The sequence below is a fragment of the Stegostoma tigrinum genome, chromosome 47, assembly GCF_030684315.1.
Source record: "Stegostoma tigrinum isolate sSteTig4 chromosome 47, sSteTig4.hap1, whole genome shotgun sequence".
NCBI classification, from domain to species: domain Eukaryota; kingdom Metazoa; phylum Chordata; class Chondrichthyes; order Orectolobiformes; family Stegostomatidae; genus Stegostoma; species Stegostoma tigrinum.
The window spans coordinates 2,055,091-2,176,986 of record NC_081400.1 but is presented as its reverse complement, the minus strand read 5'-3'; the positions used below and the strand labels follow the sequence as shown (position 1 = coordinate 2,176,986).

General features: G+C 45.3%; 1 protein-coding gene and 1 long non-coding RNA gene across 3 annotated transcripts; one reads left to right on the top strand and one right to left on the bottom strand.

Annotated features, from left to right (window-relative positions):
- Positions 1 to 10,093: 10,093 nt before the first annotated feature.
- On the bottom strand, positions 10,094 to 97,616 carry LOC125449675 (small conductance calcium-activated potassium channel protein 3-like). Of its 2 annotated transcripts, XM_059643072.1 has the most exons (8): positions 96,242 to 97,616; positions 77,563 to 77,658; positions 57,890 to 58,308; positions 50,822 to 50,963; positions 33,290 to 33,400; positions 27,497 to 27,624; positions 25,953 to 26,022; positions 10,094 to 17,511 (listed from the first exon to the last, which is right to left on the bottom strand). In XM_059643072.1, exons 1-8 carry the CDS (start codon positions 96,980 to 96,982, stop codon positions 17,230 to 17,232), a joined length of 1,989 nt encoding a protein of 662 aa, XP_059499055.1. In that variant the 5' UTR covers positions 96,983 to 97,616; the 3' UTR covers positions 10,094 to 17,229. The 2 variants fall into 2 exon arrangements, with proteins under 2 accessions (XP_059499055.1, XP_059499056.1); XM_059643073.1 differs by lacking the exon at positions 77,563 to 77,658.
- On the top strand, positions 31,922 to 96,454 carry LOC132207459 (uncharacterized). The gene is made up of 3 exons (XR_009443474.1): positions 31,922 to 32,058; positions 32,700 to 32,879; positions 96,350 to 96,454. It is a non-coding gene; the product is annotated as an uncharacterized LOC132207459 (long non-coding RNA).
- Positions 97,617 to 121,896: the final 24,280 nt, after the last annotated feature.

Genomic DNA, 121,896 nt, shown 5'->3' with positions numbered 1-121,896 from the left:
ATGCTGTCCCTACTTAATTATGCACTATTCTGGGTCTTCATAAATAGCTGTCCCCACCCCCATCATATCTTGCTAATTTAGTAATTACTAAATTTACTTACTAATTTTAGTAATTTATAATGTATACCTACACTTAAGTCTGTTCATCTGCTCTAGTACCCTTTATTTTGTACCGTCTTTCATGTTTATTTTAAAATCACCCCCTTCTGTATTAAGGATCATTTACCACCCATTCATCTGGGGTGTTAACATCCTATCGAAGATCTTCTTTCAAGCTTTGTTGCCCCCCCCTGCATAAACACTAATTAGAAAAATAACAATCCTAATGCTGACTCCATGACAAGACTTCTGCAGCTAAAGACATTAACTATTACCTGATTACTGTAACTGATACAAGAGTGGTGAGGGATAGTAAAGAGTTATTTATGGAATCACACAAGATCAATAAATTAAATATTTCTAATTTATGTAACTTTATAAACTGCATTGTTTCAAAAACCCAAAGTGTACAGTGATTAAGATACAGTTTAACAGATTGATGGAAAATATAGATAGGGTAAACAAAATTCCAGACCACAAGGAAGTTTCAATCCTTGTTTGTTTTACAACGATGAGATGCTGTTGTCTAAAGCGATGGTTGTCCATTGATCATGTGACCTTGGGTCTTTTGTATAAAAGACAAAGAATTTGGAAGTCTTGACTTTTACCCTAAAAAGGATGAGGCAAGGGGCAAGAGAGTGTGATGTTATTTTTCAGGCTCGAGTTGCTGTTGGCTCCTACAGATCTTTTGCTAGGGGGAATTTCCTTAAATATTTTGTGCTGTTCAGTCTATAAAAATTTTCCTTCTTACTACTTTCAAAAAAGGAACAATTTGTATTGCACAGCTCAACAAAATGCCACCCTTTTGCAACTTGAAAACACAGCCACAGCAGTTCAGCTTCCATTTCAGTTTGTACACACAAGACAGCAGAAGTGGGCTATTCAGCCTGATGGGTCTGGTCTACCATTCAGTGAATTAGCTAAACAGATAGTGGATTCATTGGTACAGGGCCTGAGTGAGGCTGCACCTAGAATGTTTATTTGCTTTTGGTCTCCTTTTGAGAAAGGATGCTCATGCTCAAGGGAGTTCAAAGGCGAATGTACTATAGTGGTGCTAACAGATGACAAAGAGAGAAGGTAAGTGATGAGAATGAGATTCTGAAGAGGGATAGATACATTAGACAAAGTGAGCAAAAAAGTGCTAGAAGAAAGGAATAGCATGTGAAAATATCAGATTATGCACTGACAGGAAAGGAGGAGTGAATACTTGTTAAATGGAGAAACATTTCTGAAAGCTTCAGAAAGATGTTTGGGGGTGGGGGGGGGTTCCATGTGCATGAATCCCAAAACCTAGCATCCAAGTTCAGTGGGTGATAGGGAAGGCAAGTGGAATGTTGGCCTTTATTGCAAAACGGAATGGAGTGATAAACTAGAGTGGGGGTTTTGCTAAACCTACAAAGGCACAAGTCAAGACCATAGCTCAAATACTGAACAGTTTTGGATCCTTTATCCAAGGAAAGATATGCTAGCATTGGAGACAATCCAGAGAAGATTCACTAGGATGATACCAGGTACAGAAGGACTTTAAATGAAGACAGGTTAAGTAGTTTGGACTTGTACTATTTGGAACACAGAAGAATGACAGGTGACTTTATTGAAGCATTAAAAGATTTAGGAGATTTAACACAGTAAATGCAGAAAGGTCGTTTCCCTTTTAGGGAAGTCTAGGAACAGAGTGAAGGGTTGCACATGTAAAAACAGATAATGAGGAGTGAGCATGCCAACTGGATACAAAATGGCTTAATGGCAAGAGACAGTGGCTGTGGAGGGTTGTTTTTCCAGACTGGAGGTCTGAACAGCCATGCGTCACAGGGATCAATGCTGGGTCTGCTTATGAGACTATAGAAGGTATGGTTATATAGTGAAGAATGTTACTTAAGATTATTATTTAAGATTACAGCAATCTTGTTTGACTGAATGGGCTGAGGAGCAGCAGATGGAGTTTAACTTTGACAAATGCAAGCTATTGTATTTCAGTAAAACAAACAAGAATGGGACTTACAGTTAATGGATAGTCTGAACTGCAGATGCTGGAGTCATAACTTTTTCCTGAAGTGTCTGATCCAAAATGGCAGCTTTCCTGCTTGGCCTGATGTGTTCTTCTAGCTCAATGCTTGTCTTTTAACAATTAACGGTCAGTCTGCAGGAGTATTATAGAATAGAGACCCCTAGGGGTTGAGGTACATAATTCTTTGATATTTGCATTATACATAGGCAGGTGGTTAGGGCAGTGTTTGGCATCCTTATCTTTATTGTTCAGACTGTTAAGTATGGGAATGGGACATAGTGTTGAGCCTGTACAGGATGTTGGTGAGGCCTCTTTTGGAGCACTATGTCCAGTACAGGTTGCCCTGTTATCAAGGTGGAGAGGGTTCAGAAAATATTTAATCAGGATGTCACTGCAATGGAAGGTTTGCATTATAGGGAGATTGGAACATTTTTTCCACTGGAGCAATTTGGAGGGGGTGACCTTAGATGTTCAAGATTGGGAGGGGTCTAGACAAGGTGAATGGCTGATAGCTTTTCCCTAGGGTTGGGGGGAACATTTTTAATGAGATGATGTTTTAAAAATAGGACATGGGGAGTTTTATTTTTAAAATCAGCGGTTCACATGGAATGAACCTAGAGGAAAATGGTCAATATGGGTAAAGTTACTTTATAAACATTGAAATTACATGAATAGGAAAGGTTGAGCACCATGGGCCAAGCACAAGCAGGTGGAACTGGTTTAATTTAGAATTATGGTCAGCACAGAATGGTTGGCTCAAAGGGTCTGTTTCCATGCTGTCTGTCTTGAGGGTAATGAATCGGGAATTCAGAATTCTTCATTGCAGAGAGCTATCAAGGCTGGGTTGATAAATACATTTAAGTCTCTCAGCCTTGAAAAAAAAAATCAGTAAGAGATTCACATAGGAATCAGGGTAGGGGTGCATGCCCAGGAAAGTGGAGTATTGTTGGTCAGTCATTACTTCAGTCTAGGCCCAATACAATCAGCTTTCCTGCTGTGTTCATCCAGCTCTAAGCCTTATTTCATTCAAGACTGCTCAGTTACTCAGCCTGAATGACTATTCTTATAATGATAGGCCCTTTCATGAAAGGGCCTAGGTGTATTTCATCCTAAAGTCTTAAAAAGGGTCCCTCATGAAAGGATGAATTCATTGGGGGTAGTTTTCCAAACTACCCCTCAATTCAGGGAAAGGCTTCAAGGAAAAGATATAATCTGTTCAATTCAAGGAGGCAGAATACAGGGAACTCTAGACCATTTGATTTAAGATTTGTCATAGAATGTGATAACTGCATTCTTAAAAATTGGAAGGTGTCAGAATGGTCTTTTCAAAGCCCAAGCAGGTTGAACCAATTTATTCAAAGAAGCAACACAGTAGATAAAAGGGGTGATTTGCATTCTAGACAGCTTTTGAACAAACATCAAAAGTTATCACAGCAAAGACTTATGTACTATGGGGGTAAAGTATTAGAATGGATAGAATTGGCAAGAAGAAAGTGTACATGAATAGATCATTATCTGATTGGCAGAATGTAATGAGTGGAGTCAATAACTTGGAGGGGATGAAGACTGTCTATGAATTCAGATACTGTGATAAGTAGGATAATATAGGCAAAAATCTGGAAGGGGAATATAAATGTAGAGATATGAAGTTGTTCACCTTAGCAGTGAGAATTAAAATTAGACAAATAACTAGAATTCCAACATGCAGACAGATTTAGGTCTGGAGCATGAGTCACCAAATCATGTAGGTACAGCACAATCAAGGCAGTTATTGGGATACTAATCTGTTAGGAGAATGGAACATGAAAAGAAGTTATAGCTGCAAAACCATATAATGTATACAGCTTTGATCTTTTAAAGAGAGGAGATTCATCCACAGCATTTCAGAGCTTTGCTAGATTTAGTGAGCAAGTGGCCATATATTAGTTCCAGCCAAATTAAGGGGTCACCTTTTGAGGGTGACAACTTTAGAATACAACCTCAGGAGGCAGTGGAATTGATTATTAGATCAGCACAGAACAGTGTTGATAGACAGGGAAATAAGGGTTTTCACAGCACAGCGGCTAGCACTGCAGCCTCACAGCACCAGGGACCCAGGTTTGATTCCAGCTTCAGGCAACTGTCTGTTTTGAGTTTGCCCATTCTCCCCAGGTCTGCATGGGTTCTCTCTCCAGGTGCTCCAGTTTCCTCCCACAGTCCAAAGATATGCAGGCTAGGTGGATTAGCTATGCTAAATTAGCCATGATATTCAGGGGAGAGCTACAGGGGGATGGGTCTGGGTGGGATGCTCCAAGGGGCAGTGTGGGTTTGTTGGGCCAAAAAGGACCTGTTTCCACACTGTAGGGAAACAAATCTAAAAACAGATGGAAGCTTGGAATTCAAAAGCAAGTCAGCTATGATCTTACTGAATGGATGAAGAGGTTGTCAAGCTTCTAAAATGACAGACTTGCTTTTGTTTACTACATTTATAGAACCATTAAAACCTCTACAGATAGAGTTGAAGCTCTGGTTTTGTTTTTAAAAACCCACAATCCACAGACAAAGTTAAAAGAAAGAACAATATTCTAACACTTCTACAGTTACACAGAAGGACTTAAGATCCAAATGAAAAGCAGATATCCTCACCATCAACACATTCATTCCTTCCAGAACCAACTCCCTCCTGAATCTCCAGTCCAAAGCAAACTTTTTACTGTTTGTTTTTCCCCCCCTCCCAACAAGAGCACCACTATCACAACAGATCAATAACTACCTGCAAAGAAACCAACTTCTACTAACAGGTATGCTGCCATTCTATATTTATGTAACAAGGTCATGACTTTGTCAGCTAAGATGATGGCTTAAAAGCCCAATCAGCTGCCTCCCACTTTATAAACTTCCAGTCAAAGTTCTCAGGCCATTATTGCACTGCAATTTAACAATGTGTGTATTGCAACCAGCCAATTGGATGGCAATCCCCATGCTATCAAAAAAAGAAATACATGCTACAAAAGTGAGAATGATCCAACGCAGAAGTAGGCCATTAACCCACTGTTTGTGCCCGAGTAATCCAAGTAATTCCACTCCTCTGCTCTTTCCCTGTAGTTTTCCTTTCAAATATTTATCCAGTTTTCTTTTAAATGTTAGTCTTGAATTTTATTCCGACACTCTTCCAAGCTGTTCACTTCAGATCAACAATTCACTGAATAAAATAGTATGTTTCATCTCTCCTCTGGTTCTTTTTCCCACCATTTCTAACATTTCTGCCAGTGTAAACCATCTTTTCCCTTTTACATGAACAGGCACTTAATGATTTTGAACACCTTCAACAAGTCCTTTTCACCATCTTCTGCCCAGAGGAGGGCAATCCCAGATATTCAATTGTCTTCCAAGAGGGAGATATCACCAATGCCTCTGGTATATTGTAAATATCTGAAATTTCAGTATTGCTAATAGAGACATGGTTATGCTATTATGCTTCAGCACAAAGTTCCAGAGCAGCAAATGAGTGATTTAAAAGAAAGACATGCATCTGTGTGGGTAGCACCTTCCTCAATGTCAGAACATCGCAAAGCACTGTACAGCTCATTCAGCACTTTAGAAATGTAAGTCATTCTTCTCAGAAAGTAATGTCCTCCAACACACCTTAAATTATGAGACGTAAGACCTGAACCCAGATCTCTGGCCCAGAGACAGGGACATTATCACTGTACTACAGGTGCCTTCCACATCAGTTACATACTCAGTGCAATCTCCTTGTTGACATGTCTATTTAGATAGAAAATAAAGATGAGATAAAGTCGTGCCATTAGTGGCAATGTCACTAGACTAGCAATCCAGAACTGCAGGCTAGTGTTCTGGGGACAGAGGTTCACATTCCAACACAGCAGATGACAAAATTTGAATTTAATAAAAATCTAGGATTAAAAAATGGTCTAATGGTTTATACAATAAACCCATCTGCTTCACTAACACCCATTATAGAAAGGAATATACTATCCTTACCTGGTCTGTCCTTTATGTGACTCCAAATCCCCAGGAAATTAGAGCTGGCCAATAAATTCTGCTTCCTACAGTGTTGCCCACATCCCATGCATAATAAAATGAAACCAGCTTGCACTGATCATCGCTGGTTCAGGAAGACATTCCTCTCAGGTGTATCACTAATAATTCTCAAGTTTGCTCTCTCGAGATCAAAAAATAAATCCAATATATTTCTGAAAGTATCTATCAAATAGTATTGCCCTTCGTGCTAGCGTTGATAGGAAGAAATCTGAGGCTACCATGTGCTGTTTGATCACATGAACATTCACCAGGTTCTAAACTAGGGCAAAAGTATTTTCCATTCTGCCTCTTTCATTTGTTCTCAGGGGATGAGCAAAGGTCCATTCATTGCTTATCCCTAGTTGCCTATGGAGGAAGTGATGAGGGAGCTTCACTGCAGTCCACATAGTGGTGCTGATCCAAAGCAGTTAGGTAGGGCAGGAAGTTCTAGGATTGCCGTTGAAGCAACCACCCACATATGTTCATGTTAAGGTGGTCTGAGACTTAATGATAGTGTTACTACGACATTTCTGCTCACCCTTTGAAAATGGTTGAGGTCACATTTAAAGCAGGCTTGTGAGGGCTTTTTAAGTAAGCTTGCTTTTACTGCATTGCATCATATAAATTGCATCCTACACACTGCAGCCACAATGCACTGGTGATAGAGGAGGACAGTATATAAAAGGGCAATCAATGAAACTGCCTGGATCTTCTTGGTGAACATCTTAGAAAAGCCACCATTCCTTTTAGTTTATTTCATTCAGTAGGGTGTGGCTTGGTCAACCACGTCAGAGGGCAGTAAGAGAGGGTAAGATGAAGTTGAGTGGCAGGAGGCTTCTGTGGGTATAGACCAGTTGGACCAACTGGCCTGTTCCTGGTCCTACATTTTTTCTAACTCTATGCAGTACGCAACCATATTGGTGCAAGAACTGGAGTCACGCGTAAACCCAGAATAGTTTCGATTCCTTGTCATCTACTTGGATTCTTAATAATAATCTTAACATTTTCATGGTCAGTCTTATTGATTTGATGTTTTTATTCCTATATTTAAGAAGAGAAGCTAAACTTAAATTTCAAGCTGTAATGGTAGAATTTAAACTCACATGATCAGTGTTAGTTTTTTTGGGTGAAGCCATCATAGGGTGTAAGGCAAAGGTAGATAAAGGGAGTTATGATACAGCTATTTTTGGGGAGGGAGGATCAGACTTCCACTTGTATGGAGGAAGAATTTCAGATTTCATTGACCGACAGCTTCATTCTAATATTACATCCCCTGTTATTGATCCGAACACGACAGAAAATTGTTTCTTCAGCTCTACAGGATAAAATAGTTTTAACTTGATTAAAAAAAACCTTGCTGTTAACCGTCAAGAAGGATTTATCGCCTTTGGAGGTGATGCAACATTGATACCTCAGGGGTGAAGGGGCTCAGTTAAAACATGAAGCTCCAGAAACTTCGGTATTCCTTTCAATTTAGAAATTGAATGCATGTTCAAAATGGTAGTGGGGGCCCTTCTTCATTTTGCATTACCACATTCAACCACTAGAGGACCGATCCGATGGTTGTATGACGTGCCTACAAATTACAGCCCTCTTTCTACCTCGTCGTACTGAATAGTCCCCATCTATGTCCGACTCATAATAGACTCACAAAAAGTCACTTTGTGGGAGGTTATTAAACAAATCTTGACACTGAGGCACATCAGGGGCTATTAGGCCAGATGTCCAAAGTTTGGTCGCAGAAGTAGTTGTTTAAGGAGTGACATAAGGGAGGAGAGATAAAAAAAATTTGGTTTGGGAATTCCAAATCTAGGGCCAAGGCAGCAGAAGGCACAACCACCTTTGTTGGGTTAATTAAAGTCGAAGGCGGTTAAGAAGCCAGAATTGGAGATTTAGACCTGGAAGAAGTTTCAGAGACAGAGAGGGCTGACACCATACAGGTGTTTGAAAATAAGGATGAGAAATTCATATTTGTGATGTTCTTGAACCTGGAGCAAATGCAAGTGATACAGGAGTGGTAAATGAAAAAGACTTGGAGCAAATTGGGATACAATTTGTTGGATGAGTTTAGTTTTATGTAAATAGAAATGGATAATGAAAGATTTCAATCACAGGCAATCTGGCAATGATGAATCAGCTTTTAATAGTGCATCAGAGATTGAGAAGATGCGTAAAATAAAATTTCGTGTGCCCAAATTTGTGATTTCCCAAGCAACCTACTTTGTAAGTCTCAGGTTCAAACCCACCTCCACAAGCTGGATTTCACAAGTGTGCTTGATGTTCCAGTGCTGATTAGTGAGAGCTCCAATGATGTCCATGAGAAAGCTAAGCTGTGACAGCAAGACCAGGCTTTAGTATACTGTCTCCAACATACGCTATGCCAGGATCTCAACTGTAGGTAAATCCCCATTAGTCCGAAGAAAGCTAAAAGCAGTAAACAAAAAAAATGAAAGAACTGCAGATACTGGAAATCAGAAACAAAAATAGAAATTGTTAGGAAAACTCAGGAGCTCTGGCAGTATCTGTAGAGAGAAAACAGAGTTAACATTTCGGGTTCACTGATCTTTCTTCAGAATTGATTTTTGCTTGGAAAAAGTTGGCGAAGATGGAGTAAGGGGGGAGGGGGAAGGAGTAAACAAAAAATGGAGATGGAGCCCAGAAGAGAGAGAGAGAGAAAGACATTTGGGCAGACAAAGGAATGGAGTAAAGTTCAGCCTGGGAGAATCAATGACTGCTAATGGGGACCATCAGTTGCCGACAATGGGTTGTAGCCCACATGTTGACAAAGTCTGGTGTGTGGGGTTCGGGGAAAGACATGGGAGAAGGCTGTAAAGTTATTGAAGTTGACATTGAGTCCCAAAGACTGCAGAATCCCCTATTGGAAAATGGGATGCTGTTCTTCTAGCTTGCACTCAGCTTCAGAAGACACTGGTGAGATGAAATGGCAGGCAACAGGAAGTTCACGTTCCTTTTCACAGACAGAACATAGGTGTTCTGCAAAGCAGGCACCCAGTCTAAATTTTGTCTTCCAAATGTAGAGGTCACATTGTGAGCACTGAATACAGTAGACTATATTAAGTGAAGTGCAGGTACCTGGAAGATAATGTTTGGGGCCTTGGATAGTGAGGAAAGAAGAAGTAGGAAAGGTAGGTCTTACAGGCAATCTTTAGTTACATGGAAAGGTGCTGTAGGGGTGTGGGGAGGTGTTGGGAGTGGAGCAGGAGACGACTAGGGTGACCCAGGGGATTGGCCCAAGTGGAAGGCTGACAAGGGAGTGGAGGGGATATTTGTGTCTAGTGGTAGCATCTCACTGGAAGTGGCAGAAATGATGGTTAATCATCCTTTGGATGTTGATGTTGTGGGGTTGAATACAAATGCACCCTATTGCCACATGCAAGGGAAGAGAAAGAGTGACGACAAAGTACGGGAGATGGGTCAGATATCAGTCAACCATAGTGTTGGGGAATCCTGGACTCAGGAGGAAGGTGGATATTTCAGGGACTCCCTTGTAGAAGCTGCATCATCAGAACAAATGCAAGGGAAAATGGACTAGAGTCTTTGCTGGAAGCAGGGTGTGAGGATGTGTAATCAGTGGGTTTGTAATGGATTGTAGGCTAAAAGCAGATCTGTACAAATTCTGAAGAGTTTTCCATTAGCTCCGAATTTAAGGATTAGAAACCTTTGTCCTGGATTTGCTCAGCAGGTTTTTAAAGGAATTTGATGGCTTAGTTTTTTTTTAGAAGGAATAAAAGCTGACTCCAAGCAACCTGCCTTTGTAATTTAACACTTGCAGCACCGGATTCATTTTGCATCCTTCCCATCTATTCCTGAGTTATTAAGTACAATATTGAACAGTACTCTGATGGTATTCTTTTTAGATTCCAGTCCCCTTGAGTTATAACAGTTTCATGTTCTTGGTGGGAATAAATAGGCAGACACTCCATTTAGGTTCTAAAGCCTTTAATGAATATCCTTCGATATGATGACCCCTTAGCTTGAAGTCCAAGGCACTTTGTACAGTGAACAGTTTTAAACCATTGATTAGACCTTGTCTGATATTGGCTACAACAACACTGCACACATGACCAAAACAAAGCCAAGAACCAGATGGGGATGGAAAGTGAATGACTAAACAATGTATTAGATGACTGCAATCATTGTCAACAAATCTCAACTTACACCTATGTGCACATTTCTAGTCTGGTGGTGGGAAAAGAGGTTGGAGAAACTAGAAAACAAATTATTTCCAGCTCAGCAACATCTCTGCACCCACATTCTTGTCAACTTATATAATCTACTACTGCAGACTGATAGCCGTTTTTAGTGTGCAACACTCGGCCCCATTATCCCAAACTGGTAGCCATTACACTTTACATGAATTGATCTCAATTTTACTGGTTGATAGCCATTTATAGAATAGATCATTTGATTCAATTGACCCAAATTTGCAGCCCAGTGTGGTACTGAAATATATAGAGCAGGAACGATCCAGTTTCAATTATTAATCTGTAATAAGTTAGTTGAACCTGAGTAGGACAACAACAGGGCACAACCATTGTTCTTGATATCTCTGGGAGTATAGCAGGAGAAAAGCAGAGTTCCCCCAACTGAGTACTACCTCTTTTTCATTGTCCCTTTTTGTACAAATCATGTAAGTAGGATGAAGATTGAACTCAGCCATGACCCTTCTCATGGTGAATGTGGAACCCATGAAATGTTTCCAAAGCAAGAATTATCTTCTTCAATGTAGAATATGAGTGTGAAAATATTGACCTCCATGCTGCAAACAAAGTATTGTAAACAGCCTACAAAGGGTACTAAAAGAGTATCCCCTTTTTTGACTTGAACATTCTGATAAAATTCAATCTACGTACATGGAGGATAAACACCAGCATAAACTATTTCAGTGTTATAAAATTCAACATGACATAAAGGGACACTTTGGCTCCCAGACACTATTAGGAACTAGATTGTAAACCAGGAGTTCGTTGATTACAAATGAGATCGATGAAACTGATTGTTTAATTCCACGGCAACCCACATTATCCTGTCCTAAACAGACAATCGGTTGACTACACAGGTTTTGAAGGGGCTCATTAGTTAACTGGAACCAGAGCTTTTATTATGTCAAAACATAACCCAGTCACCAGGTTTGGAAACATAATCTCCAATTTTCAACTTCCTTCCCACTGTGCTGAATTTCAGTGGGGTATGCACTTAAGATTGGTTCCCAACCTCTACTCCCTCACCTAATTGGCTGTTCTCCACATAAGCATTGTCATGAGTGGAGGCAGAATGTTCGACCGAAATGAGCATCACAAACCCAAGTCTAGTCATTCGATATCCACACGTACCCATGGTCCTTTGGCATAATGTAGTGATCAAAGGCGGCAAGCCTTGTTGTTTAAATTCCTCCTCAGTCTGGGGGTCCTGAGGCCAACTGTGACACTTCTGTCATTGCTCCAATGAAATTAAGCTAATTCATTACAGATCAAGCTAGAAACTGGGATCCATTCTGACTCAGTATTGCACTGGGGAGGCTGTCTGGATTCAGATATCAGGAGAGTTCTGTGCCTTGGTTTTGTCTTAATATAAATGAGTGGCATATATATGATATATATTGTTGCCGGTCAAATAGCAGGAAGCAAGTTATACAGACACCCTTAATAATCTGTAGCAAGTAGTTCAAATTAAATCATCTCTGGATAATAGAAGAATGCAATTTATTGTGAAAGCAAAATATTGCAGATGCTGGAAATGAGAAATAAAAAGAAATGCTGGAAATACTCAGATGGTCTGGCAGCCTCTGTGGAGAAGGAAAAATAGTTAAAATTTTGGTTTAAAATTTCTTCTTCAGAGTGATATTTTTATTCTGTTTTTTAATCAATCTGACTTAGAAGAGATGATCCCAAACTTTAACCAAAGTACGTTTTAAAATACTTGTAAATTTACCATACAGATAAAAAAGTTAAAAAAAACTATGAGTCTGACCAAGGTAAGGGTATTTGGATATTGCAAACATCTTTCCAGACAGTTTACAGAAGGATAATTCTAGCTTTAAGCCGTGCAAATCTAAACAAGTCATTGTTATATAGTCCGCTATAGATTGTTACCTGATTTCCTCTGTGCTGTAGTCATAGTTTGTCACTGCCTTTAACATTACTCTGCTTCCCAGGTCTGTATCCTTCTTCCTTTGCATGTCATTGGCCTCCTTCATTCATTTGGGATGAAACTGAGCACAGGCAGGGATGTGAAACAGGATGGGTTGCATACCCAATCCAATATACCCCACATCCAGCTATTGATTCTGCTTCAGTCAATAGTACTGGACTGAATATCAGGAGGAATATTTACAGGACACCTCCAAATAGGTCTCATTGTTCCTCCCAAACACCAGATCTCCTTTCCCATTCTTCCATCCTTCATGTAGATGAAATCCAGTCTCACCACATTGTCTCCTATTTCTCATCCTTTCCCCAGCATCTCAAATCATATCCTTGCCCATGACCATCCTTCCTGCTTTATCTTTCAACTAACATTTCTACCCATTTTCATCACTTTTCTTCAGATTTCATTTCCCTCTTTCACTCTCCATTTCCCTCTTTGAGCCTATTGTCTCTCTGAGACTTGTACCTGACTACCTTCCTTCACACGTCTCTCTCTTAGCTGGGACAGGATAAATAGTTACTCTCTTATCTCTGTAGTCTCTGCCATAAATAAGCCTGATTTTAACTCTGAAGTTTTAAATTTATAGCAACAGCTGTTGCCAGTATTTATCAAACTAATGATGTTGGTGCTAGTATATTCTCTCCTGTCCTGTTAAAGTCCCAAATTGACGCCCACCATAAGTCTTCCCGTGCCCTGCATCTGTCCTGAGTTGAGATCCAGGCTCGAATCCACCACCTCCAAATCTAATTAATTCCCCCACAGGACATCAAATGGGTCAGCTTCCTCCCCTGCCCTCAGTTCTTTCTCTGAAAACCAAACTTGGTGTCCAGAAGGCTACTTCACTGCTATAGTTTCCCTACTAAATGTTGCATCTTGAGCCTTGCTGGGTTGCCTACACAATGTCCTCTGTCCCAACTCCCAGCCGGAGGTCAGAGGCATGATCTATGAAAGGTATGATCAAGAAAGGAGCAGGAGGAAATATATCCGGTAACTGGGTCAAGTCCGCAAATACTAGACAATTCAGACTGCCACTAATATTTCCATTTGTCAAAAACCAGTCTCACGTGCCCTTGGTAAGGTGGACAATGTACTCGATACCAGCTTTCTCCTATCAATCCAGCATCTTCCACAAATAAGAGATTGATACAGAATAAGAGGCCATTAGTTCCATTGTGCTTGTGATAGAGCTTTGAAAGTTTAAATAGTTCCTCATCATTTTCACCTTTGCCTAAAGAGCATCCCATCAAAAGTTCAACTGGAAGAAAAGGTGTAAAGAGGGATGGGAGGAAGTGTGGGGGCAGGAACTAGTGATCATGGGAGATATGTTTTATATTTTACATGGCCTCAGAAATGGTGTGGGTTGGAGGAAGGAGCAGCTGATCTTTCCATTCATCCTTACCGTCCAGTGGATGAGCCACCTCAGGAGGTAAGCTAAGTGCAAAAATGAAGTTAAAGAACAGATTCCATTGTAATGCCTTCTGGAGTAAACATATAAACAAGGAACAAGAGTAGGCCACTCGGTTCTTTAGACCTGCTTCATGATTCAAAAGATCATGGCTAATCTGATTTTAACCTCAACTCCACATTCCAGCATACCCCCGATAATTTTACATCCCCATGTTAATCAAGAATCTATCTACCTCGGTTTTAAAATTGTTTAAAGATTCTGTATCTACTGCCTTTTGAGGAAGGGAATTCTTAAGACACTGACAACCCTCTAAGAGAAAAAAAATCTTCACCTCTGTTTTAAATGAATGATCCATACCTTTAAATGATGACCTCTAGTTCTAGATTTCCCACAAGAGGAAATATCCTTTATATATCCACCCAGTAAAGTCACCTCAGGATTGTCTGTGTTTCAATCAAGTCACCTCTGACTCTTCTAAATTCCAGAGGATACAGGCTGAGACTGTCTAGCCTCTCCTCATAAAGCAATCTGTTCATTCCAGGTATTAATCTAGTAATCCTTCACTGAATTGGTTCCAACACATTAACATCTTTCCAAAACTGACCAGTACTACACAAGTACTACATATACCAACTCACCAATGCCCTATATAACTGAAGCAGAACTTCCATACTCTTGCTTTTAACTCCCCTCCAATAAAACATAACATTTTGATGGATTTTGTTTTACTTCTTGTATCTGCATAAATGTCCTTCTTAGATTTGGATGTGAAAGTAGGAAGTATGGTTAGTAAATTTGCAGATTACACCAAAATTGGTGGTGTAGTGGACAGTGAAGAAGGTTATATCAATACAATGAACTTTGATTAGATGGGTCAGTGGCCTGAGGAGTGGCAGATGGAGTCTAATTTAGATAAATATGATATGTTGCATTCTGTTAAGACAAATTAGAGCAGGATTTATACAACTAATGATCGGACCCTGGGCAATATTGCCAAACAAGGGGACCTAGAGTGCAGGTGCATAGTTCCTTGAAAGTGGAGTCACAGGTAGACAGGGTGGTGAGGAAGGTTTTTGGCGTACTTGCCTTCATTCATCTGTGAATTGAGTACAGGAATTGGGACATCGTATTGTCATCGTACTGTTTAGAACATTGATTAGAACAATTTTAGAATACTGCATTCAATTCTGGTCTCCCTGCTGTAGGAAAGATGCTGTTAAACTTGCAAGAGTTCAGAAAATATTTACAGTGATGTTGCCAGGATTGGAGGGTTTCAGCTAGAGAAAGAGGCTGAATAGGCTGGGACTATTTTCCCCTGGAGCATTTGAGGCTGAGGTGTGACCTTAGAGAGGTTTATAAAATCATGAGGTACATGATTGGTACAAGGTTGAATAGCCGTTCTTGGGGTCGGGAAGTCCAAAACTAGAGGCCATAGGTTTAATTTGAGAGGAGAAAGATTAAAAAGGGACCTAAGGGGTAACTTTTTCATACAGAGGGTAGTGCGTGTATGGAACAAGCTGCCAGAGGAAGTGGTGGAGGCTGGTGCAATTACAACATTTAAAAGGCATCTGGATGGGTACATGAATAGAAAGGGTTTAGAGAGATATGGGCCAAATGATGGCAAGTGGGACTAGATCAGTTTAGGATATCTGGTAGGCATGAATGAGTTGGACCAAAGGGCCTGTTTCAATGCTGTGTAACTCATGATTAGGATACCTCAGATTCCCAGCATCTCAGAGCTCTGTACACTCACCTTTTAGATACTATACTTCTGTTTATTCTCTCTGTTATAATGGATAATTTCATATGTTCCCACATTATACTCCATTTACCATATCTTTGCCAAATCACTGAACACATCTGTACCCCTTTTTTAGACTCTTTATGTCCTCTTCACAACTTAAGTCCCTCTGTCTTTTGCCATCTGGAGTCACACATGAAGGATGGGGTATGGCTCAGAGTTTAAGAGGTAATTAATGCCTTTGGATCCTGTATTCTACACCCCACCCCTCGTCTTCACCCACTCCTAGAGAGAGGAGAGGAAATGCAACTAGAGGGCACTTCAAAACAAAAGGATGCACCACACCGTTGGCCACTCTGGTTGAAGCTAATTTTTCATACAATGAGAGTCTGTTGCCAACCTAGATAGTTTAACAGTTGTATAATACTGAAGCAAATCCATCATCGTTATACTGATATAAAATGCATACAGATACTGATAAATAGTCCCTTTTGGGGTTTCAACATTCTTCTCCAAGTTAGTAAGGTCAACGTTTCATTGTGTCTTTTTGAGAAAAGAATGAGGAATCGCAAAGGCAAGGTGCGACCACATTTTTTTTACGCTCAGGATTGACCTGTTTCTGTGCTGTAAATTCTATGTAATTTCTAAGTAGTAGTCTTTCTTCTTTAAAAAAAATTGAAAGGGTCATGTCTCCCTTTACCCGATACACGCATACAGTGCAGGGACACCACTCATTATTCAACACGTCCATTCCGCCCTACAGATCGGCAGACAAGAATTTTGCATAAAATCAAACTTTCTGTTATCATTGCATTGCTGGGGAAACAGAAGGATCATTTTGGCTGGTTTTCAAACAAAAAGCCAAATTGACCTTGACTTGAAAGGCCCTAAGAAATGTCAAGTACTTTCTTCCTCTCCCTGTTGCTCCTGCTGTGGTTGTAATTTCCTCATCAGGAATCACTCCTGTTTTGTTTGGTTGTATCTGGACGAGCCAACCAGTTACATCCATTTTGTTGCTTTATTTTTTTGGTTGACTTTTGGCTCTGGGACACCAGGCAGAGCTGTTCACCTAGCAAAGGAGGTCAGCTGTGGGATTTGTAATATCTACTTTCACCGGTGTCCTGGAGCACTGGTCAGCCTGGATCATGGGCTCAAATCCTGTAGTGGGGCAGGAAGCCACAGGTCTTATGTGTGACCAGCCAGACAAGCTGGTGCCAAGCTTAAAGCAGGCAGGGAAATGCTGATGGCTACACCCAGCAGTGAAGGGGCTCGTGTTGTGCTTATTTTGTTTTTTGTTTATATATGTATTTCTTCCCTTTATAAAAGCAATCACGGTTTTGGCAATAGGCAATGACAGGAAGTGTCCTAGTGATGGCTGCAGGTTTTGCTATTATTTGAAGAAGCCCCGCATCTCAGCTCCTGTGAGAGGGTAATCCTTACTTCTTCTCCTGGCCAGCAAACCCCTCAACCAACACACTTGTCTTCTTGTTTCAGAACTGAACCTGTTCCTTTCTTTTTGCCTCACCTGGCAGCAACTTGGAAGGAGCTGGAGGGTGGGGTCGGTGTAGCAGAGTAGCAGCGGAGAGGGAGTGTCAACACCCCATGGGGAAGAAACGGGGTAAAAGGCAATTCTGCGTTAAGATGAGAGCTCTGGTCCTACAATGCCTGCAATCCCATCTTTCTGTTCATAGAACTGAAGTGGAGGGTGGTGTGGAAGGTGAAGGGGTTGGGAGGAAGATGTTAGGGGAAAAATAAATCACTCCTGGTCCAAGGTTCAGGGCCCTAACAGCTGCTGGAACTGGTACAAGGGGTCGGGAAGGAGGGGGAGCTGAGTCCCAGTTGGCTGTCAGAGTGCTGGGAGTCACCATGTGTGCTGCCAGCCTCGGCAATAGCGCTGAGGAGTTGCTGCTGCTGTTTCTGCAGGGTGTCGGCGATCAATCTTGGCAGGGCATGGAAGCTGCTGGTCAGTCCCTCCAGCTTGTTCTCCAGGCTCATTATCTGCTTCTCCAGGTCTTCGCCTCGATCGTTCAGCTCTGTGATCAGGTCATACATGATTGTCTGCATCTGGGATGCACAAATACAATAAAAGCAGTGAAATTTAGTTTCAGAGCTGCTATTGAAATGACCATGCTTCCTACCCTCCCTAATGCTGCTTCACCAAAATCTCAAACTCCTAACTCCTTAACATCACTCATCTCTGCTTCTGCTTTATTCAGTCTGCAATGGAAAACCTCGTTGATAACTTTGCACCTACTGACCCAGACAAGTTCATTGCTTCTATGGTCAGTCATCTACCTTCTATAAACTGCAGCTCATCCAAAATTCTGCTCCCATGCTTACTCTTATACTCTACACCACAAATGATTGGAACCTCCTTCGAGCAGAAGAGTTGAATGGAACTGTTTTTGTAAGGTGTGTTCAGGAGGGTTTCCTAACGCAGTACGTTGACAGGCCGACGAGGGGAGAGGCCATTCTAGACTTGGTGCTCGGAAATGAGCCGGGGCAGGTATCAGATCTTGTGGTGGGAGAGCATTTTGGTGATAGTGACCATAACTGCCTCACATTCTACATAGCTATGGAGAAGGAGAGGATTAGGCAGAATGGGAGGATATTTAATTGGGGAAGAGGAAACTATGATGCGATTAGACATGAGTTAGGAAGCATGGACTGGGAGCAGTTGTTCCATGGTAAGGGAACTATAGACATGTGGAGACGGTTTAAGGAACAGTTGTTGGGAGTGATGAGTAAATATGTCCCTCTGAGACAGGCAAGAAGGGGTAAGATTAAGGAACCTTGGATGACGAGAGCGGTGGAGCTTCTAGTGAAAAGGAAGAAGGTAGCTTACATAAGGTGGAGGAAGCTAGGGTCAAGTTCAGCTAGAGAGGATTACATGCAGGCAAGGAAGGAGCTCAAAAATGGTCTGAGGAGAGCCAGGAGGGGGCACGAGAAAGGCTTGGCAGAAGGAATCCGGGAAAACACAAAGGCATTTTACACTTACGTGAGGAATAAGAGAATGGTCAAAGAAAGAGTAGGGCCGATCAGGGATAGCATAGGGAACTTGTGTGTGGAGCCTGAGGAGGTAGGGGAAGCCCTAAATGAGTTTTTTGCTTCTGTCTTTACGAAAGAAACCAACTTTGTAGTGAATGAAACCTTTGAAGAGCAGGTGTGCATGCTGGAATGGATAGAGATAGACGAAGCTGATGTGCTGAAAATTTTGTCAAACATTAAGATTGACAAGTCGCCAGGCCCGGATCAGATTTGTCCTCGGCTGCTTTGGGAAGCGAGAAATGCAATTGCTTCGCCACTTGCGAAGATCTTTGCATCCTCGCTCTCCACTGGAGTCGTACCTGAGGACTGGAGAGAGGCAAATGTAATTCCTCTCTTCAAGAAAGGAAATAGGGAAATCCCCGGCAATTATAGACCGGTAAGTCTCACGTCTGTCGTCTGCAAGGTGTTAGAAAGGATTCTGAGGGATAAGATTTATGACCATCTGGAAGAGCATGGCTTGATCAAATACAGTCAACACGGCTTTGTGAGGGGTAGGTCATGCCTTACAAACCTTATCGAGTTTTTTGAGGATGTGACTAGAAAGGTTGATGAGGGTCGAGCTGTGGATGTGGTGTATATGGACTTCAGTAAGGCATTTGATAAGGTTCCCCATGGTAGGCTCATTCAGAAGGTCAGGAGGAATGGGATACAGGGGAACTTAGCTGCTTGGATACAAAATTGGCTGGCCAACAGAAGACAGCGAGTGGTAGTAGAAGGAAATTATTCTGCCTGGAAGTCAGTGGTGAGTGGAGTTCCACAGGGCTCTGTCCTTGGGCCTCTACTGTTTGTAATTTTTATTAATGACTTGGACGAGGGAATTGAAGGATGGGTCAGCAAGTTTGCAGACGACACAAAGGTCGGAGGTGTCGTTGACAGTGTAGAGGGCTGTTGTAGGCTGCAGCGGGACATTGACAGGATGCAGAGATGGGCCGAGAGGTGGCAGATGGAGTTCAACCTGGATAAATACGAGGTGATGCATTTTGGAAGGTCGAATTTGAAAGCTGATTACAGGATTAAGGATAGGATTCTTGGCAGCGTGGAGGAACAGAGGGATCTTGGTGTGCAGATACATAGATCCCTTAAAATGGCCTCCCAAGTGGACAGGGTTGTTAAGAAAGCATATGGTGTTTTGGCTTTCATTAACAGGGGGATTGGGTTTAAGAGTCGTGAGATCTTGTTGCAGCTCTATAAAACTTTGGTTAGACCGCACTTGGAATACTGCGTCCAGTTCTGGGCGCCCTATTATAGGAAAGATGTGGATGCTTTGGAGAGGGTTCAGAGGAGGTTTACCAGGATGCTGCCTGGACTGGAGGGCTTATCTTATGAAGAGAGGTTGACTGAGCTCGGTCTCTTTTCATTGGAGAAAAGGAGGAGGAGAGGGGACCTAATTGAGGTATACAAGATAATGAGAGGCATAGATAGAGTTGATAGCCAGAGACTATTTCCCAGGGCAGAAATGGCTAGCACGAGGGGTCATAGTTTTAAGCTGGTTGGTGGAAAGTATCGAGGGGATGTCAGAGGCAGGTTCTTTACGCAGAGAGTTGTGAGAGCATGGAATGCGTTGCCAGCAGCAGTTGTGGAAGCAAGGTCATTGGGGTCATTTAAGAGACTGCTGGACATGTATATGGTCACAGAAATTTGAGGGTGCATACATGAGGATCAATGGTCGGCACAACATTGTGGGCTGAAGGGCCTGTTCTGTGCTGTACTGTTCTATGTTCTATGTTCTAATATCCTATCTCGCATAATATCCCATTCACCCATCACCTCACAGATCTAAAAAAACCAGCAATTGCTGGAGAAAATCAGCAGGTCTGGCAGCATCTGTCGAGAGAAAGCAGAGTTAACATTTTGGGTTCAGTGACCCTTTTTCAGAACTGATGGTAGCTCAGGATGGTTGGTATACTTGCTGAAGATAGAATGGGGTGGGGGGAGGGCAGTTGAGGGAGGAATAAATGATAGGTGGGGATGGAGCTAGAGAGAAAAACACTTGGACAGATAAATGAATGAGTAAAAGTCAGCCTGGGAGAATCAATGGCTGTGAGTGGGGACCATGTGATGACAAGGCCTGGTGTATGAGGGTTGAGGTAAAAAAAAAGCAGAAGATTCTCAGGTCCTAAAATTCTTGAACTCTGTACTGAATCTGGAAGGCTACAGGATACCAAGCAGAAAGTGAGATGCTGTCTGCCAGCTTGCACTGAACTTAGCTGGAGCACTGCAGGAAGCCTGATACAGATGTTGGCCAGGGAACCCAGTGGTATGTTGAAATGGCAGGTAACCAGGAAGTTCAGGGTCATTTTTGCGAAAACAATTGGTTGCCCAGTCTGCATGTTGTCTCCCCAGTGTAGAGGAGACCACTTGGTGAGTAACAATTACAATGGACTACATTGAGTGAAGTGCAGGTAAATCACTGCTTCCTCTGGAAGGTGTGTCTGGGGTCTGGGATAGTGGGGAGGTCAGAAGTAGGGCAGGCAGTGCACCTTCTGTGACTGCATGTGGGTGTGGGGCAACTATAGGGAGTGGAGGTGTCCCAGACGTAACGGTCCCTTTGGTAGGCTGACGAGGGAGGAGAGAGGAATATGTGTCTCCTCATGGTATCCAGCTGGAGGTGGCCAAAACAGCAGCTAATCATCCTTTGGATGTAGATGCTGTGGGGTGGTAAGTGAGAACCAGGGGGCCCTGTCACTGTCGTGGAGAGAAAAGGAGTGAGGGCCAAAGTGTGGGATTTGGATGGGACATGACTGAGGGACCCGTCAACCATCGTGATGAGGAATCCTTAGTTAAGGAAGAAGGTGGACATTTTGCAAATTCCCCCTTGTAGAAGCTGGCATCATCAGAACAGATGCAACAGAGGTGGAGCAACTGGGAAAATGGAACAGAGTCTTTACAGGAAGCAAGGTATGAGGATATATACCATAACTATGGGAGTCAGTGGGTTTAGTGGATATTAACACCTTTCTGAGGAAGTGTTGTTTGACCCAAAACATTAACTCTGATTTCTGTCCAAAGATGCTGCCAAACCTGCTGAGTGTTTCCTGCAATTTCTGTTTTTGTTTCTGATTTACAGCATGCATCTCCAGTCCTTTTGTTTTTTGTTTGGTAGTGGATATTGATGGCCAGCTTATCCCCAGAAATAGAAACAGAGATGTTGAGGAAGGGAAAGGAGGGATCACAGATGGACCAAGTGAAGGTGGGAGCAGAGTAGAAATTGGAAGTGAAAGAGACAGGCATGGGCCCATGTGGGTAGCCCTGGCTACACCTCTGACCTGAAGATAATGAGAGGAGTTAAAGGAGCAGTCGTTCAAAATGAAAACGAGCTTGGTCAGGCAGAGGAAGGTGTAGAGGAGTGCGACAGCTCAGATGTTTTTTCCAGGAAGAAGCAGTGAACCTTAAGACCATTCCGGTGAGGATTGACTTGTAAAGGGATTACATGTCCACGTTGAAGAACAGGTAGCTGGAGTCCATGAGCTGGAAGTTTTGAAACTAGCTTAAAGTATCAGAAGAATCATGGATATAAGTGGGAAGGGACTAGACAAGCAGAGAAAAAAATTGAGTTGAGATAGGAAGTATATCTCTGTGGGGCTGGAGCAGCAAAAACAATAGATCTGTCCTGTTTGTAGATTTTGGGAAGGAGGTAGACACATCTATGTGGGGTTGGGGGGGTCTATGAACTTGGAGGCAATGGGGAGTGAGATCACCTGATGAAATGAGATTAGTGACCATTGTGGACACACCTCGCAGGTCCACACTGGCTTCTGGTCTGGCATAGCTTTAGATTTAAAATTTTCAACCCCCTGGTCAAACCTCTTTATGGTCACACTCCCTCCTTTCTCTGATACCTCCACCAGCCCCATAATCCTCCTTTGATTTCTTCAATTTTGTACTCTTGTGTATTCACTTTCCCTTTGCTTGTTATTTGTGACCATTTAACTGGCCACTAAACTCTGGAATTTCCTCACCAAATCTCTCTAGCCCCTCCTTTGAGGTGCACCTTAAACAGGCTTCTTTGTTTCAGCTTTTGCTTACTTGCCCTAATATCCCCTTATGCAGCTCAGTGTCAAATTTGTCAAATAACATCCTTGTGAAATGCCATGGGATGCTTTTCCTACGTTAATGGTGGTTGCTGTTTTTAGTGCATTCCAGAACAGAATATATAATATAAAAGAAAAAGTTTTCTTCTCTTATGTTCTGCATAAAGCTATTGCCAAAAGGTTTTAGTGTTGTCAGCATATGCTGTTTTCCTTTAAGATTTGTAGCCTCTGCAATTTTACCTGTTTTTTGCCACTGAAATGAGTTAAACAACATGAAGAATCCCCTCTCCCTGAGTAAACTCTGCTGTCCTTGAGCTAGGAATTCTTGACACAGACTCAGGATTACCAAAGTAAGAAGATTCTCCACTTGTTGACACTAGAATTTCTCTATCCAGGCCACAGCAAAAATTCAGAACTTTAAACAAGAGGTCTTGGCTCAAGTGCCCATTGTAATTCACTCTGAAAACCTCATGGTGGCATCATATACTCATGAAATACAAGGCCCTGGCACCTCTTAAACCTGAGCACTGAATCTGAACCCTTCACATTAATGTGAGAGGTGGCTAGCAACAGAGAGAACTGGCAACATGCCAGTCAGTGCACCTATACATCCTGCTCTGCTACTGACTCCCTGCTGTATATTTCACACTGTAACTGCCCCCACATTTGTGGTGCTCTCCCATAGATTCCACCTCCCTACCCCGTGACCACAAGGTCATAAGATATAGGAACAAAATTAGGCCATTTAACCCATCGAGTCTGCTCCACCATTCAATCATGCTCATGTGTTTGTCAACACCATTCTCCTGCCTTTTCAGTGTAACCTTTGATTCCCCTACCAATAAAGAACTTATATATTTCTGTACTAAAGACACTCAATGACTTGGCCTCCACAGCCCTTTGTAGCACTGAATTTCACTGATTCACCACCCTCTGGTGAAGAAATTCCTCCTCGTTTCAGTTCTAAAGGGTCATCCCTTCACTCTGAGGCTGTGCCGTTGGGTCCTAGTCTCTCCTACTACTGGAAACATCTTTTCCACACCCACTCTACATGAGGCCTCTTGGCATTCTATAAGTTGCAATCAGATAACCCCTCATCCTACTAACTCCATCGTGTACAAACCTAAAGTCCTCAAATGCTCCTCATATGACAAGCTCTTCATACTCAGAATTATTCTTGAAAACCTCCTTTGGACTGCCCGCAATGCCAACATATCCTTCCTTAGATATGGGGCCCAAAACTGCTCACAATATTCCAAGTGCAGTCTGACTATATAGCCCGAGAAGGTCATCCCTAATCTTGTATTCTAGCCCTCTTGAAATGAATGCAAACATTGCATTTGTCTTCCTAACTGCCAACTGAACCTGCAAGTTAACCTTAGAGAATCCTGAACTCGTACTCCAAGTTCCTTTATGCTTCAGATTTCTGAAGTCTTTCCCCATTTACAAGAAGTCTATGCCTCCATCTTCCTACCAAAGTCCATAACTTCATAACAAGGTATTCCATTTGCCATGTCTTTGCCCACTCTCGTACCCTGTCCAAGTCCTGCTGCAGCCTCCCTGCTATGTCAACACAATCCCTGTGGACTCCTCTAATCACTGCTGTCATCCTGAAAAAGACTCCTTTATTCTCAGTCTCTGCCTTCTAACATCAGCCATCTGCATGTGTTGTAGTCAACCATCAGTCTCATGTGTCTCAGTGTGCCACTGCCCCTGTTTTGCATGTCTCACCCTACCACTGCCTTCTCAACCCCCCATGCCCACCCCACATGTCACACTCTACCACTGCCTCTCCCCCCATGCATGTCTCACTCTACCACTGCCTCCCCCCTCCCCCATGTGCATATCACTCTGCCACTGGGTCTCACTCTACACTGGCCCTGTGTTTCTCTCACTCTGTAGTTGGTTCCGTGTGTGTGTGCGCGCACGCGCATGTATATGAGATTCTCTCATCAGCTCTCTGTGTCTGTTTCCCACCTCCCCAAACAGTGCATCTCAGATGACAAATTGCCCTTCATGTGTGTCTCACGTTACCATCACTCCCCCCACACCATGTGTCTCAATACAATTGGCCCCCATGTGTGTCTTTACCATTGATCCCAAGTGTGTCTCAGGCTCCATTGGACCCTCATATATATTTCACCCTATTATTAACCCCCATCCTCTGTGTGTCTCACTCCATCACCCACACACCCACCTCTCCCCCGGCCTCCCCCGCCATGTGTCATTGAGTTTAATTGCTTGGGGCTTAAATCCACATACATTGTGACACTGAACCAAGAATGCTGACCACTGATCTATAGCCCTGGTTAGTAAAACTCCCTGAAATGCTCCACCTCAAAAGGATGAGAACACAAAAGACACCAGCTGTACCTAACATGAATTAAACCGTGAAAGGAAGATCAGATTTACTGGTGGCACTGGCTTTAACCCCTATCACATTTAAGCTATTTTACATTGAGGGATATTAATACACACCCTCTGGAGCAGATGGGATTTGAACCCAAGCTGCCTGGCTCAGAGATAGGGATGCGACCACTGCGCCACAAAAGCTCTCCTGTTAGCATTTCATTCAAAACAACATATAATACGTTTTGAATAGAGCTGTGTAGTTTGGAGATGGTCCCTGAATTCACCACTTCTGGTGTTAAAGGATTTCTAATTGAATTCAATAAAGATCTGCAATTGGATTAAAAAGCTGCTTGTTACCATAGCCACAATCGGGGTGGGGGGGCAGAGGTGAAAGAAAATGACAGGCAGGTAAATGAAATGAAATGGAACAGCTGGTAGGATTAAACAAGCACAAGCAGAGACATTCTTGCCACATGGATATAATCCTCTAATAATTTAAAGCATAATTTAACTCCAGTATAATGCCACTATGTGGGTTCAGAATAATCCTCTCATTACGCCTGTATCTGAATTTCCTGACTGTGTTAAGTTGCTGCTGATTTTTGCCTCAACTGTGCTTCTAGACCTGCAGTCCCTGCTATTCATCTCTCCTAAAGGTAGGGTATCCAACCCCACCACAAGCCTGGTTACTGCCCAAGACCCCTCTTCACTTGTCTGGGCAGACAGCTATTAACCATCAGCAATGAATCCTGAACGGGCGCACAGACAAGCCCACCTTCAGCTGATGTACAATTTGGTGGAGGGATGGACGTAGGTGGTTGGTATTCACTGGATTTACCCTAGGCAGAACTCATGGGCACTGTAGCCAACTGCACCGCCACTTGTGGTCAGCTGTCTCAGCGCAAAACAGGAATGGAATCCAGTATCTTACTTCTTTGATAGGCTCAGTACTTTAGTTACCAATTGAGGCACAGAGGCAGCAAAGCAAAATTATAATAGAGTGATTAAGAAAAGGACTGAAGGATGGTGAGCCATCCTGCCACCCCAGAAGTTTTGTCTTTCAGTATGTATTACCTTTGAGAGGTCAACTAGAGTATTTGCCTGGTCATTGAGTTTCCTCTGCTCCATCTTCACATTACGAAGCCTGTGGAATAACCAGAAAAATACAGATTCTCACGACATCTGAACACAAAATATGACAACTCTCACTAACCTCTGGTGTCTCTACCAAACAATTCTTTTTGGGAAGGACAAGAAGATTTCACCCATGGATATCAGAACACCCAAAGAGTGATAAAAGAAGAAACAGTGAATGGATGGAGGCCATTCAGGCCCTTCATTCTGCTCTACAGGATGATTTTGTACCCTTTCTCTGTGGCCTTTCACACCCCTACCCAACAAAGATCTACTGACCTCAGTCATGTCAGTCAATTGACCCCCAACATCTACAGCCTGCTGGGGAGAGAATTCCCTATTTCCAGCATCCTTTGTAAGAAATATCATTTGGAACATTATCCTTGAACCTCCCAACACTGAATTCTTTGTTCTCCCACAAAAGGATGCAGCTTCCCAGTATCTACATGATCAAACCCCTTAATTATTTTAAACACTTCAATAAAATCACCCCTTAATTTCTATACTAAATGAAATACAAGCCATAACTGTTCCTGTAATCTTTTCTGGTGAATCTGCCATGCATTTGCCCCATGGCCAGTGCCCTGTTGAAAGTTCAACAGTCTTGCGCAGGATTGCTGCTGTACTGTCGGCCCAGCTTGCAGACCCTCCCCTACAGCATCGTGACTGAGATAGGTAACTTTCTGGGTGTCAATATGCCACCTACCACTCAACAGTGCCGTGTGGCAACCTACATTTCAACCAATTATAACAAGCTTTTTATCACAGCGCCTGAACAGCGATACACTAACGTTTATTTCTGCCTCTCCAAAGACACAGACTCCTGCTGAGTCAAGACAGTGAATGTTTAACATAGGTAGCATCACAGCTAAGTCAGATCCTGTCCTCATCCAACACATACACACACTCACTAGCAACAGTAACTGGTTAGCAACCAGAAAAAGGAACTGTAACCACCCGAACCACTCAATTGGATTTCAGTCTGTACTTCACTCCCAGTTAACAGTTGTTCTATATATAAACCCCTTCAGATTCCAGTCTGTAACCCAATTCCTGGGTGTCTGTTATTCTATATACAAACTGCCTGAACCCCTCAATTAGATTCCAGTCTGTAACTTATTGCTGGGTATCTGTTATTCTATATATAAACCACCCCAAACCCCTTGATTAGATTCCAGCCTGTAACTCACTCCTGGGGTATCTATTATTCTATATATAAGCCACCCCGAACCTCTTGATTAGATGCGAGTCTCTAACTTACTCCTGGGTATCTGTTATTCGATATGTAAACCCCCATCCCAAAGCCCTCGATTGATTCCAGTCTATAACTCAATCCCGGGTGTCTGTTATTCTATATATAAGCCACCCTGAAGTCCTCAAATAGATTCCAGCCTGTAACTCACTCCCGGGTATTGCCTATGGTCCTGTTTACTGGCCTTCTCAATGCCGGATCTCGATGTCACAGCCCCTTCCTATGAACTCACTGATGGATAGCCTGCAGGAACTTCCTCTGGTGCTTCCTCACTTTGGCATGGTCGATCTTTTTGAGCAGTTTTGTGTGTTTGTAAATCAGCCAGGTCTCCCGCAAAACATTGGCTGCTGCATTTTTTATCTGGTGGGGTAGAAGAACAATAAGTTAGAGAATGGTCAAGCAAGAAACTGAAAGTCATAGTGTCCAGACCCCTTCAAATAGAATGGTCCATATATTATTTAGTCACCACTGGGACCCTTGTCAAAGAATACAGGTTATTGGGTCCTTGTCAAAGAGAGAGGGTCACCACAAGTCAGTTGTATCAGAGAATGACTCACAACTGGAACATTCTCCAAACAGGAAACTTACCGTGCAAATTCTTTGCTGGAGAGATTGTCTCCAAATGGGCCCTTTCATCAAAGAAGTCTAGCCAATGGGAACTCTTCAAAGGGAGGGAGTGTTATTATCAGGAACCCCTTTATAAGAGACTGTCTTACCATCAGAAACCTCTTTATCAGAGGGATTCTTTCCCTCTGAGATCCCTTACAGAGGTGTCTCACTGTTAGACTCACTCATCAGAGTGACTCAGCATCAGAGACCATTTTATTAGAGGGAGTAATATCCTCAAAGATCCCTTCATTGGAGAAAATCTCAGGATTTGGACCCATTTAAAGGAGAAAGACGCACCAACAGGACCACTTTATCAGAACGAGTCTCACTACTTGACACCCCTTTTTTAGAGGGAATAAGACCATCAAGACCATTTTAGTCAAGGGACCCTCACCAACAGGGTTTCTTTATCAGAGGGACCCTCACCTGGGGAAGGAAGGTGGGATAGTGACAGGTGAGTGCAGGGAGGTAGTGGGGTTGGTCAGTGAGGTAGGAGAAGCGGACAGATGGGAGAGAAGATGGACAGAATATGTTTGGTCAAGGAGGCAGAGATGAGAGGGAGGGTTGGTCATGGGATGAGGCTGGGTGGAAAGATTTTGAAACTGGTAAAGTCCACATTAAGACCGGGTTGTAAACTCCTGAGGTGGAATGTGAGTTGCTGCTCCCCCAGTTGCCGGGAGGCATTGTTATAACGCTGGTGGAGGCCCAGGTTTGACATGTCATCCAGGCAGTGGGAAGGGGAGTTGAAATGGTTCGCGACTGGAAGATGTTGTTATCTGACCTGAACAGAGCACACGTGCTCTACAAAGTATTCCCTGAGCTTCCGCTTAATCTCACCAATGTACAGGAGGCCGTAACGGGAGCAGTGGATGCAATAGACCACATTGACGGATGTACAGGTGAACCTCTGTCTGATGTAAAAGGTTTGTTTGGTACTTTGTATGCCGGTGAGGGGCAGGTGTAGCACTTCCTGCGATTGCAGAGAAAGGTGCTGGATGTAGTGGGGCTAAGGGGGAGTGTGGAGCGGACAAGGAAGTTGCAGAGGGAGCAGTCCCTACAGAACGCAGATAGGGTTGAGGAGGGAAATATACCTTTGGTTGTGGGGTCAGATTGTAGGTGGCAGAAGTGGCTGAGAATATTGTATTAAATCCAGAGATTAGTGAGGTGATATGTGAGAGCAAGGGGGATTTTTTCTTTGTTTGTGTTTTGGGGAGGGATATGAGGGCAGAGGTGAGGGAAACGCAAAAGATGCAGTCAAGAGCATTTTCAACCACCAAAGGGGAGAAGTTGCTATCCTTGAAATAGGAGGACATCTGCGATATTCAGGAGTGGAACACCTCATCTTGGGAGCAGATGCGGCGGATGCGGTGGAATTGGAAATAGGGGATCGCATTCTTGCAGGAAGGTGGATGAGAGGAGATGTAGCCTAGGTAGCTGTGGGAGTCAGTGGGCCTGAAATAGCTATCAGTTTCAAGGTGGTCATCAGAGTTGGAGACAGAGAGATCCTGAAAGGAGACAGAGGTATCAGAGATGTTTCAGGTGAACTTGACGTTGGGGTGAAAAGTGTTAGTAAAGTTGATGAACCGCTCAAGCACCTTGTGGGAGCATGAGGCAATGCCAATAGTCATTGATGTAGTGGAAGAAGAGGTGGGGATAGTGCCAGTGTAGCTGCAGAAGAGGGATTGTTCCTATGAAGAGGCAGGCATAGCTTGAGCCCATGTGAGTTCCCATGGCCACCCCCTTAGGCTGTAGGAAGTGAGAGGAATTGAAGGAGAAGTTGTTAAGGGGAAGGATGACTTCAGTTAAGCTGATGAGAGTATAGGTGCAGGGGGACTGGTTGGGCCTGTGGGAGAGAAAGAAGTGGAGGGCTTTTAGGCCATCCGTGTGTGGAATGCATTCAGGGATTGGATGTCCATAGAGAAGATGAGATGCTGGGGGCCGCAGGGAATTGGAAGTCTTGAAGGAGGTGGAGGGCATGGGTGTGTCCTGGATGTAGTTGGGGAGTTCCAGGACCGGGGGGAGAAAACAGAGTCAGGGTAAGTGGAGATAAGTTCAATGGGCAGGAGCAGGCAGAGACAATGAGTCAGCCGGGGCAATCGGGTTTGTGGATTTTGGGAAGGAGAGAGAAACGAGCAGTGCGGGTTGGGGAATGATGAGGTTGGAGGCTGTGGGTGGGAGGTCACCTGAGGTGATAAGGTTAAGGATGGTCTGGGAGATGGTGTTTTGGTGGTCAGGGGTGGGGTCATGATCGAGGGGGCAGTAGGAGGAGGTGTCAGATTGTTGGCGCCTGGCCTCAGCAATGGAAAGGTCAGTGTGCCATATCACAACTGCACCTCCCTTATCCGCGGGTTTGATGGTGAGGTTAGGGTTGGAGTGGAGGACTGCATATTCTGTGGAGGAGAGTTTGGAGTGAGTGAGAGGATGGAGAGGTTGAGGCAATCAATATCACGATGGCAGTTGGAAATGAAGAGGTCGAGGGAGGGTATGAGGCCTTTGGGTGGTGAGCAGGAGGATAGGGTGTGTTGGAGGTGAGAAAAGGGGTCTGTAGAGGGGAGGTTGGATTCCCGCTGAAAGAAATAAGTGGGGAGGCGAAGCAGTGGAAAAACTGTTCAACATCCAAGTATGAGCGGTATTCATCAATGTGTGGGCAGAGGAGGATGAAGTTGAGTCCTTTACTGAGGACTGACCATTCATTGTCAGTGAGGGGGAGGTCTGGGGTGGATGGTGGATACCCGGCAGGGTTTGGGTCTGGGTTGGGTGTAGAGCTAGTAGCTGGGTTGGAGCGGGCTGTGGGGGTGGAGTTAGCAATGTTGTCAGTGACATCGGCAGTGAGTGGAGCCACATTGGTGGTCCAAATGGGTTTCCTTACCTGAGGAACCCTCACTAACGGGATTTCTTTATCAGAGGGACCCTCACCAATGGGGTTTCCTTATCAGAGGGACCCTCACCAACAAGGTTTCTTTATCTGAAGGACCCTCACCAACTGGGTTTCTTTATCTGAAGGACCCTCACCAACGGAGTTTCTTTATCAGACGGGCCCTCACCAATGGGGTTTATCAGAGGGACCCTCACCAACAGAGTTTCTTTATCAGACGGGCCCTCACCAGTGGGGTTTCTTTATCAGAGGGATCCTCACTAACAGGGTTTCTTTATCAGAGGGACCCTCAGTAATGGGACTTCTTTATCAGAGGGACCCTCACCAATGGGGTTTCCTTATCAGAGGGACCCTCACCAACAAGGTTTCTTTATCTGAAGGACCCTCACCAACTGGGTTTCTTTATCTGAAGGACCCTCACCAACGGAGTTTCTTTATCAGACGGGCCCTCACCAGTGGGGTTTCTTTATCAGAGGGACCCTCACTAACAGGGTTTCTTTATCAGAGGGACCCTCACCAATGGGACGTCTCTATCAGAGGGACCCACGCCACCATCCAATAGCCATTACTGGAACTTTTCGATCCATTGTACTCTCTTCAGAGGAAGTCTGAACATCAGAGACCCATTTATCAAATGGAGTCTTGTGGTCAAGATCCCCATTACCACAAGAAGTCACTCTATTAGTAGCACTCTTACAAAAAGAGTGCCAGCTTTGGAACCAAATCAAAGAGAATTCTCATCCATGCAGCCTTTTCAAAGGGTTAGAAAATAATGTGTTTAATTCCTACTCCGTGAGGCCATAATCAAGGTTTTCAGCACAATGCTAGGAGAGTGCCACATTGGTGAGTCAGGGCTGTGTAAGTGAGCACTGTCAAAGGGCCAGTGCTGAGGAAGCGGCTACTGTTGAAGGGTCAGTGCTGAGGAAGTGCTGCATTGTTAGGAGTTGAGTCTATATTTATCCAGTATTATTAATACAAATTATTTTATCATCACATTTCTGTTTGTGGGAGCTTACAGCACACAAATTGATTCCTGTATTTCTTTCATGCCTACAGTGGCAACCCATCAAAAGTGGCGTTTTAGGGGCATAGGGGTGAGGTTGTGAATAGTATTATATAAATGCAATTTTGTCTCAATGTTCTTTGCTTCTTTTGAATAGGGTGGCTGGCAAAGTGAAAACAGACACCTAGATGTGGGCCTTAGGCCTGATGTGGCTGAGGAATAGCATGTGTGTGTCACATGAGAGAATTCCTGAGCTCACTGTGACTATTTGACTTCGATGACAAACCTCAGGAACCCTAAGGAACAGGTGAATGAGCCATTGAGGTCCTGTTACCCCTGTTTTACATCCCACCCCATGTCCTCCCTGTCTCCCCGCAACAATAATAATGATCAGCTGATTTAGAAAGGTATGGAAAACTACAGCACTGCTGCAAACATGTCAGTGTGACCTTGTGTCAGACGCCCCCACGTTCTGGCAGCTCGCAGACATTCTGTTTTGACAGCAGTTAGGCAGTCTCAAGGGCAGGAGAAGGATTATTCCCCTCATCACAAACACAACCCGATATCTGACCAATCCTCCCTGATGTTTCACGTGTCCAACTTGGAGACGGACTATCACGCAGATACAACGAAGGTTGTGTTGGGTGAGAACGTAGACTGTCAGACTGCTCCTGATCACTAAACTGATCCTAAAACACATTGTGTACAGGAAGAGGCAGCATGGGACTTAGCTTGTGATCCCCGCTGTGGTCGACTGCCTGCCAATGCTGCTGGCCAGAATCCTGCCAGAACAACACACTTGAGGTGATGTCCAAAGGGACATTTGGACTAGCACATGTCAGGAAATAGTGATTAAAAGCCATATCTTAAATATATAAAAGGGAGGACCTTAAAATCAATATTAAGTTGCTGTGTCATTATATCTGTGCTTTTTAATAATTCTTTCAGGGCATCGATAGCTAGGCCAGCATTTACTGTCATCCCTAATTGCCCTGGAGATACTGCTGGTGAACCGCCTTCTTCAAACACCACAATCTGTGGGATATAGGCCCACAAAGGAGGGAGGTAGTTCCAGGACTTTGATCCAGCGACATTGAAGGAACGGTGATCTATTTCCAAGTCAGGAAGGTGAGTGGCTCAGTGGAAACTTGCAAGGGGTGGTGTTTCTGTAGTATCTGCAGTCTTTGTCCTTTGAGATGGTAGTGGTCACAGGTTTGGGAGGTGCTAAGGAGCCTCCAGTGAACATTAGCACTGCATGTTTTAAGTGGTACACACTGCTGCTACTGTTGGTGATGGAAGGCATGGATGCTTGTGCATGTACAGCCAATTAACTGGGCTGTTTTGCTCTGCACAGTACCAAGCTTCTTGAGTATTGTTGGAGCTGCACCCATCCAGGCACTTTCCTGACTTGTGCCTTGTCGCTGGCAGACAGGCGTTTGGGAGTCAGGAGGTGAGTTACTCACCACAGCAATTCAAAGCAGTACCTGTGTATATTGACGAATGACAACCAGCCACAGAGGTTAATGAAGGCTGCTTACCCGCTTAGTGAGCTGTGTATCCATCATGAAGTTATGGACGTGTTTCTCAGCTTTGGTTAGTTCTAGTTTCCTAGCAACGACAGCTACCACCAGTGCTGTACATCCTGCACCCTTGGGGAGGGGGGAGTGGGGAGGGATGAGAGAGTGAGACGCAGGCAAAGACAAAGAGAGGAGGAAAAAGAGAGAAAATATAAAAGAGAAAGGAAGACAGAGAAGGCAAAACAAACAGTGATGAATGGATAGTGATATACAGACCCAGATCAAAAGTAAGAGACAGAAGAGACAGATACAACAGACAAAAAGCGTGTGCAAGAGACAGAGAAAGAGAGCAGACAGAAAAGTAGAGAGAGAAAAAATAAAGACAAAAAGAGAGAGGGGTCACAGCAGGCAGAAGGAGACAGACAGCAGACAAAAAAAAAAGCAGACAGAAATAGAGGGAGGAAAAGGAGAGACAGTAGATCCAAAGGTAGAGAGATAGCAGCAGAAAGACAGAGAGAGAGAGAGAGAGACACACACACACACAGCAGACAAGAAATGTGAGAGACCAGATAGAAAGAAGGATGGCAGACAAAGAGAGGACGAGAGAGACCAGTTGGACAGACAGAGATGCAGGGAGAAACAGAAGGAGGATGACAGAGCAAAAGAGAGAACAAAAAGCATTGAAAGTATAATCATATATACAGGTAGACAATTGAGGGGTGGCACGGGCAGAGAGGGTGTCACATAGACAGAAATGGAGAAAGTCAGAAACAGTTTGACAGTTAGTGGGAGAGAAAGAAAAACATACCCAGAGATGAAGAAATAGAGAACCACACACACAGACGGGCAGAAGGTATCAAATGGATGGAGAGGGAGTAGGAAAAAAGAGTTCAAGGGAAAAAAAGTGAAAGATATTGAAAAGTAACAGCCATAGATAGAAGTAAGGTGAGAGGGGGTCAAGTGGTGCCCAAAGTGGGTTACAAATAGTGATTCAAAGGCAAAAGAAAAGAGTGACAGATAGAGAGAAATAACGGAAAAAGGACAGAGCATGAGGCATGAAAAAGAGAGGGGACACAGAAAAAGGGAGGAAGAAAGAAACAAAAATTATTTTTGGACAAGAAGTTTCTTATCAAAACTAAACAAGCTGTTTTCCTGGAGAGTAAACACTGATGTAAAACAGGACAAGCATCAGGGATAAGACAAAGTCTCCACTGCCCCTCTAATAGGTTCCACATCAGAGTCCAAATTCACATTTACACACACATGCACCTGTCCGGGGTATCTCTGTGACAGTGACTTGACAATCTGTGAAGGAGAGGAAGAAAGCAGCGAAAGACTGAAGGAGAAAGGTGACCGAGACAGAAACACAGACAGAGGATGGAGAGAGAAACAAAGTAATAGACATAGGAAGAGGGAGAGAAACAAAAAATGCATGTGAGTAGAAGAAGTTAAAATTCATGGGAGAGGAGAGGGAATGAGAGATTTGTTGGAAAAAGGGAGGAACAGAAAGGGAGTGAAAGGGGAGGAAGAAAGTCAGGCTGATGAATGAGGAAAAGAGACAGACAATTTGAAAGAGCAAGAGGGAATAAACAGAGATTGTGATTGAAGAGAGAGACAGGGAAAGAGAGATGCAGGAAAATCAGAATATAGAAGGAAGGAAAGAGAGGAAAGGGCATGGAGGAAAGAGACAGACGGAAACTGGAGAACAAGAGTAGAGCAGGGAAAGAAAGCAAGAAAGAAATGAACAGCAAATGTCTCTGAATGTGTTGCCTGCTGTCTCACCCAGTGATGGGTAACTGATGGGAAGAACCAAAGAAGGGAAGCAACAAAAATAAATTGAAAATATATAGACAGGTTAAGTTCTCCAAGCGGGATTATAAACTGCTTAGTGTGTCCAAACAATCCGTCACTGTAGTCTCACTGCCAGTCCCTGAGGGGGCCACTGTCAGCCAAGCAGTGAGTACGACAGTATTAATCCTTGATAGTTCACTGACAGATTGTATGTGATTTTTAATAACAGGTTCTAAATCATTCAGATAATTCCCTTGTTGACATCCGTCTGCATTAACTAAGATCTTGACACTACTCACAGATTGAACTGAGGCATCACTAGGATCACATGACTGGAAGAATCATTCTATGAATGTGCTGCTTTCTCATGTAGTGTAACAGAGTGAAGTGCTGGAATTGTGAGTGGAAACTACCACAGTGAGAGTAAATGTCTGTGTGGAACTGGACCTTGGTGATAATCAGTGAGTGTGGAACAATACCTCGATGATGGTCAGTGAGTGCGGACCCAGTGAAAATCAGTGTGTGTAGGACCCATACTCCAGTCAGAGTCAGTGTGAGTGTAAGACCTTTACCCCAGTGAGAATCAATATGTGGAGAACCCGTACCCAGTAAGAGTCAGTACGTGTGTGGGATCCCATACCGCAGTGAGAGTCAGTGCATGTTTGTGGGACCCCATACACCAGTGAGAGTCAGTGTGTGTGGCACTCCGTACTCCAGTGTGTGTCATTATTTTAGCAGGGAGTAAAACTGTGAAAGGTAATCCCTCACCAGAAATTGAAGCCACAATCAGCGATGGTCAGTGTTTGTGAAATTCCTTCCAGGATTACAGAGACTTTGAGCCAGATGTCTCTCACACAAAGACCCTCTGAGTTCTGTGAGAATTATAAATGATCCCTTGCTCTGCATCAAACTCATTTTTTAATACATAAAATATTAAACAAAGGATTTATCTGTCCTGCTTGACAATGACGTCAAATGCTTTAATAATTCCTTAAACTTTTTCTCTTCCTTTCCTGAGCACTGTGACTGAGCCAGAGATAAAGGTTCACAGCCAGCATGGAGGGCCATACATTTAGCTGTCTGTGTCCCTCAGATATGGAAATCTCTCCCTACTCCTCTCACTCTCTCCCTCCCCCTTTAAGTTGCTCTTTAAAGCTGACCTCTTAAAGCAAGCTTACAGCTCCCTGTTTTAATATCTCCTTATGTGGCTTGTTGTCAAATTTTGTTTGATAACATCTCCATGAAGCACCTTAGGATATTCACTGCTAAATGCATTACAGAGATACAAGTTGTTATTTTTTGACTCTTCCAGAACCGCGATTGTTATGGGGTGGGTGTTTGTGAAAATTGGACAGGCCCAACAATCGGCAAACTTAGCACTGACATGAAAAGCTTTAGTAATTTTGACCCTGTCCTGTTTGACAACTCTGTCTGGCCCTGGCTTATTGCCTAACACAAACCCAGTTTGTTCACCTGTGCGGATCAGTAGATGGCCAGAGGGAAGCTGCAACTGCACCAGCGTCATTCAGATTTCTTGTGGAAAGTCAGTGAAACCCCCACTAGTATTTCAGCCCCGGCGATCCACTGAAAATCTGGATTTCAGGGCGAGTAAAAGTGCAAAAGAGATCCAATTCAAGTTTTGTTGTGACTTAGGAACAGAAGGAAGTCACTCAACCCTTCAAGCCAACCTAGCCGCTCAACCAGATCATGGACCTTAACTCCCTTTCCTGGCCTTTCAAACATAAACTTTACTCAACAAAGATCTGTCAATCGCAAACCCGAGAATTCCAACTGACCGTCAGCTTGTGCAGCCTTTTGGGGATAAGTTCCAGATTTTCTCTCTCCTTTTGGTTAAAATGTGCTTCCTCACTCCAGCCCTGAATGGTCTAATTCTAAATTTCAAAGGTTCCAATCCCTTATTTATGAGTGCTGGCTCCACAACAAATCATTTCTCCCTGTCTAGCATGTCCAAACCTCTCAACATACGAAACAACTTGATTAGATTGCTGCCCAAGGGGATGAGAGCCACTGGATATTATTTTCTTAATGCATTTAGGACTCACAAGCAACTTCAAAGCATTGCTTCCCAGATTATAACAGTGACTGCACTTCAGGAAGTATTTCACTGGTTGTGAAATGCTTTACAGCATCCTGAGGTGTGCTATATAAATGCAGAGACTTTTATTGTAAGTGTGTTGCTTCATGTCAAGAAGATTAGGCTGCCTTTTCTGAACTAGGGAGGTGGCTGTGGTCATTTTCCTCAGTGCCTCCGCCAGGCTCAGGGAAGGGAGTTCAACTTAAGGTTGGGACACAGTGGGGAGTCAATGTATGCCCCATGCTGGAGGACATTAACACGTCCCTGCACATGGACACCATTTGGGAGAGCATATGTAGCTCCAGGGCAAATATCCTGTTGGCACCGATAGTCTCATACCACAAACAAAAATTGTCACATGACAGGAGAGTCTGTGCCTTCAGGCAAGAAAGGGAGTAGAGGGATTTCAAGAGAATACTTGATGTCATGATGATCAGAAAGCAATACTCCCCAGAGCATTTCCCATTTCCAGCTGTCTTAGTCGAGCTTCAGGCACACAGCAAGATGGATTTCTAATAAAATATAATGAACAGTTGCACAGCATAGCCTGTCTTCCACTTTATATAAGTTTGACAAACTATTACCCTGAAACAATCTGAAAATTGAGGGGGAACAAATCAGCTTGTTCTCTTGTGACTTCATATAATCGTTTTCAAAAGTAAATTTAAACAATAGCATAGGACTCTAGAATTTTCTCCAACTCATCATCAGAGAAATAAGAGATATTGTTGAGTAGTGCAACACTACTCATGTCAAGCAGGGTGAACCTCTCTCTATACAATCCCAACAAACATCCCACGACAAGTATAGCACAGTGTTAGATTCAGAGTAAAGCTCTTTCTACACTGTTCCATCCCCCATCAAACACACCCAGGACAGAGGAAGCACAGGGTTGGATACAGAGTAAAGCTCCTTCCATACTGTCTCCATCAAAAACTCCCAGTATGGGGTGAGATGCACTCTAAGGATCCTTTTAATAAAAAAAACAAAATATTACAGATGCTGGAAATCTGAAATGAAAATAGAAAATCTCTAAAATCTCAGCAGGTTTGGCACCATCTATGGTGAGAGAAAGAGTGTTAACATTTCAAGTCTGATATGATTCTTCTTCAGAACTGATGAAGCAAGGAACCACACAGAATGCATGGTGCTAGGAGTAAACGAGGCTACAGAGGAGAAACCAACAAGAGTAAAGCAGTGGGTGGAAGAATCACTGTCTATTTTATATTAATGAACATTTGTGGCAGGAATATTAATTTACTCATCAGACCTTCTTTCGTATCTCCACATGAAAACAAGAAAATCTAATTGGATTTGAGGCAATGGAAGGTCCCGGAGCTGGCAGTAACTTCAAAATGAAGGCCTTTCAATATCTGTCTACCTTGTAAATGTCCAGCAATACTTTTTAAAATCTTACAGCTTTCCTGGCACACAAAGTGCTCAAAGTGGGAGAGGGACTGAGTTACATGTGGTGCAGTGATGGTGGGGTTGTCCCATTCGCCTGACCGGTCTACCGATTGCACCACCTTCACCCCCCCCACCTTGAGATCATTCGTGATGCCTTGTGCCCTAGCTTGCCCCAGGACCCATTGACCCATACATCAACACACTTCACCACTCCAGTTTTTCTTGTCGCAGTGTAGACATTCGAGGTTCTTGTGCAGGGTTGGCTTCTGGAAGCTTGAACTATGCATTGGCATGTATGGAGCTTGCCAGCAGGAAACTGACTCCCATCCAGCTGTACATGCTGACCTGCACAGATTCACATTCAACAATGCCTCAATTTTACCAACATTATCTTGTATTGGAATCCCTTCATGGCCTTGCCATCGCCTCTCCCTCAACTCTTGCATCTTTACAATCCTCAAACATATTTATACTCTTCTAAATCTGGCCTCTTGTCTTCTCCCAGTTTTCATATTTTCACCACTCAACCTTAACCATTGGAATTCCTTCCCTCAACCTCTCCATCTATCTTATTTTTCTTCTTCTTTAAGGTTTGTCTTAGAACATACTCTTTGATTTGGTTCATCTATCCTAAAATCTTATTTGGCACAATTTCTTATTTCCTCTGACCTTGCTGCCTATTTTAAAACATTAAAGGCTCTATATGAATTAAAATTGCTATTATTAAGTGGAGCAGAGTAACATTCAGCCTGAGTGTCCCGTGGCCTAGTTGGATGCCCAGTGATATTATCGCTGAGCTGTTAATCCAGAGACCCAGATAACATTCTGGGGACTTGTGTTCGAATCCCACCATGGCAGATGGTTGGAATTAAGAATCTAATGATGACCATGAATCCATTGCCGATTGTAGTAGAAACCCAACTGGTTCACTAATGACCTTTAAGGAAGGAAATCTACCATCCTTACCTGGTCTGGCCTACATGTGACTCCAGACCCACAGCAATGTGGTTGACTCTGAACTGCCCACTGGGCAATTAGGGATGGGCAATAAATGCTGCCTAACCACCAACATCATAATCCTGTGAACGAATAAAACAAAACCCCTGAGTTGCAGAGCGAGAAACCAGTTTGGGTTCCTTTCCCTGGTCAGTGTCAGTATCACCCCTGCATTACAGAAAGAGGAAACCAGCTCCAGCTCTTGCTCCTGGTCACTGCCCTCTGACCCCTTTATTAGAGAGAGGGGGGTAAATCAGCCAGGGATCCTGTTCCTGGTCACTGCCCACGGACCCCTATATTAGAGAGAGGGGGGGGAATCAGCCAGGGATCCTGTTCCTGGTCACTGCCCACTGACCCCTATATTAGAGAGATGGGGGGGGTGGAATCAGCCAGGGATCCTGTTCCTGGTCACTGCCAACTCACCCCTATATTCGAGAGAGGGGGGTGGGGAAATCAGCCAGGGATCCTGTTCCTGGTCACTGCCCACTGACCCCTATATTAGAGGGGGAGGGGAATCAGCCAGGGATCCTGTTCCTGATCATTGTCCACTAAACCTGCTGGAAGGATAACTAGGAGAATGGTGTTGTCAAAACCTGAATGACTGGGAGGAACTCGTACAGATGGACATTCCCCACCCCACAGAAACCATCCTTAGGAGAGTAAAATTCAAAACAAGACAGTTTTTAGAAACAAGTCTTTTTGAGATTGCACGGACGAGATTGAGCACATTTAGTTCAAGATGTACTCTCTGGAAAAACAAATCTCTTAATGGAAATGTATTAATCCAACCTCACACCAAACAGCCTTGGAGTACCCACTAGAAAACAAATCGAACCTGACTTCCCAGTGACTACCATAGATTTCTAATAACAATGCATCATGTTGAACTCCCAGATGAGCCCTTGTGCAGTCCTTCCCTGAATTTAATTTAGTTGAGAGGCAGATGCATCAACAGCGACTTCTCAAAGACCTGCATAGCCCTCAATCACAGCAAATGGAGGGCAAACTGCTTATTGCAACTAGACAGTTTCCCTACTCCCCATATTCCTTGCTTGAGTTTCTGACTGGAAATGTCTTTGGAGTTAAAGACTTAAAAATATTCTCTTCCCATCGTCAGAACACCTCAGAGTTCTTCACAGCCAACATTTGCTTACATTAGCATAGTACCTTTGACACAATACAATGTTCCAGGGCAGCCAGATAACTTTCTATAACCATTGTCTGTGGCCTTGGACAAACACTGATTTGTGCATAGCATTATATGTTACAGACAATGTCTCAAACAGCATTATCACCATCCCCAGATAAGTCCTGTCTCATCTGCAGGTCAGACCCAACAGAGGTGGCAGCACTGTCGTACACACTTAGGGAGTTACTGTGTCAGTGCTGCATATTGACTTTGGACCTCAGGAAGCCTGAAGTCATCAGGTTGATCATGGGCAAGGAAATCTCTTGCTGATTGTCATGTACCAGCTCCTCTCCAGCCTTCCAGCTGGTAAATCAATACTCCTCTATGTCGAACACCACTTGGAGGAAGCACTGAGGTTGGCAGAATATACTGTGGGTGAGGCAGCTTCAATGTCCATCGCCAAGAGCAGTTTGGCAGCACCACAACTCATCAAGCTTGTTGAGTGATAGGAGACAAAGCTGTGAAATGAAGCTTACAGCAGGTGCTGAGGGAACCAGCAAGAAAGGGATGAAGAAATCACTTAACCTCATCCTTACCAATCTGCCTGCTGTAGATGTATCTGTGAACCATTGTGGAGGCAAAGTCTTGTCTTCACATTGAGAATATCATAAGATATAGGAACGGAATTAGGCCATTCAGCCCACTAAGTCTGCCTGCCATTCAATCAAGGTTGATACGTTTCTCAATCCTATTCTCCTGCTTTCTCCTCCGTAATCCTTGATCCCCTTACCAATCAAAAATCTATCTATCTCTGTCTTAAAGACACTCAAAGACCTGGCCTCCTTCTATAGCCTTCTGCAGCAATGAGTTCCACAGATTCACCACCCTCTGGCTGAAGAAATTCCTCTTCATCGCAGTTGTAAAGGTCCATCCCTTTTTCTCTGAAACTGTTGCCTCCAGTCCCAGTCTGTCCTACTAGTGGAGAATTCTTCTCCACGTCCACTCTATCCAGGTCTATCTATTCGGTAAATTTCAATGAGATTCCATCTCATCCTTCCAAACTCCATCATTCAGATTCCTAAACCACTTCTCGTGTGACAAGCCCTTCATCCCCAGGATCATTCTTGTAAGCCTCCTCTGGACTCCTCTAAGGCTGGCATATCCTTCCATAGATATGAGGCCCAAAACTGCTCACAGAATTCCAAATGTGGTCTAACTAGAGCCTTATACAGCGTCAGTAGCATGCTTCAGCTGCCCTCATATTCTAGCCCTCTCAAAATGAATGCTAACATTGCATTTGCCTTCCTAATTGCCAAATGAACCTGCAAGTTAACCTTGAGAGAATTCTGAATGAGAATTCCTAAGCCCCTTTGTGCTTCAGATTTCTGAAGCCTTTCCCTGTTTAGAAAATAGTCTACACCTCTATTCTTCCTACTAGTGTGCATAATGTCATTCATTTCCACATTGTATTGAATCTGCCACTTCTTTACCCACTCTCCAACCTGTCCAAGTCATTCTGCAGCCTTCCAGCTTCCTCAACACTATCTGTCCCTCTACTTATATTTGTGCCATCTGCAAACTTAACAACAAAGACCTCAGTTCCTTCATCTAGATTGTTCATGTATGATCATTTGGAGATTTATCCACCTTCAAATCTTTCAGCTTCCCGAGCACTTTCTCCTTCTTATGGCCACTACTCTCATCTCTGCTCCTGACTTTCTTGAAATCCTAGTGTGTGCTACCACATGAAGATTGATGCAAAGTTTCTCTACTATTTCTTTTCTCCCCATTACTACTTCTCCAGCCTCATTTTACAATGGTCCAATGTCCACTCTTGCCTCTCTGATACGTTTTAGTTATCTAAAAAAATACTTGCAATCTTCTTTTATATGCTAGCTTGAGAAATTTATCTTGATACAGATTATTATTTGCTGTAGCTCTTTGACTCTTGATAGTAAACAGTGCTTCACATGTTCAGGTGATTACTGCAACATCTGAGCATCGAGTCCTTCATCTTCTTCCTTGCTGTTGCTTTTTGAATTGTGCTGTGCTAGTTTTTAAAGGCTTCCCAATCCTCTAACATCCCACTAATCTTTACCAGGTTGTATGCTTTTTCTTTTGTTCTAATGCTATCCCTGACTTGCCTTGTCAGCATGGTTGCTTCATTCTCCCCTTAGTATGTTTCTTCTTCCTTGGGATGAATTTCTGCTGTGCCTCCTGAATTATTCCCAGAAACTCCTGCCATTGTCTTCCCTGCTGGGGTCCCCTTCCAATCAACTCTGGCCAGCTGCCCCATTCAATCTGTGTTTTGTGGCATTATCATCATGTCAAATGGGACAGACTTTGAACAGATCTAACCATGAGCAGCAGCAGCGATATACTCCAGCACAATCTACATCCTCACGGCTCACCATATTCCACTGCTCACTCAGTCCTTACCATCTCACAGTGCCCGTTCTCTCAGCACTCACCCTCTGACAGTGCCCACTCCCTGAGCACTGGCCTTCCAACAGTGCCCGCTCCCTCACTACTGAACTGACTGTGTAGGAAGGACTAAGTGTTCAGAAGTTTGCAGTAATCGCCTAAATGTGTGAAGCACTGTCTCCCATTAAGTGTCAAAGAGCTGTATTGAACAACAATTTGCATCAATTTATTTCTCAAAATTGTTGTGGACAATTACCATCAAACTATGGAATTAACCTTGGTTCAATGGAGAGTGCAGGAGGGCATACCAGGAGCCATATCAGGCAAACCGAAAAATGAGATGTCAACCAGTCAATGTTACAAAGCAGGACTACTTGTGTGAAAAATGGGAGAAGTGGCAAGTGATTTGCAGGTTTAAATGATTCTCCAACCAAGGCATTAATCTAAATTCTGCAGTCCTGCCACATCCATCAGGCACTGACCCTCTGATCCTGCACTCAGTCAACACTCACCCTCTGACAGTGCCCACTCACTCAGCACTGACCATCTTGCAGTACCCACTCCCTCAGCACTGACCCTATGACAGGGTGGCCCTCCCTCAGCACTGAACCTCCAACAGTGCAGCCCTCTCTCAGCACTGACCCTCCGGCAGTGTCCACACCTTTAACACTGACCATCCGACAGTGCAGACCTCTCTCAGCACTGACCCTCTGGCAGTGCCGTCTCCCTCAACACTCACCCTCCGACAGTGCAGCGTTCCCTCAGCACCAACCCTCCGACACTGTGGCACTCCCTAAGCACTGACCCTCTCTAACAGTGCAGCCCTCCCTCAGCACTCACCCTCCGACACAGCCTGCTCCCTTAGCATTGACCCTCTGACAGTGCAACACTCCCTCATCCCTGACCCTCTGACACTGCAACGTTCCCTCAGCACCAATCCTTTGAAAGTGTCCGCTCCCTCAACACTGACCCTCCAACACTGTGGCACTCCCTAAGCACTGACTCTCCAACAGTGCTCACTCCCTCAACATTGACCCTCCGACAGTGCCCACTCCCTCAGGACTGACCTGTTTAACAATGCTTGCCCTCGCAGCACTGACTCTCTGACAGTGCGCCACTCTCTCAGCACTGATCCTCCAACAGGGCCTGCTCACTCAGTACTGACCATCTCACAGTGCCCATTCTCTCAGCACTCACCCTCTGACATTGCCCACTCCCTGAGCACTGACCTTCCAACAGTGCCTGCTCCCTCACAACTGAACTGAGCAGGGTAGGAAGGGCTAAGTGTTCAGAAGTTTGCAGTAATCACCTAACTGTGTAAAGTACTGTCTCCCATTAAGTGTCAAAGAGCTGTATCAAATAACAATTTGCATCAATTTATTTCTCAAAATTGTTGTGGACAATTACCATCAAACTATGGAATTAACCTTGGTTCAATGGAGAGTGCAGGAGGGCATACCAGGAGCCGTATCAGGCAAACCGAAAAATGAGATGTCAATCAGTCAATGCTACAAAGCAGGACCAAGAGCTGCATTGAATAACAATCTGCATCAATTTGTTTCTCAAAATTGTTGTGACTTACAAAGTGCAGACTGAATGGGCAGCATAGACAGATTCATTAAATATTTTTCAAGTGAATAGGTTAAATTTGTGGTGTGGGATGTGATGAGGGAAATGGGTGTTTCAAAGGGCTAGCAAAAACACGTTGGGCCAAGTGGCCTTCTCCTCTGGTGTATCATTCCTTGAGAAATCCGAGCAGTGGAATCTTTCGCCACATTAATTGAACAAATGTGTCTGATTTCGGTGGTTACCCAACAGTAGGGAGCAGCTGTTCACTGCTGACATGCCTTTCAGACAGCTGGTTCAGATAGCTTCTGCCTGGAATTCTGAGGGTGTGGTTGGTGTGGAAGGAGATGCTTTTCTGACCTCTCTTTTTGACACAGGAAGTTCGATGGTTGTCACTGAATTCAAAAAGATATTTTGGAGCATGAATGAGACCTACTTCTAACCCCATCCAGCCCCACTCTGCCCTTCCCCATTCAGGGTAAGTAGGGATGCTTCCTAGCAGGTCAATTTCACCCCAGCACATTTCTGCACTTTGCCAGTATCTGGTCACTATCTGAATCCGAGTGATCTGGATCAGCGTCAACGGAACATATTGATCACAACTGATCCCAATGTCACCTGATACCATGATAGTTTCTGGACTGGAGTCACTGGCATTTAGCACCAGTGGTTAAATGTTAGATGGAATCGAGGCAGATTCTTTTTCACTCAGAGTTTTATTTCAACTTACTGATCCCAAAAGACAAGTCAGTCAAATTTCTCACCCAATTATACCCAAATTAACATTTGTGTCTTTTACCAAGTCCCAGTTGGTCTCAGACATCCCATCCAGAGGATGAAAACTAGGTTGTAATCGACAGCTGAAGCCCTGCGCAATCTTTTCCTTTTATACGACAGTAATTTATTTTTCTTCGATCTTGGAATATGGGCACCACACAACAAGGCAGCATGTATTGTCTATCTCAGATCGACCTTTCAGAATGTAGTGGTGAGCCTTCATCCTGAACCACAGACAATGTGGTGAAGGTGCTCCCACTGTACTATCAGGTACCTTTTGGATTTTGACCCTGCAATAAAAGGAATGGATGATACCTGTCCAGTTTGAGATAATCTGAGAGCTGGAAGCGATCGCAGAGGTGCTAGTTTTACCATAGCACAACTACTGGTGTCCTTTGGAGTGTATGAAGGTGTCAAAGTGTATTGACGGTGATGTGAAGGGCTTGTTAGTGTAGACAGGAAGAAACTGGCTGAAGGGACAGGAATTAATCATGAGCTTTTTTTTGAACATTGCTGAAGAAAGAGATGTAGTCTTAAAGCTTTCCATCTACCACTTGGGACAGATGCAAGGGGGCCAAATCTCAAGGGAAGAACAATTTATACTGAATGAGAAAAGGGGCTTTGCTTTTCAAACACAAATTGTTGTGATCTGAAGGGCACTGTCTGAAAGGGCAGTGGAAGCGGATTCAACAGGAACCTTCAAAAAGTGGAAATTAGATACTTGGAAACAAAGAGTAATGTAGAGCAGGTAGGTGTAATTAGGAACTAACTGGGTAACAGGTAAAGAACCAGTGCAGGTATGATAGGTACCTTCTGTACTGGATCATTTTATGAAGTAATTATCGAGGAATAAACCCTGGGGTCTTCCCAGTCTGCACAGTCAATACTGATCTTGTTTTGCACTCTCTGTGTGTCCTTGATGACTGGAACATGAACTGCTGATGGGAGCAGGGAATACCCTTTGCTAGTAATCTCTCCCAGCTGATAAGCTTTGTTTCAAATATAGCCACGGGAGTTAGGATAGCTAGCGGAATGCACTGAGTCACTGGCTAATGTTACCGAGATAAATTTGCCCACACCTCACAGTACCAAGCGGAAAGGCAGGGTTTCTTTCTAAAATTGATCAGCAAGAATCCAAGGGTTTGACTGTTGTCAGGGTTTCCAGTGTTTTCACTCGACTGTCATGTAGCAGAGACTTTCAGCTGTCCCTGCTCTAATCTCTGGAGTGCCTTCAAATATGACACTGCTCTGCCACACCTTTTAAATTCCTCCTTGAACATGTCCAGCTCCTTGACCATGTAAAATTACACCTTCTCTTCTTACATTGTTACACCTCTTCTGTTGGCATTTATGATCCATGCCTTGTTGCTCAGACAATGAGGCCAAAAAACCCTACATTCCTGCAGTGATTTTCATGTTCTCGAGACTTTTTTTTATTCAGTCGTGGGACATGGGAATCATTGGTTGGGTCAGCATTTATTGCCTGTCCATAGTTGTCCTTGAGAAGGTGGTGTTGAGCTGCCCCTTCAACCGCTGCAGTCTGTGTGCTGTAGGTTGATCCACAATGCCATCAGGAAGGGAATGCCAGGATCTTAACCCAGTGACATAGATATATTTCCAAGTCAGGACTGTGAGTAACTTAGAGGGGAACTTGTTGCAGGGGGTGGGGGGGCATCCAGGCAAATGGGGAGTATTCCATCACACTCCTGATTTGTACCTTGCCGATGGTGCGACAGGCTTTCGGGAGTCAGGAGATGAGTTACTCTCCGCAGTATTCCCAGCCCCTGACCCACTCTTGTAGCCACTGTGTTTCTGTGACAAGTCCAGTTGAGTTTCTATCAATGATAACCTCCAGGATGTTGATAGTGGGAATTCAGTGATGGTAACATCATTGAATGTCAAGAGGCAGTAATTAGATTGTCTCTTACTAGAGATGATTATAGCTTGGCATTTGTGATGTGCAAATGTTACTTGCTTCTTGTCAGCCCAAACCTGCAAATTATCCAGATGTTGTTGCATTTGAACATAGACTGCTTCAGTATCTGAGGAGTCACAAATGGTGCTGACCATTGTGCAATCATGAGCGAGCACCCCTACTTCTGACCTTATTTTGGAGGGAAGGTCATTGATGAAGCAGCTGACGATGGATGCGCATAGGACACTACCCGGAGGAACTCCTGCCGAGATGTCCTGGAGCTAAGATGACCTTCAACAACGACAACCATCTTTCTACATACCAGGTATGACTCCAACCAACAGAGAATTTGTCTCCATACCCACTGATTCTAGTTTTGCTCAGGCTTAGTGATGCCACACTCAGTCAAATGCAGCCTTGATATCAAGGGTTGTCACTCTCACCTCACCTCTGGAATTCAACTCTTTTGTCCATGTTTGAACCAAGGCTGTAATGAGGTCAGGAGCTGAGTTGCCCAGGTGAATCCCAACTGGGTGTCACTGAGCAGATGCTGCTTGATAGCACTGTTGATATCACCATTCACCACTTTAGAGTAGACTGATGGGCAGTAATTGGGTGGGTTGGATTTGTCCTGCTTTTTGTGCACAGGATGTGCCTCGGCAATTTTCCACATTGTTGGGTAGATGTCAGTTGTAACTGTACTGGAAGAGCTTGGCTAGGGGATCGGCAAGTTCTGGAGCTCAAGTCTTCAGTACTATTGTCAGAATGTTGTCAGGACCCATAGTTTTTGCAGTATCCAGTGTCTCCAACAATTTCTTGATATCACATGGAGTGAATTAAATTGGCTGAAAACTGGTATCTGTCATTCTGGGGACCACTGAAGGAGGCCACAACAGATCATCCGCTCAGCACTTATGGCCGAAAACTGTTGTAAATCCTTCAGCCTTATCTTTTGCGCTGATGAGCTCGGCTCCACCATCATTAAGGATGAGGACATTTATGCAGCCTCCTCCTCCAATGAGTTGTTTAATTGTCCACCACCATTCCTGACTAGATGTGGAAGGACTGCAGAGCTTAAATCTGATCAGTTGGCTGTGGGATCTCCTAGCTCCATCTATCACTTGCTGCTCTTGCTGTTTGGTGTGCAAGTACTCCTGTTTGGTGGATTCACACCAGGCTGACATGTCGTTTTTAGGTATGCCTGCTACTGTTCCTGGCATGCCTCCTGCACTCTCCATTGAACCAACTTAATCCCCTGGCTTGTGGTATTGGCTGAGTGGGGGATATGCCGGGCTATGAGGTTACAGAATATGCTGGAGTACAATTCTGCTGCTATTGATGGCCTACAGTGCCTCATTGATGTCCAGTCTTGAGTTGCTGGATTTGTTCGAAGTCTGTCCTATTTAGCATGGTGATAGTGCCACACAAAATGATAGAGGGTATTCTCAACGTGAAGGTGGGAATATGCGGTGGTCACTCTTTTCAATACAGTTGTGGACAGATGCATTTGCAGTTGGCAGAATGGTATGGATGAGGTCAAGTATGTTTTTCCCTCTTGTTGGTTCCCTCATCATATTGCAGACCCTGTCCAGCAGCTATGTCCTTTAAGACCTGACCAGCTCAATCAGTAATGCTGCTGTTGAGTTACTTTTGGTGGTAGACATTCAAATCCCTCATCTAGAGTACAATTTGCACCCTTGCCAACCTCAGTGCTTCCTCCAAGTGTTTTTCAACATGGAACAGTACTGATTCATTGGTGCTGGCTGGTAATCAGCAGGAAGGTTCCTTGCCAGTGTTTAACCTGAAGTCATGAGACTTGATGGGGTCCGGAGTCAATGTTGACATTTCCCAGGGTAACTCCCTCCCACTGTATACCACTGAGCTGCCATCTCTGCTGGGTCTGTCCTGCCGTTGGACATATCCAGGGATGGTCGCATTGCCTGTAAGAAGTGATTCTGTAATTATGACTGTGTCAGGCTGTTGCTTGACTAGTCTGTGAGACAGAGATAATGGGAACTGCAGATGCTGGAGAATCCAAGATAACAAAGTGTGGAGCTGGATGAACACAGCAGGCCAAGCAGCATCTTAGGAGCACAAAAGCTGACGTTTCGGGCCTAGACCCTTCATCAGAGGCAGTGAGACAGTTCTCCCAATTTTGGTACTAGTCCCCAGATATCAGTAAGGAGGACTTTGCGGAATCAGCAGGGCTGTTTCTGCCATTGTCTTTTCTGGTGTCTAGATCAAATGCCAAGTGGTACATTCAGTTTCATCTCTTTGTTGAGACTTTGTAGCAATTGATACAACTGAGTATCTTGCTAGGCCAATTCAGATTGCAGTTGAGAGTTAACCACATTGCTGTGGGTCTGTAATCACATGTAGGCCAGATGAGGTGAGGATGGTAGATTTCCTTCCCTGAAGGACATTAGTGAACCAGATGGGTTTTTCTGACAATGGCTTCATGGTCATTAGTAGAATCTTAATTGCAGATATTCTTTATTGAATTCAAATTCCACCATCTGCTGTGGCGGAATTTGAACCTTGGTCCTGGTATTGTAAAACCCTTCAGTTAAGAAGGGTTGTACTGTAGAGAAAACGCAGCTACCTCCCACAAACAGCATTGTGATAACAAACATATAATTAAGCAATGATGACTTTGAGGTAAATAGCAAAGCCCAGTTTACGCTCTCAGTCATAAATTATACCACAGATGCTAAGAAGGCTAATTCAAGAGTAGAAGTTACATTGACTAGGCTTGTATTCCTGTGTGATTACAGAGAATGAAAGTATAATCTAATTGAGGTTTTTAAGATGATTAAAAGATTCAATAGGATATCCTCTGCTAAGGAGAGTTCATAATTATGAAGCAAAAATGTAAAATCTGAGCTAGGCCATTTAAGGCTGATGTCAGGATGCGCCTCTTCACACACAGGGCAGTGGAAATCTGGAACTGTAATCTCAAAAAAAGCTGAAATAATACATAAGAACAAAGAGGAGGAGATTTTTAGGAGCAAATTACTGCAAATGCTAGAATCTGTACTGAAAATAACAAATGCTGGAGAGATCGCTGTGGGCCAGACAGCATCCATGGAGAGAGAACAAGCTAACATTTCAAGTCTAGATGACTTTTCATCAGAGGTCTGAAGAGTCATCCAGACTCGAAACATTGGTTTGCTCGCTCTCCATGGATGCTGTCTGACCCGCTGTGATCTGCAGCATTGGTTGTTTCCAGAGAAGTGGATTTTTGTTTGGCAACAGTATTAAAGATTGCAGAATCACGGCAGGTAAGTGGTACAATCATTCATTGTCTCATTGATTGGTGCAGCAGGCTTGACGGGCTGAACAAATTCGTCTTATCCCCATCTTGCTCACTCCCACCCTGAATGCACAGCCCCTTCCTGGGCTACAGTCCCCAAGCTGCATCACCCAGGTAAATTAGTATGAAGTTTCACTTACCATGATCCCAGTCAACAAGCAGACTCCCTTCCCGCAGTAAGTGTTGGGCACCATGTCGCCATAGCCAATGGACAAAAAGGTGATTGAGATGAGCCACATTGCCCCTAGAAAGTTACTGGTGACATCCTGGTTATCATGGTATCTGGTGGCATAGACAAAGAAAGTTAGGACAAACTTAGTTGACTGTATATCACACACAAAGATTTTAGTAGCTTCCCATTTACTTTCAAACAATGGCTCAAAAGAAAAAACATGCATTTTCCAGACGATAAATGAAATAAGCAATGAACAAATCTTCGAAGTATTATCATTGTATTAAGGCAAGAAACACAGCAGTCAATTTGCACACAGCAAGCTCCCACAAACAATGTGATAATGCTGAGATAACTATCAGTCTCCAGGTCAGGAGATTAAGGCTTCAAGTCCGATAATGATTTAAATCTACAAACCAGACTGACAGTCTCAGTAAAGCACTGAGGAGGCTCTGACTTTCAGCTCCAATGAGATTACCCTCATTAAAGGTCTTTACATAACTAAGAGTTCACAGGGTAGGGAATAACATTCTAGTGTGGATGGAAGATTGGTTAGCTATCGAAAAGAAACATAGAGTAGGGATCAATGAATCAATTTCAGAATGGCAAGATGTAGCTGGACGAGTGCCTCAGAAACTAGTGCTGATATCAATGACTTGGATGAAGGGATGGAATGTATGCTTGCTAATTTTACTGATAGTACAAAGGAGAGTAATTTCTGATAAGGACCTGAGTCTACAAAGGGATATAGACAGGTTACATGAGTAAGCAACAATCTGGCAGATAAAGTCTAATGTGGAAAAATGTGAATTTTTTTGTGAAGAAGGGTCTCGACCCGAAACGTCAAACTTTCCTGCTCCTCTGATGCTGCTTGGCCTGCTGTGTTCATCCAGTTTCACACCGTGCTATCTCGGATTCTGCAGCATCAGCAGTTCCTACTATTTAAAGTATAACCTCCCTTCTTTTGTAGTCAATTCCCCACACAATAAACAGTAACATTCTGTTAACTAGTCTGATTGCTTGCTGTATCCACATACACTGGCCTTTTGCAATTTAGGCAATATGGAATCAAAATCACTCGCACCTTAGAGTTCTACAATCTCTCATCATTTGGGTAATATGCTTCTCTCAATCCATCAACCCCACACTTCAATCTACACTTCTCCTCAGAGAACCTTAGCCTTCCATTAGCAAATCCGAAGACAGCTCTGGCTCATTCAGCCAGATCATCATGTCAATCTCATAGCATTCAAACCCACACGCAGCCTGAGTGACACAAGAATATTTTAAACACTATTTAGCAAAGAGAAAAATGTGCGGATACCTCATTTGTTTTGGTGTTGCAAGTTGAGGGGTAAAGATTGGCTGAGGACACCTAGCAGAACTGCCCCACTCTTCAAATTAGTATCATTCATGGCCATTTGAGAAAGTGGACAGGTCTTGGTTCAATGTCTTATTGAAATGAAAGCATTTCTGACAGTGTGGCATTCCCTCTTTACTGCTTCTTCAAGACAGCAGTGGTCTCTCAGCACTGACCCTCCAACAGTGCAGAGCTCCCTCAGAACTGACTTTCCAACAGTGCCTGTTCCCTCAGCGCTGACCCTCCGACAGTTCAGCTCTCCCTCAGCACTAACCCTCCGACATTACAGTCCTTCAGAACTGACCCTCCAATGGTTCCTGCTCCCCCAGCACTGACCCTCCAACAGTTCAGTGCTCCCTCAGCACTGACCCTCAACAGTTCAGTGCTCCCTCAGCACTGACCCTCCAACAGTTCAGTGCTCCCTCAACACTGACCCTCCAACAGTTCAGTGCTCCCTCAGCACTGACCCTCCAACAGTTCAGTGCTCCCTCAGCACTGACCCTCCAACAGTGCAGAGCTCCCTCAGAACTGACCTTCCAACAGTACCTGTTCCCTCAGCACTAACCCTCCGACATTACAGTCCTTCAGAACTGACCCTCCAATGGTTCCTGCTCCTCCAGCACTGACCCTCCAACAGTTCAGTGCTCCCCCAGCACTGACCCTCCAACAGTTCAGTGCTCCCTCAGCACTGACATTCCAACAGTTCAGAACTCCCTCAGCACTAACCCTCCAACAGTAGAGTCCCTCAGCACTGACCCTCCAATAATGCAGAGCTGTGTCAGCACTGACCCTCCAACATTGCCATGCTCGCTCAGTACTGACCCTCCAACAGAGCAACACTCTCATCATTACTGACCCTTCGACACTGCAGTGCTCCCTCAGCGCTGACACTCTGACAGTGCCCATTCCCTCAGTACTGACCCTCCAATATTGAGGCGCTCACTCAGCACTGACTGTCTGACAGTGTGGAGCTCCCTTAGCGCTGACCTTCCAACAATGTGGTGCTCCCTCGGCGTTGACCCTCTAATAGTGCGGCGCTCCCTCAGCACTGATGTTCCGACAGTGTCTGCTCCCTCAGCACTGATCCTCTTACAGTGTGGCACTCCCTCAGTGCTAACCCTCTGACAGTGTGGCACTCCCTCAGCACTGACCCTCCAGCAGTGTGGCACTCCCTCAGCACTGGCCCTCCGACAGCATGGCGCTCCCTCAGCGCTGACCCTCTGACAATGCAGCATTCCCGTAGCAGTGACCCTCTGACAGTGCAGTGCTCCCTCACTACTGACCTTCCGACAATGTGGCGCTCCATCAGCACTGGCCCTCCGACAGTGCAGCGCTCCCTCACCACTGACCTTCCGACAATGTGGTGCTCCCTCAGCACTGACCCTCCGACAGTGTGGCACTCCCTCAGCACTGACCCTCTGACAGAGCAGTGCTCCTGTCTTTACTGATTCTCTGACAGTGCCTCTTCCTCAGCACTGACCGTCTGACAGAGCGGCACTCCCTCAGCACTGACCCTCCGACAGTGTGGCACTCCCTCAGCACTGACCCTCTGACAGAGCAGCACTCCTGTCTTTACTGGCTCTCTGACAGTGCCCTCTCCCTCAGCACTGACCCTCTGACAGTGCCCTCTCCCTCAGCACTGACCCTCTGACAGAGCGGCACTCCCTCAGGACTGACCCTCCGACAGTGCGGCACTCCCTCAGCACTGACCTTCTGACAGAGCGGCATTCCCTCAGCACTGACCCTCCGACAGTGTGGCACTCCCTCAGCACTGACCCTCTGACAGTGCCCATTCTCCCAGTACTGACCTTCCAACATTAAGGCGCTCAGTCAGCATTGACTCTCCGACACCATAGCACACCTTCGGTGCCTCCCTTGCCATTTAGCCGCTCAGGTATGCTCTGTCTTTTAATAAGATCGTAGGACAGCCTGCATCTCTGACAGTGCCACACTCTTTCAGTGTTATCTTGGAGTTTATGCTTAAAACTAGGTGTGAGCTTGAGGCCACAGCTTTCTGTCAGTTGAGCGTTCTTGAGGTTGTTTTTATCTCTCAAGTAATGGTCAAGATCTCTCATTAGTTACGGTGGATAGTTTTATTGACTGCACATGGACTGTAACTGTACCAGTCTATCTTTTTCAGTCTGGCAAGAGTAAAACATTCATCAGCTTTGTAAACTTAAATGCAGTATGAAATTGAATAAGGCTTTTTCAGTCTTGAGGTGGCAGAGATTTCAGGCTTAAGCTATGTCTTTGAAACCTGGTCATAGCTGGGATTCATCACAGCAAACTCAATTAACAGATGGGATAGTCCTGGTGCTGCTGGACTGAATTAATTTTGCATTTGACAATTACACTGGGCTCAAAATGGAAAGAGAAGATTTCTTTATACAGTGGCCTGCTGGACCTTTCAGAAACACCCCAAAGCAAAGGTATTACAATTAAACACAGTGAGTGTTATTTTGCGGGAACCACGGCAGCCGTTTGTACACAGCAAGCTCCCACATAAATCCATGTCGTCAGTTTTAATGGTTCTGGTTTGAGGGGCAAATATGGGCCGAGGACAATTGGGAAATCTCCCAACTCTCATCTCAATCATACAGCGGGGTCTTTAATTCAGAGGGATGGTTTAATTAACTTATCTGAAAAGGCAGCTCTCACAGTTGAGCTTTTCCTCAGTGTTGCACTGGGTTACGGGCGCAAGTTTTGAAGTGTAGCTTAGATCTCTGGCCAGCTAGTATTATTAGTCTTGCACGTCTGGGGTAATGTGCAAACGAGCAATGAATGCCTGGTATCATGACTCGGACAATCTGGAGGAAAGCAGAGCATCAGCAAAATGTACTGACTTATGCATTCTCTTTGCAACAAGGGTTCAGCACTTCTGCCCATAAATTGGAGTCACATACTAACCAGCTCTCGTTTGATTTACAAATCCTTGAAAACTGGGAACATAAGTTGTTCACTTATCCCAGAGACAATATCTCAAAATCAACAGCAAGCATTTGAACATCCCACTGGGAGCTCAGTTAAGACCCATAAATGTATTCTTGAGCAGTCATCTCAATTTCAGTCAGGGTGAGTCAACAGCCTATAATGTGGAGCTGACTGGGCAATCTCTCTCAGTACTGCTGTGATGTCTACTGCTCTGGGTACCAAAACACAGGAGGAACTAATTGTTTGTATGTTTTACAGAGCTTTAGAAAGGCCCAAGACTCTCATTGCATCCTACTCTCTTCATCTTTTTCTCTCTCCTTGTCTGTTTCCTGTATCACTATGCAAATCTTTCATTTGTGTGAGTGTTCCCCATCCTTCTTTGCATCTGTCCCTGCCTCTCTCTTCAGCAATTCATCAGTACAGGTGTACTTCTCCCATTGCCCCACTGTGTCAGTCTCTCTCCTCATAGCTTGTCCATGTGTGTGTGCACATCTCCCACTGCCTCACTGTATCACTCTCTCTCCTCACTAGTTTGTGTGTGTGTGTACATCTCCCCCACCCCACTGTGTCAATCTCTCTCCTCGCTCTCACTGTGTCAGTCTCTCTCCTTACTAGTTTGTGTGTGTGTGTACATCTCCCCCTATCCCACTGTGTCAGTCTCTCTCCTCACTAGTTTGTCTGTGTGTTTGTACATCTCCCCCACCCCACTGTGTCAATCTCTCTCCTCACTCTCACTGTGTCAGTCTCTCTCCTTACTAGTTTGTGTGTGTGTGTACATCTCCCCCTATCCCACTGTGTCAGTCTCTCTCCTCACTCTCACTGTGTCAGTCTCTCTCCTTACTAGTTTGTCTGTGTGTTTGTACATCTCCCCCATCCCACTGTGTCAGTCTCTCTCCTCACTCTCACTGTGTCAGTCTCTCTCCTTACTAGTTTGTCAGTGTGTTTGTACATCTCCCCCATCCCACTGTGTCAGTCTCTCTCCTCACTCTCACTGTGTCAGTCTCTCTCCTTACTAGTTTGTGTGTGTGTGTACATCTCCCCCATCCCACTGTGTCAGTCTCTCTCCTCACTCTCACTGTGTCAGTCTCTCTCCTTACTAGTTTGTCTGTGTGTGTGTACATCTCCCCCATCCCACTGTGTCAGTCTCTCTCCTCACTAGTTTGTCTGTGTGTTTGTACATCTCCCCCATCCCACTGTGTCAGTCTCTCTCCTCACTCTCACTGTGTCAGTCTCTCTCCTTACTAGTTTGTCAGTGTGTTTGTACATCTCCCCCATCCCACTGTGTCAGTCTCTCTCCTCACTCTCACTGTGTCAGTCTCTCTCCTTACTAGTTTGTCAGTGTGTTTGTACATCTCCCCCATCCCACTGTGTCAGTCTCTCTCCTCACTCTCACTGTGTCAGTCTCTCTCCTTACTAGTTTGTGTGTGTGTGTACATCTCCCCCATCCCACTGTGTCAGTCTCTCTCCTCACTCTCACTGTGTCAGTCTCTCTCCTTACTAGTTTGTCTGTGTGTGTGTACATCTCCCCCATCCCACTGTGTCAGTCTCTCTCCTCACTAGTTTGTCTGTGTGTTTGTACATCTCCCCCATCCCACTGTGTCAGTCTCTCTCCTCACTCTCACTGTCAGTCTCTCTCCTCGCTAGTTTGTCTGTGTGTGTGTACACATCTCCCACTGTCTCACTTTGTCAGTCTCTCTCCTTGCTAGTTTGTCCGTGTCTGTGTGATTGTATATGTACATATCCCACTCCCACACTGTGTCTGTCTCTGTCCTCACTCGTTTGTCTATGTGTGTGTACATCTCTCACTGCCTGAATGTCAATCCCTCTCCCCACTTAATTTTTTGGTGTGTGCATGCGAGTGTGCATGCATGTGCGTGTGCACCTCCACTCCCTCATCATGTCAGTCACTCTATTTTGACTATCTGTTTCCCTCTCTGTTTCATTCATAGGGAATATAGAGAATTGGAGATTTGCTTTCACACAGAATGGTGGAGATTGGGTGACTGTCTCCCACGGGGTGGAGGGAGAATGGGTTCTTCCTGTCACAGGGTGTGGGGTGAGAATGGAAGACTAACTCTGGCAGGGTGTTGGGGAAAATGAGGGAGTCGCTCCCAAGGGAATAACTGAGGCAATAAATGGGGAATCTGGATAAACACACAGCCGAGAAAGGAATAGAAGGATAGGGTGCTAAATGAGAGATGACAAGAGTGATTGGGGGATGCGTGTGTGGAATAGAAACTCTTGACCGAAGCAGAGTGGTGAAATGGCCTGTTGTAAATTCGCTTCAGTAAAAATGTGGAATGATATAGTGGGAGAGAAAAACCACATAAAGGAATGATCTAGGAGACCATACTTACAGCCCCTTCAATATTTAATAAATGGGAATGAGGAGAAACATCTCCATCCAGAGAGTGGGGGATATTGGCAGACTGCTCTCCTCTCTCTTCCCCATACCAGTGACAGTCAAGGGGAATATCAGAGATATATTGAAAGGGGGTGTTGGATTAGTGCAGGAGAGAAAGGAATAGAAGGATGGGGAGAAAGGGACATGGAGGAGTATGGGGTGCGGGAGAAAGAAAGAAGAGCCTCATGTGGAGTGGAGTGAGGCACTGAATGGCCTGTTTCTATGCTGCTGATACTGTGTAAGGCGGGCATCAGGTCCCTTCCTCAGCACTGACTGTCATCCACCTGACCAAGTCCATGTCCATGTCTGCAACCCCACCCCTGGCAACAAGCCACCCTTACCTCTCACAGACACGGACGGTCCAGGCGGCGATGATCCACAACGAAATGCTGAAGACGAGGAGCACCGTGCCTGGGCAAATGGTCATGAGAGTCTTCATGACGAAGCGTGTGTTGAAATTGATTTTGTTCAGCGCCCCAATGCTACGCGAGGAGGCGTCTGTGAAGAGCTTGCTGTGAAGCAGCATGACCCGGGCAATGAGGTAGAGCCGGAGGAACATGGGAATGGAGAGGATGATGTCCACGTCAGCCCAGGTCTCGGACAGTGTGTAGGAGAATGCCAGGCGGGCTTTCCAGTGGAATATATAACGCCCAGGCACTGGGTGAATGGCACACACCACCATCTCCAAGCTGATAAAGAAAATCCGCTCATAGGTCATAGCGATCCTCCAATCATCAGCTCCATTATCTATCATGAAAAGCTGCAAGACAGGACAGGACAAAGAGTTCTGTAGAATATGGGGAGAAATTGTTTTACAGTTATATTCTGCAAATCACTGGCCTTTTCCCAACTGCATTCACTGCCACACTTTATAAAGAATGTCAAGGCTTTGGAGAGGGTACAGAGGAGATTAAACCAAGGATGGGGGACTCTGGATACATGGAAAAGTTGTTCTTAAAAAGGCTGTAGGGAGATTTAAAACAGGTTTTCAATTATTATATTGGGTTCTTGTCGAGGACACAGTGAGAAAATGTTTCAGTGAATAACCTCAGGACGTAAATTCAAGATAATTCTCAAAAGAACCAGGAGTGGATGAGAATTTGTTTTTATATAGTGAGTGATGATCTGGAACATAGTGTTTTAAAGGATGATGGAACAGACTTAATGGTAACTTTCAAAAGGGTATTGGATAAATAGGAACGTGCTAGCAGGCCTTTCAGCCATTTGAGACTACCATGCTAGATCATAGCTGATAATCTACCGCAACGCCATATCCCCATATGCTTTGCCAGCAGTAACTAACTGGAGATCTGGCACCGTTCTGTTAGGTTGAGTTTCTACCTCCTTTGCAGTACAAAGAACAAAGAAACCTACAGCACAGGAACAGGCCCTTCGGCCCTCCAAGCCTGCACTGATCAAGATCCTCTGTCTAACCTGTCATCTATTTTCTAACGGTCTGTGTCCATTTGCTCCCTGCCCATCCATGTACCTGTCCAAATATATCTTAAAAGATGCTAACGTGTCTGGCAACGCATTCCAGACACCCACCACCCTCTGTGTAAAGAACGTTCCACGCATATCTCCCTTAAACTTTCCTCCTCTCACTTTGAACTCATGACCCCTAGTAATTGAGTCCCCCAGTCTGGGAAAAAGCTTCTTGCTATCCACCCTGTCTATACCCCTCATGATTTTGTAGACCTCAATCAGGTCCCCCCTCAATCTCCATCTTTCTAATGTAAATAATCCTAATCTATTCAACCTCTCTTCATAGCTAGCACCCTCCATACGAGGCAACATCCTGGTGAACCTCGTCTGCACCCTCTCCAAAGCATCCACATCCTTTTGGTAATGTGGCGACCTGAACTGCACACAGTACTCCAAATGTGGCCAAACCAAAGTCCTATACAACTGCAACATGACCTGCCAATTCTTGTACTCAATACCCCGCCCAATGAAGGAAAGCATGCCATATGCTTTTTTGAGGTACTGTTCTCTAGATAGATGAGTGATGAGAAGAAGCAGGAATGTCTGTTCTGCTGGAAAGTCATCAGTCAGCTGCCAGTTTACTGCTTATTCCTTCCTTCCCTTTGCCCCAGAATCTCACAGTGAGAGAAGGGAAAGATTGCTGAGCACACTGGCCGAACTGTACCTCATCACTGGTTGGTGATTTACTGATTTGCAAAATGTGACAAATCAAGGACAAGCCAAGGTCCCAGCCTGACATTCTAGTATCCTTACTCATCTCAGGAAACTTCCTTACGGTCAGCTTCTGATAACGCAACCTGATGCAAAAGGTTCCTCACTGGCAGGATCGAAAGGAGGTATATGAAATGGAAAATGTGCAGTGAAATTAGAATTGCAAGGGGCAATATGGTGGCTCAGCAGTTAGCACTGCTGCCTCACAACGCTAGGGACTTGGGTTCAATTCCAACCTCGGGCAGTTGTCTGTGTGGAGTTCTCCCTGTGTCTGCATGGATTTCTGCCGAGTGCTCCAGTTTCCTCTAGAAATAATTTCACAGAGGCTGCTATCCCGTCAGCAACTCACTCTTTATTTACATGCAGGGCATCCTTGACACTGATCTACTTCCTTCAGAGCCAGCTGTCAGAGCGAACAGGATATCTGACTCTCCTGTTTATATCTGTCAACCAGGGCTCCATGATTGGACCAGCCTAACAGTCCCAATCAGGGAACTCAGATTCTAATGAGGTCCACTTAGCTGACCTTGTTACAATGCAGGGTTACAGGGGTAGGCTGGGTCTGGGTGGGATGCTGTTCAGAGGTTTGGTGCAGACCTGATGGGCTGAGTGGCATCTTTCTGCACTGTTGGGATTCTAGAACAGAAATGGTCGAAGAGAGCTTCTCAGTTCTGATGAAGGGTCGTGACCTGAAATGTCGAGTTTCCTGCTCCTCTGATGCGGCCTGACCTGTTGTTTTCCTTCAGCTCCACACTATTAACACAGTTGTATTGTGCTGTTTACAAGGTTGGAACATCCTGTTGGTGTTCTGCAGCCAATTTCGTATTTTCTGAAGTGTGGGACAGTTGTTTTGCAGGAAGTGCACAAAGAGCTCTTACAAACTGTAACGTGACTTGAGACCAGATTGGAGCACCTACTCTCAATGTCAAATAGCTGCCCACACTGCTCCCCACTAAATACACACAGAGTGCGCCATGACATTGCTGCATTCACCCGAGCAGACTACACCCTTCATTAGGAAGGGAGGAAGAACTGGGGAGGGGGGTGCTCAGAGAGCTTGGGGGATGCAAAAGGAGAACTCTCCCATGTGGACTGTCCACTGCCTGGGCACTGCGAGGGAGGACAGCATGCCAGGGACAGTGCCAGTGCTGGCCATGAATAGTCATTTGTCTGTCGATTCTCAGCCGGTCAGGGTTTTCTTGGTTACACTTAGGCTCCAGAACCACATTGTGCAGGCTGGAAAGCAACTTTAAACAGAAGACACAGAGACAAGATTCCTGGTAGCCACCGTTTTGTCACTTTGCTGGGAAATGGCAGACCAGATCATCTTTCTTTCTAGCTGCTTTGAGGGATAAGCAGGGGAGAGTTTCTTTTTCTGAGAGGGATCTCTTACACCCACCTGAGAGAGCAAACACAAGAGAGAGAGCATGTTGAGCCGAAGGTTTCCATGCTGTATACCTCTGCGACTCTGTGTTAGATTTAAATTCTCATCCCAACAGATGGCACCTCCGACAGTGCAGCGTTCCTTAAGTACCATACTGCTTTGGGAGCTCCAGCTTAGAATTTGTTCACAAGTTTCTTAGAAGAGATTTAACCTCATGACTCACTGTTGGTTATAGCTCAGTTAGCTGGATGGCTGGTTTGTGATCACAGTGACAGCAGCAGAGGTTACCATGAAGGGACCTTCTTCTGAACCTCACCCCTCACCTGAAACATGCTGACCCTCAGTTTAAATCATCACTAGTCTTCCCTGCCTGTCTGTTTCCCTTTCTCTCTCTTTAATGAAAGAGCAATCCTATGGTCTAGTAAGACTATGACAATTTTACTTTAACCTTCAGTGCACAGAAAGATTTAAATGCATCTAAGATCCCAGGATGGGGGAGTGGACACAGTACAAACTGAGATAGTAGGAACTGCAGATGCTGGAGAATCTAAGATAACAAGGTGTAGAGCTGGATGAACACAGCAGGCCCAGCAGCATCAGAGGAGCAGGAAGGCTGACGTTTTGGGCCCAGACCTTTCTTCAGAAAAACTCTTTTCTGAAGAAGGGTCTAGGCCCAAAATGTCAGCTTTCCTGCTCCTCTGATGCTGCTTGGCTTGCTGCGTTCATCCAGCTCTACACTTTGTTATCACAATACAAACTGAGAAAGGGCAGGTAGAGGATGAATGTACGAGAGAAAGCAAGCCATATCTAGAAAGGGCTCAGTGTGGATACAGTCATTCCAGAACTACAGCCATTCAAGGCAGATCATTGGAAAGACTGCTTGAATCTCGGTAACCTGCAAGGAGTTTAATTTTTCAGTCATCTAAATTGACATTTAGTGACAAGTTTGAATCCAAGGTGGTGGTGCCTTCAGTAATCTAGTAGTTGGTGCTGAGGACGCGGTGTGCAATGCTCAGGGGACGTGAATTAACTTAAGCATACTTCAAAGAAGATCACAGATAAAGCAGGATATTGAAAGCTGGTTGGGGGCCGGTTGCTGTTTGAGTCAGATGAGAGTGAAGCTGCAGCATTCTCAGTCACTGTACGGGATAGGGAATGGGAGACAAAAGGAAAAAAATAGGGAGAGGCAAAAGGTGAGGAAAGCAGGAGGAGAGACAGGCACAGGAGGCGAGGAAAATGGAAAGAGAAAGAGAGAGAGAAGCAACTGGCAGAATGAGGCAAAAATGGGGACAGAGAAAGCAAGTGACAGAAAGAGCAGGTGAGAGAAAAAGAAAGAGAGAAATGGACAATGAGAGACAGAGTGAATGAGAGAGAAAAACGGCAAAGAAGAGGGAGCAACAGCAAGAAGTGGAGAGGAAGAAAGACGAGGGTAGAATACAGTAGGGGTCTGAACGATGCAGGTTTTGTCGAGATTTGTAGCAGATTTGGCTGAGAAATGTGGCACGGTACAACTCGATATCAGGACAGCTCGATCCATCACGAGTGCTGCAGTGAGATTCTGGCCAGGCAGCAGCCAGTTGACATTGACTAAAGTTTGTTAGTCCCTTTGTTAACAGCCTGACTCACCTCATTTACACTCAGCTTTCTACCTTACCAGACAAGCTAGATGTCAAGAAAACTCTCAGGGCACACTCTGTGCATTGCACCCTCCCGTATCTGACATGTCCCACCATCATAGCACATTTCTGACGCACTTCAACGATGCTCCTCCATTTCAAGGCTGCATCCAGCATCTATCACGGTGATGTTCCAGTGAGGACACACGCCCTTCTCACAAACTGCACTAGGCTGGGTCTCTGACTGTCTGCTCACTTGCATAGTGCTCACTCACTCTGCACCTGCCTGGATGCCTTGCCTTGCCTTCCTTGTTGCACTTTGTCCCCTCAGTGATGCCACCCTCATTAAATCGCTGTCATTTAGTTCCGGCACAGAGGATGGAAGCTGGTCATGGTTCTCAGCAGGCTCTTGTGGGAACCCTGGCAATCATTCAAGGAAAGCCTTATGATACCAGTCAAGGGGCTTCTCTTCAGGGAGATGAAAATGGCTGGCACAATTGTTACTTTCAGTTCAGGGCACTGTCCACAGACGTGTGCCAATCAAGCACTTCAGCAGCCCTGATGGATGCAGATTAATAGTGTCCTGGGTTTGAGGTGGGTCACAGCAGGGGAGAGAAGAACTGGCAGGAATTAGTGAAAATGGTAAAGCATGAGCCTTGCTGAGAGGTGGGCACAGAAGCAGAGATAGAGTGAGTGGAAGGCATCATGATGTGAAGGTTCTGGTGTTGGACAAGGTCAGAAATCACACAACACCAGGTTATATTCCAACAGGTTTATTTGAAATCACAAGCTTTCGGAGCCTCTCTCCTTCTTCAGGTATTTGTGACACAGAATTTATCGGTAAAAGATCAAAGGGCCACCCCACTGACCGGGATGGATGGAACAAAACTGAGACGCTATTAAAGCTGTTGGAAAGTTTTAATTGATTAATATGTAAAGATAAATCCCTGAATTCCTTTCAAGTCACTGTCCTAAGAGAACTAAAGGTTTTATTAGCGTAAAGAAGAGGTGACATTTTAGGTCAGACAATGCATGTCAGTTGTGAGGCCTTGTTTAGAATCTGTTTGTGTTTTGGCTTGAGTCAGACTGGTTTTGCTTCTAAAGTAGGAATTTATAAAATGCCACATTGACAGACTATCTATAAATTATGTGCTTTTTCAAATTTACTCCATACATGTGTGAGCACGCACGTCTCTGTGTGTGTGTTAGAGAGAGAGAGCAAATGAGTGTTTGTATGTATATGTGAGGGGATGGAAGAGAGAATGTGCATGTGTGAGGGACAGAGACTGTATGTGCGTGCGTGTGTGTGTGTGGGGGTGAGGGCAGATTGCATGTGTGTGTGAGGGAGAGAGGGCGTACATGTGCTTACTTGGGAGACAGTGTGTATGAGAGAAGAAGAGTGCATCTGTCTTTCTGCGTCAGTGAGTGTGTGTGTGTGTGTGTGTGTGTGTATGAGAGTGTTTCGTGTGGTGGGGTCACCTGTAGTGCGACATGAACCGTAGATCCCAATTGAGGCCATCCCCATGGGTACCAAACTTGGCTAAAAGCCTCTGTTCGGTGATTCTGCGTCATTGTGCATCCTAAAGATCCAATGCCGAATGTTCTTGACCGCTGAAGTGTTCCTCCACTGGGAGGGAATATCCCTGTCTGGCGATTGTTTGCAAGAGACAGTGGCACTTACGCTGACAGATTGAAGACTTCCTAGATTTTCCCCTTGTCTGGGGCATGTTTCAGGAACCATGCAGGATGGCTCAAGACTGTCAGTACCTCGTCTGGGTGCACAGTGGGTTTTTAAAGTGGCAAGGTTGCAGGGAATACTCGTGAATTGCACAATATGCACTGAGTAGTGAGTTGTCCTTGAATGGCACATGTAAGACAGGGCTGGAATCAAGATGCGAGCAACACTGTAGAGGCCAGGCTAGATAGTTCATGAGGCAATTAATGGTAAAATCCAACAGAAAACCCGCTGGACCTCGCAGTGAAAAACCCTCCTAAAACAAAACTTGACACAGCTCAGACTTAGTCAAAAATATGTAAAATTCATCCCTTAGTGACTGATGAAGAGGCAGAGAGAGTAGACAGATAATGAGACAGAAATGGATAGAGAGAGAGATAGACAGAAATAGAGTAAGGCAGTGGGATATATCCAAAGAGGAGAAAGTAGTGGGAGAGAAATAGAGGGGGAGACAGAAGCTATGAGGGTCATTGGCTGAGAGAAATGGTAGAGCACAGACAAATAAATATGGATAAACAGTGAGGGAAGGCAGAGAAAGAGTGAAATGTAAAGAGAGGACACAGTGAGAGACTGAGCATCAACAAAAATTCTTTGAGCAGGGAACAGCAGTGTACTGTTCCTGTTGCCTGGGAAACAACATCAAAGTCCAGTAATAGCTCATTAGCTTCCTGGTGGAGGCCATTGAGTGCCACATGTGCAGTGAAGGGTATCTTTGTCTGAACACTCATTCAACACTTTTAAAACGGACAATTTCCCCAGTGAGGGGATTCTGTTTGCGAGACTCGATCTCAACTGTTTAAATCCGAAATGGCACCGGGGTTTCGTTTTTAACGCTGTCCTTTCCAAAATGCCTATCAGATGTGAGAACGGCTCCAAGGTACCGGGAATGGCTGCCATTCCCATCCTGATCCGGAATAGTTTGTTGCTGTAGTGACTCAGTGGCAGTAGGACTGGGTGTTTACAGAATGATGTGTTCACCTCGATAAGAAACCACGGTAGGCTGAGCCAAATGAAACCACCCCCATCGAGGCTTCTCTTCAGAAATAGGAAACACGGCAGCCAATTCGCACACAGTAAGTTCCCACAGGCAGCAATGTGGCTCTGACCTTGTAATTTTCATCTTAGACATTGCTTGAGTGTTAAAAGTTAGTTAGGCCACACAGAGGAACTTTCCCTGCTCTTTCAATGCGATCTTCCCTTTTCACACAAGATGATAGCTGGGATCTCACTTTAACAACTAATCCCAGTGGCATCACTGTAATGGAGTTTTAACTAGACTGTATGTTCATGAATTCCTAAGTGTTACTTGAACGAACCACCTTCTTGCTGAAAATTGAGAGTGGTGCTCAATGAGCCACAGCTAACAGGAGTGCCAGGGACCCAGGTTCAATTCCATCCTCGGGCGACTGTCTGTGTGAGGTTTGCACTTTCTCCCTCCATCTGCGTGGGTTTCCTCCAGGCGCTGTGGGTTTCTTCTCACAAAGATGTGCAGGTTAGGGTGGATTGGCCGTGCTAAATTGTCCCGTAGTGCCCAGGGATGTGCAGGTTAGGGTGGATTGGCCGTGCTAAATTGTCCCATAGTGCCCAGGAATGTGCGGGTTAAGGTGGATTGGCCATGCTAAATTGTCCCATAGTGCCCAAGGACGTGCAGGTTAGGGTGGATTGGCTGTGCTAAATTGTCCCATAGTGCCCAAGGACGTGCAGGTTAGGGTGGATTGGCTATGCTAAATTGCCGTGTAGTGTCCAGGAATGTGCAGTCTAGGTGGGTTAGCCATGGGGTAAAACTCCATGTGGAGTTACGGGGATGGGATGGGTCTAATTAGTTCAAAGGGTTGGTGTACACCCAATGGGCCAAATGGCCTCTCTCTGCACTGTAGGGATTCTACGATTGCAACACCTTCGTCAGAGAGGTAGTTTTTCAGTGTGGAAAGAGAGGTGTTTAGATTTAGAGAGAGAATTCTAGAACGTAGGGCAAACGAAATGGTTATAGAGAAGCCAGAATTAGAGATTGTGGGCTGAATGTGGTTACAGAAGCTGTTGTGGCATTGGAGTAAGGGCAGCTTATGGACTTGAACTGATATTCGCACTGGGATAATGGGGAATTCCAAAGGGACTGATTTGACAAGACTGCAGGAACAGACTGTGTTCCACCAAATGTTCGCCACCGGTTTCTGGGTTAGGACGCAGCAGGGCACTCTCAGGGGTGAGAGGAAGATGTTGGCACCCTGGGACCAAGGGCCAAACTTTCAAAGCCAAACGTTGCCACTTCACAGCAAGATAGAAATATCTGGTGCAATTCCTGCAATTGCCAGTTCTGCTCAGATACACCCTGGGAGGTATAACTGCCCAAACCCCTTAATTTCTCACCACTGGCAGCTCAACATGTCTAGCCTAACAGTATTCTGACCTTTACAGCCAATTGGAAAGCATGTAAACTCTTTACAACCACATTAGATGATACTTGACTGCCAATCTCAACCTTGCACCTGACCTATATCACATATCCTTTAAGACGAATAGATTTTTTTCCAAGTGATTTTGAGAAGCAGACATATCTTAAACAATTTAATCGTCAAACAGTACTACAAAGGACCTGCTCTTGAAACTCTTCATCTTGTACTCAGCGAGTCATACAGCACAGAAACAGACCCTTTGGCCCACTCATCCATATCAACCAGGTTTCCCAAACTAAACTAGTCCCATTTGCCTGCATTTGGCTTGTACCCTCTAACCTTTCCTATTCATATACCTGTCCAAATGTCTTTTAAATGTTGTAACTGTACTTGCATCTACCACTTTGTCTGGCAGCTTGTTCCATGCATGCACCACTCTGTGTGAAAAAGCTGCCCCTCAGGTCCCTTTTAAATCTTTCCCCTCTCGCATTAAACCTATGTCCTCTAGTTTTGAATTTCCCTACCCTGGGAGAAAGACCTTGGCAAATCTACTTACTCATGCCCCTCTTGATTTTATAAACCTCATCCACAGAGACTCTCCTGTGGTAGAAATTGGTGTGACCAATTGTAAAATTTGGCATTCTTGCATTTATTCTGATGACTACAAGATGGAAAGCCTCAACAGCATTTCTGTTTTTCAGCAAGGTTCAAACTGTGTGACAATTTGACAATTTATGACTCCTATAATACAACACCCACACACCCCCGAAACCCCAGCTTTCCATTTTTATTTGCTTGCAGCAGTGATATAAAGATTAAATCAGAATTCCCAAACGATCCAGCACTGAAGGCTTTACTGCCCTGACAACGTGCACATTCAAGAGATGTGGCTTTGCACTTTGTGTTGGAGCATTCTGCAAACAGTCCTTGATGTAGGAGCAGGATTTCAGCCTGTTAATTTGATCTCTCCTGACTTCAGTGCAGCTAAAAACCCACAGAAACTGTTGCAGCAGCTGCGGTCTAGGAGGTAAGAGTTATGGTTGTCATGGTTACTGAGCACTGGAAACCAATCGAGGCAGCAATTATTACCACTAAGGAAAAAAAATTCAGACTGAGCTCCACTCTGTCCCTCTCCTAACTTATCGATTTCCAAGCTGAATTTATGACCATTGCCAATGGGTGCAAAATGTTTACCCTCCCCCCCTGCTCACCACAGGCAAAAAACTGGAATGGAAATGAGTCCTTGTGCCTCACTCCTGATTGCTAGCAGGCACACAGGCCAGGGAGGTTCCCACCTACAACAAGTGTCAGTCCTGAAACAACAAGCTGTATGCTTGTCTCTAAGCCACAGAGCTGTGGGTTCACAGCCCAACTCCACTTTGAGACAACCAATGTGATCCTGAGGAAGCACCAAATTGGAGGAAGATCAGTTCTCAAGGAGCACTACACTCAGAGGGGCAGTACTGTGAGAGTGCCTCAGTGTCAGAGGGTCAGTGCTGGGGGAGTGGGCACTGTCAGGGTGTCAACACTAAAAGAGGATCGCACTGGTGGAGGGTCAGTGCTGAGGGTGCGGGCACTGTCAAAGAGTCAGCGCTGAGGGAGCGCCACACTGTCAGAGGGTCAGTACTGAGGGAGCGCCGCACTGTCGGAGGGTCAACACTGAGGGAGTGCCACACTGTCGGATGGTCAGTGCTGAGGGAGCGTCGCAATGTCAGAGGGTCAGTGCTGAGGGAGCAGGCACTGTCAGGGGATCAACACTGAGGAGCGTTGCATTGTCAGAGGGTCAGTGCTGAGGGTGCACACACCATTAGAGGGTCAATGCTGAGTGAGTGCTGCACTGTCAGAGGGTCAGTGCTGAGGGAACAGACACTGTCAGAGGGTCAGCACCAAGGGAACACCATAGCTGAGGTAATGGGCACTGTCAGAGGGTCAGTGCCAAGGGAACACCATAGCTGAGGTAATGGGCACTGTCAGAGGGTCAGTGCCAAGGGAACACCATTGCTGAGGTAATGGGCACTGTCAGAGGGTCAGTGCCAAGGGAACACCATAGCTGAGGTAATGGGCACTGTCAGAGGGTCAGCATTGAGGGAGTGCTACGTCAATAGAGCTGCCATATTACAGGTGAGGCTTTCAACGAACTCCTTGTCTTCCCTCTCAGTTGAGCAGACAAAGATCCCACAGCATTATTTTGGAGAACTGCAGAGCCCTACAGAAGCAATATTAACAATCCAACTGAAAAGCATCATTAAAACACGCCAACAGGTCTATGCCATTTGTGCGAGTTTGCTGTTCACGGACTGGCCCACAAATCTGCTCCATTACTACATCACTTGCATTCCAAGTCGTAAGTATTTTGATCTTGAAGTTGTGGCAGGATGCTATAGAAATGCGTGGTAATAAAATGTGAGGCTGGATGAACACAGCAGGCCAAGCAGCATCTCAGGAGCACAAAAGCTGACGTTTCGGGCCTAGACCCTTCATCAGAGAATGCGTGTTCTGTTTCTCTTTGGTCTCATTTATAGTTGATTCAGCACATCCTAAGCAAGAGAATGAGACGTACATACATTGGATACAAGTGCTATCAGAGCCAGACATTTGTACTTTCTCAAAGTCTGTCCACCACCTACAAAGGCAGAAGTCAAATTACCTGAGTGGCTACAGCTCCAACACTATTGTAGAAGCTCAGTACCATCCAAGAGAGAGCAGCTTGTTTGATGTCCACTCCATCCACTACCTTAAACATCAACTCCCGTAACAGCTGTATGTGCCACATATAAGACATATTTGGAATTTTCTCCCTCAAAAGGCAGTGGAAGCAGAATCATTGAATCTATCCAAGGCAGAGGTAGGTAGATTCTTGCTGTGTACAGAGTTGAAAGGTCATGGGGAGGTGCTGTTAGTAGGCAGGTATATGTAGTAAGCAAATCAACTGTAATCTTACTAAAGAGCAGAACAGGCTCAGAAGGCTCAGCACCATACTCCTGCTCCTTACTTTGTCTGCATTTACATACAAACTGCAGCAACTCACCAATTCTTCCTCAATAGAATTTTCCAAATCTGCAGCCTCTACCACCTAGGGAAAAGGACAGCAGGTACATGGGAACACCAACCCCTACAAGATCCTTCTCCAAGGCCCATGCACTGTCCTGACTAGGAACCAATCAGCCACTCCTTCAGTGTGGCTGGGTCAAAATCCTGCAACTCTCTCCCTTTCAATGTGACACAATTTATAAAGGCAGCTCACCACTATCCGCTCCAGGGCACTGACTGGTAAGATAGTTCCAAGCGAGGATGCTGAGCAGCTCCAAACGGAACTTGCAGATGGTGGCGTTCCCATGTACCTGCTGCCCTTATCCTTTTGGGTAGTAGAAGCCATAGATTTGGAAGGTGCTGTCTGAGGAAATTCAGTGATATGTTGCTGTTCCATAAATGCTCACGTACCAAAAATGAATGGGAAAAAAAATCATTGATCTCTGTTTGTGTTACTTTCTGTAACAAGTCTTACAGCTTGCAAATTCTGTATAACTTCAATCAATCACTACAATAAAAGGACTGAAGCCCACACAAGCTCTCAGCAAAGCAGCCAAGGACAAAAACAGTCAATAAAAAGCAAATAAGAACAAAAATCACCACTCATGGTAAAAAGTGGAACAGAACAGCCAATTTCAGCATTGTAGCATTGAACCTCAATAATAACCTGGGGTCACTCACTGTGGCACTGTACAGGGTCAGTGTTTATTCAGCAGGGAAAGACTCACTCTCTGTGTAACTGTACAGGGTCAGTGCTTATTCAGCAGGGTAAGGCTCACTCACTGTGTAACTGTACAGAGTCAGTGTTTATTCAGCAGGGTAAGGCTCACTCACTGTGTCACTGTACAGGGTCAGTGTTTAATCAGGGTAGGGGTAATGAAATTCTTCCGTTTGAGGTCAGTCCTGAACTGCACGACAGTTATTTTTTGCAGTGTTGAAGAAGGGCTACAGGATAAGAACAGAATAAGTGGATCAAACTGGACAGTCCGTTGGAATGATTAGCAAAGGCTTAATGGGCTGTGCAGCCAATGTGTAACACTGTATGCCTCTTTGATTCTATAAACATAAATGAGGGCATGTAAGAAAAAGCATGTATTCACAGTGAAAAGCAGTTCATTTCGGTTCAGAAACCCCACAAAATCTCTTTGAGGGCAAGTGATTATCGAGATTAAAGAAGGTGGAAAAGGTTCTGTTTGAAAGATTTATTGTCTTTCACAATGCTGGGATAACTGAAGTATTTTACCAAGAACTAAATATTTATTAAGTGTAGCTACTATTGTAATGTAGAGAACCAGGCCTCCAATTTACACATGGCACATTCCCATTACAGCAATGCAATACTACACAGATCATCTTTAGTTTTTAGTAATGCTTGTTGGAGAGATAAATAATGACTCTGGAACACCAGGATGAATCCATCAGTCTTCTTCAAAATAGGAGCTGTGGGATCTTCTCTGTCATTATGAGAAGGCAAGTGGAGCTTCAGTTTAAAATCTCATTCTAAAGACAAACTTCTGACAGTGCAATAGTACTGCACTAGAGTTAGCCTCAATTATCAGGTTCCTCTGGTGGAAATAGATTCCTCAACCTCCTGACGCCAAGGTACCAAATTGATTCATGGCTGACTGATCACAAATTGTGGCTACATGATACCAAAGATTGGGTCTGCTTAAGCAGGAGATTGTCTTTGAGAGGCATGGAGATAAAAATTGAATGATTCCACATCTGAAACAGAAGCACATTATTGAAGGTTCTAGGATGCCAGTGTGTGACTGTCACTCTCCCATCCCAATGTGTGTCCGGACAGGAAGCAGCTGAATCAATAGGGATGTGACAATCTGATCCTGATATCCCAGGTGCTTCCTGACAACAGAGGCAGGAAAGGTTGGGAGTGGAATTCTCACTGCATACCTCTGATACTGAGGTCTGTCACAGTGGTGGGATCTGCTTGGGGATGTGAGGAGATCCAGCTGGAAAGGGACGAGACGGATCATACAAATCAGAGTCAGGCACACCCTACAGATCCCTTAGCCAGAAGTAAGCATTTAATCAGAGTCTGTGGCAGTGTTTGATGGGGACAGTGCAAAGATAGCTTTAACTTTTATCTAATGTCTTGCTGTCCCTGTTTGATGGGATCAGTGTCGAAGAATTTAACTTTCAGTTTAAAAATGTAGAGGAGGTTTTTGTTCTGTGTCTAACCTCTTGCTATCCATGTCCTGGATGGTTTCATGGTTGACAGTGCAGGGGAGCTTTAATCTATATCTAAACCTGTGTCTTTCCTGTCATGGGAGTGTTTGATGCGGGGGACAATGTAGAGAGAGTTTTACCCTGTATCTAACCCCGTGCTGACCTTGTCCTGGGACTGTTGAATAGGGGCCAGTGTCAAGGCACATTACTCCATATCTAAACCTGTACCTTTCCTGTCCTGGGTGTGTTTGATGGGGCCGGGGTCGGGGGGGGGGGGGGGACACAATGTAGAGAGGGTGTTACTCCTTATCTAGACCTGTGCTGTCCTTGTACTGGAGATGTTTGATGGAAGAGAGAAAATGGAAACAGACTTAGAAGGACTGAGAAATGGAAATGAGATGGTCAGCCCAAGATAGAAACAATCAGATGAGGACTGACAGTGGAGCGGGAGAGGTGGTGAGGGAGAGGAGATGACCTGATTCTGATAACGCAAGGATGCTGGAATAAAGAGTGACAGATGTTTTAAGAAAACAATGGTGAACACAGAGCAAGGCAGTCTCCATTCAACCTTGACCATTTCAGTTTAAAGTCTATACTTTATAAAAGAAAAATCAACAATGAAACCTTTCCAGAGAGCAGAATTCCTTTTAAGTGAAACAATCTTCAGTGCGTTCCCAGAGCCCTCAAGGGCACTGAATTCTTTCCCTAAGATAGGTGATCAAAACTGCGCCAAAATAGTGATGAATTGAAGTTTAGTTATTATTCCATTAATAAAATATTTCACAGGAACAGCAGAGAAAGATTAAATATTAAAGTGTTCTTCTCGCAGATTGACTGTGAGCATTGATATTATTGAAGAATATCCTCCCTTGGGGACTTTTAAGTTTCCCTTCCTCAGGAGAGAAGTTGGCCTGGTTTATGGGAGTAATAAACCCAATACTGTGCAGCAACCACCAACCCCAGCCCTAGGAAAGGGACAGCATGAGACTAGATACAGAGCAAAGTTTCCTCTACACTGCCCCCCCCCATCAAACTCTCCCAGAGGTAGGGACAGCAGCAACAGAATTGTACTCCAGCACAGTCTGTTAACCTCATGGCCTGGCATATCCCTCACACAACCAATACCATCAAGCAGAGGATCAACCCTGGTTCAACAGAGTGCAGGACAGCATGCCAACAGCAGCATCAGGCATACCTAAAAATGAGGTGCCAACCTGGTGAAGCTACCAAACAGGGTTACATGCATGCCAAACAGCATAAGCAACAAGTGATGGTCTGAGCTAAGTAATCTCATAATGAACAGATCAGAACAGCACTGGCACTTCCAGTTGTCAATGATAGGGGCACAACTGAACAATTAACAGGAATAGGATTCTCCACCAATATCCCCTTCCTCAATGACGGAAGAGCCCAGCACATCAGTGCAAAAGACAAGGCTGAAGCATTTGCCACAATCTTCAGCCAGGGATCTGCCGAGTGGATGATCCATCTCACTTCCTCCAGTGGTCCCCAGCATTACAAATGCCAGCTATCAGCTAATTCAATTCATTCCACGAGGTATCAAGAAACAGTTGGGGACACTGGACACTGCAAAGGCTATGGGCCTGATAACATTCTGGCAATAGGACTGAAGACCTGTGCTCCAGAACTTGTTACTCCCCTAACCAAGGTTTTCTGTGCATTACAACACTGGCATCTACCTGACAATGTGGAAAATTGCCCAGGTATGTCCTGATCGCAAAAAGCAAGACATATCCAACCCAATCAATTACCAACTATCAGCCTACTCTTGCTCCTCAGCATTATCTTTTTTTTGTTGGTGGGGGGGGGGGGGGGGCGGCATGATGGGAAAAGGAGTCTACATTGACAGTGCTATCAAGTAGCACTTGTTGAGCAACAGTCTGCTCACTGTTACTCAGGTTGAGTTCTGCCAGGGCCATTCAGTTCCTGACCTCAATGGACCAGGAGTTGAACTCCCTTGACATCAGGATGGCATTTGATTCAGAATGGCATAATGGTACCTAGCAACAGTCCAATTAATGGGAATCTGAGGGAAAACTCTGCTGGACTGGAGTTATACCAAACACAAAAGAAGATGGTTGTGGTTGTTGCAGGTCAGTCATCTCAGCTCCAGGTCATCTCTGCAGGAGTTCCTTAGGGTAGTGTCCTAGAGGCCCAACCATCTTCAGAGGCTTCGTCAATGACCTTCCCTCCACCATAACGTCAGAAGTAGGGTTATACACTGATGATTGCACAATGTTCAGCACCATTCGCCATTCCTCAGATACTGAAGCAGTCCATGTTCAAATGCAACAATATCTGGACAATATCCAGGCAAGTAACAGTTGTGCCACAAAAGTGTCAGGCAGTGATCATTTCCAACAACAGAGAATCTAAGTATCACCACTTGACATACAATGGCATTACTATCACTAAATCGCCCCTATATCGATATACTGGGGGTTACCATTGACCAGAAACTCAACCGGGCCAGCCATGTCAATACAGTGACTACACAAGCAGGTCAGAAGCTGGGAATCCCGCAACGAGTAACTCATCTCTCAAAGCCTGTCCACCATTGACGAGGCACAAGTCAGGGGTGTGATGGAATACTCCCCACTTGCCTAGATGGGCAGCTCCAACAACACTCAAGGAGCTTCGACACCATCAGGGACAAAGCAGTCCACATGACAGGCACCCAATCCACTACCTTCAACATCTACCGTCTCCATAGTGCTCCTTCAACAACACCTTCCAAACGCATGACCTCTCTCACCAAGAAAGACAAGTGTAGCAAAGATATGGGAATGCTCATATATCCCCCTCCAAGCCATTCACCATCGTGACTTGAAACTAAAGCTGCTGTTCTTTCAGGGTCAAAATCCTGAAACTCCCTCTCTTAATGACATTGTGAGTCTATCTAAACCACATGGACTACAGTGGTTTAAGAAGGCAGCTCACCCCCACCTTCTCAGGGGCAATTAAAAATGGGTGATAAATGCTAAGCCCAATCCCGTGTCACCTCATCCTATGTCCAAATGAATACAAGCTAAACCGAGAGCTCAGATATGGGATCCTCACACCATCAGGGACTGAACACCCCACTTTGAAAGCCTGTTCTCTGCAAAATTCCTTCTGAGCCGTGCCGATAGTTCTGGAAGCATGCCCACTGCAACCAAGCAAAGAATTTGGCCAACTCACTTTCCATTCCCACCCATGAGTACACATTCCAATCTGCCAGATCACTTCAATCCACTATCCTGCTCCAGATTGCTGCTAACCAGCTCACTTCCCACATCAGTGGCTTCTTTTCACTGGTTCAATGGATCACTCTCTCCAGTCTGAGTCAGGAGGTGATGGCACCTGACTAACACATAGTCTGCAAACTCTGGGCAGATGTTAGGGATTGATGCATTGTCGAGCACACCATCCTCAGATCAAGGCAAGAAACACTCGCAAGTGGGTCCAAAAAGATCATTCCACACTATTTCTAACAAAATCACAGTGCCCTTATCCCCCAACAAACATTCCAAAACCAGATGTACAGGGAGCTTTACACGATATCTAACCCTGTGCTGACTCCTGGGCGTGTTTGATGAGGAGATGGTATAGAGAGAGCATTACGCTATATCTAACCCCATGCTGTCCCTGTCCTGGGAGTGCTTGATGGCGGAAGAGTGCAGAGGGAGCTTTACTTTGTATCCAATTCCACGCTGTTCCTTTCCAGGGAATGTTTGATGAGGGACAGTGTTGAGAGAGCTTTACTTTCAGTTTAAAAGAGTAAAGGAAACTTTGATATAACAAGGTGTGGAGCTGGATGAACACAGCGGGCCAAGCAGCATCAGAGGAGCAGGAAAGCTGACGTTTCGGGTCTAGACCCTTCTTGGAAACTTTACTGTGTGTTTAACCCCATGTTGTGGGAGTGTCTGATGCTGAAAGCAGATACAAACAATGCCTTGCATTTAGGTGGCTCTTAAAAGCAATAATATAACCAAGCTCTTCACATGAGCAATCATCAAACACAGTTTGACGAGTCACATTGGGACAGATGGCCAAAAACTCGATCAAACGGAGAGTTTTTAAAGGAACATCTAGGACATAGAGAGGAGAAAGTATGATGGAAAGAGAAAGAAAGGATACAGGGAAAGAAAGAAAATAACTGGAGCAATTTAAGATGCAGAGTTCAGGATCCCAGAAAGCTGAAGGCATCCATCCGGTGTGTGTCAGGCCAGAATTAAGGATGGCTATCAACATGGAAACGGGAGAAGGATTTCAAAAGAAAGGTGAGGATTTAAACATCAAGGCACTCCCAGACTGGGAGCCAGTGTGGGCTGGAGACACAGCACGGTGAGCTGGGTAGCAGTCTTATTGCATCAGAGCTTTTGGCCTTCTCAAAATCCCATACTCATAGACCGCAGAGGTGGGGCTGTTTGAGAGGGAAATGACAGCAGCTTGGAAAGAAAAAGGCAGTAGCCCAAGGAAAGGGTTCTGTAGTTAACATGGAAACCAGCAAGAGGAGATAGGTGCTTCCAGCAGCATGGTAGGTATAGGGGCTGTCATGAACAAGGTGGAATCAGTGAGAACATGAGGCAAATAGGGAAAGGGACTAGGAAAAGATCTGGATTCAGGGTTTGGGCAGGGGGACCTTTGGAGGGCACCTGGCCTAGTTGGAGTGTCATGGAGTTTTTGCAGCACAGAAAGAGGTCATGTGGTCCAATGTGACTGCACCAGTCATCAAACATCCACCTATTCTAATCCCATTTCCCAGGACCTGGCCTACTGCTTTGCATGCGATGGTATTTCAAAGTGTTTGTCCAAATATTTTTGACATGTCTTGAGGGTTTCCACCTCTATTGGGCAGTGAGTTCCAGATAGCCATCACTATCTGGGTGAACACCTTTTCCTCCTATCCCTTCTAAACCTCCTGCACCTTACCTTACACTAATTTTACACCCCTCAATCAGATCCCTCCCTCCCCGCCTTCTCTACTCTAATGAAAACAATCCTAGCCTTATCTTTCTTCATCACGGAATCCCTACAGCCCAGGCAATATCCTGCTGAATCTCCTCCATTCCCTCTCCAGTGCAATCACATCCTTCCTACAGTGTGGGGACCAGAACTGCACACAGTATTCAAGCTGTGGTCTGACTAATGTTATATCGAGCTCATCTGTCCAACCTGCTTAGCTCTTGTATTCAGTGCCTTGATTAATAAGGGCAAGTATCCCATACACTACCTGACCACCTTATCTGCCTGTCCTGCTGCTTTCAAGGATCTGTGGGGCTTTTAAGGATCCCTCTGAGACTCTGTACTCCCTACGGTCCCACCATCCAACATGTACTCTCTTGCCTTTTCAGTCTTTCCAAAATGCAGCACCTCACACTTTTCAGGATTAAAATCCATGCCAGGTCAACAGACCATCTCAAATTCAGTGATGAAAAAGGACCATGAACTCCCAGCAGTTAGTGCCTACCTGGACTTCCCTGGCATGGTAGGCGATGATGAGTCCCAGCAGGATCAATGTGGATAGGCTGATAAGACATTTCAGGGTGAGCGAATACATAGAGCCCTGAAAGACAGTCAGAAGACAATGTCATAACCAGCATTTTCAGATCAGAGTGCGATAAAGCTGCTCACCACTTCACCACAATCTTCACACTATCCATGTACACTCAGCCCCATCCTAGACTCAATCAGTCCTTCTAACTCCCTAAACAAAGCTGCTGGCACCCCAATGCCCACACACAATGCAGCTGGCACACCCGTACCCATGTGCTTGTAGACAGCTTGGCAGACAGCTCAATGTCCACATCCATGTCTACACAGAGCCTGGCTGGCTCCACAGTGCCCAGGTGCCTGCACATAGATTGACAGCAACTCCAGTGCCTGTGTGCACACGCGCCCCACACACACACACACACACACACACACAGAGCTTGGCTGTCACTGCATTACTTACACACACACAAACAGAAAACCCCAAAAGTCGCCAACCATCGCTCAGTAAACACTGGGAAATATTGCTGTCCTTTCTCCCAAAATGCAAAGCACTCTGAGGACCTCACTGAAAGAATTAACTTTGAAAAGAAGTGTAAGCGAGGCAATGAGTCCCATTAGGACTGGGAAGTGACAACTCTGATGGTTAGTAAGTGGCAGTCAAAAATATCTTTTGTTTTTACAGGAGATCCCAGTTAAGATGCAAGCAAATTTAGAATGGAGCCTTTAAAGTTACTGATCCATCCCACCCAGCAACAGCCACTTCAAATAGGAACAAGTTCCATTCGGTTAATATCCCATTTGTTCTGGGGAGGTACAGAATGTCATTCAAACTGACTCCAGCATATCAGGATTCCCTTTTCTCACCAGCTGCCACTGCTCATTCCCTTTAGTTACCTGGCTCTATCAGATTGCAAGCTGTTTCCTCTAGTCCTGACGTCCTACTGGGTATGTCACTCAAGCTGACAGGGTCTTCCCAAGGCCTCCTAGCTACGCTCACACACACACACACACACACACTTCAACTACTTGGTAGTGCAGGCCCAAAGGGCTAAATGGCTGCTTCTTGTTCTTAATGGACTCAGTGGGATGACCTTCCAACAACAGAAACACTGCCTCAGCCAGCCTTGAGGTGACCACCTAATGCCAACCTGAGGGAGCTCCAGGGGAGCCAGTTCATTCCTTGTAGTTTGGGTGGCACCTCGTCCGACTGAGAACGAGCAGACCCACCTGAAGCGCCACAGCCCAGACAGAACCAGCACAATGCTCAGCAAGATCCTGAGATCTTGTGTGGAGCTGGTTGAACACAGCAGGCCAAGCAGCATGAGAGGAGCAGGAAGGCTGACGTTTCAGGCCTAGACCCTTCTTCAGAAATGCTCAGCAAGATCCTGCTGCACTGTGGATGGTGTCAGGTTACACACCAGCGATTTGAATACCAAAGGTCCTGCCACTGAAGGTGCCCATTCAGGCAGTTGTGACTGTGGTGTTCCTCCACCCCAAACTCCACCACAGAAGCAATCTTCCTCATGCCACACCTCTGCCCCTTCCCCATATGTTTTTCCTTCCCAGCTAAACTAGCTGAATCCCTCTAGATTCAACCCACCCCCGCCACGTTCTCAGGCAGCACAGTCCAGATCCTAACCCCTCACTGCGTAAGAAGGGCTGTTCTCCGTGTCGCCATTCCTTCTTTGTTAGTTACCTTAATTATCTTTCTAACAATGAGTACATTTCTTTTTCATTCCTTATGTAGTCTTGTCCAGAGGTCTCGTGATTTTGAACATCTCAATTAAATCTCCTCTCACTGTCTCTTCTTCAGGGAAAGCAGAACCAAATTTCCCCATCTATCCGTGTTTGGATTCTTTAGTGCACCCTCACTAATGTAAATCTTAGGGTCATCACGGAGGAGGTTTTGCTGCCTCATTTCCTTCGAAACATTCCCCAGATATCCTTGCTGACACCCTCCCAGGCATTTTTCAGCAGCTCCCCATGTGCAGGGATTTCTAAAATAGCACACAAAAGATTATGGAGATAAAAAAACAGAAGGACTGAAAATCAGAAACAAAAATAGAAATTGGTGGAAAGGTTCAGCAGGTCTGGCAGCATCTGATTCCGGGGACGCAACTTAGAGGAGACTCAATCCTTCTGAGGCTCCGAGACTCTTCATTTCTCCCTTTAAGTGATCTTCCAAGACGATTGGAAAGTATTTATTTCAGGAGGACTCCTACTTCCTTTACCCCTTCAATTCTTGTTCTCTGACAGTGGAGATGTCTAGTCAAGGGTTTCAGTGAATTGACATTGGTCATAAAGCAATTCATCATGTCCAGGCCTGATCCTGATCATAATGCCTTCCCTTCCTCTGCAAGCCTACCACCCCCAACCCCGTACCAGTCTCCTCCCTGCGCCACCCTAAGAATTGGTAGCAGACTGACTAATCAGTGGCTCCTCTCTCAGCACAGCAGGAAGCTGAATCACACAACATGTCACTGACTGAATCTTTCCTGCATAAACAGTTTTTATTAAAACCTATTTCCTGCTCAACCAGTCCCCAGCAGAAGGATAATATGATAAGTCTATCCCTTCAGAATCTATTACATACATCCGAGCAGCTAAGAGATAAGTATTGCACTTAAAATCAAAGTTTAATCCCATCTCAAATTGCTCCAATACATATCTGAAATGCATTGGCAATCTCACAAAGAACTAGGGGAGCGTCAGCACTGCTGCCTCATAGCACCAGGGACCCAGGTTCAATTCCACCCTCAGGTTACTGTCTGTATGGAATTTGCACATTCTCCCTGTGTCTGTGTGGGTTTCCTCCAGGTGCTCCAGTTTCGTTCCACAGTCCAAAGATGTGCAGGTTAGGGAGGATTGGCCGGGCTAAATTCTCCCATAATGCCCAGGGATGTGCGGGTTAGGGTGGATTGGCTGTGCTAAATTGTCACGTAGTGCCCAGGGATGTGCAGGTTAGGGAGGATTGGCCAGGCTAAATTGTCCCGTAGTGCCCAGGGATGTGCGGGTTAGGGTGGATTGGCTGTGCTAAATTGTCCCGTAGTGCCCAGGGATGTGCAGGTTAGGGAGGATTGGCCAGGTTAAATTGCCCCGTAGTGCCCAGGGATGTGCGGGTTAGGGTGGGTTGGCCGTGCTAAATTGTCCCGTAGTGCCCAGGGATGTGCATGTTAGGGTGGATTGGCTGTGCAGGGATGTGCATGTTAGGGTGGATTGGCTGTGCTAAATTGTCCCAAAGTGTCTAGGTGAATTAACCATGGGAAATTCAGGGTTACAGAATTAGGCTAATGGGATTGGGTTTGGGTGGGATGCTCTCCGAAGGGTTGGGAGAACTTGATGGGCCGAATGGCCTGTTTTCCTGCTGTACGGATTCAATGATTCAGTTAATCTGTTTTTGATAGGTCTGCTTGAGGGATGAATTCTGTAAATTCTGACCCAGGACACAAGAGACAGCTCCCCTGTCCTTGTGACAGATGCGCTTGGGGATCCAACTGTATCCTGTTGAGAGAAATGAATCAAAACAAATCTCCTGTTTATTTGGGACGAGTGCCTTTCTTCAGTCCCCTCCCATACCCAGATTTGAAAGCATCAACACTCTGCCTTCTCTAGTCGTGCGCTGCCTAGAGGGATTTGAGAATATCCGTTGTAAGTATCCACTTTGCCTGTGGTGGCCAACAGACCCATGTAAAAAAATGTCCCAAACAACTGAAAAGTGCAAGAAAATGTATGACCCTAACATAGTTCCGGTCCATTGCTGGACCATGTTCAGCTAGCTTTTTATATAATTTGTTGTTTTGATCAGCAGTCCACAGTACCCAAGTTGCCCAGATGTGCATTGCCCTCCTGAGAGTACAAGGGCAGCTCGGTTTTGTGAAGTTGGCTGTAATTTATCCCAGTCCATTGAATCTACAAGGACTGACATGTGCATGGATTTAATCTCCAGATCAGGAGCTCCTTTGAAATTGAAAATATTAAACAGAAACTCAGCTCCGATTGAATTAGTCCATACGGTTAAGGTAAAAAAAATGCAAGACAGCACTGTACAAAGCCAGGTCTTAGAACAGCTTTGTACTTTATCAAAGGGGGATTTGTACATCAACAAAATAAAGGCATCCAGGCTCTCCCCAACCCCTCCAAATAGCATACAAAGGTAAAGTAAAACTTGTATTTAAATCATGACAACCCTCAAGGCATCCAAAGTGTTGGTAGCAGGAAATTGCTGATTAAAAAGGGGCTGTTGCATTCTGACTTTTCTTTCCTGTCAGGTCAACTGTAATGCCAACTCTCTTTTGCATAATCTCTCCCCATCACATGCACTCAAGGACCTTAACAGATGTCCTCCTCACTGAATTCTTCACATTCTGTTGTCGGATATTTAAGCAGTCGTACCCATAAAATCCAGCTGTCTGTCACCCAGACGCTCCCTATCTCCCAGATTGGCTGCCAACAGCCCTTACCATTATGAGGATACCTGACTTCGCAGCCTGAGAACAGTGTTGGGCCTAAGTGACTCAATCCCAGATCTTATGCCTTCCCAGGCACAGGAAAAATCTAGCTATGGAGAAAGTGGTCCGTGAATTCTCAACATGATCTGGGCAGCCAGATCGCAGTTGGACATGGCAAAGCAACATGACAGGGAGTCAGCAGCTGGAACTAGGGTTTAGCTCCTGGGTACCACTGTATCTAGCGTCTATGGCTGATCGACTTTAACCCACTCTACACTCCTTACTCTGCCAGATCCTCTAGCCTCTCCCTATCTCTGTCACCGCTTCTGCATTCTACACCCCCTTCCCTATCTCTGTCACCTCCTCCCACATATACACCCCCTCCCTATCACTGTCAGCTCCTCCAGACCCCTACACCCACCTCCCTGTCTCTGTCACCCCCTCCAGCCCCTACACCCGCTCCCCATCTCTGACACCCCCTCCAGCCCCCTACACCCCTTCCCTATCTGTCACCTTCTCTATCCCCCTACACCCCTCCCCATCTCTGTCACCCCCTACACCCCCTCCCAATCTGTCACCCCCTCCAGCCCCTATGTGGCCTCCCTATCTCTATCACCTCCTCCAGCCCCTTCCTATCTCTGTCACCCCCTCCAGCCCCCTACAACCCCTCTCTATCTTTGTCACCTCCTCTAGTCTCTTTAACCTTCCCAGAATTCTGTTCTTCAATTTGCACAGTTGAATATGCCAGGTTTCTGGACCTGAAACTCTGGAATTTCCTCCCTAAACCTTACAATCTCACATCTCTCTCTCTTACAATCTCTCTCCCTTTTATTGGGACAGCCAGCAACACCCATAACCCATTAACAAGTAAAAGAAATATAATTGTAGAAGATTTCGGGGATAAATGTCATATTAATGAAAGATGGTGGTCCAAATAGAACCCTTTTCTCAGAATCCCTACAGTGTGGAAACAGGCCATTTGGTCTATTGGATCCATACCGACCCTCTGAAGAGCATCCCACCAAGACCCAGACCCCTACCCTGCATTTCCCATGGCTAATCCACTGAGCCTGCATATCTCTAGTCACTATGGGGAATTTAGTATGACCAATTCACCCCAACCTGCGTACCTTTGGACTGTGGGAGGAAACTAGAGCACCCAGAGGAAACCACACAGACACGGGTAGAATGTGCAAACTCCACACAGACAGTCGCCTGGGGATGGAATCTGACAACAACACTCCTATTTCCATTCTTGAACATACAATCCAGGCATAGAGAAACTAAACTCAGGTACAGGATGCCAATTCTTGGAATTTTGTTCAGGAAGGCTATCAGGGCAGCTGAATGGCCAAGATCTAATGGAATATAACTTCACTGGACAATCTCTCAGGAATATCAAAAAACAAAGAAAATTACAGCACAGGAATAGGCCCTTTGGCCTCCAAGCTTGTGCCGATTCAAATCCTCTATCTAAACCTGTCGCCTATTTTCCAAGGATCTGTATCCCTCTGCTCCCTGCCCATTCATGTATCTGTCTAGATACATATTAAATGATGCTATTGTGCCCGCCTCTACCACCTCTGCTGGCAACGTGTTCCAGGCACTTACCACTCTCTGTGTAAAGAACTTTCCACGCATATCTCCCTTAAACTTTCCTCCTCTCACTTTGAAATCATGACCCCCTTGTAACTGAGTCCCCAACTCTGGGAAAAAGCTTCTTGCTATCCAACCTGTCTATACCCCTCATGATTTTGTAGACTTCAATCAGGTTCCCCCCTCCACCTCCGTCTTTCTAATGTGAATAATCCTAATCTACTCAACCTTTCCTCATAGCTAGCACCCTCTATACCAAGCAACATCCTGGTGAACCTCCTCTGCACCCTCTCCAAAGCATCCACATCCTTTTGGTAATGTGGCGACCAGAACTGTACACAGTACTCTAAATGTGGTCAAACTATCCTGTAGTTAGGAAAGACACAACTGGGAGTTTGTCCATAACGTTATTTAGGTGGAACTGAGAAACAAGAAATGGATGATCACCTCTGATGAAGGGTCTAGGCCCGAAACGTCAGCTTTTGTGCTCCTGAGATGCTGCTTGGCCTGCTGTGTTCATCCGGCCTCACATTTTATTATCAGGGATGATCACCTTGTTGGAATTGTATTACAGCTCCTCCCCCCCTCACCCCAGCAGGAAATTGTGTAGTAAATTGGTAAGGAGATCTCAGATATCTGTAGAGGAATAATAGGGTTGCAATGGCGGGGAATTTTAACTTTCCAAACCTAGACTGGGACTACCATAGTGTTAAGGGCTTGGATGGTGAAGAATTTGTTAAGTGTGCACAAGAAAATGTTCTGATTCAGTCTGTGGATGTACGTACTAGAGAATGAATGATACTTGATCTGCTCTTGGGAAATAAGGCAGGGCAAATGACTGTGGTGTCAGTGGGGGAGCACTTTTGGGCCAGTGACCATAACTGTATTTGTTTCAAAATAGTTATGGAAAAGGATGGACCAGGTCTAAAAGTTACAGTTCTAATTTGGAATAAGGCCATTTTGACGGTATTAGGCAAGACCTTTCAAAAGTTGTTTGGGAGAGGCTACTCTCAGGTAAAGGGTCTGTTGTGAAGTGGGAGTCCTTTAAGAATGAGATAACAAAAGTTCAGAGATAGTATCTTCCTGTTATGAGTGCAAGGCTGGTAGGTGTAGAGAATGCAGGATGCCTATAGAAATTGAGGTTCTGTTCAGAAAAAACTAAGCATATGTCGAGTACCGACAGCAGGGATCAAGTGAAGCCCTCAAGGAGTATAAGGGCAGTAGGAGTATACACAGGAGGGAAATCAGGAGGGCAAAAAGGGAGAGGAGATAGGTTTGGCAAATAGAGTCAGGGAGAATCCAAAGACACTCTACAAGTACACGAAAGACAAAAGAGTGACTATGGAGAGAATAGGGCCCCTTAAAGATCAACATGCCTGTCTATGCATGGAAGCACAGAAGATGGGTAAGACACTAAACAAATAATTTACGTCAGTATTTACTATGGAGAAGGACACGGATGCTAGGGAACCTGGAGAAATAAATACTGACATCTTGAAAAGAGCTCATATTACAATGGAGGCGGTGCTGGACAACTTAAAACGCATAATGGTAGATAAACCCCTGGGACCTGATCGAGTGTGGGAGGGGACTGCTGAGCCCCTTGTTGAGATATTAGTATCATTGATAGCCATGGGTGAGGTGCTGAAAGACTGGAGGTTGGCTGATGTTGTGCTGTTATTTAAAAAAGGTGGTAAGTAAAAGCCAGGGAACTATATACCAGTGAGTTTGATGTTGGAGGGGAGTCTGAGAGACAGGATTTACATGCATTTGAAAAGGCAAGGACTGATTAGGGATAGTCAAAATGCTTTTGTGTGTGGGAAATCATGTCTCACTAACTTAATTGAGTTTTTTGAAGAGGTGACAAAGAAGATTAATGATGCCAGAGCGGTAGATGTTGTCTATATGGACTTGAGCAAAGAATTCAACAAGATTCCACATGGTAGACTGGTTAGTAAGGTTAGATTACATGGGATCCAGGGAGAGCTAGCCAATTGGATACAAAATTGGCTTGAAGGTAGGAGACAGAGGGTGGTGGTGGAGTGATGATTTTCAGACTGGGAGCCTATGACCAACAGTGTGCCACAAGAATCTGTGCTGGGTCTACTGTTTTTTGTCATTCATATAAACGATTTGGATGTGAATATGGGAGGTATGGTTCGTAAGTTTGTAAATGACACCAAAATTGGTGTGTAATGGATGCAGAACAAGATTATGTCAGAATACAACAGCTCCTTGATCAGATGGGCCAATGGGGCAAAAAGTAGCAGATGGAGTTTAATTTAGATAAATTTGAGGTGTTGCATTTTGGTAAGGCAAACCAGGGCAGGACGTATACACTTAAAGGTAGGGCGCTGGGGAGTTTTGCTGAACAAAGAGACCTCAGGGTAGGTGGATAATTCCTTGAAAGTGGAATCACAGGTAGACAGGGAAGTGAAGAAGGCATTTGGCAAGTTTGCTTTCATTGGTCAGAACATCAGAGGAGGTGGTGGAGGCTGGTACAATTATAACATTTAAAAAGGCATCTAGATGGATGTGAATAGGAGGGTTTAGAGGGATATGGGCCAAATGCTAGCAAATGGGACAAGGTCAGATTGGGATGCCTGGTCAGCGCAGCTGAGTTAGACCAAAGGGCTTGTTTCTGTGCTATATGACTAATTGAAGTACAAATTCAAGGGGCTGAATGGCTTCCTTCCATCTTTGTTACCTTGTGGGTAAATTGATGGACTACCCAGGTTTATCAAACTAATGCCTGGGGTGAAAAGATTGTCCAAGAGCAAAGATTAAACACTGCTGGACTGTATGCTCTGGGATCTTGAAGAATGAGAGATGATCTCAAAGTGTACAAAATCCGTACAGGGCTCACCAGGGTCAATGCAGAGAAATGGTTCTGCTGGCTGAGGAAAGGCGGGCAGGGAGTTGGATAGGGGAAATGAGGCGACACCGTTTCAGATTAACAGACAAGCTATTTCTGACTGAGATGCGGAGGAATGTCTTCACTGAGATGGTGGTGAATCTTTGCAATTCCACCACCACCCCCCCCCCCCCCGCCCCCAGGGAGCTGCCAGATTCAGTTATCGATTATGTTCAACACAGATCTCGATCAATTTGTGGATGTTAAAAATAAACAGTGGGGAGATGGTGCTGAAATGAAAGATTGACCGTGATCTCATTGAATGCTGGAATGGGTAGAGGGACTGAATGGTCTCCTGATCCTGCTCCTTATCTTATACGGAAACAGATCCTATCGCCCAACTGGTCCATGCTCATTCCTACTGAAGTGAAAGCCGCATTAAGAGCCGCAGCGTTTGCTTAGATGCTTTCTGTTTGCTTTCTATTACCTCAATTTGAATAAGGAATCTCGTTTTAGTTTAAGTGTACATGGCAACAGGTTAAACTCTCGGTTGCTGTAGCTCAGAATAAACTGTGTGTGCATGTCTCTCTCTCCCTCCTTCTTTTGCATAGTTTCTGGCTCTCTCTACACCAAGATAAACTGAAATTAAATTTTAACAGTAATCAAGGGATAACACAAAGCAGCAAAATGCTCTGGGTTATGACCTATTTGGGATTGTGGGGTGCAAATGGCTTTGAAATTTCTTGATGCCCAGAAAAACTCAAGAGTTGCTAATTCAGCTGTGTGTGTTGTGTGTTGTGTGTTGTCTGTGTGTCTGTGTTTGATCGCTGCTGCTGGAATCTCTTCGTGGGTATCCTTGCCTTTTATGGTGTAACAATCAATGCTAAATGAGCCTCGGTCTTTCAGGAAAATGCTTCCCATTTGGAGCAATTGCCCGTCCTAAACCAGATCAATAGCGTGCAAGGAGGGCGGGTTTTTGGTTTCTCACCACTTCAAGATGTTGCTTCTATGTCAGTCAGACCAGGAGAGAAAAAGACAGCTGAGAGAGAGAGAGAGAGGACCAAAAGTAGAGAAAGGGAAAAATATGTGTACACATAGAGAGGAGGGAGAGAGCAGGAAGGGGAGAGGGAGGGTAAGGGGAGGCAGGGCAATCAGAGAGGAGCAGGGCATGGAAGGGAGAGGAGGATGAGTGAGAAAGGGAGGGAGGCAGAGAGAGAGAGAGAGAGACAGTCACAATGAAGAATCTATATATATATCTCTATCACTCAATCTGTATCTAAATTTAATATAGGTATCTATTATATATAGATACAGGTGGAGAGAGTGATAGATATAAATGCATATATACCTGGAAGGAGAGAAACAGAGTGACAGACAGTGGAATAACAAAGAAACAGATAAGAGACAGAAATGCAAAGGGTAAGACAGAAACAAAGAACAAGAAGAGGAAGGGAAATAAAGAAAGGGAGAGAGCCAGAAAGAGAGAAACATGGTACCAAAATGAGAAAGGACTGAAAATGACAGAAGCACAAGGAAAGGAGGGAAAACTACACTATGATATAGGGTGTACAACAGCCCAAATCAATGTGGAGGAGTGACTTGCAGATAAAAAGCGAGCAAGTGGTTATCTAATCTGTTATTAATCACTTGTTAATGAGGAAATGGAAAGTGTTTGGAGGGTGCGAGGCAGCTCCCTGTGTGTTCTGTGCACTGGGAGTCCTCAAAAATGAAGTTCTTCACAACAGCTGTGGCTGTGTGAACGAGTGCCATTCTCAAATTAGTGTCACTCCGATAACTGCAGTCATGCAGGAACTGATCTGCCGATCCCATTAACAGCAACATATCCACACAAAAAGTCAGCCAGATACTGCCAACTCTACACAGAGAAATCTACAACAACTAAAACAGCCTGGGTGCAGGATCCTTCATAATTCCAATCTGTCTCTCTCCCTTTCACACTGACATCTGAGCCAGTCGATCAGAATCTGAAACATTCACATGATTATATTAAAAAAATCGCCTGCCTGTGGAAGGCAAATTCTTCCTGAGTTTCTTGGTAACATGGCATCAGAAAGGGATTTCCCTTTGAGTACCCATTACAAAAACAATTTTCATGTCAGGCATTAAACTGGGATTAAGCATTGATGTTGTTTCATTCCACTGACCTGAACCATCTATTAAGTGAGTTAGGGTTTGAGTGGAATGAGAGTGGGTATCAGAAAGGAAGAGAGGGATAGGAAGGGCTGCTATAATTTCACTGGAGTTATTTTTCAAGCCCCCACCCACCTCTGACACTATCACTGCAGCTCAGTTAATTAAAGCTGGGTTATAGGATGCACTTCATTAAAATAAAATGTAAAAAGGTGGGGTGCAAGGAAGGGAGGAGATGAGGAGATCTGCAAGAATGGTTTAAGACAGAGAGGCAGCTCCAGTGAAAGCTCAACTGCAACATGCTGTAAATTGCAATAAGTGATTGCAAATGCTCAGGAACATTAGCATTTAAAAGCAGCATCACCCTTCCGGGCCAATAAGTAATATTAATGTTTGCAGTTTCAGGGGTGGTCGGAAATTCAAATTGATGCCCGGGGGGTTTGGACAAGGGAGGGGGCAGTCAGGAATTTGAACAGAAAACAAATTGATCGAAGAAACAGAGCAGTATTAGGAATGGTTTTGAACCCAAGAGGTTATGATGGATTGGAACACACTATCTGAAAAGCTAGTAGGGAAGGGAGGCAGATTCAATATAACATGCAGAAAGGGAGGGTGGAGAACTGACAGGGAAAAAAATTACACAGCCTTTTTGGGCAGGGTGGGGCAGGTGAATCATGAGGCAAGGTCTGAGCTGTAATTGGAAAGGTACAGGCACACAGACTGGATGGACTGAATGGCCTCTGCCTGTGCAATCCAATTCTGTTTAATTTGTTCCCAAAGGTAAAAATGCGACATGTGAAAGGAATTGATGCCAATTTTAATGTTTGCCTCCTTCTACCCGTGCTCCTTAATTTGGATTAAGACATATACACACACAGTCACACAATTTCTCACACACTGAGTGCAGGTGACTGATTATCTCTCATACATAGTCTCCCAGTATCTCTCTCTCTGTCTCTCTCTCTCACACACACACACGAATGCAGTCTCCCAGTCTCTCTCTCGCGCACACACACACACACACACACACACGAATGCAGTCTCCCAGTCTCTCTCTCGCGCGCACACACACACACACACACACAAACGCACGCAATCTCCCAGTCACACATACGCACACACACACATAATCTCCCAGTCTCACACACACACGCGCACACACACATACACACATACACATGCACACAATCTCCAAGTCTCACACACACACAAACGCACGCAATCTCCCAGTCTCACATACACACACACAGGGATCCACACACACACACACACATGCAATCTCCCAGTCACACACACACACAGACTCAATCTCCCAGTCTCTCTCTCTCAAACACACACACGTGCGCGCACACACACGCACACACACACACATGCAGTCTCCCAGTGTCAAACACACACACACGCAATCTCCCAGTCTCTCTCTCACACACACAGTCTCCCAGTCTCTCTGTCTCACACACACAAACGCGCGCAATCTCCCAATCTCTCTCTCTCACACACACACACACACACACACATATGCGCACTAGCTCCAAGTCTCACACACACACACACAAATGTGCACAATCTCCCCGTCACACACACACACGCGCGCAATCTCCCAGTCACTCACACACACACACACAAACACATGTTTGCACAATCTCCAAGTCTCTCACGCACGCACACGCGCGCAATCTCCAATTCTCACACACACATGACGCGCAATCTCCAATTCACACACGCACACATATGCGCGCAATCTCCAATTCACACACACACGTACGTGCAATCTCCAAGTCACACACACAAACAGGCGCGCAATCTCCAAGTTTCTCTCACACATACACACAAACACGTGTGTACGCAATCTCCAAGTCTCTCACACACGCGCATGCGCAATCTCCAAGTCACACACACATACGCACGCAAACTCCCAGTCATCCTCACACACACATGCAGTCTCCGAGTCACACACACACACACACAAACACAAACATGCAACCTCCCACACACATGTGCGCACGCACACATACACACACATGTGCACACACACGCACACACACACGCACACACACACACAATCTCCCAGTCACACACGCACACACAGACGCAATCTCCCAGTCTCTCACACACACACACACACACACAATCGCAATCTCCCAGTCACACACACACAGACGCAGTCTCCCAATCTCTCTCTCTCACACACACACAGACACACACACACACACACGCAACCTCCCAGTCTCTCTCTCTCTCCCTCGCACACACAAACGCAATCTCCCAGTCTCACACACACACACAAACACACAGGGACCCTCTCACAATCACAGTCTCTCTCTCTCTCTGTGACCCACACATTCATACAGTCTGACACACACAGGGGCCCTCTCACAATCACAGTCTCTCTCTCTCTGTGACACACACACATTCATACGGTCTGACACACACAGGGATCCTCTCATAATCTCAGTCTCTCTCCCTTTCTGTAACACACACATTCATACAGTCTGACAGGCACAGGGACCCTCTCACAATCACAGTCTCTCTGTGTGACACACACATTCATTCAGTCTGACACACACAGGAACCCTCTCACAATCACAGTCTCTCTCTCTGTGACACACACACATTCATACAGTCTGACACACACAGGGGCCCTCTCACAATCACAGTCTCTCTGTGTGACACACACATTCATACAGTCTGACACACACAGGGACCCTCTCACAGTCACAGTCTCTCTCTCTGTGACACACACATTCATACAGTCTGACACACACACGGACCGTCTCACAGTCGCAGTCTCTCTGTGACACACACATTCATACAGTCTGACACACACAGGGACCCTCTCACAGTCACAGTCTCTCTCTCTGTGACACACACATTCATACAGTCTGACACACACAGGGACCCTCTCACAGTCGCAGTCTCTCTGTGACACACACACATTCATACAGTCTGACACACACAGGGACCCTCTCACAATCACAGTCTCTCTGTGTGACACACACATTCATACAGTCTGATACACACAGGGACCCTCTCACAGTCACAGTCTCTCTCTCTGTGACACACACATTCATACAGTCTGACACACACATGGACCCTCTCACAGTCGCAGTCTCTCTGTGACACACACACATTCATACAGTCTGACACACACAGGGATCCTCTCAGTCTCTCTCCCTTTCTGTAACACACACATTCATACAGTCTGACAGGCACAGGGACCCTCTCACAATCACAGTCTCTCTGTGTGACACACACATTCATTCAGTCTGACACACACAGGAACCCTCTCACAATCACAGTCTCTCTCTCTGTGACACACACACATTCATACAGTCTAACACACACAGGGGCCCTCTCATAATCACAGTTTCTCTCTCTCTGTGACACACACATTCATACAGTCTGACACACACAGGGGCCCTCTCACAATCACAGTCTCTCTGTGTGACACACACATTCATTCAGTCTGACACACACAGGGAACCTCTCACAGTCACAGTCTCTCTCTCTGTGACACACACATTCATACAGTCTGACACACACACGGACCCTCTCACAGTCGCAGTCTCTCTGTGACACACACATTCATACAGTCTGACACACACAGGGACCCTCTCACAGTCACAGTCTCTCTCTCTGTGACACACACATTCATACAGTCTGACACACACAGGGACCCTCTCACAATCACAGTCTCTCTGTGTGACACACACATTCATACAGTCTGACACACACAGACCCTCTCACAGTCACAGTCTCTCTCTCTGTGACACACACATTCATACAGTCTGACACACACATGGACCCTCTCACAGTCGCAGTCTCTCTGTGACACACACACATTCATACAGTCTGACACACACAGGGACCCTCTCACAATCACAGTCTCTCTGTGTGACACACACATTCATACAGTCTGACACACACACGGACCCTCTCACAGTCGCAGTCTCCCTGTGACACACACACATACAGTCTGACACACACAGGGACCCTCTCACAATCACAGTCTCTCTCTGTGACACACACATTCATACAGTCTGACACACACAGGGGCCCTCTCACAATCACAGTCTCTCTTTCTGTGACACACACATTCATACAGTCTGACGCACACAGGGACCCTCTCACAGTCGCAGTCTCTCTGTGACACACAAACATTCATAGGGCCTGACACACACAGGGACCCTCTCACAATCACAGTCTCTCTGTGTGACACACACATTCATACAGTCTGACACACACAGACCCTCTCACAATCACAGTCTCTCTCTCTGTGACACACAAATTCATACAGTCTGACACATACACGGACCCTTTCACAATCACAATCTCTCTCTTTCTCTGTGACACACATATTCATACAGTCTGACACACGCACAGACCGTCTCACAATCACAGTCGCAGTCTATCTGTGACACACACATTCATACGGTCTGACACACACAGGGATTGTCTCATAATCTCAGTCTCTCTCCCTTTCTGTAACACACACATTCATACAGTCTGACACACACACGGACCCTCTCACAATCACAGTCTCTCTGTCTGACACACACATTCATACAGTCTGACACACACACGGACCCTCTCACAGTCGCAGTCTCTCTGTGTCACACACACATTCATACAGTCTGACACACACAGGGACCCTCTCACAATCACAGTCTCTCTGTGTGACACACACATTCATACAGTCTGACACACACAGGGGCCCTCTCACAATCACAGTCTCTCTCTGTGCCACACACATTCATACAGTCTGACACACACAGGGGCCCTCTCACAGTCACAGTCTCTCTCTGTCTGACACACACATTCATAGAGTCTGACACACACAGGGGCCCTCTCACAGTCACAGTCTCTCTCTCTGTGACACACACATTCATACAGTCTGACACACACAGGGACCCTCTCACAATCACAGTCTCTCTCTGTGACACACACATTCATACAGTCTGACACACACAGGGACCCTCTCACAATCACAGTCTCTCTGTGTGACACACACATTCATACAGTCTGACACACACAGGGGCCCTCTCACAATTACAGTCTCTCTGTGACACACACACATTCATACAGTCTGACACACACACAGGGACCCTCTCACAATCACAGTCTCTCTGTCTGACACACACATTCATACAGTCTGACACACACACGGACCCTCTCACAGTCACAGTCTCTCTCTGTGACACACACATTCATACAGTCTGACACACACAGGGACCCTCTCACAGTCACAGTCTCTCTGTGACACACACACATTCATACAGTCTGACACACACAGGGACCCTCTCACAATCACAGTCTCTCTGTCTGACACACACATTCATACAGCCTGACACACACACACGGACCTTCTCACAATCACAGTCTCTCTGTCTGTGACACACACATTCATACAGTCTGACACACACACGGACCCTCTCACAATCACAGTCTCTGTGTCTGACACACACAGGGACCCTCTCACAATCACAGTCTCTCTGTGTGACACACACATTCATACAGTCTGACACACACACACGGACCCTCTCACAGTCACAGTCTCTCTGTGACACACACATTCATACTGTCTGACACACACAGGTGCCCTCTCACAATCACAGTCTCTCTCTGTGACACACATATTCATACAGTCTGACACACACACGGACCCTCTCACAATCACAGTCTCTCTGTGACACACACACATTCATACAGTCTGACACACACACGGACCCTCTCACAATCACAGTCTCTCTGTCTGACACACACATTCATACAGTCTGACACACACACGGACCCTTTCACAATCACAATCTCTCTCTTTCTCTGTGACACACATATTCATACAGTCTGACACACGCACAGACCGTCTCACAATCACAGTCGCAGTCTATCTGTGACACACACACATTCATACGGTCTAACACACACAGGGATCGTCTCATAATCTCAGTCTCTCTCCCTTTCTGTAACACACACATTCATACAGTCTGACAGGCACAGGGACCCTCTCACAATCACAGTCTCTCTGTGTGACACACACATTCATACAGTCTGACACACACGGACCCTTTCACAATCACAGTCTCTCTCTTTCTCGGTGACACACATATTCATACAGTCTGACACACGCATGGACCGTCTCACAGTCACAGTCTCTCTCTCTGTGACACACACATTCATACAGTCTGATACACACAGGGACCCTCTCACAGTCACAGTCTCTCTCTCTGTGACACACACATTCATACAGTCTGACACACACACGGACCCTCTCACAGTCGCAGTCTCCCTGTGACACACACACATTCATACGGTCTGACACACACAGGGATCGTCTCATAATCTCAGTCTCTCTCCCTTTCTGTAACACACACATTCATACAGTCTGACACACACAGGGACCCTCTCACAATCACAGTCTCTCTGTGTGACACACACATTCATACAGTCTGACACACACACGGACCCTCTCACAGTCACAGTCTCTCTCTCTGTGACACACACATTCTTACAGTCTGACACACACACGGACCCTCTCACAGTCGCAGTCTCTCTGTGACACACACATTCATACAGTCTGACACACACAGGGACCCTCTCACAATCACAGTCTCTCTGTGTGACACACACATTCATACAGTCTGACACACACAGACCCTCTCACAATCACAGTCTCTCTCTGTGACACACAAATTCATACAGTCTGACACACACACGGACCCTTTCACAATCACAATCTCTCTCTTTCTCTGTGACACACATATTCATACAGTCTGACACACGCACAGACCGTCTCACAATCACAGTCGCAGTCTCTCTGTGACACACACACATTCATACGGTCTGACACACACAGGGATCGTCTCATAATCTCAGTCTCTCTCCCTTTCTGTATCACACACATTCATACAGTCTGACACACACAGGGACCCTCTCACAATCACAGTCTCTTTGTCTGACACACACATTCATTCAGTCTGACACACACACGGACCCTCTCACAATCACAGTCTCTCTGTCTGACACACACATTCATACAGTCTGACACACACAGGGGCCCTCTCACAATCACAGTCTCTCTGTGACACACACATTCATACAGTCTGACACACACAGGGACCCTCTCACAATCACAGTCTCTCTGTCTGACACACACATTCATACAGTCTGACACACACACGGACCCTCTCACAGTCACAGTCTCTCTCTCTGTGACACACACATTCATACAGTCTGACACACACAGGGACCCTCTCACAATCACAGTCTCTCTGACACACACATTCATACAGTCTGACACACACACACGGACCCTCTCACAATCACAGTCTCTCTGTGACACACACACATTCGTACAGTCTGACACACACACAGGGACCCTCTCACAATCACAGTCTCTCTGTGACACACACACATTCATACAGTCTGACAGACACAGGGACCCTCTCACAATCACAGTCTCTCTCTCTGTGACACACACATTCATACAGTCTGACACACACAGGGACCCTCTCACAATCACAGTCTCTCTCTCTGTGACACACACATTCATACAGTCTGACACACACACACACACACACACACACAAAACGCAGCCTGACACCCACCTTGGTGTAGATGCCCCAAGACAGCTCGGTTTCGATCACCATGACAACGATGCCAAACATGCCGAAGATGAGAGCGTAGTCGCTGAGCCTTTTCCTCTTCTCGAACAGGGCCCTGCGGTGACCCAGTTTGTAGCCGATGTTCTGGTTCTTCCTCTTGTTGCCGCCTTTGGTGCCCCCGGGGCCGCTGGTGCCAGAGGAGCCGGTGCTGGGGTAAACTGGATGCTTCTGGTGACAGTAAAGGAACTGCTGCTGATCCTGGTCCTGCTCCCGGCAGGAGATGACTATCTCGGGCGTGTTGGCCAGCCGCTGGTGATGCTGCTGGCAGCCGAATAGCTGCAGCGGCTGCGAGTCTGGCTCGGGGGGCTCGATCAGGTTCCGTTTGGAGGTGCTGAGGCTGCTGAGGGGCTTCACCACGCCGCCGTTATACTTACAGCTGCTCATGGCGATCTCGGTGAACGGGTTACTGTCCCTGCGGTGGACCAGGGGGCTAGCCTGGCGGTGTTTGCCTCCCGAGGAAGTGTGGTCATCCAGGTAGAGGAGGCTGCCGGGTCGGGAGCTGGGTGCCTGTAGGTGCCCTGGAGCAGCCCTGAACACCGGGGAGCTGGAGGCCAGCAGCCTAGGTAAAAGCGGGGGCTGCTCCTCACCTCTGGCTGTGGTGGCCGGGGACTGGCATTTTAGCGGCTCCTCCTCCAGATCCCCTACCCCAGAGTCATGGCAGTGTCCGGCCTGGGAGGCTTCCATCGCCTTTCCCTGGAAAAGTCCAGCAGGAGAGCAGCCCGGGCTCTCCAGCTTGAAGAGGAGCTCCAGCCCTCAGCCTCGACCCAGGTCACTCTCTCTCTCTCACACACACACACACACACTCCTCTCTCTCTCACACACACACTCTCTCACACACACTCTCTCACACACACACTCCTCTCTCTCTCACACTCTCTCACACACACACTCCTCTCACACTCTCTCACACACTCTCTCTCTCACACACACTCCTCTCTCACACACACTCTCTCTCACACACTCTCACACTCTCACACACACACACACACTCTCTCTCACACACACTCTCTCAAACTCTGACACACACACACACTCTCTCTGACACTCACACACACACACTCTCTCTCTCATACACACACACAACGCGGGGTCTGGTCCTGCACAGGGCACTGCCTTCAGGTGAAACTGGAATTCTCCCTCCAGCCCCTCAGTCTCTCTTGCCCAGTGACGGATGTGGCCGCACATTCCCCATTGAGATCAACAGCTCCCAATGCCCTCTGACCGCCTCCTGCTGCTGCTGTCCCCATCCATCCATCCGTCCTTCTCCACCTGAGCTCCAGCAACCTCCGCTTTTCGGGGCCACCCTCTCCTCCCACCCAGCGCCTTCCCCCTTCATCCCGGGCTCCGCCTCCCTCTTCCCATTCGCTCACAGAAACCGCCCATTCTCCGTCCTTCCTTCTCCACCCATCGTCCAGTCTCCTCCCTCCCTCCCACCCCGCTGTCCAGAAGGGCTGTCTGGGACTATCAGAAACACACGTGCAAACTCTACCCCTAAGGTAAAGTTTCCTCTACCCCGTCTCCCCATCAAATACTCCTCAGGGACAGCACGGGGTTAGGTGTAGGGTAAAGATCCCTCAGCACTGTTCTCCCCATCAAACACTCCTCAGGGACAGCACGGGGTTAGATATAGGGTAAAGCTCCCTCAGCACTGTTCCCCCCATCAAATACTCCTCAGGGACAGCACGGGGTTAGATGTAGGGTAAAGCTCCCTCAGCACTGTTCCCCCCATCAAATACTCCTCAGGGACAGCACGGGGTTAGGAGTAGGGTAAAGCTCCCTCAGCACTGTTCCCCCCATCAAACACTCCTCAGGGACAGCACGGGGTTAGATGTAGGGTAAAGCTCCCTCAGCACTGTTCCCCCCATCAAATACTCCTCAGGGACAGCACGGGGTTAGGTGTCGGGTAAAGCTGCCTCAGCACTGTTCTCCCCATCAAACACTCCTCAGGGACAGCACGGGGCTAAATGTAGGGTAAAGCTCCCTCAGCACTGTTCCCCCCATCAAACACTCCTCGGACAGAACATAGAACATAGAACAGTACAGCACAGAACAGGCCCTTCAGCCCACAATGTTGTGCCGACCATTGATCCTCATGTATGCACCCTCAAATTTCTGTGACCATATGCATGTCCAGCAGTCTCTTAAATGACCCCAATGACCTTGCTTCCACAACTGCTGCTGGCAACGCATTCCATGCTCTCACAACTCTCTGCGTAAAGAACCTGCCTCTGACATCCCCTCTATACTTTCCACCAACCAGCTTAAAACTATGACCCCTCGTGCTAGCCATTTCTGCCCTGGGAAATAGTCTCTGGCTATCAACTCTATCTATGCCTCTCATTATCTTGTATACCTCAATTAGGTCACCTCTCCTCCTCCTTTTCTCCAATGAAAAGAGACCGAGCTCAGTCAACCTCTCTTCATAAGATAAGCCCTCCAGTCCAGGCAGCATCCTGGTAAACCTCCTCTGAACCCTCTCCAAAGCATCCACATCTTTCCTATAATAGGGCGCCCAGAACTGGACGCAGTATTCCAAGTGCGGTCTAACCAAAGTTTTATAGAGCTGCAACAAGATCTCACGACTCTTAAACTCAATCCCCCTGTTAATGAAAGCCAAAACACCATATGCTTTCTTAAACAACCCTGTCCACTTGGGTGGCCATTTTAAGGGATCTATGTATCTGCACACCAAGATCCCTCTGTTCCTCCACGCTGCCAAGAATCCTATCCTTAATCCTGTACTCAGCTTTCAAATTCGACCTTCCAAAATGCATCACCTCGCATTTATCCAGGTTGAACTCCATCTGCCACCTCTCAGCCTATCTCTGCATCCTGTCAATGTCCCGCTGCAGCCTACAACAGCCCTCTACACTGTCAACGACACCTCTGACCTTTGTGTCGTCTGCAAACTTGCTGACCCATCCTTCAATTCCCTCGTCCAAGTCATTAATAAAAATTACAAACAGTAGAGGCCCAAGGACAGAGCCCTGTGGAACCCCACTCACCACTGACTTCCAGGCAGAATATTTTCCTTCTACTACCACTCGCTGTCTTCTGTTGGCCAGCCAATTCTGTATCCAAGCAGCTAAGTTCCCCTGTATCCCATTCCTCCTGACCTTCTGAATGAGCCTTCCATGGGGAACCTTATCAAATGCCTTACTGAAGTCCATATACACCACATCCACAGCTCGACCCTCATCAACCTTTCTAGTCACATCCTCAAAAAACTCGATAAGGTTTGTAAGGCATGACCTACCCCTCACAAAGCCGTGTTGACTGTATTTGATCAAGCCATGCTCTTCCAGATGGTCATAAATCTTATCCCTCAGAATCCTTTCTAACACTTTGCAGACGACAGACGTGAGACTTACCGGTCTATAATTGCCGGGGATTTCCCTATTTCCTTTCTTGAAGAGAGGAATTACATTTGCCTCTCTCCAGTCCTCAGGTACGACTCCAGTGGAGAGCGAGGATGCAAAGATCTTCGCAAGTGGCGAAGCAATTGCATTTCTCGCTTCCCAAAGCAGCCGAGGACAAATCTGATCCGGGCCTGGCGACTTGTCAATCTTAATGTTTGACAAAATTTTTAGCACATCAGCTTCGTCTATCTCTATCCATTCCAGCATGCACACCTGCTCTTCAAAGGTTTTATTCACTACAAAGTTGGTTTCTTTCGTAAAGACAGCACGGGGTTAGATGTAGGGTAAAGCTCCCTCAGCACTGTTCCCCCCATCAAACACCCCTCAGGGACAGCACGGGGTTAGATGTAGGGTAAAGCTCCCTCAGCACTGTTCCCCTCATCAAATACTCCTCAGGGACAGCACGGGGTTAGATGTAGGGTAAAGCTCCCTCAGCACTGTTCCCCCCATCAAATACTCCTCAGGGACAGCGCGGGGTTAGGTGTAGGGTAAAGCTCCCTCAGCACTGTTCTCCCCATCAAACACCCCTCAGGGACAGCACGGGGTTAGGTGTAGGGTAAAGCTCCCTCAGCACTGTTCTCCCCATCAAACACCCCTCAGGGACAGCACGGGGTTAGATGTAGGGTAAAGCTCCCTCAGCACTGTTCCCCCCATCAAATACTCCTCAGGGACAGCACGGGGTTAGATGTAGGGTAAAGCTCCCTCAGCACTGTTCCCCCCATCAAACACTCCTCAGGGACAGCACGGGGTTAGATGTAGGGTAAAGCTCCCTCAGCACTGTTCCCCCCATCAAACACTCCTCAGGGACAGCAAGGGGTTAGATGTAGGGTAAAGCTCCCTCAGCACTGTCCCCCTCATCAAACACTCCTCAGGGCCAGCACGGGGTTAGATGTAGGGTAAAGCTCCATCAGCACTGTTCCCCTCATCAAACACTCCTCAGGGACAGCACGGGGTTAGATGTAGGGTAAAGCTCCCTCAGCACTGTTCCCCCCATCAAACACTTCTCAGGGACAGCACGGGGTTAGATGTAGGGTAAAGCTTCCTCAGCACTGTTCCCCCCATCAAACAGTCCTCAGGGACAGCACAGGGTTAGATGCAGAGGAAAGCTCCCTCTGCACTGTCCCCGTCACACACTCCCAGGACAGGGACAGCACAGGGTTCGATACAGAGTAAAGCTTCCTCTACACTGTCCCCATCAAACACTCCCAGGGACAGGGACAGCACAGGGTTAGATACAGAGTAAAGCCCTCTCTGAACTGTCCCCATCAAACACTACCAGGGCAGGGACAGAGTACACAGTAAAACTCCCCGGCCTCTGTCCGCACGGCGCTGACTACTACAGCATGGTTCGACACAGAATTGACGCTCCCTCTAGTGTTTAAAACAGAAAGGCCTTAAAACTGTCTTCATCAAGCTCTCTGAGACTATGGACAGCACAGGGTCAGACACATGAGTAAGTTCCCTTTCCTCGTCTGAACCGAAAGCAAGGCTCCCTTTATTTCTTTTGAAAGAGCTCCAGATAGAGCACTGTATCAAGTATAAATCAACACCTGACAGAAACGGATGGAAAACAAACAGAAAAGCCCAAAATCAAAATATTGCTGTGTGGGCAGAAAATGCACCCCAGCCTATGGTGCCTACTGATTACGAAAAAGAGTACATATATTCAGTACACTGTTCTGTGTAACTGTGTATAATATTTCAGTGTACAATAAATACACTGCCCTGTGTAAATGCATATGACATTTCAGTGTATATTAAATATCACTGTTCTGTGTAAAGGTGTATAATATTTCAGTGTACATTAACACTTTCCCATGATACTGTATATAATGTCTTAGGGTATATTAAATAACACTGTCCTGTGTAACTGTGTATAATATTTCAGTGTACATTAACACTTTCCCATGATACTGTATATAATGTCTTAAGGTATATTAAATATCACTGTCCTGTGTAACCGTGTATAATATTTCAGTGTACATTAACACTTTCCCATGATACTGTATATAATGTCTTAGGGTATATTAAATATCACTGTCCTGTGTAACCGTGTATAATATTTTCAGTGTATATTAACACTTTCCCATGATACTGTATATAATGTCTTAGGGTATATTAAATATCACTGTCCTGTGTAAAGGTGCATAATATTTCAGTGTACATTAACACTTTCCCATGATACTGTATATAATGTCTTAGGGTATATTAAATATCACTATCCTGTGTAAAGGTGTATAATATTTCAGTGTACATTAACACTTTCCCATGATACTGTATATAATGTCTTAGGGTATATTAAATAACACTGTCCTGTGTAACCGTGTATAATATTTCAGTGTACATTAACACTTTCCTATGATACTGTATATAATCTCTTAGGGTATATTAAATATCATGTCCTGTGTAACCGTGTATAATATTTCAGTGTACATTAACACTTTCCCATGATACTGTATATAATCTCTTAGGGTATATTAAATAACACTGTCCTGTGTAACCGTGTATAATATTTCAGTGTACATTAACACTTTCCTATGATACTGTATATAATCTCTTAGGGTATATTAAATATCATGTCCTGTGTAACCGTGTATAATATTTCAGTGTACATTAACACTTTCCCATGATACTGTATATAATGTCTTAGGGTATATTAAATATCACTGTCCTGTGTAACCGTGTATAATATTTCAGTGTACATTAACACTTTCCCATGATACTGTATATAATGTCTTAGGGTATATTAAATAACACTGTCCTGTGTAACCGTGTATAATATTTCAGTGTACATTAACACCTTCCCATGATACTGTATATAATGTCTTAGGGTATATTAAATAACACTGTCCTGTGTAACCGTGTATAATATTTCAGTGTACATTAACACTTTCCCATGATACTGTATAGAATGTCTTAGGGTATATTAAATATCACTGTCCTGTGTAACCGTGTATAATATTTCAGTGTACATTAACACTTTCTCATGATACTGTATATAATGTCTTAGGGTATATTAAATAACACTGTTCTGTGTAACTGTGTATAATATTTCAGTGTACAATAAATACACTGCCCTTTGTAAATGCACATGACATTTCAGTGTATATTAAATATCACTGTCCTGTATAACCGTGTATAATATTTCAGTGTACATTAACACTTTCCCATGATACTGTATGTAATGTCTTAGGGTATATTAAATATCACTGTCCTGTGTAACCGTGTATAATATTTCAGTGTACATTAACACTTCCCATGATACTGTATGTAATGTCTTAGGGTATATTAAATATCACTGTCCTGTGTAACCGTGTATAATATTTCAGTGTACATTAACACTTTCCCATGATACTGTATATAATGTCTTAGGGTATATTAAATAACACTGTCCTGTGTAACCGTGTATAATATTTCAGTGTACATTAACACTTTCCCATGATACTGTATATAATGTCTTAGGGTATATTAAATAACACTGTCCTGTGTAACCGTGTATAATATTTCAGTGTACATTAACACTTTCCCATGATACTGTATATAATGTCTTAGGGTATATTAAATAACACTGTCCTGTGTAACCGTGTATAATATTTCAGTGTACATTAACACTTTCCCATGATACTGTATATAATGTCTTAGGGTATATTAAATAACACTGTCCTGTGTAACCGTGTATAATATTTCAGTGTACGTTAACACTTTCACATGATACTGTATATAATGTCTTAGGGTATATTAAATATCACTGTCCTGTGTAACCGTGTATAATATTTCAGTGTACGTTAACACTTTCCCATGATATTTATATAATGTCTAAGGGTATATTAAATATCACTGTCCTGTGTAACCATGTATAATATTTCAGTGTACATTAACACTTTCCCATGATACTGTATATAATGTCTTAGGGTATATTAAATAACACTGTCCTGTGTAACAGTGTATAATATTTCAGCATGTATTAAGTAACACTGTCATGTGTAACCAGGTTCAATATCTCAGTGGATATTATATAGCACTCTCCTGTGTTCTCAAGTTCTGAAGAAGTCCCTGGAACTTGAAATGTAACCTCTGTTTCTGTCGCTACAGATGCTGCCAGTGTACTGGGTTTGTCCACATTTTTTGTGTTTGTTTGGGTCATTTCTTTATTCCGTTATGCTGATGAAACATGTAAGTGCCCCATTCAATAGATTAATCTTAGAAAGGAATAAGGCAGTGCCAAATATAACAATCCAGTTTTCTAAGCATGGAATTGGGGATGAATATGATTTTGTGACTACAGAAACTGGGCGATCTATTCAGTTTCCTTATGGAGTTTGGATGCTTTGACTAGGTTTGATGAAGTAGTTTTCCATGCTTGTCTCAGCCTAAGCTTATTTTTCCGGGCTTAACTGTTTAAGATGTTGTTTTATCAGTCCTGACTCTCCTCCATCCACAGCATGTATGTTGTCAGCTCGGCATCCAGGAGTATCTATATCAATTACCTCATACCTTCTGAGAAATCTTACAAGATCCTCCCATTTTCATTGCTGTGAACATGAGCACACAATTTCTGACTGTCTATGTATTCCTGTGTTGGAGAGTGAAATTGGAGAAGGGTCATTTTGAGGACTGTCTGACTTTCCTTCTGCCTCATTTTCCATGTCACCATGACCTTCACTATTCTTCCACCTGTCTCACTTGCACCTCCTTCTTTTCTTCCCCACAATGCTACTTTTTTTAGCTTGTTTATGTGACATAACCGATTCATCCTCCTTTAATCAAGCCTATATACCTGATACATCTCTTGACTAACATGCTTAACTGTTTAGTATGGACCACTGAATTTCAGTTTCACAGTTCACCTTGTGATGGCAACAATACTAACACATCATCTGTCACTCTCTCTCTCTCTCTCTCTCCCTCTCTCTTTCAATGTTCTAGATGCTGAATGTTCCTCTGGTGCTCCAGTTTCTCCCACAGTCCAAAGTTGTGCAGGTTAGGGTGGATTGGCCGTGCTAAGTTGTCCTGTAGTATCCAGGGATGTGCGGGTTAGGGTGGGTTTGCCATGCTAAATTGTCCCGTAGTGCCCAGGGATGTGCGGGTTAGGGTGGATTGGCTGTGCTAAGTTGTCCTGTAGTATCCAGGGATGTGCGGGTTAGGGTGGATTTGCCATGCTAAATTGTCCCGTAGTGCCCAGGGATGTGCGGGTTAGGGTGGGTTTGCCATGCTAAATTGTCCCATAGTGCCCAGGGATGTGCGGGTTAGGGTGGGTTTGCCATGCTAAATTGTCCCATAGTGCCCAGGGATGTGCGGGTTAGGGTGGATTGGCCGTGCTACATTGCCCCATAGTGTCCAGGGATGTGCAAGTTATGTGGGTTAGCCACAGGAAATGCAGGGTTGCAGGGATAGGGGGTTGGTGCTGACTTTACGGGCTGAATAGCCTGCTTCCACATTGTAGGGATTCTATGAAACTTTCAGCTGCTCCTGTGTGATCTTACATGCTCCTGTGAGTCTTTGTAGAAATGTGAACACATAATCTGACACTGAGAATTCACCTATTTTGTTAAAAGAACTTGTCTCTAATTAATTTTAATGGATCTTATGACCATAAATCAATTCAAAAAGGTTAAGTGCAGTAGATTCATTTGGATGATCTCCAGTTGCAAGTAGTAAGAAATCTAATGCTGTGTCCAGATGCCTGATAGGATTATTTAATCATGTTTTCCACAGTCTGATGGTACATCTCCAAAATTCGCTGTGTTTGTGGGCAATACACAGTTGACTTTAGTATTTTAAACCCAAACTGCAATAGATTTCCTGGAAACTTGTAGCTATAAAATGAGAACCTCAATCAGATGTATCTCATTTAGTAATCCATAACAAACCTTATTTGTAACTACCCTAGTCCTAACTGTCCTGAAAAGACTAGTTTCTGGGAATCAGAGATAACAAATTGTGGAGCTGGATGAACACAGCAGGCCAAGCAGCACCTTAGGAACACAAGAGCTGACGTTGCGGGCCTAGACCCTTCATCAGAAAAACTTTTTTTTATCCAGAGGTTGGTGGGGTGGTATGTAAGGAAGGGGGATTCTCTTTTGGTGGTTATTCCGGGGGCGGGGTGTGAGGGATGAGTTGCGGGAAATGCAAGAGACACAGTCGAGGGCGTTCTCAACCACTGCGGGGCGGGGGAGACGTGCGGTGGATTCCTTGCAGTCCTTGAAGAGCAAGGACATCTAGGATGTATGGGAGTGGAATACCTCATCCTGGGAGCAGATGTGGTGGAAGTGAAGGAATTGGGAATAGGCGATCAAATTTTTGCAGGAAGGTGGGTGGGAGGAGGTGTACTCTAGGTAGCTGTGGGTGTCGGTGGGCTTGAAATGGACATCAGTTTCTAGTTGGTTGCCTGAGTTTCTGGGAATCAGGTTGTTGTGCCCTGATTTTAAGGATATACTGATTCACGTTTGGTGATAATGTACTCACACTTCAAATCCTGGTGTTGGCATCTAAGCTACTGGTTTGATTACATGCTGAGGTTCCTTGCCATCTGGCATGTATGACCTGTTCTGCACAACTGCACAACATCTTTGTGTAGTCTTGGCCCATGTAAAATGCTGAGTCATCAATGTCTTTGTTTCCTGTATTTGTGCATGTTATGTCTTAGAATTTTCAAGCATGACTCGCAATATTTTCTTACAATATCTGGTGTAACTGTTTGATGAGAAACTGACCCTTCTTCATCCATAGTTCTTTGAACGTGTTTCACTTCCTCATCAAAACCCTGTTTTTAATATCACAAAACTCCTTGAGCCCTCAGATTTGGTGTGGGCTGTCTGTATTATGAGTAATGTATCATCATGGGTACAGGAGTGGTTAACTAACAGAAAGCAAAGAACGGGGATAAATGAGTGATCAGAGATGATGGGAACTGCAGATGCTGGAAAATCCGAGATAACAAAGTGTGAAGCTGGATAAACACAGCAGGCCAAGCAGCATCTTAGGAGCACAAAAGCTGACGTTTCGGGCCTAGACCCTTCAGCTCTCTGATGAAGGGTCTAGGCCCAAAATGTCAGCTTTTGTGCTCCTAGGATGCTGCTTAACCTGCTGTGTTCATCCAGCTTCACACTTTGTTATCTTAGCAGGGATAAATGAGTGTTTTTCAGTTTGGTGAGCAGTGGCTAGCGCTGTGCCCCAGGGATCAGTGCTGGGACTGCCACCATTTACAATATACACAGATGATTTAGAGCTGGGGACCAAGTGTAGTGTGTCAGGGTTCGCAGATAACACTTAAATGAGTGGGAAAGCAAAATGTGCAGAGGATGCTGAAAGTCTACAGAGGGATATAGACAGGTGAAGTGAATGGGCAGAGGATGCTGAAAGTCTACAGAGAGATATAGACAGGTGAAGTGAATGTGCAGAGGATGCCGAAAGTCTACAGAGGGATATAGACAGGTGAAGTGAATGGGTAGAGGTTGCCGAAAGTCTACAGAGGGATATAGACAGGTGAAGTGAATGTGCAGAGGATGCTGAAAGTCTACAGAGGGATATAGACAGGTGAAGTGAATGGGCAGAGGATGTTGAAAGTCTACAGAGGGATATAGACAGGTGAAGTCAATGTGCAGAGGATGCTGAAAGTCTACAGAGGGATATAGACAGGTGAAGTGAATGTGCAGAGGATGCCGAAAGTCTACTGAGGGATATAGACAGGTGAAGTGAATGTGCAGAGGATGCCGAAAGTCTACAGAGGGATATAGACAGGTGAAGTGAATGGGCAGAGGATGCTGAAAGTCTACAGAAGGATATAGACAGGTGAAGTCAATGTGCAGAGGATGCTGAAAGTCTACAGAGGGATATAGACAGGTGAAGTGAATGTGCAGAGGATGCTGAAAGTCTACAGAGGCATATAGACAGGTGAAGTGAATGTGCAGAGGATGCTGAAAGTCCACAGAGGGGTATAGACAGGTGAAGTGAATGTGCAGAGGATGCCGAAAGTCTACAGAGGGATATAGACAGGTGAAGTGAATGTGCAGAGGATGCCGAAAGTCTACTGAGGGATATAGACAGGTGAAGTGAATGTGCAGAGGATGCTGAAAGTCTACAGAGGGATATAGACAGGTGAAGTGAATGTGCAGAGGATGCCGAAAGTCTACAGAGGGATATAGACAGGTGAAGTGAATGGGCAGAGGATGCCGAAAGTCTACAGAGGGATATAGACAGGTGAAGTGAATGTGCAGAGGATGCCGAAAGTCTACAGAGGGATATAGACAGGTGAATTGAATGTGCAGGGGATGCCGAAAGTCTACAGAGGAATATAGACAGGTGAAGTGAATGTGCAGAGGATGCCGAAAGTCTACAGAGGGATATAGACAGGTGAGGTGAATGGGCAGAGGATGCTGAAAGTCTACAGAGGGATATAGACAGGTGAAGTAAATGTGCAGAGGATGCTGAAAGTCTACAGAGGGATATAGACAGGTGAAGTGAATGGGCAGAGGATGCTGAAAGTCTACCGAGGGATGTAGACAGGTGAAGTGAATGTGCAGAGGATGCTGAAAGTCTACAGAGGGATATAGACAGGTGAAGTGAATGTGCAGAGGATGCTGAAAGTCTACAGAGGGATATAGACAGGTGAAGTGAATGTGCAGAGGATGCTGAAAGTCTACAGAGGGATATAGACAGGTGAAGTAAAAGGCAGAGGATGCTGAAAGTCTACAGAGGGATATAGACAGGTGAAGTGAATGTGCAGAGGATGCTGAAAGTCTACAGAGGGATATAGACAGGTGAAGTGAATGTGCAGAGGATGCTGAAAGTCTACAGAGGGATATAGGCAGGTGAAGTGAATGTGCAGAGGATGCTGAAAGTCTGCAGAGGGATATAGACAGGTGAAGTGAATGGGCAGAGGATGCCGAAAGTCTACAGAGGGATATAGACAGGTGAAGTGAATGTGCAGAGGATGCCGAAAGTCTACAGAGGGATATAGACAGGTGAAGTGAATGTGCAGAGGATGCTGAAAGTCTACAGAGGGATATAGACAGGTGAAGTGAATGTGCAGAGGATGCCGAAAGTCTACAGAGGGATATAGACAGGTGAAGTGAATGTGCAGAGGATGCCGAAAGTCTACAGAGGGATATAGACAGGTGAAGTGAATGTGCAGAGGATGCCGAAAGTCTACAGAGGGATATAGACAGGTGAAGTGAATGTGCAGAGGATGCTGAAAGTCTACAGAGGGATATAGACAGGTGAAGTGAATGTGCAGAGGATGCCGAAAGTCTACAGAAGGATATAGACAGGTGAAGTGAATGTGCAGAGGATGCCGAAAGTCTACAGAGGGGTATAGACAGGTGAAGTGAATGGGCAGAGGATGCCGAAAGTCTACAGAGGGATATAGACAGGTGAAGTGAATGTGCAGAGGACGCCGAAAGTCTACAGAGGGGTATAGACAGGTGAAGTGAATGTGCAGAGGATGCCGAAAGTCTACAGAGGGATATAGACAGGTGAAGTGAATGTGCAGAGGATGCCGAAAGTCTACTGAGGGATATAGACAGGTGAAGTGAATGTGCAGAGGATGCTGAAAGTCTACAGAGGGATATAGACAGGTGAAGTGAATGTGCAGAGGATGCCGAAAGTCTACAGAGGGATATAGACAGGTGAAGTGAATGGGCAGAGGATGCCGAAAGTCTACAGAGGGATATAGACAGGTGAAGTGAATGTGCAGAGGATGCTGAAAGTCTACAGAGGGGTATAGACAGGTGAAGTGAATGTGCAGAGGATGCCGAAAGTCTACAGAGGGATATAGACAGGTGAAGTGAATGTGCAGAGGATGCCGAAAGTCTACAGAGGGATATAGACAGGTGAAGTGAATGGGCAGAGGATGCCGAAAGTCTACAGAGGGATATAGACAGGTGAAGTGAATGTGCAGAGGATGCCGAAAGTCTACAGAGGGATATAGACAGGTGAATTGAATGTGCAGGGGATGCCGAAAGTCTACAGAGGAATATAGACAGGTGAAGTGAATGTGCAGAGGATGCCGAAAGTCTACAGAGGGATATAGACAGGTGAGGTGAATGGGCAGAGGATGCTGAAAGTCTACAGAGGGATATAGACAGGTGAAGTAAATGTGCAGAGGATGCTGAAAGTCTACAGAGGGATATAGACAGGTGAAGTGAATGGGCAGAGGATGCTGAAAGTCTACCGAGGGATGTAGACAGGTGAAGTGAATGTGCAGAGGATGCTGAAAGTCTACAGAGGGATATAGACAGGTGAAGTGAATGTGCAGAGGATGCTGAAAGTCTACAGAGGGATATAGACAGGTGAAGTGAATGTGCAGAGGATGCTGAAAGTCTACAGAGGGATATAGACAGGTGAAGTGAATGTGCAGAGGATGCTGAAAGTCTACAGAGGGATATAGACAGGTGAAGTGAATGTGCAGAGGATGCTGAAAGTCTACAGAGGGATATAGGCAGGTGAAGTGAATGTGCAGAGGATGCTGAAAGTCTGCAGAGGGATATAGACAGGTGAAGTGAATGGGCAGAGGATACTGAAAGTCTACCGAGGGATGTAGACAGGTGAAGTGAATGTGCAGAGGATGCTGAAAGTCTACAGAGGGATATAGACAGGTGAAGTGAATGTGCAGAGGATGCTGAAAGTCTACAGAGGGATATAGACAGGTGAAGTGAATGTGCAGAAGATGCTGAAAGTCTACAGAGGGATATAGACAGGTGAAGTGAATGTGCAGAGGATGCTGAAAGTCTACAGAGGGATATAGACAGGTGAAGTGAATGTGCAGAGGATGCTGAAAGTCTACAGAGGGATATAGGCAGGTGAAGTGAATGTGCAGAGGATGCTGAAAGTCTGCAGAGGGATATAGACAGGTGAAGTGAATGGGCAGAGGATGCTGAAAGTCTACAGAGGGATGTAGACAGGTGAAGTGAATGTGCAGAGGATGCTGAAAGTCTACAGAGGGATATAGACAGGTGAAGTGAATGTGCAGAGGATGCTGAAAGTCTACAGAGGGATATAGACAGGTGAAGTGAATGTGCAGAGGATGCTGAAAGTCTACAGAGGGATATAGACAGGTGAAGTAAAAGGCAGAGGATGCTGAAAGTCTACAGAGGGATATAGACAGGTGAAGTGAATGTGCAGAGGATGCTGAAAGTCTACAGAGGGATATAGACAGGTGAAGTGAATGTGCAGAGGATGCTGAAAGTCTACAGAGGGATATAGGCAGGTGAAGTGAATGTGCAGAGGATGCTGAAAGTCTGCAGAGGGATATAGACAGGTGAAGTGAATGGGCAGAGGATGCCGAAAGTCTACAGAGGGATATAGACAGGTGAAGTGAATGTGCAGAGGATGCCGAAAGTCTACAGAGGGATATAGACAGGTGAAGTGAATGTGCAGAGGATGCTGAAAGTCTACAGAGGGATATAGACAGGTGAAGTGAATGTGCAGAGGATGCCGAAAGTCTACAGAGGGATATAGACAGGTGAAGTGAATGTGCAGAGGATGCCGAAAGTCTACAGAGGGATATAGACAGGTGAAGTGAATGTGCAGAGGATGCCGAAAGTCTACTGAGGGATATAGACAGGTGAAGTGAATGTGCAGAGGATGCTGAAAGTCTACAGAGGGATATAGACAGGTGAAGTGAATGTGCAGAGGATGCCGAAAGTCTACAGAAGGATATAGACAGGTGAAGTGAATGTGCAGAGGATGCCGAAAGTCTACAGAGGGGTATAGACAGGTGAAGTGAATGGGCAGAGGATGCCGAAAGTCTACAGAGGGATATAGACAGGTGAAGTGAATGTGCAGAGGACGCCGAAAGTCTACAGAGGGGTATAGACAGGTGAAGTGAATGTGCAGAGGATGCCGAAAGTCTACAGAGGGATATAGACAGGTGAAGTGAATGTGCAGAGGATGCCGAAAGTCTACTGAGGGATATAGACAGGTGAAGTGAATGTGCAGAGGATGCTGAAAGTCTACAGAGGGATATAGACAGGTGAAGTGAATGTGCAGAGGATGCCGAAAGTCTACAGAGGGATATAGACAGGTGAAGTGAATGGGCAGAGGATGCCGAAAGTCTACAGAGGGATATAGACAGGTGAAGTGAATGTGCAGAGGATGCTGAAAGTCTACAGAGGGGTATAGACAGGTGAAGTGAATGTGCAGAGGATGCCGAAAGTCTACAGAGGGATATAGACAGGTGAAGTGAATGTGCAGAGGATGCCGAAAGTCTACTGAGGGATATAGACAGGTGAAGTGAATGTGCAGAGGATGCTGAAAGTCTACAGAGGGATATAGACAGGTGAAGTGAATGTGCAGAGGATGCCGAAAGTCTACAGAGGGATATAGACAGGTGAAGTGAATGGGCAGAGGATGCCGAAAGTCTACAGAGGGATATAGACAGGTGAAGTGAATGTGCAGAGGATGCTGAAAGTCTACAGAGGGATATAGACAGGTGAATTGAATGTGCAGGGGATGCCGAAAGTCTACAGAGGAATATAGACAGGTGAAGTGAATGTGCAGAGGATGCCGAAAGTCTACAGAGGGATATAGACAGGTGAGGTGAATGGGCAGAGGATGCTGAAAGTCTACAGAGGGATATAGACAGGTGAAGTAAATGTGCAGAGGATGCTGAAAGTCTACAGAGGGATATAGACAGGTGAAGTGAATGGGCAGAGGATGCTGAAAGTCTACCGAGGGATGTAGACAGGTGAAGTGAATGTGCAGAGGATGCTGAAAGTCTACAGAGGGATATAGACAGGTGAAGTGAATGTGCAGAGGATGCTGAAAGTCTACAGAGGGATATAGACAGGTGAAGTGAATGTGCAGAGGATGCTGAAAGTCTACAGAGGGATATAGACAGGTGAAGTGAATGTGCAGAGGATGCTGAAAGTCTACAGAGGGATATAGACAGGTGAAGTGAATGTGCAGAGGATGCTGAAAGTCTACAGAGGGATATAGGCAGGTGAAGTGAATGTGCAGAGGATGCTGAAAGTCTGCAGAGGGATATAGACAGGTGACGTGAATGGGCAGAGGATACTGAAAGTCTACCGAGGGATGTAGACAGGTGAAGTGAATGTGCAGAGGATGCTGAAAGTCTACAGAGGGATATAGACAGGTGAAGTGAATGTGCAGAGGATGCTGAAAGTCTACAGAGGGATATAGACAGGTGAAGTGAATGTGCAGAAGATGCTGAAAGTCTACAGAGGGATATAGACAGGTGAAGTGAATGTGCAGAGGATGCTGAAAGTCTACAGAGGGATATAGACAGGTGAAGTGAATGTGCAGAGGATGCTGAAAGTCTACAGAGGGATATAGGCAGGTGAAGTGAATGTGCAGAGGATGCTGAAAGTCTGCAGAGGGATATAGACAGGTGAAGTGAATGGGCAGAGGATGCTGAAAGTCTGCAGAGGGATATAGACAGGTGAAGTGAATGTGCAGAGGATGCTGAAAGTCTACAGAGGGATATAGACAGGTGAAGTGAATGTGCAGAGGATGCTGAAAGTCTACAGAGGGATATAGACAGGTGAAGTAAAAGGCAGAGGATGCTGAAAGTCTACAGAGGGATATAGACAGGTGAAGTGAATGTGCAGAGGATGCTGAAAGTCTACAGAGGGATATAGACAGGTGAAGTGAATGTGCAGAGGATGCTGAAAGTCTACAGAGGGATATAGACAGGTGAAGTCAATGTGCAGAGGATGCTGAAAGTCTACAGAGGGATATAGACAGGTGAAGTGAATGTGCAGAGGATGCTGAAAGTCTACAGAGGGATATAGACAGGTGAAGTGAATGTGCAGAGGATGCTGAAAGTCTACAGAGGGATATAGACAGGTAAAGTAAAAGGCAGAGGATGCTGAAAGTCTACAGAGGGATATAGACAGGTGAAGTGAATGTGCAGAGGATGCTGAAAGTCTACAGAGGGATATAGACAGGTGAAGTGAATGTGCAGAGGATGCTGAAAGTCTACAGAGGGATATAGGCAGGTGAAGTGAATGTGCAGAGGATGCTGAAAGTCTGCAGAGGGATATAGACAGGTGAAGTGAATGGGCAGAGGATGCCGAAAGTCTACAGAGGGATATAGACAGGTGAAGTGAATGTGCAGAGGATGCCGAAAGTCTACAGAGGGATATAGACAGGTGAAGTGAATGTGCAGAGGATGCTGAAAGTCTACAGAGGGATATAGACAGGTGAAGTGAATGTGCAGAGGATGCCGAAAGACGACAGAGGGATATAGACAGGTGAAGTGAATGTGCAGAGGATGCCGAAAGTCTACAGAGGGATATAGACAGGTGAAGTGAATGTGCAGAGGATGCCGAAAGTCTACTGAGGGATATAGACAGGTGAAGTGAATGTGCAGAGGATGCTGAAAGTCTACAGAGGGATATAGACAGGTGAAGTGAAAGTGCAGAGGATGCCGAAAGTCTACAGAAGGATACAGACAGGTGAAGTGAATGTGCAGAGGACACCGAAAGTCTACAGAGGGGTATAGACAGGTGAAGTGAATGTGCAGAGGATGCCGAAAGTCTACAGAGGGATATAGACAGGTGAAGTGAATGTGCAGAGGATGCCGAAAGTCTACTGAGGGATATAGACAGGTGAAGTGAATGTGCAGAGGATGCCGAAAGTCTACAGAGGGATATAGACAGGTGAAGTGAATGTGCAGAGGATGCCGAAAGTCTACAGAGGGATATAGACAGGTGAAGTGAATGGGCAGAGGATGCCGAAAGTCTACAGAGGGATATAGACAGGTGAAGTGAATGTGCAGAGGATGCTGAAAGTCTACAGAGGGGTATAGACAGGTGAAGTGAATGTGCAGAGGATGCCGAAAGTCTACAGAGGGATATAGACAGGTGAAGTGAATGTGCAGAGGATGCCGAAAGTCTACTGAGGGGTATAGACAGGTGAAGTGAATGTGCAGAGGATGCCGAAAGTCTACAGAGGGATATAGACAGGTGAAGTGAATGTGCAGAGGATGCCGAAAGTCTACAGAGGGATATAGACAGGTGAAGTGAATGGGCAGAGGATGCCGAAAGTCTACAGAGGGATATAGACAGGTGAAGTGAATGTGCAGAGGATGCCGAAAGTCTACAGAGGGATATAGACAGGTGAATTGAATGTGCAGGGGATGCCGAAAGTCTACAGAGGAATATAGACAGGTGAAGTGAATGTGCAGAGGATGCCGAAAGTCTACAGAGGGATATAGACAGGTGAGGTGAATGGGCAGAGGATGCTGAAAGTCTACAGAGGGATATAGACAGGTGAAGTAAATGTGCAGAGGATGCTGAAAGTCTACAGAGGGATATAGACAGGTGAAGTGAATGGGCAGAGGATGCTGAAAGTCTACCGAGGGATGTAGACAGGTGAAGTGAATGTGCAGAGGATGCTGAAAGTCTACAGAGGGATATAGACAGGTGAAGTGAATGTGCAGAGGATGCTGAAAGTCTACAGAGGGATATAGACAGGTGAAGTGAATGTGCAGAGGATGCTGAAAGTCTACAGAGGGATATAGACAGGTGAAGTGAATGTGCAGAGGATGCTGAAAGTCTACAGAGGGATATAGACAGGTGAAGTGAATGTGCAGAGGATGCTGAAAGTCTACAGAGGGATATAGGCAGGTGAAGTGAATGTGCAGAGGATGCTGAAAGTCTGCAGAGGGATATAGACAGGTGAAGTGAATGGGCAGAGGATACTGAAAGTCTACCAAGGGATGTAGACAGGTGAAGTGAATGTGCAGAGGATGCTGAAAGTCTACAGAGGGATATAGACAGGTGAAGTGAATGTGCAGAGGATGCTGAAAGTCTACAGAGGGATATAGACAGGTGAAGTGAATGTGCAGAAGATGCTGAAAGTCTACAGAGGGATATAGACAGGTGAAGTGAATGTGCAGAGGATGCTGAAAGTCTACAGAGGGATATAGACAGGTGAAGTGAATGTGCAGAGGATGCTGAAAGTCTACAGAGGGATATAGGCAGGTGAAGTGAATGTGCAGAGGATGCTGAAAGTCTGCAGAGGGATATAGACAGGTGAAGTGAATGGGCAGAGGATGCTGAAAGTCTACAGAGGGATGTAGACAGGTGAAGTGAATGTGCAGAGGATGCTGAAAGTCTACAGAGGGATATAGACAGGTGAAGTGAATGTGCAGAGGATGCTGAAAGTCTACAGAGGGATATAGACAGGTGAAGTGAATGTGCAGAGGATGCTGAAAGTCTACAGAGGGATATAGACAGGTGAAGTAAAAGGCAGAGGATGCTGAAAGTCTACAGAGGGATATAGACAGGTGAAGTGAATGTGCAGAGGATGCTGAAAGTCTACAGAGGGATATAGACAGGTGAAGTGAATGTGCAGAGGATGCTGAAAGTCTACAGAGGGATATAGGCAGGTGAAGTGAATGTGCAGAGGATGCTGAAAGTCTGCAGAGGGATATAGACAGGTGAAGTGAATGGGCAGAGGATGCCGAAAGTCTACAGAGGGATATAGACAGGTGAAGTGAATGTGCAGAGGATGCCGAAAGTCTACAGAGGGATATAGACAGGTGAAGTGAATGTGCAGAGGATGCTGAAAGTCTACAGAGGGATATAGACAGGTGAAGTGAATGTGCAGAGGATGCCGAAAGTCTACAGAGGGATATAGACAGGTGAAGTGAATGTGCAGAGGATGCCGAAAGTCTACAGAGGGATATAGACAGGTGAAGTGAATGTGCAGAGGATGCCGAAAGTCTACTGAGGGATATAGACAGGTGAAGTGAATGTGCAGAGGATGCTGAAAGTCTACAGAGGGATATAGACAGGTGAAGTGAATGTGCAGAGGATGCCGAAAGTCTACAGAAGGATATAGACAGGTGAAGTGAATGTGCAGAGGATGCCGAAAGTCTACAGAGGGGTATAGACAGGTGAAGTGAATGGGCAGAGGATGCCGAAAGTCTACAGAGGGATATAGACAGGTGAAGTGAATGTGCAGAGGACGCCGAAAGTCTACAGAGGGGTATAGACAGGTGAAGTGAATGTGCAGAGGATGCCGAAAGTCTACAGAGGGATATAGACAGGTGAAGTGAATGTGCAGAGGATGCCGAAAGTCTACTGAGGGATATAGACAGGTGAAGTGAATGTGCAGAGGATGCTGAAAGTCTACAGAGGGATATAGACAGGTGAAGTGAATGTGCAGAGGATGCCGAAAGTCTACAGAGGGATATAGACAGGTGAAGTGAATGGGCAGAGGATGCCGAAAGTCTACAGAGGGATATAGACAGGTGAAGTGAATGTGCAGAGGATGCTGAAAGTCCACAGAGGGATATAGACAGGTGAATTGAATGTGCAGGGGATGCCGAAAGTCTACAGAGGAATATAGACAGGTGAAGTGAATGTGCAGAGGATGCCGAAAGTCTACAGAGGGATATAGACAGGTGAGGTGAATGGGCAGAGGATGCTGAAAGTCTACAGAGGGATATAGACAGGTGAAGTAAATGTGCAGAGGATGCTGAAAGTCTACAGAGGGATATAGACAGGTGAAGTGAATGGGCAGAGGATGCTGAAAGTCTACCGAGGGATGTAGACAGGTGAAGTGAATGTGCAGAGGATGCTGAAAGTCTACAGAGGGATATAGACAGGTGAAGTGAATGTGCAGAGGATGCTGAAAGTCTACAGAGGGATATAGACAGGTGAAGTGAATGTGCAGAGGATGCTGAAAGTCTACAGAGGGATATAGACAGGTGAAGTGAATGTGCAGAGGATGCTGAAAGTCTACAGAGGGATATAGACAGGTGAAGTGAATGTGCAGAGGATGCTGAAAGTCTACAGAGGGATATAGGCAGGTGAAGTGAATGTGCAGAGGATGCTGAAAGTCTGCAGAGGGATATAGACAGGTGAAGTGAATGGGCAGAGGATACTGAAAGTCTACCGAGGGATGTAGACAGGTGAAGTGAATGTGCAGAGGATGCTGAAAGTCTACAGAGGGATATAGACAGGTGAAGTGAATGTGCAGAGGATGCTGAAAGTCTACAGAGGGATATAGACAGGTGAAGTGAATGTGCAGAAGATGCTGAAAGTCTACAGAGGGATATAGACAGGTGAAGTGAATGTGCAGAGGATGCTGAAAGTCTACAGAGGGATATAGACAGGTGAAGTGAATGTGCAGAGGATGCTGAAAGTCTACAGAGGGATATAGGCAGGTGAAGTGAATGTGCAGAGGATGCTGAAAGTCTGCAGAGGGATATAGACAGGTGAAGTGAATGGGCAGAGGATGCTGAAAGTCTACAGAGGGATATAGACAGGTGAAGTGAATGTGCAGAGGATGCTGAAAGTCTACAGAGGGATATAGACAGGTGAAGTGAATGTGCAGAGGATGCTGAAAGTCTACAGAGGGATATAGACAGGTGAAGTAAAAGGCAGAGGATGCTGAAAGTCTACAGAGGGATATAGACAGGTGAAGTGAATGTGCAGAGGATGCTCAAAGTCTACAGAGGGATATAGACAGGTGAAGTGAATGTGCAGAGGATGCTGAAAGTCTACAGAGGGATATAGACAGGTGAAGTCAATGTGCAGAGGATGCTGAAAGTCTACAGAGGGATATAGACAGGTGAAGTGAATGTGCAGAGGATGCTGAAAGTCTACAGAGGGATATAGACAGGTGAAGTGAATGTGCAGAGGATGCTGAAAGTCTACAGAGGGATATAGACAGGTAAAGTAAAAGGCAGAGGATGCTGAAAGTCTACAGAGGGATATAGACAGGTGAGGTGAATGTGCAGAGGATGCCGAAAGTCTACAGAGGGATATAGACAGGTGAAGTGAAAGTGCAGAGGATGCTGAAAGTCTACAGAAGGATACAGACAGGTGAAGTGAATGTGCAGAGGACGCCGAAAGTCTACAGAGGGGTATAGACAGGTGAAGTGAATGTGCAGAGGATGCCGAAAGTCTACAGAGGGATATAGACAGGTGAAGTGAATGTGCAGAGGATGCCGAAAGTCTACTGAGGGATATAGACAGGTGAAGTGAATGTGCAGAGGATGCTGAAAGTCTACAGAGGGATATAGACAGGTGAAGTGAATGTGCAGAGGATGCCGAAAGTCTACAGAGGGATATAGACAGGTGAAGTGAATGGGCAGAGGATGCCGAAAGTCTACAGAGGGATATAGACAGGTGAAGTGAATGTGCAGAGGATGCTGAAAGTCTACAGAGGGGTATAGACAGGTGAAGTGAATGTGCAGAGGATGCCGAAAGTCTACAGAGGGATATAGACAGGTGAAGTGAATGTGCAGAGGATGCCGAAAGTCTACTGAGGGATATAGACAGGTGAAGTGAATGTGCAGAGGATGCTGAAAGTCTACAGAGGGATATAGACAGGTGAAGTGAATGTGCAGAGGATGCCGAAAGTCTACAGAGGGATATAGACAGGTGAAGTGAATGGGCAGAGGATGCCGAAAGTCTACAGAGGGATATAGACAGGTGAAGTGAATGTGCAGAGGATGCCGAAAGTCTACAGAGGGATATAGACAGGTGAATTGAATGTGCAGGGGATGCCGAAAGTCTACAGAGGAATATAGACAGGTGAAGTGAATGTGCAGAGGATGCCGAAAGTCTACAGAGGGATATAGACAGGTGAGGTGAATGGGCAGAGGATGCTGAAAGTCTACAGAGGGATATAGACAGGTGAAGTAAATGTGCAGAGGATGCTGAAAGTCTACAGAGGGATATAGACAGGTGAAGTGAATGGGCAGAGGATGCTGAAAGTCTACCGAGGGATGTAGACAGGTGAAGTGAATGTGCAGAGGATGCTGAAAGTCTACAGAGGGATATAGACAGGTGAAGTGAATGTGCAGAGGATGCTGAAAGTCTACAGAGGGATATAGACAGGTGAAGTGAATGTGCAGAGGATGCTGAAAGTCTACAGAGGGATATAGACAGGTGAAGTGAATGTGCAGAGGATGCTGAAAGTCTACAGAGGGATATAGGCAGGTGAAGTGAATGTGCAGAGGATGCTGAAAGTCTGCAGAGGGATATAGACAGGTGAAGTGAATGGGCAGAGGATGCTGAAAGTCTACAGAGGGATATAGACAGGTGAAGTGAATGTGCAGAGGATGCTGAAAGTCTACAGAGGGATATAGACAGGTGAAGTAAAAGGCAGAGGATGCTGAAAGTCTACAGAGGGATATAGACAGGTGAAGTGAATGTGCAGAGGATGCTGAAAGTCTACAGAGGGATATAGACAGGTGAAGTGAATGTGCAGAGGATGCTGAAAGTCTACAGAGGGATATAGACAGGTGAAGTGAATGTGCAGAGGATGCTGAAAGTCTACAGAGGGATATAGACAGGTGAAGTAAAAGGCAGAGGATGCTGAAAGTCTACAGAGGGATATAGACAGGTGAAGTGAATGTGCAGAGGATGCTGAAAGTCTACAGAGGGATATAGACAGGTGAAGTGAATGTGCAGAGGATGCTGAAAGTCTACAGAGGGATATAGGCAGGTGAAGTGAATGTGCAGAGGATGCTGAAAGTCTGCAGAGGGATATAGACAGGTGAAGTGAATGGGCAGAGGATGCCGAAAGTCTACAGAGGGATATAGACAGGTGAAGTGAATGTGCAGAGGATGCCGAAAGTCTACAGAGGGATATAGACAGGTGAAGTGAATGTGCAGAGGATGCTGAAAGTCTACAGAGGGATATAGACAGGTGAAGTGAATGTGCAGAGGATGCCGAAAGTCTACAGAGGGATATAGACAGGTGAAGTGAATGTGCAGAGGATGCTGAAAGTCTACAGAGGGATATAGACAGGTGAAGTGAATGTGCAGAGGATGCCGAAAGTCTACTGAGGGATATAGACAGGTGAAGTGAATGTGCAGAGGATGCTGAAAGTCTACAGAGGGATATAGACAGGTGAAGTGAATGTGCAGAGGATGCCGAAAGTCTACAGAAGGATATAGATAGGTGAAGTGAATGTGCAGAGGACGCCGAAAGTCTACTGAGGGATATAGACAGGTGAAGTGAATGTGCAGAGGATGCTGAAAGTCTACAGAGGGATATAGACAGGTGAAGTGAATGTGCAGAGGATGCCGAAAGTCTACAGAGGGATATAGACAGGTGAAGTGAATGTGCAGAGGATGCCGAAAGTCTACAGAGGGATATAGACAGGTGAAGTGAATGGGCAGAGGATGCTGAAAGTCTACAGAGGGGTATAGACAGGTGAAGTGAATGTGCAGAGGATGCCGAAAGTCTACAGAGGGGTATAGACAGGTGAAGTGAATGTGCAGAGGATGCCGAAAGTCGACAGAGGGATATAGACAGGTGAAGTGAATGTGCAGAGGATGCTGAAAGTCTACAGAGGGATATAGACAGGTAAAGTAAAAGGCAGAGGATGCTGAAAGTCTACAGAGGGATATAGACAGGTGAAGTGAATGTGCAGAGGATGCTGAAAGTCTACAGAGGGATATAGACAGGTGAAGTGAATGTGCAGAGGATGCTGAAAGTCTACAGAGGGATATAGGCAGGTGAAGTGAATGTGCAGAGGATGCTGAAAGTCTGCAGAGGGATATAGACAGGTGAAGTGAATGGGCAGAGGATGCCGAAAGTCTACAGAGGGATATAGACAGGTGAAGTGAATGTGCAGAGGATGCCGAAAGTCTACAGAGGGATATAGACAGGTGAAGTGAATGTGCAGAGGATGCCGAAAGTCTACAGAGGGATATAGACAGGTGAAGTGAATGTGCAGAGGATGCCGAAAGTCTACAGAGGGATATAGACAGGTGAAGTGAATGTGCAGAGGATGCCGAAAGTCTACAGAGGGATATAGACAGGTGAAGTGAATGTGCAGAGGATGCCGAAAGTCTACCGAGGGATATAGACAGGTGAAGTGAATGTGCAGAGGATGCTGAAAGTCTACAGAGGGATATAGACAGGTGAAGTGAATGTGCAGAGGATGCCGAAAGTCTACAGAAGAATATAGACAGGTGAAGTGAATGTGCAGAGGACGCCGAAAGTCTACAGAGGGGTATAGACAGGTGAAGTGAATGTGCAGAGGATGCCGAAAGTCTACAGAGGGATATAGACAGGTGAAGTGAATGTGCAGAGGATGCCGAAAGTCTACTGAGGGATATAGACAGGTGAAGTGAATGTGCAGAGGATGCCGAAAGTCTACAGAGGGATATAGACAGGTGAGGTGAATGGGCAGAGGATGCTGAAAGTCTACAGAGGGATATAGACAGGTGAAGTAAATGTGCA

Excerpts from the sequence above, each read along its gene's own strand:
- LOC125449675 (XM_059643072.1), bottom strand. The coding sequence starts at position 96,982 with ATGGAAGCCTCCCAGGCCGGACACTGCCATGACTCTGGGGTAGGGGAT. Across the intron at positions 26,023-27,496 it reads TTCCTGCAGGCTATCCATCA|GCTTCGTAATGTGAAGATGG; the intron begins GTGAGTTCATAG and ends GTTATTCCACAG. Across the intron at positions 17,512-25,952 it reads CTCTAGTTGACCTCTCAAAG|ATGCAGACAATCATGTATGA; the intron begins GTAATACATACT and ends TGTGCATCCCAG.